Source organism: Manis javanica, chromosome 7 (assembly GCF_040802235.1).
Source record: "Manis javanica isolate MJ-LG chromosome 7, MJ_LKY, whole genome shotgun sequence".
NCBI classification, from domain to species: Eukaryota; Metazoa; Chordata; class Mammalia; order Pholidota; family Manidae; genus Manis; species Manis javanica.
The window spans coordinates 124,660,669-124,787,400 of NC_133162.1; the positions used below are offsets into that span (position 1 = coordinate 124,660,669).

General features: G+C 37.9%; 2 protein-coding genes across 2 annotated transcripts; one reads left to right on the forward strand and one right to left on the reverse strand.

Annotated features, from left to right (window-relative positions):
• The first annotated feature begins 23,027 nt into the window (after window positions 1–23,027).
• On the forward strand, window positions 23,028–69,384 carry GALNT5 (polypeptide N-acetylgalactosaminyltransferase 5). Its single transcript, XM_017652903.3, has 10 exons — window positions 23,028–24,932; window positions 39,673–39,839; window positions 41,496–41,615; window positions 47,971–48,106; window positions 48,686–48,805; window positions 50,874–50,991; window positions 51,885–52,208; window positions 56,681–56,761; window positions 59,450–59,611; window positions 63,671–69,384. The coding sequence occupies exons 1-10, from the start codon at window positions 23,500–23,502 to the stop codon at window positions 63,809–63,811; spliced, it is 2,802 nt and encodes a 933-aa protein (XP_017508392.2). The 5' UTR covers window positions 23,028–23,499; the 3' UTR covers window positions 63,812–69,384.
• A 103-nt stretch (window positions 69,385–69,487) lies between these two features.
• On the reverse strand, window positions 69,488–76,681 carry ERMN (ermin). The gene is made up of 3 exons (XM_017652902.3): window positions 76,204–76,681; window positions 75,468–75,560; window positions 69,488–72,594 (listed from the first exon to the last, which is right to left on the reverse strand). The coding sequence occupies exons 1-3, from the start codon at window positions 76,442–76,444 to the stop codon at window positions 72,074–72,076; spliced, it is 855 nt and encodes a 284-aa protein (XP_017508391.1). The 5' UTR covers window positions 76,445–76,681; the 3' UTR covers window positions 69,488–72,073.
• Window positions 76,682–126,732: the final 50,051 nt, after the last annotated feature.

Consider the following 126,732-nt stretch of genomic DNA (forward strand, 5'->3'; position numbering starts at 1 on the left):
AATTCCAAAATATTTAGTACACATTTCAGATGATAGGTTATGACCAATTCTAAAATATAATTCTTGAAAACAATGCATGATGTGCTGTGCTGCAGAAACACATTTATGCTTAAAATAATGCCCAAAATTATGTATTAGAGCATTCTGGCACATTTTGTACTATCAATATTCTATGCCTGATATGGCTCTGAAGGCTGTTCCCTGAAAAGAGAGAAATGTGAGTAAGAAAACCCTAAGTCATTTTTAACTTAATGAAGTAGGACTTGGATTTAACGTTAACAAACAGAAATATTTCAAGTAATAATTCAGTCTTTTGAAAACAGCTATTGAGGGGGGCCCTTAGGAAACAGTATGGTAATCTTGGCAATACTCCCAAATTGTTAGACTGTCCCTACGGAAAGGAAGGACCCAACAGAAGTGATCATCCTCACTCGTCCACCAACAATGGAATGCTTGGGGTTTATGCCTGGGTCCATCAAGGCACTCAATGTGAATCTCTCCTTTCTAAAAAACAGCCCCCTCTGATTTAATCAGCAAACCCATTGAATAAATGAAGAGACAATCCAAATCTGGTATTTTAAAACAAAAATTAAGACCTATGCTTTTGAAACTAAAGTAGCATTCAGTTCCAAACCTGAAAGCAGAAAGAGATCAAAATGTACATTGTTTGGAAGAGGGGCAAAGATTTGAATTTAAACAAGCAAATTGATCATGTGGTAAAATCTTCCCTTATGAACCATGTGCCTTCCAAAACTTTCAAAATCTACTATATCTTTTCTAGACACAATGCTGCCAACTTTAGCTCCTCCTCAAATGTCACAATTTTGATTTCTAAAGTGATCTTGTTTAGATATAACACATCACACCTTGTTGTTCTCAAAGTCTTTTAAGTTTATTTAACCATAATGAATGACCTTTTGGAAAAAAAGACCTAGGATATTCAACTGAAAAATTCTCCAAATCTTGAAATTCACCTTAGATTCAACAATTTGGAAAAATTAAGAGGTAATAACATTCAAGGTTACACGTTTGGAGTTTTTTTTGTTTGTTTGTTTAATTCAGGATTTCACCCAGGATCCTTCCAAATCCCAAATGGAGGGGGCTTCCCGGTAAGAGAAGAGATCCTTAAAAAAAAATTCTTTATTAAAATCATATTTTCCTTTTCCTTTCTTACATATCTACTAAACCTACAGGGGTGCTGCTAGGTAATTAAAACAAGTTTATATTTTCTGAGTCCTAGAAGTCAGTTTTAAAATGTTTCTGTGTTAGAAACAAATAATATCAACCACATTTTTAATTAACATAAGAGTAGAAACAAATACTGTACGTGTAGGTCTAGGTTCCATTCAGGAATCTCTTGCCCTCCTGCACCTTTTGCTGGTTAGGTATGTGTGCAGAAGCACGAAGAGGCACCAGTGGACCGAAATGAGCTCAGAATGTAAGGCTCGCCCCGTTCCTTCTCTCTTCCAAGATCTATCCGGACACGCCGGGCGGGGCCGGGTTGGAGGACAGCCCCAGCAGCCTCTCTCTCCTAATCCTGTTTCACTAAGGAATGATTTTTTTTCCTACCATCATGTCCAAATGACAAAGGAAAAACTCAAAAAAATAAATAAAGTTTGCATCTGTTAAGTACCACCTACATCTGCCCACAGATCTTCGTGACGCAGATTGAGAACACTGCGCGTATGTCACTAGGCAGAGGGGGATGGAGTTCGTTGCACAAATCCCATTGGCAAGGATGTATTTAAGTGGGTTGAATTACACGCATCTGATAAACAACATTTGGGTTCACCACAGGGAGGGCTTGGAAAGAAAGCGGCTGCTCACGAGGAGGTGCTGACACTTGGGAAGCAACCAGTGAGGAAATGTAGCAGAACAAAATCCCATTTAACTACTGAAGGTGGCTTCTCCAGCATAAGACTTTGCTGGTCATTGCTGTCTTGGAAGAAGGCACGCAGATATTGATATGCCCAGATAAAAGTAAAGACTCCTTCTTCAAGTAACTTCTTTTATTTGAAGTTATTCCGTAATACTCAGTAAACCCATAGGATTCTGCTGCAGAAAGACTGCTGTGAAAAAAAACAAAATTCAGGGAATTTTAAAGTCATTGGGATAAACTATTCTTACAGATTCAGTTGAATTTACATTAATTCCACTTCTGAGTCTGTGTAAAATTTGGCATTTGGTTAGGTACAGTGTGCTATATATATGAATGTAATTGATATTTTTTCGACTGACCTCTTATACAGCAATCTTGCTAAATTAACCTATAAATTTTAATAATACATCTATAGATGCCTCAGAATTTTTGATATGTGCCATCAAATCATGTAAAATAAAATGACAATTTACTCCTTTCCAATTCTCAGAACTTCGTTCTCTTGACTTAATGCATCAGTAAGGCTCTTCAAGACAACACTGAAATGAAATAAATATTAAGCCATATTTTTCCATTCTGTGAATCAAAAGGAAAGCTTTCAGCATTCTCCATTAAGGATTATATTTCTGGGTTTTTTTTGTAAATACCCTTTGTCAAATTAAGAGTCCCCTTCTATTCATAGTTTGCTAAGATCATGAGTTAGGATTGAGTTCTGCCGTATAAGCTTTTGCTCCATCTATTGAGATGGTCACATGTTCTTCCCTTTGTGAGACACACTGATTGTTTTTGTAATGACAAATCAATTTGGCATTCCAAATAAACTTAATCATGATGTATTCTTTTTGGATATTACTGCATTGGGCTGGCTAGCACTTTGTTTAGGGGTTTTATATTTATGTTCATGAATAAGATTGACTGTAAATATAATTTATCATGATGTCCATATGAAGTTTCAGTGTCAAGGTTATACATGCTGCATAAAACAATTTGAAGAGTGTTCCTTCTTTACTCTCTGGTAGAATTGATCTAAGTAGATTTTTTTTAACTGTTTGATAGAATTTATCAAAGATGACAAATGGGTTAGGTGTATACTTTCGTGACAGATTGGATTTTACTTGGCTTGAGTTTTTGTTTTTTTCTTAATTAAGGATTCAATATCTTTAATAGTCAAAGGGTCATTTGTTTCTTTTATTGCATCAGTCTTGGTAAGTTTTGTATTTTTAGGTATGTATCAATATTCAAATGTACATTACTAGCTAGTTGTCCATAATATCCTCTTTCATATTGTTAATTTCTAAGTATCTATTATGATGTCATTTTTTTCCATTTTCTGTATTGTTTACCTGTGACTTATTTTTTTTGATCATTCTACAAAAAATTTATTTATTTTATTGGTCTTTTCAAAAAAATAATTTTTGGCTTTCTTGATCTCTATTTTATGATCATTTCTATTACATTATTTCCTGCTTTTATTTTATTATTTACTGCCTCCTACTTTCATTGGGTTTGATTTACTGCCTTTAGTAATTTTTTGAGATTGATGCTTGCCTTAATGATTTTCATCAATTCTTGTTTTCTGGTATATGTACGTATGTATATCTGGTATATGTATGTGTAGTATTTTCATCATTTCATTCCTTTGAATATCTGAGACTCAATTTGCAGACTAAAATAAGGTGCTTCTTGTAAATATCATATTGTTGAATTTTTATCATCTAAAAATATTGGAAACATTATTTGAAACATTAATCCCTTTCCACTTAATGCAATCACTGGTATTCATGGTTTATATACATATATATATTAGTTCACTATCTGTTTTCTGTTTGTTTTACTTATTCACACAGTACCTTCATTTGGGTTGATTATTTTTTTCCTTCCACTTTTATCCTTTCCATTAGTTTGAAAGTTTTACTTATTTTTACTCTTCTTTTTGTGTTTACCCTAGACAATACAAGGAGCCTTCCTGCCATATCAAAGTCTAACATAATACATTTACCAACTTCTGAACAATAGAAGAACTTTGGATGATTTTAATTCAAGCCACTACCCCCCATAGTATATGTCATTCTTGTTTTATAGTGTAATCTCCATGTATTTGAAATTTCATAGCATTGCTATTATACTTAGATTGTATAATTTCCATTTGGACTTAAATAAATTTTACAGTTTTACTATTATCAGTGCTCCCTGTTCTTCTATGAATCCCTAAGCTTCTATTTAGGATTATTTTTCTTCTCTTTTCTCTGAAGAATATCCTCTAGCACGGCCTTCAGTGTGAGTGCGAGTCTGCTGGTCATAATTCTCTTGTGCTGTTCTTTCTTTAATTTTTTTCTACAGATATCTTCTGAACATATTCTTTTGAAGGATATTTTCATTAGCTATAGGATCTTATGTTAGCAATTATTTTTCTAGTGATACTTTTAAGAAATTATTCTTTAAATTTCATTGTTTTTGCTTTCCTGCTTTTGTTTTTATTTTGTTTTGCTTTCTGTGAGCTAACTGTTGCTTCTTTGAAGATAACCCGTGTTATTTCTTCAACTACATTTAAATTTTCCTTTTTTCCTCAATTTTGTGCTGTTTAACCATGATTTGCTTAGATGTTTTTTCTTTCTTTCTCATTATTATTGCTCAGGGTTTATAGGGATTCTTCAATCTTTGGCTTAATGTCTTCTATTAGTTTAAGAAATTATCATCTATTATCTCTTCTGTCCCATTCTATTCCTTCTTTCTTCTTAGACTTTGGCTGAATATATGTGAGCACTTCTCATATTTTGCTACAGCCTCTAGGTTTTTTACTCTGTCTTCTGTAGATTCCACTCTTTACTCCCTCTGAGCATAGATGTCTAAAGTGCTGCTCAGCCTCTAATCTTCTCTCTAAATTTAGCAAACTCCTCTGGGGGAAAAATCACCTCTAAATCCCCCCCCCCCACTGACTTCCTGACCCCCAGACCCAGTCCCACTTTCATTCTTCACTCATCCTGCACAGATTTCTCTCTATCTCATTAGAGGCCTAAAGAACTCAAGTGAATGTTACCCTTTCATATTTTATCTAAATTTTGTTTTTTTCTCAGCAGCTGGATGGGTCTGAACATCTTGTCCCTTGCTCCAGTACCTATAATATGAAAAAGAATAAAAAATGCATTCTTAGGCAATACATTCCCACAAGCTGATGCATCATCCTCAAAATTTGAGAAGACATCCGTATTAGGGAACTGGAAAAGCGTCCGAGCAGTGTTTTTGGTCAATACGCTTGCTTTCTCAGGTTAGGTCTAATACCTGCCATGTGAAGAAGCAGAAGCAAAAGGCAACCATCTTTCCAAAAACCTGAAATAGGTGAAGTTGGCCTTAAGTGCCTCTTTGGATTCTCTTTCCCAAGGCCCCAGTGATCTTTGTCAATCATGAGAGAGGAGTATGGAGTACACTTTAAAGTATCACTAGAAAAATAATTGCTAACTTAAGATCCTATAGCTAATAAAAATATCCTTCAAAAGAATATCTTCAGAAGATATCTGTAGAAAAAAACACTATGTTAAGTACAACATCTGGAATATCCTGACATTAAATAAGTGAACCATTTCTATATTAAAATGAAATATGAAGCTACCTTTGAGAAGAAAGGAAAAGCCTTGGGTCTCAAACCAATCTTCTTTTCTCTCTGCATATAAGGATGTTAACAGATTAAAATACCAAATGTGGGAAAAGCTCTAATTTAGACTTAAATTGATTGAAACACAATTATTAGAAGTCCAAGATATTATACGCTTGTGGGAGAATATTTCTGACATGTTTCTTTCAATTGTTACAACACCCTGGGTAACCCACAAGTCCAACCCTGAGCAGAAAGAATGTCCTTTAGCAGCAGGGACAGGATTACAATGATGTCAATCGAGAAGTTATAGCAGCTCATAATTACCAACACTTACGCTATGACTAGTAATTTGCTATATTCTTTAAATACGTTATCTTCATTACAAAAACCAGATAACAACCTACCCAAAGTCACTCAACTGCAGTGTCATAACTAAGATTTAAATCAAACCCATATCACCTCAGGGTTCATGCCCTCTGAATGGGGCCTAAGGAGTGGGAAAGTGACTATTTCTTAGAGTGCAATGTTTTCCAGTCTTAAGTCTTCACTGGTATTCTGTATTTCTTTTTGTAACTTAGTCCATAAATTCAGTCAGCTCCATATTTGTTTAATTGGATCTTGATAAAGAAAATGATGGCTAGACCACTGCATTCCATGTGCTAATGTCCGGCTAAGCTTTGGGTAATAGGTACTTGATAGAGGACAGTGTGTTAGAGCCAAGATTCATAATACCAGGGAAGAACTCTTGGAAAAAGAGTAAAGTTAAGCTTCAACAACTCACAATCAAGAATGATTAAGAAGCCCTTAGTCAAAGAGCAGGTAGAAAGGTAAGTCAAATATTCAGACACAGTACATCTCTCTCCCTTCCTCAGTGGTTCCAGTGAAACAATTGATGCCCAGTTTCCTTGATATTTATTTAGGTATTTTTAGATGCCTGCTTTACCCTACTACTAGAGAATTTCTGCACTGGTGGGCAAAAACTTATTCTATTTTGATATCCCAAGCATTTAGCACCACACCAGGCACATGGATTGTGTGGATGAAGAAATGAAAAAAAAAAGAGCGAAAGGAGGGAGGATTCTCCAGATACTTGAGGATCATGGAACTGTCTCTGTAAGATTCTTCCCTTCTTGAGGGGGGTACTACACGGGGGTTACAGGCTTAACACCAGGTTAAGTACAACATCTGGAACATCCTGACATTAAATAAGTGAGCCGTTCCTATATTAAAATGAAATATGAAGCTACCTTTGAGAAGAAAAGAAAGGAAAAAATGCATATTTCTGCCAATTAAAGATACCTCAAAATTATTTCTAATAGCTCTTAGTTATTATGCCCCTGCCTTTTCATTTTTAAAAAAATACTGTTTTTGCAAGAGGTAAAGTAGAGGAAGGTTTTTGAATAAATGAAGTCTGGTATTTGACACAGCTCAGTTGGGTAGCTGGTCATCCACAGTTTCTCCAAGACAATGTTTCATGCTTTTCAATTTGGTGCTCTTGGTCTGCGCCCTGAAAATCATCACTACTAGCCTGGCCAAACATTCCCACCGTGAGCACCGTAGACCGAGTCTCTCTGCAGATACACACATATTCCTGACTATTTGAACAGAATTTCTTCCACTCAGAAAATAGTCACTTTTGTGTTTACATAAATTGACTAGCTAAGACCACACCATTCCAACCGTAAAATAGCATGAGGGGCTATCTTTCAACAAAGATGAGGAGTTCTTCATTTGAGCATTGAGTAACCCTTCAAAGTAATGACATGACAAGACAAATAATTCAGTGTGAGTAGGAAGCTCCTGCAGTTAACAACTGGAAGGAAATCAAAATGGTGACCAAATATTTTATATAACACAGAGCGAAGAAAGAAAGAGAGACTTGGTCTCGTGATTTGAAGGGTTTAGGGACATTAGGAGTTGTGCTTATAAACTTCTGTGCATAAATTGTCTGACTGCAAGAAGGATCAGTGTGTTCAAAAGATTTAAAAAGCAATAGGGATAACTTTTAATCTACATGTAGAATTTACTTTTGTGACAAGTGAAAGCATGTAATTGGGACAAAATTATCAGATGACAAATAGGCCCAAAGCTCTCCATTCACCCCACTGAACCCCCTAGAGCTCAGCCCTGACTGGCCTTAAGTCAGGAACAAAATCTCATTTTTTTCTAATTAACCTGGACAATGTTATTGTGGTTTGTCAGGTAAAATATTGAGCTGAACAGGGTGCATGAGGAGACAGTGAAAAGCACAGGTTAAAGAAGAACAGAGTAACAGTCAAGCCAAAGTCAAACAAATATTGTGTACTTGCACACTCCCCAAAGCTGTGGTATTGCACAACTCCAACGGCACCATTCTCAAAGAATAAAATTATGGTGACTGCCAGGATCATGCAATGCACTTCTTCTAAGAACTTTGCCCAGTGAGGATATATGAAATCATGGTCAAGAGAGTAAATGTTGTACCTGGTTCATCATGTTTTGGTTCCCTAAAAACTGGGTAAAACATACAGAAATTCTCATATACTCAACATATAAGATGAATCCAAAGCTCATTCCGAGACATTTTAGATGAATCAGAATTGTAGCTGATACTGTGCTGAATGTGTTGTGTTTCTGCTATTCTAAGTCTTGGCTTATTAGATGTCATTTAATCTTCATAAAAAAAGAGCAAAAATGAGTGAGTATTCATATTTTAATAAAATATAAAATGGCTCCATTCCTTCCATGGATTTGGTGGCATCCAGCATATGCAGGCAGCATGTGCCAAAGGTAGGCCAATAAATGTATCCAGGAAAGGCAGGAAAAGATTTAACACTTCTCCATATACATTCATAGGAAAATACAATTGTCACATCATTGGGAACTCATATGGTTCAGTCCACATGCTATTATATACACTTGTGTTCTCCTCCAAATGACCTGGTCAAAATGTAAAGAGGAAATTATTTAAACAAATAAGACAAAAGTCAATTGGAAATATTGTTAATCATACCAAAGTACATACTATTATGAAGAATCTTCTCTGTTTCCTAAAATAGATTAAAAATAAAAAGTAAGTAAGCTAAAGTCAGGGGCTTTTTTAAAAAGCAATTTCTATGGCATTAGAATGTTTTCACATATTCTCCTTAATCAGATGCACCTTCTAGAACTGGCTTATGACAGAATTATTGTTAAAGTCCATGATTATGACCTTGGGATATGGTAATCTTGAAATGCCATCTGAGTCAGTCTTTAAAAAGATAAAAACAATCTTCATTATCAGTGTAGTATTAAGAATGGTATGTTTTATGAATCACAGCCTTTTCAAGCATAAGGAATTAAAGGAAAATCTTTTTCAAAATTCCATATTCCCCACATATTGTAAATATATTTTTTTGTATCCACTTTTGAGCAAATACATACTGACAAAACTTCTAGGACTTTAAATGAATTTTAAAGTTTTATTAATTACAACTGTGTGTGTGTGTGTGTGTGTGTGTGTGTGTGTGTGTGTGTGTGTATTAGGGAAATGTGCAAGTTGGGTGTATATTTGCATATGTGAGAAGAGAAGAAAGAGTAACTCATGCCAATGCTTATTGCATGTGTGCAGGATAATATCAAAGCAGCTTAACAGCTTCAAGGGTTCCATAGGCCACACTTTTGTAATTACTGGTTCATTATGTTCTAGTTCCCTAAAAACTGGTTAAAGCATATAGAAGCTCTCATATACTCAATATGTAAAATAAATCCAAATTGCCCATTCCTGGCCATGTCAGAAAAATAAAAATCATAGCTTACACTTGTTGAGTGTGTTTTATTTGTCCATGCTCCTCTGAGCACCTGTCTTGTGAATGCAGTTACTCTTCACAACACTGTGAGGTAGGTGCTCTCATTATCTTCCATGACACAGATAAGGAAACAAATGCCCAGAGAGGTTAAATTATTTGTTCAAGATCACAGAGCTAAAAAGTGTCAGAACCAAGATTCAAACTCAGTTAGCCCATCTCCAAAACCTTCATCTCTGGGGTGAATGGGGCTCTTTTATCACTTGGGATGGTAGAAAATTCGATTAGATGAGATTGCCTCACATATTGCAGGACAGTGACCATTCCTTTCCTTCTCCCATTAAATGCTAATCACAGACCCAAGGTTCTGTGACAAAAGTGGTTCTCCACCCCAGTTCTTCCAAACATTTTCTTGGAAGAGGAATTGTATAAGTTAAAAACATGAGAAGCCTTATTTCCCAGGCAATACCACAGCTCACCAAGGGTCTACACACACACACACACACACACACACATTCACATACTCATGCACAGTCAATAAAATAAAAGTTAACTGAATTAAACATTTGTCTTACTTGTTTTACTTTCTCACAAACATTGTCTTCACTCCATCCCTGATGTCTAGAGGAAACAAGCAGAATGAAAAAAGACAAGGAAAAGAGAACTGAAAACACAAAAATTAAACGTGAAGAAAAAAAAGTGGGGTGAACAGAAAGCAAAAAAGAATTCAGAAAAAAGTCATCTCTATAACCTATGGAGAAAGGAGTTAGCTGCTGATAAAATAAAAGCACTCAGAAAGCAAAAACCATTGCTTGACTTGACTTGGCTCAACATTTCCTTATATATTTTAGAGAACCCTTGAATTTCAGAATGGAGATGGCCCAGCAAATGACTGTAGACCAAACCCCCACCAAACGGAAGAAGTCCCCTGGCAACTTCTGTGACAGATGGCCATGCAGCCTCTACCACATGCCGTTTCCAAGAGCAGGCAGATCATTATCTACTTTTAGGAGGAATCCATGTCTCTTCTGTATAGTACTAATTGTTAGAAAGTTGTTCTCATTTAAAACAGAAATCTGCTATGCTTCAGCCTCATTTCTACCCTCTGGAACCATATGGAGTGAGTTAAATCTTTCTTTCATATGATATGGCTCCAGAATTTTGAAGCACTTATTATGTTGCCCCCAGTCTTCTCTGTTTATACCTAAAACAAACATATGCAAAATATATGATATGCCCTCCAAAGAGCTATATATCTGATAGTATGACCAATCAGTGTCCTCAAAACCCATCTCATTTCTTTCTCAACAGTAATTTTTTTCATACAGAGCTCAAAATCAGCACATCTGGTGTGTATTTGTTTTGGTGTGCTCTGTGAACTCTGCATATACATATGTATATAACTATGAATATGTACACACAAATATAAACTGCACATGGAGTTTGTGTGTTTGCATATAAATATATAGACACATTCCCTGATGAACATAGATGCAAAAATCCTCAACAAAATATTAGCAAACTGAATTCAAAAAATGCATCAAAAGCATCTTCCATCACCAGCAAGTGGGATTTATTCCTGGGATGCAAGGATGGTATAATATTCATATATTAATCAATATCAGGTACCACATTGACAAAAAAGAAGAATCAAAACCAGATGATCATCTCAATAGATTCTGAAAAAGCATTTGACAAAATTTGACATCCATTCATGATAAAACTCTCAACAAAATGGAAATAGTGGGTACGTACCTCAACATAATAAAGGTCGTATGTGACAAACCCACAGATAACATCATACTCAATGGTGAAAAGCTAAAAGCTTTTCCTCTAAGATCAGGAACAAGAAAAGGATGTCCACTCTCTTTATTTAACATAGTATTAGAAGTCCTAGCCACAGCAATCAGACAAGATAAAATGCATCCAAATTGGTAAGAAAGAAGTTAAACTGTTATTATTCACAGATGACATGATATAATATATAGAAAACCCGAAACCCTAAAGAGTTTAGCAAAAAACTGTTAGAACTAATAACTAGATTCAGCAAAGTTGCAGAATACAAAATTAATATACAGAAATCTGTTGTGTTCCTATGTACTACAATGAACTAGCAGAAAAAAGAAATCAGGAAAACAATTCCATTTACAATTGCTTCAAAAAGAATAAAATACCTAGGAATAAACCTAACCAAGGAGGTGAAAGACCTGTACTCTAAAAACTATAAGACACTCATGAAAGAAATTAAAGAAGACACCATTAAATGGAAATCTATCCCATGCTCACAGATAGGAAGAATTAATATTGTCAAAATGGCCATTCTACCCAAAGAAATTTACAGATTCAATGCAATTCTTATCAAAATACCAAAGGAATTTGTCAATGAACTACAGAAAACAATCCTAAAATTCATATGGACTACAAAAGACCCTGAATAATGAAAACAATCTTAAGAACAAAGCTGGGGGTATTAGACTTCCTGACTTTTAACTATACCACAAAGCTACAGCAATCAAAACAGTATGGTACTGGCACAAGAACAGACTCATAGATCAATGGAACAGAATAGAGAGCCCAGTTATAAACCTATGCATATATGGTCAATTAATATATGATAAAGAAGCCATGAATATAGAGTGGGGGAAAGATAGTCTCTTCAATAACAGGTATTGGGAAACTGGAGAGCTACATGCAAGAGAATGAAACTGAATTAGTTCCTAACTCTATACACAAAATTAAATTCATAATGGATGAAAGATCTAAATGTAAGACATGAAACCATAAAACTTAAAATAAAACATAGGCAAAAATCTCTTGAACATAAGTATGACCAAATTTTTCCTGGACACATTTCCTAGGGCAAAGGAAACAAAATAAAAAATGAATAAGTTGGCCTACATCAAACTGAAAAGCTGTACAGCAAAGGACACCAGCAGCAGAACAAAAAGGAAACCTACAGTATGGGAGAATACATGCATAAATAATTCATACAATAAAGGGTTAACACTCAAAATATATAAAGAACTCATATGCCTCAACACCAAAAAAACAAATAACCCAATTAAGAAATGGAAAGAGGATGTGAACAGACATTTCCCCAAACAAGAAATACAGATGGCACATGAAAAGATGCTCCATATTGCTAATCATCAAGGAAATGCAAATCAAAATCACTATGAGATATCACCTCACACCAATCATAATGACCATATCCAAAAGACAAGACATAACAAGTGTTAGTGAGGATGTGGAGAAAAGGGAACTTTCTCACACAGGTGGTGGGAATGTCAATTGTTGCAGCCACTGTGGAAAACAGTATGGAGGTTCCTCATCAAACTAAAAACAGAAATATCTCTCAACCCAATAATTCCACTTGTAGGAATTTACTCAAAGAAAACAAAATGCCTGATTCAAAAAGATATATGCACCCCTATATTTATTGCTGCCTTATTTACAATAACCAAGATATGGAAGTAAGCTAAGTGTCTATCAATAGATGAATGGATAAAGAAGATGTGGTACACATATACAATGGAATATTATTCAGCCATTAAAAAAATCCTGCCATTTGCAATAACAGGGATGGATCTAGAGGGTATTATACTCAGTGAAATAAGCCAGGCAGAGAAAGCAAAATACCATATGATTTCACTTACTTGTGGAATACAGAGTCATAGACACTGAGAAGTGACTGGTGGTTACCAGGGGAAGGGTTCAGTTGGGTGGATGGGTTGTAAAGGGATAAAGGGACACACAAATTATCAATCATAATATAAGTTGGTCACAAGGATGGCAGTACAGCATGGAGAATATGCCAAATTATTCTTTAACATCTTCCTAGATTGACAGATAGTAACCTATGGGGGAGGAGATAGCGCTAATGGGGGTGAGGATTTAATAATACGGGTAACTGCTGAACTGCTTTGCTGCATCCCTGAACCAATATAAGATTATATATCAACTATACTTCAATAAAAATATATATATATATTATATATACACATACATGTGTATGCATATGTGTAAAATATACACATAGCTCATCTTTCCTTCCTTCTTAAGTGTTTCTTCTTCTCATGGCTCTAGTCCCACCTCAGTACATATGGAGAGTTCACCTATTTCTGGCTTATCTCATCCCTCTAGAAATAAGATAGCTTTAGAGCTATATTTACATTTTTTAGCTCAACCTTGAGGGATGCTTGCATATTCCTGACTCCTGTGTGTCCAGTCTTGAGTAATTAGTACATCCTCAGCTTCTGAAAGTAAGGAAAACATTTAGACGCTCCACATCAGAAGAGCTGAATAACTCTGAAAACATGTGGCAGTGTAAACAAGATTCAAATCCTGTGATAACTGCAAGCCTGACATTAATCTGAAAGCATTTTTCTTCTCCTTCATTCCGTTTCCAGTTAGATATTTCTTCCACCATTTTTGTTAGTTTAATACTTGTTCATTTCCTTTCTTATTTTCAAAGAGAAGGAGAAAAATTCCTTCTTTGATATTGAAGGAAATGTCTACAGGGGTCTGAGTTCAAATCTGCTTAATTTCTCACATTGTAATGTGTGTTTTGTGGTTCAGTACTTTAGCAGCCCTAAAATGGAAGGGTTGCTCCCAGGTTATGATAATGTAATCGGATCTAAGTCACTGCCCTCGTTTCATCCCACAGAAAGTTATTTTGATCTTTCTCCTGGGGGCAGGAGTTGAGTTGGTTGGTTGGGGGGTTGGGGTGTGTGGGGCAGCATCTAGCTCTTTTTGAAAGGCTTTCATTTCATCCCACTGCTTCACAGCTCATAAAACCTGCCCTCAGATGCCCTCCATGGCTCCTGCTGTCTTCTCCTCCCACGACACTTCTTTCTCTCCTCTTCCGTCTCTTCCCTTTGCTAAAATGGAGATCAGAGAGAGAATATTCTGGTTTCAGAGTAGGACAGATGAGAAGAGGAAGAAGAGTCAGGAGATGCTCTGAAGGCACTGGTGTGGGCACCTGGAGCACCACAGAGGTGCCCCCAAGCTAGGCACGAGGAGCTCCTTGGGAATCAGGGTGGAGGGTTGGGCGCCAATCACTCATTCCACTTCACCTGACAGTTTTGCTCTGGCCAAACTCTAAAAAGACTCACCCTGGTTTTGTTCTCTTAACTCAAACTCTGCATGAGTCATTGAAGATTTCAAGTGAGTGATGTCAGAGAGCTACTGAAGGTTAATCCAGTTTCTACCAAAAGAGAAGAAGGATATTTATATCTTCAAGATCCAACCACTCCACTTCCTACAAGTATTCCATGACATCCCACTCCCCACCAAATCTGGTCAGAAATCATCCCTCCACATTTTCTCCGCCACCCTTCCTGTGGGACTGTCCAGATCCTTGCCCTGTTCTGTTGACATTCAGTGAGTTTTCTCCCAGCTTACAGGCATTGATTTAAACATCAGCAGGATTCACAAAGCTCTCTCATAATTCTTGCTCTTGATCTGAGTTGACAGCATTTCTTTCTCTTCCTAACAACTGAGTCCAACCTGTACCAAGTGCATTGACCCTGTTACCACCCGCCCACAACTCTTCACCACCTGCCTTGTAATTTTTTTAAACATTCCAAAGCACTGGGGCACAAATCCCTGAACAACCCTTCCTTCCATCTCCACTAGTCTTATCTGCTCTGGAGCAGGTACAATTTCAAAATGAAACTTGCCCCTAGTCGTCTCTAAAATGAATTAAATAATCCACCTGTGTTCTTAAACCTATTTCCTGTCTCCTCTGGGACCTTACTTTTTATCTAGTAAGGCCTTATCCACTCTTTATCTTCAATCTTACCACCTTTATGCCTTAGTCTTCAAAACATTCAGGTCTTCACCATCCTCAAATACAAGCTGCTGTCTTATTCCTTTTATTTCTCTTGTTTGTAAAACAAAGTTTATAATCAAAGTATTTATTTGTAAGACACCATTATTTCTAAGAAAAAGTATTCATTTTATTTACAGGAAAAATTTTCTATCAATGATGTTTTTATGAGAAACACAGTGTAGTGCATGAATTTTTCTCAATTACATGATGCTGTCCTCAAGGGGCAAAACTGGTTCTTGATGGGCAAAAAATTCTAATATTAGAATGTATTCTGGCTCTCCAAAGTTCAACTGTACTCAATAAAGTCGTATTTCTTTGTATTTAGTTCTTCTATCTTTAGGGAGAGTTTTAATTTAATTTTCTCCTGAAAAGTGGGTTACAATAATGAAAAAAAGATTGAGAAAAGCTGGTGTCACAGATCCAGACTACCTGGGCTCAACATCCTGGACCTGCCACTGCTTGGTTTGTTGTGTGAGCTCTGGCAGGTCACCTAACCTCATTGCACCACAGTTTACTTACTTATAAAATGGGGATATTAACACCTGTTTCACAAAATATACTTTTTTTAAAAAGACTAATTGAAATAATATATGCAATGCTGACTCTTAGCTTGCTCTTCAACCAATTCAATTATGCATACAACAAATCAGCTGTGAAATCTCACCCCTGCCTAACTCTTCAAATTCTTCTCTTTCCACGCTCCTCACTCATTCTACTCCAGCTACACTCACGTGTGTACAGGTCCTCGGAACACCAGGCTTATTTCCCATTTCAAGTCTTGGCTCTTGCTGGTTTCTCCATCTGGAATCTCTTCCCCCAGATGTTCCCGTGGCTCACTCCCTCACTTTATCCAGGGTTCTGCTCAGATGTTATCTCATTAAGAGGTTTCCCTGATTTTTATCCCCTTATTTTTTTCTCTCCTTAGTTCTCGTATTTTTTTCACACAGCATCCCTCTTTGAAATTACACTCTTTGTCTGCTTATTTAGTTACGAATCCTTCCCTAGAGTATGAACTACAGGAGAATGGAGCTTTGCTGGTGTAGTTATTGCTCTATTCTCAGTTCCAAGAACATTGTGAAAGGGCCACATACTGTATTATTCCACTTATATGAAATATCCAGAACAGGTTAATCCACAGGCCCAGAAAGCAGATTAAGGTGCTAGGGTCTGGGGAAGAAGGGATCGTGGGAAGTCACTGACTAAAAACTATGCGGTTTCCTTTAGGGGTGTTGACAATTTTTGGAACTAGAGAGAAGTGGTGGTTGTGCAGCAATGTGAATGTATCAAATGACGGTGAATTGCTCACTTTAAATAGTTCATTTATCAGATTTTTTAAATACCAAAAACCATAATAAAAGTAGGTATTTTTGTTGAACTCCTTATGAACATCCGGTCCTGATGACCATCTTCCGTTCTCTCCTCCTTGGGATTTTATGACACTATTCTTTCCCGGTCTTCCTGCTCTCTCTGTTCTTTCCCATTCTCTGTTTTACCGGCCACCTACTCTACCTTCCTTATACAAAGTTCCCAGCCATTTTCTTGTCTTGTGCTCTATGCAGTATCTGAGTAATCTTATATATGTAACATCAAATATATGCTTATGACTCCACAAGGCCTGGAAATCTAGCTTCTTTCTTAAAATCCAAGCCAAAGTGCTTTTTTTTGACTGAGGGTATCTGTAATCGAACATGTCATTGGTGCCTCAAGCTTAGCGTGACCACAGTTAGAATTATCATCCTCATCCACAAACTTATTTTTCCTCTAGGCTCCTCATTCTCAGCAAAAGCCAATGCTCTTAAAGTGTGGTCCCCAAACTAACACAATTAACCTCCTTAGGGAATTTGTTGTAAGTTATAAGCAGATTCTGGGACTCCACTCCAGACCTACTCAGTTAGGAGCTTTGGGGGTGGGGAACTGTACTCCTCTGGGTGATTCTGGGGCAAGCTAAGGATGGAGAATCATTGGATAAAGATATAATATTCACCCAGTCACCCAAGTAGGAATCTTGAGTTTCTTTTGTACTCCCTGACATTTTTCCACATTTCCTGTCTAATTCACTGAGGAATCTTAATTGATCACCAAACCCTCCTAAGCAATGAGATCTTCCCCTCCTTTCCCCACACACATTTTCATGCTCCTCATACACTTCTGAAGCCTTCTGCAATATTCTTGAAATGGGTCCCTGGCACAATCTCTACCCTCGGCCTGGGTCTAAATTCCCACCCCCCCTAAATATAAGGCGAAGTCACACTCAAGTGTCATTGCCAGGAAACCTTCTCGACCACACCCAAATAATTCATTGCTTGTTTCCCTTCTTTCATTTCAATATTTAGTATTATGTTTGCTTCTGTAACTGAACCAATGAGCCCCAGTGTGATTCTTGGTCTGCCTATATCAGAGTCAGATTCCTGGACCCTACATCCAACTTCAGGATTTCTGAGAGTAGAGCATAAAAATCTAGATCTTAACAATCCCGCCCCATGAAATTTTTGATCTACAAAAAAATTGAAAATAAGTACACTGTTTTCCATTTTTATAAAACTGTAGAAAAGGCATACTAACATACAGTGACAGAATGGAGATCAGCATTTGCCTAGGAGAGAACAGGAGAAATGGGAAGAATTGAAAAGGGGCACAAGGCTGTTTCTGGGGGTACTGAATATTTTCACTATTTTGGCTATTGTGATGGTTTCAAGGCAGTATAGATATGCAGAATCATATCAGATTGTACATTTTAAATATATGTGATTTATTGCATGTCAATTATAACTTAATAAAGACATTCATATTAAAATTGATTAATTAACTAAGAAGAAAGTAACTACACTAATATATGAGCTTCAGTTTGCTTGTTTTCCCAAAGTCTAGTGCATGATTGGTAATCAATAAATATTTGTTTTATAGATACATACATGTATATATAGTTACATAAACTGTATATATTTCAAACACAGCATTTAAATCTGAACTTGTCTTTTCTCTCAAATTATCATTGTTCCCCTTACCTTTCTTGTCTGAGTTAATGAAGCCTCTATCAGAGTATCCCTGAGCTATTTTCTCTTTTTCTCCCCACATCTATAATTAACCAATACCAATGACTCCATGAAAAGAATTTAAAGTTACAAGTCTTGGGGTCTTCGGCAACTTGTCCTTTGTATTTTATTACTCCTGGTAAACAACCCAGTTCTTTATCCAAGGAACACAATTAATGTTTTACTTTTAAATATATTAACTTTTTTCCTAATCAAAATAAAACATTAAAAAGTTAAAATTGGCCAGGAACTCATAAAGCACAAATGTTAGCTCGGCTCCACCTTTCAAATGTCAATGAAAACTGAGGTCTAAACACAGTATATTATCTTTCAAGGGTAGAGGCCTTCTTTCTTTAATCTCAGGCTTAACTGTTATACCACTAATTTGGGGGACCCTTCTCAAGAATGACTATCTAAGGGAAAATCTAAGAGCAGTCCTCAATCTCTGCAGTTTATGGAGTGAGGCCATTTCTTACCCAGCTTGCAATCTTCTAAAAAAGGAGACATACAACAATACTTAAATGGCTGCTAGAAGTTATATTCATCCATCATCATTGGAAGAACTGGTTAAAATGGAATAAGAATCTCATCTGAATTTTTATTCTAACCATGAATTTTGCAATAACTCCAGACTTAAAATTATAATTTTCAATCGTCTCTGTATTTGTAGATTTTTCTCATTGGATGGTGTTATCCTGTTAAAAATAATTTCTCTTTTTCTCAAAAATAAAAGAATTTTGAAGTAGGAAAAAAATGACGATATAAAAATAAGAAAGCAAAATAATATTTAATATATACTTCAGTGGGTTTTCCCATTCAAATTTTCCAAATGAGTAATATCTTCATCCCACATTGTCTTTAACTGGAATCCCCAAATTTAAACCTAAATTCAAAATCAGTGATGCATCCATAGGTTTTTATTTTTTATGAAATACATGTTTAAATATATATTTCCTTTTATATCTTTTATAATTAGAGATAAGCAGTTGAACAAATATAAAAGAAAATAGATATGAATTACTCAGAATATACTCACATAGTCAAGAAACATTCCAATGCCTTGAGAGAGAAACTTCAGATATAAAGTGGGAGATCTGGAACCACTACTTCTAAGATTCTGTATTCCCATTTGAGAAGGTTGAGGATGGGAATAAAAATATACTTATTAAAAGCCTACTGATTAACAATAAAGATGATTCAGAGAGATTTGGGAAGAACAAGGGTACAGATTCCACTCAATTATACTCACAGCTGTCCAGCTAAATATTCATGATTCAGCCTGTGAGAGTTTAGTGGCAGATACTCAGTAAATTCTCATTAGTAGTTGTATTAAAATAATTATCCTGACAGCAACCGAATAAAGGACAGGTCCTTCAACTAATATACCAATTTTACAGAAGAAGGAACTAAAAATGTGTTTTAAATTTTTTACTACACAGGTGGACTCAGAATAAGAATTAGAATAACACCTACAAAAGCCTCCCAAAGATCACTTCAAACTCTAGATTTTTTAGGCTGATACCCATTCCAACTAAGTATGTGCAGATTCTTGAGAAATTTGACCAGCTAAAGCTACCATTTGGGATGATAGCCTTAAATAGCCTACCTACCTATCCATTTAGTTTTCTGCTGGTTGTATGAAACTAATACAGCTAAAATTTAAAACAGCATGATTTGATGACCACCTGAAAGGTCATCTGTTGGATAATGTATGTGTTGACTTCTATTAAATTAAATGTAGAATTTCTCAATTTCTTTGTTTTCTATTCCTTCTTTATCCACACTTTGTCATTAGTATGAATATCTATGTGTCCAGACAGAGAGGGAAAAGAGGAGAGATGTAAAGCTGGTGGGGGCCACCAGAAATTATTGCTGGGCCCCTGAAGACCCATAGAGTTGAGTCTGTAGTGTTGCTTATAACCAACTTCTGTCATCCTCACAGATCCTCATAGACTCACCTGGGGAAAATACCCAGAAGAGGTTGGGAAGAAACCTTTAGATCTGCCATGTGTGTGGTGTCCATGGTCATGTCTATTAATGTCTGAATCAGTACTTTAGACCAGGACTATAATCTATTCCTCCTTTTATAGGGACTTGGTCAAGGTTTCCTTCCTCTCTTATGTACTCTTCATGATTTATGCTGAATTCTCTATTAGCTCAAACTGAAGAATAAGGCAGAGTTGGTAAGTAACTTTAGTCAGTGCAGGTAAGCCAAGACAGTCCTTTAATTTTCGTAACATTTTTCTATCCTGTTTCAAGTAACTGATGTTTTATTTGGAAGGGCAGACAAGAAAGAAATCATTGTTCTTAGATCAAATAAATATAATGGACTCAGGCTATTTTTCAAGCAGTGCTTCAAAGCCATCAAACATAGTAGGGATGTAACAAGTGTTGACTTTGCTAAGAGTTTGAGTCATTCTATCTGGCACTTGGGGTGGAGATGTGGTTGGACAAAACATATCTTGTGTAGTAAAATATTTTCAAAGCATTCTATTTGCATATTGAAAACAATATTATAATGCAAACCCCTTACCCATGATACTGAAAACAAAACTTCTCACTTTATTTCAGAACATGGATCCTAAATAGCTGTGGTATAGTTTGTGCTCCAGGTGTTCTCTTCAGTAGAGTTTTAAGGTCATTAGGGGCAGAATGTCACCTACTCTATGGTTTGGGCTTGCAGTGAGTTTTCAGTGAACAATCGTTCATTGACTGAATCTATAATAAAAGGAAATAGGACCAGCAAGCAAAAAGTAAAATAATACTCAGATATTATTCTTGCCTCATGCCAAAATCTTGTTAGTCATCAGTATTCTATTTAATTTTGGGGAAGAGCTGCTACGTTGTCTCCTACATGCACCCCACACTCCCATCACAAGGCATCAGCAACAGTGTTAGTGGCAACAGCTATCATTTCTAGATTACATTCATTATAACAAGAACTTTAAATCATTTTCTCTAACCTTTACAATAATCTGAAAGCAGAAATTATTTTCCTCTTTTTACTACTGAGTAAACACAAAGTTAAGAAGCTTACAGGTCATACAGCTAGAGAAGCGGCACTGTGTGCTGTTTAAGCCATGGGCTGTATTATCAATGCAGTCATTTACCTGAGACCCAATTCTTACCATCTCGCCTGCAAGTTGCTTCACCTCCTTAAGCTTTTGTTTCTTCAATTCCAAAGTGATAGTTATAACTGTATCTTGGCCATTGGATTGTGATGAAAATTTAGTGAGACACTCTACAGAAAGAGCTTAGCAAGTGTTTGGGACATACTGCATGCACACACACACACTCACAAGCAAATACCAAAGCCTGTGTTTCCAATCATGCTTGTTCTCAGAAACTTCCCCTAAGGTACTATACACTCTTTACTTCTGTGCTTTTGCTAATTTATTTGCCTTTCTCTATACAACTAATACTCTTTTCTTGGACCGTAATTCAAGCAGAGATAATTACATTCTCATTCATCCCTCAAGTCTAAGGATAGCTTCTTCAAAAATTATCCATGCATCCCAAAACTAAGCCACGTTCCCATAGAATCGAGGATATTGATCTCTCACATTACTTACTAAGCCAGGGGGTTATTCTGTCATATAACTGTATTGTGCATTGTGTATGTGCCTACCTGTCTTGTGTCCACCAATAGATTGTCAGAGCTCAATGACAAGAACGATGTCTTTTGACTCAGGATCCCTTAGCATCTAACAAAGGTCCTGAGCTGCATGCAGATCATACTCAACAAATATTGGGAAGATGGATGAATCAAGGCAGGGGTGCATGGAGGAAATGGCTGAGCTACCAAGGCCACCAACCATGTGGATCTTCCAAATCAGAGTGAGCAGACACTGAATGAAAATGAGAGTCAGGGATTCAAAAAACAGAACACGGAGCTGCAGTGAACTAGGTTCCCTCCTTTGGAACAAAACACAAACTTAAAGACCAAATGCTGCAGAAGGCAATATATAAGTATAAAGATTTCAGAATCCTTCCTTCTCCCCTTCCCAAGTCTTTGGGACCCTATGTTTATCTCAAAGCAGGGACACTATACTCCCCCTACCCCCAGAGTAGTGAGTGCCATCAGAGTCTGCAGACCGCTGGAGGCCCTCCTGGACAGCGCTTCCCAAACTTCATGGACAGCGTTTCTAACAAGGTATATTAAAATGCAAATTCTAATTTAGTTGTTCTGGGAATGTATAGTTTTTACTAGGTGTTACTGACCATGTCTGAGAGGAAGTATCACAAGAATTATGAGCAGTGTTCAAAAACCAAACAAATAGTGAGGCATTTTATTCTAAACCAGTGTTTCTCAACTTTGGTTGTACATTAAGAAGACCTGGGCAGCTTCTTAAAAACACAATACCAGACCAATGGCCACCTCTGCCCATTTTCCCCATCCATTAATCAAAACTGGAGGACTTTGTGCAGAGTGATTCTTAGGTAAAGCCCGTAGCCACCAGTCCACCAGTGCCACTCAAAGTCTGGTCCAATCCTGATGCAATATGTAAACTGTTTGCCACTGGTCCTGTGATGAGATAAATCCCCAGACTGACGGTGTTTAGAAACTCTTACAGCAATATGACAAATTATGTTTATGTTTAGTGAATCTAATAATAAAAATAGATGGACGAGTTAAAAAAAAAAAAGCTGGCTTACCAAGAAACATTTTTACATCCCTTCAAGGAAGGCTTCTGAATAATTAAACGTCCCCCTGTTGAAGTTACATTAGACACCTGGTTTCAGCTGTTACTTCTCAGAGCTGAAACATTAAGGTCGGTGATAAACTGCCGCGGCAGATCATGCCAGAGACCTGGGTACAACAGGGTTAAAGAGCAGGAATGGGGTAGGTGGGGTTACAAACCAGGAACACAGGCCCTCCAAGTTAGGTAGCTTTCTTTCCCTTTAATTGCCCTGAAAACACACAGGCTCTCACATAACACGGAAGGTGAGAGCTGAATGAAGTTTTCTGGGTAATGGCTTGAAATGTTTTCCTTATGAGAAGTGGTGTTGAGTTACAGCGTGCAGGCTGAGCAAGGGGAGGAGAGAAGGGCAGCCTCAGCCTGGCCCCCACCTTTTCTTGGCTTCTAAGAAGGTGGACACAGGCTCTCAGAGATGAGACAAGTGATATGTTGAACTATCTGGTGGCTGGAATCCATTGCTTCCAGAGGGACCGAAGGGCAGTGTTTAAGAGGGTTTACAGGGGCCAGCCCAGCAGGCACAGATGCTCTGCTGTGAAATGCCACGCAGGCAGAGACTGACAAGCGGCAGGAGCTGAGCTCTCCCTCAGCCCGTCGGCCGTTTCCTGCTGTGTTCAGGGGAGGGGGCGCCTTCTGGCTACTCCGCTGCCTCAGCTCCCTCTCCACGCAAGGTAAGCAGGCTGCAGGGGAAGCCCTGGGACCATGAACAAGATTCGAAAGTTTTTCCGAGGAAGTGGGAGAGTCCTGGCATTTATATTCGCAGCTTCTGTCATCTGGCTGCTCTTTGACATGGCAGCTCTCCGCCTCTCATTCAGTGAGATCAACAGTCAGGTCCTCAAGGAAGACATCGTCAGGAGGGAGCGGACAGGACTCAGAGTGCAGCCGGACCAAATGAAGATCCTGTACAGCAGCATGAAAGAGGCGAAGGCCCCACTGAGGGGACACAGGAAAGGCATATGGGGAAAAGAGAACTTCCGAAAGACTGAAGGGAGTATGCTCAGGGCTGAGGGTGATTTGGTTCAGACCCAGAGAGAGAGCCAGGTGCAGAATACCCTGGGAACGGGCAAGGTTCCCCCTTTGTGGCATCCTATGGCTTTTCCCAAGGGGGAGACAGGCAAGCAAGATGTCCAGCCTGAAGCCTCCTCTCGCCATGTGGCGCCAAAGGAAACAACAGCTCAAGGGGCTCAGAAAACCCCATTCACAGCAGCAAGAGGAACGCTGTTGGCCAAAATATCTGCACACTCAGGCCCTGTCAGTGCACACTGGGGGACTCTGAAGAGTCATCATCTCAGCAGTGACACATCAAAACAAGCAGCTGTAAAGAACCTGAATGTGACTGTAAGTCTCAAAACTGACATAGCAAAGCGGCGATCACAGTCACTGGGAAATGAGAGGACTCTCCCTGCCAGCCCCCCAGTGCCAAAATCTAGGGAAGGCATTGCCTTGAATAAAACTGAGACTCAGAGCAAAGAACTAAATGCAAATAAACACAAAACCAAGAAGAACCTTCCCTTTTCCAAGCTGGTTGCCAATTCGAATCACTCTGAGAAGCAACGTATCAGTGAGACAGAGTTGGGACACTTGCTGGAGGATGATGGGGCCAAAGTGGCTGGTGGGAAGAAATTCAGTTTCTATGAAAACCATGTTGTGATTGTAACCAAGGAGGAGGAGCTTAAGGCAGATGCCAAAGAGGTCCCCGGTCCTAAGACCAACACTACAGCTCCTATTGTATTGGCTGAAAGCCAAGAGAAACACATTTCCAGGAACAGAAGTGAGATATCTTTCTCTTCATTTGCTGTGCAGAGAGCAAGAGAGTCTCGAATCAATCAAACCTTAGCTGGGGGATTACAGCCAGAAGGAATCAACTCAACAGCCAAGGCCCCACTTGCAGCGCTCAACCAAAGTCACATAAAAGCCCTTTTACCTGAAAACCACGGAATGCACCACGTGCTAAGAATCGATGTGACCCTTTCTCCAAGGGATCCCAAAGCTCCAGGCCAGTTTGGACGCCCTGTAGTCGTTCCACCTGGAAAGGAGAAGGAGGCAGAAAGAAGATGGAATGAAGGGAACTTCAATGTCTATCTCAGCGATTTGATCCCAGTTGACAGAGCGATTGAAGACACAAGACCCACTGGGTAAGATCCGTTGCTCTTCCCTTTTCTCAACCCAAAGTATTTGGGTGCTTATGGAGAAATTAAATTCTAGATAATTTGTGTGATTCTTAGTCACCTAGAGAATTAAAGCAACAGTAATTGTTGGGTGCAATCCAAACAGTCTACCATTTACACAGAGGAAAACTCCAATATGAGCATACCCACTGTGTTCTCTGTCTACACTGATTTCTCTGAGGCTTTGGCCCTCATTCCTGTCCATTTATATTCCATTTCCTTTCCTCTATTGAAAACCTATTAAAGTGATTCGACAAACTTAATTCCTGCAAAGGCATATATGAAAGGTAGAGCTGAAAATGAAATTCCATTAAAACAATGACAATGAAACAAATTCCCAATTTCAGAACTTTTCATTATTAGAAAGCCTATCAGGAATATATTTGGGGAAGTAGCACAAAGGAGGAGCCTCTAGGCTCCCCTGGAATCATCTGAATCAGCAGAATCTTGCCCAATCGTAATGATCACCATAATAACAAGTTAAGAAGTGACTTTACTCCCTAAGTTTAATGTCCTTTCCAGGTGGGGATGGTGGACATTTCAGGAATTCAGTAATACAGGAATAATAATGTTGGGAAAAGTTAATAAGCCAATAACTAACAAACACCCAAAGAACAGGAAAAGCATATTAAAAACCTCTTATATTTCTAGAATGTCACTGTTTACTAAGAGCCTGCATACATAGCACAGGAACTTCGTAAGAACCCTAGAAAGGAGGTGGCAGATATTATAAGTTCAAATTAACAGATGAGGCCACTCAGAAATCATATCACTTCCCCAAGCTTCTTAATGAGACTTCATCAAACAGTTCTTCAGAGAATTAAATTCCCAAACTATATCACTAGAAGATGGATCAAGTCATAAATAAGTGATCTGGTTCAAATATACCTGGGTTCCCAGCTCTTTTCGGCCTACTCATAATTTGAGGATACTTTGTTTCTATATATTCACCCTTCAGTGTGTGATAATACAGCTCCACATATGTCTTGGCATTCAACTCCTGAGCCAAACAGTGTTTGCCTAGGGAATGTCAATATTCAGGCTTGGCATATGTGGTATGTAAACAATGGCCTTATTTGGTCTCATAGAAAACTTCTGTGTGATCAAGGTAGTCAGTGTTACTAAGAAAAAGGTGGATATAGATGTGCCTATATTCATATTAGTAAGAGGAGCCCCTTCACTGTGATGTCAGGAGAGGCTGTTTGCAGCTCTCTGAGCCACTGGCAGACGGCTTGAGGAGAACACAAATATACCCAAAATAGAGATAAAGAAACTGAGGCCCTGGGGAGTTATATTGTCTGTGGTGATAGAGCTAGTGATCATAGGGCAGTGGTTAAAATCCATGCTCAAAATTATGCTGTGCTGTTAATCCCCCACCTCTTGCTGAATACCACCCCCTAAAAAGGATCCTAAAAATTACATTGGGCCAGCTCTGATCTGAAATCCTGAGTATCACATTGCATATGTTTGTGTATGATATATAGATATGTTATTTATTTATTCACTTCTTTGTTTTAAATACACCGGCTTTGAACACAAAATGCCAGAGAATGAACGAGTAAAGTAGCTTTGTCTTAACATCCCGTTAGAGGCCCGGCAGACTGCCATGGAGCCTGGGGAAGAGTCAGACACTGCACAGAAGCACAGGCTGCCCTTCCAAACAAGAGAAAGGGCAATTGTGTGAGGGCCAAGAACAAGTAATAATGATGTTATCGTCCAAGTGATTTATGGAAGGCTCGGTGGCTCCCAGTGCTTGTTAGTTTCTGAAAGTTGGTCTGTGGGAGTTAAGGGATGCAGCCCAGGAAAGTCAGGCAGGCTCTGTCTTGTGAAGGAGGCTGTCCCGACTGTAGAAGAAACTGACACGTGTGCTTGGGAGGATGAGTCAGACGGCATGTGGCCCTCTCCCTGTTATCACACAACCCACCTTGGCTAAATACAGGCGCTCTCGGCAAGCTGCCTGCCTGATGCTCCACCCCACCGGCAGGATGGAGACGACGGATCAGCCACCAGGAGTCCTATGTACAGGACCCCCGGAAATGTGTGAGCCATTGTGTGTCTCTCTTCCTTGACACAGGATAAAATATTTTTCCTTTACCCAAACACTCTGACCACAAATATGTTGCAAGTTCTCTGTTCATATGGGTAGAGATTGCAAGAAAAAACAAACGAAAAACATTTGATTCATCAGGTTGGCAGGTTCTCTTCATTTGCTGTGCTGAGAGCAAGAGAGTCTCGAATTTGCTCTTTCTGCAAATTTGATGTTTTCTTACCTTGATTTTGTTTTCAGGCTTGCTCAAAAAATATATGAGATGGCTTCTAAGAATACACACTGTAAGGTTCTTTAAGATAGTAGATTTTAAGAGTCAGCAGAAGGGGGAAATTGTTATAGAATATAATAAAACATCAGAGAGAGGAGGGAGGGAAGGAGAGAGGGAGGGAGGGAAAGAGGGAGGAAGCATCTGTGAGAACACAGGATGGCTGGCCTTAAAATTAGCTACAGTAGTGGCCCACTCAAACCTTTGCATTTTAAAAGTTCTAGGAAATAATCTCTTAATCCACTATTATGGATTGATTAACACAGTAACAGGCATATAAAAACTGCCTATTGAAAATACATTGAACCAGAAAAAAAAGGACAAAAAGCATAAATTTGGTAGTATGCTTGTTGAAATTCAATTCTCCCCAGCAAAAATGACAACTAGTTGTTAGTTAATATCTTCTTAAGGGTGATTTCCCTGGCTGCCAGGCTGCAGTTGACATCAAGGAGACACAAGCCCAGGACAGCTTTACCTGCTCTGGTTCTTAACGCAGATTGTCGTTTCCAAACCCACTCTTCCCTTCTTTTTTCCCGAGTCCCAAAGAACCATTTCTAAGATGTTGAGATGCAATCATAGCCTTTTTCAAAAGCCCCAGAATTCCTTTCTGTGATGGCATTATTCTGACTATCCCTTTGCAGGGCCCCCCAGGTCGCTGCCCAGCCAGGGCAGCCGTACCTTTCTGTGTGTGACCTTCTCTCCATTGCAGCCTCTGCAAAAGGAGAGCCAGTCCCTTGAACCTTTCCTAACATCGTGTTCACGGCCATCGGTGGTATTTTTCTTAACTGGTCCCTTCCCATGGCTCCAGCCATCCTCACCTTGCTTAGTCCTTGCTATTTGCTCCCACACATCTTAATCTGCTATTGCTCAAAATCCAATGGTAGCTTATCTCCACCCAGACCATGATTTGACTGTGACCTTTAAATTCCAATGAGCCTTAATGCACATGTGGTCACCCAAACACTCCCTGCTGTGTGCAGTTCGCTAACCGGAGCCTTGAGGATGGATGTTTTGCCTTCTCAGTGAAAATAAAAACTTCTAAAGAAGACTCTGTTGTTAACTTTCTATTACCTCTTTAGCCCTGAGCGCACTGCGGTGCTCTCAAAAAATGCAAGTTTACACAACATGGCTTTAAATGTATGGTTCCCTGAAATGGTTTTTGAAAATGTACACTTAATGAATGAGAGGCAACCATTCAAATGAGGCTTGTAATAAGTCTTTTTATAAATTAATAATGACCTCCTAATTTTTCATTTTGATTAGATGGAATATGTTAGTCTCTGATTTAAGGTAAATGCCTCCTGTTCTACCATTATGATCTATTCATTAATTCATGTTTATTCTTTAGTTCATACTTTTGTTGTTTGGTTTTTCATTTTAATGTTTTGACTTTCAAGTGAGGAAAATCTCCTTATTTTATGTAAGAGAATATTTTTTGTCAGTAATAGAAATTCATTTTTACCTATAAAATATGCTTCAAGTAAAATGCTTTTTTTGACAGTCTTTGGAGGGTTCCATATTTAATCCTTTATAAAAAGCTAATCCTTGCAGTTCTTGCTCTTAATTATTGAAGTTTGTTTCAGTTTGCAATAATCAACACACACACCCAGGCTTTGCTAAAACATGGTCCTAGTCACTGAAAATGCAGGGCAATTTCACATAGAGAAGTCCGTCTTCTGGCCTGCAGATATAGTTAAGATGCAACTCCAAAAATGAACTTATTTTACGAGGGTACTTCTGAAATCTTTATTTAGAGAAAAATGACTCAAAGAAATTTTTACTGCCAGCATTAAGTTTTTAAATTACAGTAAGAAAAGCATACTGTTCTACCACTCTACATTGTCCTGATGTTACTCGACTGCTTCTGTTAACGCTTTGCTTCTCCTACAGAACTCTGGCAAGCCCCTCAATAAGGCAATTCAAACCAGTCTTCATTTTCTTAGCCCAGAGCTGGAACTGCCAACCAATAATCTGATTCCTTCCCACACAGCGCAAGAGAGTTTTCTTTTGGCACATACAAAAAGCAAAAGAAAGCGCTGTGCATTTGCCACGAACCAGTGTAAATAACTGAGGAGAAAGAAAAGCCTTCCTGGAACGTTAATTTCTATCTCTTCCCTCCCATACTGATTCTAGTGAAGTAAAAAGCCACAACTAATGAAGAGCAGCAGCTAAGAGAGAAAAAAATAAACCGGCCACATTTTTTTCCAAACTCCAGGCTTCTAAAACTCTTTCAGGTTGGGAGAAAAGAGACAGTAAAATTAAATCAAGTTCAATTTTGTTTTTTTATTTTTATATGGGATGGATATTCTAACTGATTGAAGTGAGACTGCTTTTGTGACCGGTAGTGATAGGAGAACATTACCTAAGTTGACTAGCGAAGCTGTGAGCCCTCCCTGAGAAAACAAACAGGAGCAAGGAAAAAACATCTCCAAGAAGGGTCTAAAGGGTTTTCGCAGGTTTCCCCCCATGGTTGTGCACAATGCAATGGTGCTTTTGAACTGTGCATGTTCATGCATATTTGTGTGTGGTGTGTTAGAGCACAATATGCTAATTCACTGAAAAGTCACATTGGAGAGCAGGAAATAAAAAGCAAAATTTGTTTAAAAGGTGCAAACCAGATCATAACATAACAAAGGCTAAATACGCCCAAAAGAGATTACAGAGCCCTTGGATACTTTTATTTACCACACTCCTCCCATACATGGGGAATAATAAAGAGAAAGATGATCAGAAGACCTAAAGCACATTTCTTCTAATGCAAAGAGAACAAAATAGTTAAGCTGTGCCTAATTAATGTAAAACTGAGGAATGTTGAAGCAAATCAGTGACTTTTTCTTTTGGAAGAGGGTAATCAGTAAATATAGGAATTCAAAACTGTTTACACTTCTATTTTACACATCTAATCCAGGACCCAATTTAACCATCAGCCTAATTTTATCAGATTCTTCCTGTAATAATGCCCCAGGAACTCTTGTTCCAGAAAATAACTTCCTGTTGGGCTATTCTGGGGGACCCATCCAGAGCACAATTTCTCCAAAAGGAAATACTTTTGCTCAGGGTTCAGAAAATCTGGGGAAAACAGCAGTGTTTAGAAGCTCTCTTTTGTTGCTTGCTTTCAAAATGAAAGGAGCTTTTCAGAGTCTCCTGTATGTTTAAAAAAAGTCTATATTCTTCCAAACTAAATTATCTTCTAAACTGTTGCTTCTAAAATGTTGGTATAATGGCCATGTGGGAGAAGGGGTGATACGAAGAAACTTAGTATTTATAAGGGCTTTGATGACTTGGTCTTCTCTTTTGATCCTTAAAAGGGTTCCTCAACCTCAAGGCAGGTCTCGTAGTCCCAGCTTTACCTACAGAGAAGCTGGGACGTGAAGAGGGAGCTGAGGTTTCAGGTTGCAGTAGAGATGGTGGCAGTTCATTGCATCCCGTGTGCTATCTGCTCGCTACCTATTGTGAACCGCACACACCATGCCAGGCAGCTGGGACCTTTCATCATTCACATGCACCATCTCATTTGATCCTTACAAAAGCCATGCTGGATTGATAAGAATCCTTACCAACAAATGAGTAAAAAAAAAAAAACAAAGGGACCCTGTGGGTCCACAGCTCACAGAGGACAGCGTTGGGGCCCAAGCTTTAATCTTCTGATTCTTCCTCACTCAGTAATGCTTCTGTTACCCCAGGCTGGTTCCCTCCCTGATGCAGCTTCTCCTCCCTCACTGTGGCCACCATCACCTCCACCTCTCCTGGGTCTGCCAAGGCCCTCTGCATAAGGGGAATGTCCCCCTGGCTGAGCCTCTGATGTGTGTGTGGGTAGGTGTATGCATGCATGTGTAGATTTTATATGTGTGTGTTTTTATGGTAACCCATCACAGCAATACTGTGCAATCTCACATGATTTACAGATGATAAAAGTAAGGCTCTAAAGGAGCAGATGATGTAGCTACAGTCCCAGCAAGCCAACAACATACTTGAGAGTCCAAGGAAGATTCCCTGACTTCTAATTCTAGTGCTCTTCCCATAGGATACAGTTCCTCCTCCCTTCATTTCCTTATAATCATGACTGAGGCAGAAATTAGAACATTGCTCCCCCTCATACCTGCAGGGGATTTAGTTTTGCATGCTAGGTACCTTGTCTGAGAGAAAACCTGCAGGAAACCCTTTTCTATTCAGCTATGAGCAAAGGTGAGTCTTTAAGACTGCCCAACAGCCACAGCTTTGCAGCGAACAGATCCCTGGGCTCCTACTGCCGACAGCTGAGCGTGGTCCTGCCTTCGCAGCACGTAGAGCAAAACATTATGCAGAAGCACCGGGTACAACTGGAGTAAGGATGAGAAGGGCAGAAGCTGGCCAGACAGGGCAGAAGTGTTTGAGCTGTGACCTGAGTCCGAGAAGTCAGGCAAAGGGCTGTAAAGGATGATCCACTGAGAAGCTGAAGGAAATTGGGCCCAGGGTCGGGCAGAGCAGTGAGGGTGGAGTGGAAGCAGCATCCAGTGCTCAGGACCTTGTTGAGGTTCTTCTAAGAGCCAGCAGGAAATAATGCCAAAAGATCTAAAGCCACAGGAAGAACATTTAAGTAACCTTTCCTCGGGGATCTCATGACCCAGAGGGAAGCACTCACAGGTGAAGGAGGCTCATGTTGCCCAGAGAATCACAGAATGATATACCGGACGACGCTTCAAAAGTGATCTAATCCAGTCCCGTATGGTACAAAGCAGCCAGGAGGGAAGTGACTTGCCCAAGGTCATATGCTGCAGGCGAGACAGAGTCCAACTCCCTCCAGAGCCATTCCTGACGCTTGGCACTGCCTTCTTCTCCTCTCCCTCCCCTCCCAAGTTCACTCTGACAGCTGCCTGCTAAAACGAGTATGGTTTAAGTGGTTGGTATTGATGCTGGTGGTTTATATTCCTAAACCTGAGTCCAGTGGCTTTGATGGATGTATGGTTACCTCAGGAACCCCCCCAGGAACAGCTTCAGCTGGCCAAGGCCTTAGGAGCAGAAGTGGTGAGCATGACTGAAATCTCCTAAATTAGTAGGTGATTCTGACTGAATGTCAGGGCTGGTCTACCTTAGAAAGAACAAACCATAAAAGTAAAGTTTTTATATAACTATACCCTCTTATCAGTGAAAGAAAAAGAGGCACCAATAATTCTAAGGTCTTGGAGAAAAGAATAACTCCAGACAAATGCTTGGTTCTTCTGATCCTCCCCCAGATACCAGAGCTTGGGGAGGGAAGGCCCCTGAAGGTTCACATCAAGGCGGTAGTTGAATTGCAAATAGAAGTTGAGAAAATATTCTCCTCGACCTTCTTTTCAAACCTGAGAAGACAGAGACTTGACCCCCAGAGCATATTTTGACTGTTTTGGAATGAAATAAAATAAAAATGTATAGAAATGAAAGAATGTTATCCTTCCCTCAATCTCCTGATTCAAAACCTTCTTTGTTTGATAGGCTACATTCAAATCAGGTTAGTGGCTGAGCATTCAGCACACACAGGCCAAGAAGGGAAAACACATCTCTTTCTGAGTCTCTTGATAAATAAGCCTTGGTAGATCTGGATCACAAGTTTGCCTGAGCAAAGGGCAGTGCACCCAGTCAAAATGTGTGCATTTGCACTGGGGGATATCGTAGGGCTTCATCACAGGGGTTAAAAAAAGCACATGGGTTTTTTGCAAAGTATTTTTATATCCATTTTCCATTATCACAAATATTCTGTGATGAAGGTGTTGTAATCTTTACCCTAGAAGTGAAGAAACTGAGACCCTGGAAAGTTATGTGACTTGTCCCTGCCGTGTGGCCAGAAGGGTTAGAAAGGACTCAGGTCAGTCCGTCCTCATCTTTCTCAAGGCCACAATCGTCCTTCCCACCACAGTCATGTGTCACCTGTGTGTAGGACAGTGGAATCCCCACAATAAAGTCCCCATTTGTTTTTAGTACTTGGATTGGTGACAGTAATCAAAGTCTAGACTTTCCCCAAACAAAACAGACTGGGTTCGTTTTTAGGTATAGCATGGGGCCTGTAGATTCTAAATAACTAACTCGTGTAATGAATGGGCCTATACAATAAATATATGGTTTCTTAAACTCAACAAATCTTATAAACCCAGAAATATATTGCACCTAAATTAGACTTTACTTAGGTTGAAACTTCTCCCCCAATACAGTGGAAAGCAAGGTTTCCAATGGGCAAACTGGAAGAAAGGAAATTTGCTTCAGTTGGGTCAATGGAGTATAATTTGAAATAGTTTTTACAATCAATGGAAACTAGATGACTGTTTGTAAGAATGGTGCAAGAGTTAATAATGCTGAAAGCCTTTCTAGTCCAATGCCTTTGAAAAAATGTACGCTGGTTTTTCTGGACACCCGGAAACATGTTTAACCTGTTTAGTAATTCAGGAAACTTATACCTATAAATGTTAGAGTGGCCTGACATCTCAGCCACCCAAATCAAGGCACACTGAAACTGTACTTGAAACCTCTCCCATCTCTTTCTGTGACCCTCCTCCCCATTGTTAATGTTGTCCCTTTTTCCAGGCACTATATAATCTTCCACAGGGTCATCTTTAATGTGATTCCTTAAACACATCTGCAATATGTATTTGTCAATAATTGGATATTTGTATCTAATGGAATCCTTAGATTCCTAATCACTATTTATAATGGTGAAATTAGTGAATAAGGTAAATAAGGCACCAGGACTGGTTGGGGGAAATGGAAGATCAGATATTCGGTGAGTGGAGGTGACTTCCCCAAATCTCTCAAATCTCTGAGAGCTCCTTCTACCTCCAGTTTCAGCCTGACTAATATTACAACATTTTGTAGAACCTCTTTGTAAAAGAGACTAATCTACTGATTCATAATACAAGAATATTTATCTGCATTAGCCTACTTGGTGAACTCTCCCCAGTGTGTTTTCGTACGTCACTAGTTGTTTCTAAAGTCAACCAAATATCAACAATAGAGCAACTCTCAGAATTTCACAGCTGACTGGCTGGTTTTGACAGCTCAAGCAGAATATGTGCAGCTGACTCTTCCTTTTTAGAATGAATTTTTTTCAAGTGTTGTAAAGAATATTTAGGTGAGAAATGTGCACTTTCCATTAACTTACATTATAAAATGAGAAATGAAGAAGTCATAGGAAGTCGCTGATGCCTTCTGCACCCTCACGTTCACTCAAGCTACTAAACTCCTCTAGCTTGGCCTCCTCTTTCCTAACCTAGAGTCCACGATGAAGTTGACCATTTCACACCAGCACCCTCAAGAACCCCTACCTCTTTTCTTTGTCCTACATTTTCTCTGATGACCGCTAGACTTAGATTAGTCCAACTACTGCTTTATCTCCTCTTTCACTCAGGCTGACAGACCCTGTTGGAGCAAGTCACACCTGTATTTTAACTATAATTTTGGGGTCTCTAAACTGAAGAAAGTGCTCAATGCTCCTCAGAAATCCTGTGTTTGTAGCTGGCCTGGCCTGGCCCCATCGCTCTCAGTGTCTGTCCCTAATATTCTCCATTTTCCACAAGCCCCTACCTTATTACATTAACAAATAACCTCTCTTCCAATATGAGCTACAAGTTTTTCAACTTCATTCCTATACATAAACTTATCTGCTTGCATTATTATTTTATGTTCTTCTTTTCTCAAAAGAATATATCTCTTTCTCTATCATTTAAACTTTTGGTTTAAGCTCCATTCCATCTCCATTCATTCATCCATCCATCCATTTAATATGTTCAGCAAATATTCATTATGTGCAACTGTGCTAGAAACTTGTGACACTGTAGTAAGCAAGGCAGATTTGCCCTGCTTCAGGAAATTTTGAATACAGAAGATAAAATCTATAAATTAATGCTATGGCAGAAATACAAGTGTAATAGGGAATAATAGGAGGGTTAACTGTCAGTAGAGTAGTCAGAGAAGGCTCCTCTGGACATAATATTTATGTAAGCAAAGGCCTAAATGAATAGAAGAAGCCATCCATGAAGGTATGGAAGGGTAGAAATAAGTGCCAGAAGTTAAGGAAACAATAAAAGCTGGAAGGGGGTTAACATCTCTCAAGGAACTTAAAGAAGGCCAGTGTAGTTATCTGGAGTGTGTGAGGGGACAGCGGCATGATCCACAGGTGGTTGGAAAGAAGAACCGGGTCACATCATATTGTCTATGGAAAAGAACTGAATTTTTTTAAACTTTATCCCATAGAATTTCACTGAAGGATTTAGTACAGGAGAGTAGTGTGGATACGGTGAAGAGTAGAAACAGAAAGCCCTGTTCAGATACCTCAGCAATAATCCTGAAAAAAAGACGATCAAAGCTCAAGCATCAGGGGGCAACTGCAGAAGTGTAAAGAAGTTGGAATTGACATATACTTTGGCAATACAATGGACAGAAATTGATGACAGATTGGTTTTATTGACTGTCAAAAAGAAAGGTAACTCCAGGGTGACATCCACTATTTTTACAGTGACATGGATGATGACGCCATTCATTCATACAGAGAAATCAGTTGTGTTCGATGGGGTGAAATCAATATTCTGTTTCACTTATAGGTAAGATGTTTACAACACATTATAAGAGGAGATGTCAAGAAGTTGATCGGTATGTCATTCTGGAATTGAGGAGAAATCTGACTTGGATATAAATTTGGAAGTTAGATTTAAATCTGTGAGCATAGATGAAATCATACCATAAGACAGTACATAGAAGAAAAGAAAGCCCAGAACCCAGCTCTAAGAATCTGCTGTTTAGAGATTAAGAGGAAGGGAAAGCTGAGAAGGAGACTGAAGGGCAAAAACCAGTGAGTTTTGGTGAACACCAGGTGAACGTAGTGTTTTATGGGACAGAAAAAAAGGAATGTGACTTAAGGAGGCAAGACTTGTCAATTGATCAATTGCTGCTTCAAGGAGAGGGATTCTGTTCCACCAACAATCTAATCACTAATTCTATCAACTCTCAACCCTACCTTCTCTGAAGTCCATAAAAATGTTCTGTTCCTTCTTTCTCAGGAAAGGGAGAGGAAATGGATATGGCAAATTTTGCCTCCCTTCCCACCTATCTTATCTCTTTCTTTTCTAGATTTTCTCTCAAAATTATCTACAAAATAGTTTCCACTCCCTCATCCTTTTACTCTTTAATTCATTGTATTGTATCCCTACCCATTTCCCCTTATTCTCATCATTTCTGGTCTTTGATATTCACCACCAAAATACTGATGATTAAATTTTCATATTAGTGATTTTTCTGCTGTGTGAAAAAATTCCAGAGTTTGTCTAATATCAAAATTGTCCTTCAGTTGTTGGAATTGTTGGTAATTGTGGAACCAAATACTATAATATTTTATTTAATGCTTGGAAACCTCTGTATCCATATTCTTTCTTCTTTTCTTCTAATCATTTTTCTTTCCTATATTGAATTTACATATTATAATTCATAATTTGGTATCACACTTTTATGGTCTTCCATGTGTAAATTCCTAAACTCCAAAGAAGCCACAACTGTAGTAAAAAAGAAAAAAAGAATCCAGGAAACTAATACAGATTTTGGTTTCAGGTAAGGAAGTGCTGCTACAACAAATACCTAAAAATGTGGAAGTATTATCCCAGTAAAATCCAAAGAATTTGATGATGGTACAGTCTAGAAGAATTTTTAGAAGCATGATGGGCAAAGCCTAAATTACCTTAAAGAAATTTTTGGTAGAGTATGGTTGTTAAAGATGATGATGATGGCTTAGAAGGAAGTGAGGATCTCAGTAAAGAAAGCTACTATCATCTTTGAGAATGCATATGTTGTCTTAGCAGACTGTTGATAAAAATATGAGCATTATAAGTTCTTGTGAGGGACCAGAAAGAAATACGGAATACATCATTGAGGGCCGGAAGAAAGGTGATCTATGTAGTAGAGTGGCTTAACTAAATTGAGTCCTGCATTCATGTGAAAAACAGAATTTACAATGAACTTGAGTATTTAGTTGAGGCAGATTACCAGCAAAATGTTGAAGGTGTGACCTGGTATCTTCTTTCTGTTCATGAAGAAATATGAGAGGAAAGAGAGAAATTGAGGAAAGAACTGTTAAGCAAAATTTCTCATAATTTATTATAATAACCACAGAAACTAATAAAACTCTGAAGGGAAATCAGGAGATCTCATACTATTAAGCTATGCCAATAAACGGATCTTTGGTGTAGAACCAGATTAGTTTAGGCTGCCTGCTCACTAGATTAAGATATCTGATCAAGACTTGTTATTTTGATTTTACATCACTTGAAGATTCAGGACATGCTCCCATAATTCCTCAACTTATTCTTTTAAGATTGGTTACAAATGATAGGGAAAATAAGTCTACTTTGTTGTAGAGCTCAAGTTCCCAACCTGGCCTATCAACAACTTTGGGTCACTCTATTAGTTGTGTTGTAATTTTTCATTTTGTTTGTTTTTTAAGACACAAGTTCCCAGGCCTTCTTCCTAAGTTAATTTTCTGGGACTGCAAATAGGATATGTTATGTTTTTCTATGGTTTTATACATTATTATGATAACTGACCATTTCAGTAAACCATTGAGATTGCAGACCATAGCTGTATTTGCCTACCCTTTCCTAAGTACCTGGTATGTGTCAGAGATATACTAGGTGAGTTTTATGTAACATCTGCATTGAATCAGACAACAAAATTCTTAATCTCAGCTTTGTGCCCTGCATTCATGTGGAAAACAGAGCTTACAATGAACTTGAGTATTTAGTTGGCAAACTGAGTTTCGAAGATATTACACAGCTTATCCAGGCGAGTAATTAAGGGAACTCATATTTGACCACATATCTATCTGATTCCAAAATCCATGCTGAGTGCAGAAAAATCAGCACAGTGCAGTGGAATGAAAACTGTTCATTCGCATTCCCATATACAGCCTTTCTAAGGCAATGATGTTAGATAGTTCATTTAACTTCTCAGACACTACCTTCAGTTTGTCCTATTTGAACAAAATCACAATAATATGTATCTCAAGCAGTTGTTATAAAGATTGAATTTAATTATGTAAATAGTAATACTTAACCAACTGTAAAGTGCCATGCAAATATATTTTTACTATAGTTTTTACTTTTACCTGTTTCTTATTTACAGCTTAGCAAAATATGATAATGTTATATTGTAGAAGCACTTGCTCTCATAAGATGCCACATCTGCTGCCAGCTGCTTTCATTCTTAAGACTAAAGACTTCCTGAAAAGTTATTTCTGGAGCCAGACTGGACCAGAATTTGAGTCCCAACTCTGCCAGTATATTTACTGACAGTATAATTATGGACTAGTCTCTGTTTGATTTCATTATTCACCTATCAAAAGAGGAAGAGATGATCTTGGCTTGAGGTCTAAATTGAAATAATAATACAGAGTGCCTATAATATTTATTTATGATCATTATGATTAATTATTGCATTACTAACAGTAGCTGTGTTAGAAGGATGGCAAATACGCCATGAGGTTCCCTGGGCACCATCCTGGGAAGAGTAACACAGGCGGAAGATGGAAGAATGCCAGCAACAAGGCAGCATACACTGCAGGGCACGGCAAACAACGAAGACCAATTATAACCCACCAAAACACCAGCTCCCACTGTAGCCTTGTTCTCATTTCCATGCCTGAAAAATTATTCAACTGTGGCTCCTCTGTAGCACGAAGAGTCTCAGCAAGGAACCCCTAAACAGATAGGAAAGTGAAGATTTAAATTTCACATATACATATATATATATATATATATGTACATTCACATGCAGAGTGGGAAGAGTGGGAGAAAGAATATTTCCCTTGGCACTTGGCAAAAAGAAGGGTAATCATAAACTAAGCAGTTAACTAAATAAGTCAGAATGTTCTCTCGTGGTATATAATCTGATTAGAATAGCAATAGCAACCATTTGGTGAATTCTTGAACTAGGAATTGTGCTAGACATTTTATGTACGTCTCACTAGGCTGTAAAATGCTGTTAATTAAGGAATCATGACCTCATTTTACAGCTGAGGAAACTGAGGCACAGAAAGATTAAGTAAGGTATCAGTGGGTAAAGATCTGAGAAATGTTGATGGTGGAATTCAACATAGTGTCTAACCATCTGCAAAGCCCGTGTCTCATGTGATGGCTCCACAGGAAGTTCTTGTGTCTTACAAGGCTAGTCCTTTCATAGCAACGACTGTTACTGGTTATTCTGCCTCTGCTCTTTTACGTTGTTTATACCCCTTTCCAGGAAAAAAATGCATGATAAAATCAGCATTGATAGGTAGGTAGATGACACAGAGAGAGAGAGAGAGTGTGTACATGTATATGTGCACAGTTGCCATCTGTGACTTTAAAATGACCTTGTGGATCTTGTTAACATATTGCCTGTGCTCTGCTTGTGTTCTGACGCAGGTGTACAGAGCAACTCGTTCACGACGACCTGCCAACCACCAGTGTCATCATGTGCTTTGTGGATGAGGTGTGGTCCACTCTCCTGCGGTCTGTTCACAGCGTCCTTAACCGCTCTCCTTCACATCTCATCAAGGAGATTCTGCTTGTGGATGACTTCAGCACCAAAGGTAAGAAAACCACTCTTGGAAAATCAAAGTCTCATATAAGGCAGTAGCAGTTTGAATGGATGGAAAAAAAATTGTAGCCGAACTTGATGAAATGTAAACATTTACAAAGTGCCAAATCATTGTTGCATGTGCCTTTCAGGCCTAAGTCCAAGCATTTCTGGGATACACGAAGGCCCCTCTAACTGTCCTCTGGGGCCTCTTCAGTTAGCCACCTCAGACTTCCCTTCAGCTGTGATTTCTCTTCCATGTAGGAATAATTTTCTAACTCCAGCTCCCTGGAGATGGGCGCTTTGAAGTTCCAGAGACCAGAAGATGTTCTCTGCAATTGCACAAATACCTTTTTATGGATTTAATAAGCGAAGACCCCACAATTAATGCAATGCCTTTCCTAGTAGTAATAAGTAGAGTTGGAGTTAGACTGTATGGAAAACAAGAAATGGAAGGCCTACAGCTTCTTCCCCAATAACAAAGCCTAGTATGTGTTCAGTTATGAGCTGAAAAGACAAATTGACAGTAGGACCAGAGAAGTGAGGTTCTAACAGAGTTCAAAAGCAGAATCCACCAAGCTCTTTCTTTTTGTTTTTATTATGGTGAAGAAGAATCTTCTTTGGATTGTCAAATAATTTGTGCATGGACATGATCCCACAACTGCCAGAGATCCATTACTGCCACATTAGGAATTCCTTATATGCAACGCACTTCAGAAAATTTTAAAAAATAGCAAAGAGTTTGTGATCTTATTTGAGCAGCTTGGACTTGACCATGCCCACAGCGACATGAGCCGGTTTCCTTAGCCTCAGGGTGCCTTCCAGGACCATACTGAGCCCTTGGAGCAGTGAGCACTGAAGGAAAGCTGCTTGAAAATTATAAGAAGTAGCCTGGAAAGCATAAACAGAAAACCATATCTAGTTACCAAGCAGATAATAGTCCCTTTGGGAATGGCATATCCAGATTTTGTGGGACTTGAAGCTTTCATTGTTTTTTTTTTTAAGAAAAATAACACAAAATTAATAGGAAATTGAGCAGAAGAAGTATTCCTGGAAGGCATTCCTAGCTGGGATGTCTGTCAAAGCTTACTTAACACAGAGAAGTGACTTCAAACCACATAAATATACCCCCCACCAAAAAAAAAAAATGTTCCCTTAGCTGAATCCCTCTACAGCCCTACAGCAAGAGAGCAGAGGTATGATGGAGGGGATGTCATAGTAGGAAGTGACAGTGATCTTAACTGATTGCAGTTGCAATATCTTTCTTTTGTAAATGTTTCTATTTGCATGCAGTGCTTAGCCTCCTCCCCAGTCTTGGAAGGTCCTTTGCAAGGGAAGAAGGTTGGACAGAAAAGTGACCCTCTTTTTTTTTTGGGAAAATTTGCCCCTGCCCTGACAAATACTCAGAAAAAGTGGCCTTTCTCTGTGTAACTTGGCAACACTGAAAAGAAGGATTTGGGATTTAGAAAAATGGACAGTTTAGAGTATTGAACCCAGATTAAAACCCACCTAAGAAAATGACCTCCAAAAATAAAATTACGGCCCAAAAAGAGTAAACTTTAGAGACTATACTAGATGTCATAGTGTTTGGAATTTGAGGAGGCATTTCTGGTATCATCCAGATCTAGTCAATTAAAGTGTTTCTTTGTCTATTCTTACTCTGATATAGATTACCTAAAAGATAATTTGGATAAATACATGTCTCAGTTTCCAAAAGTTCGGATTCTTCACCTCAAAGAAAGACATGGCTTAATAAGGGCCAGGCTGGCAGGGGCACAGATTGCAACAGGTAAGAAGCTGTTAATTTTTCTGTTGTGGTTACATTTTTATTTTAGTTTTTTTCTTCAAATATATAGCAAATTTGAAATAATACTACCATAAACACTCATATCCATCATGTCCTCTTACCAGTTTTTAGCTCTGCAACATGTCATCTTTCACACACACAAACACACACTCGCACGTACATTTGTATAGATACACATTTTCTCTGAGCTTTGGAAAGGGACTTACAGATATCATATCACTATACTTCTGAGTCCCTCAGTCAGCATCTCGGAGAGCAGACACTCTCACACATGAGCACAAACTTCATATCTAAATATTATCTAATATATGCTCCTTTCAAATTTCCTCATTGAAATTTGAATAGCTGTTCAAAATTTTATAGCTGTTTCTTTTGAAATTCAAGATCTAATTCAGTTCCATCCACGACGTTTGATTGTTTGGCCTCCTTAGCTTTCAGTCTAGAGTGGGCAACCACACACATTGCTTACTGTCCACTGACTTTTTTTTTTTTTTTGAAGAGAACAGATAAGTTGTTAAGCACATTCTGAAATGTTCTCAATTTTCCTCATGTTACCTACAGGATGAATGTTTTTGGCATGAGTGTATGTAGAATTCTACTACATAGGGGATGGGAACTGTGGACTTATTGCTTCAAATCAAGAGGCACATGATGTCAAGTCATCCCACCCATAGCGATACTAATTTTGAGCACTTGGCTAAGGTGTTGACAGCTAGAGCTTTCCTTTGGAAATAGGAAGTAATATGTGGGTGATACTTTGATCCATGTGAATAATCTGTTTCCTCACAACATTTTATCCAAAAGTTTAGCAATCATTGATGATCATTCTTTAGATCAGTTATTACAATGAAGGCTGCAAAATTGTTTTCCTAATTCTTTCCTTCCTTCTTTTATGAGCTGGCATTCACTTGTAGAGAAGAAATCTCTCTTTGTCTCTTTCTCTCTCCCTTCCTCCCTGCCTGTCTCTCTCCCTCTTTCCTCCTCATCTCTCATGCCCCCATCACTATGGATTTAAGCCTTAACAATTCAATGTGTATATTTTTAGCATCATTTTTCTTTTGGTGCTCAAATTGTCACATTTTTGGCCTCTAGGAGCTTCTTCAAACCTGTGCCTTTTTGACCTGATGCCATCAGTATTTGAGGACTTTAGAATGAATTCTCTCTTCCCTGACCTTTGTCTTCATTTCCGGTAGTCCATTCTGTCTTCCCAAAGAGCAATATGCCTTCTTTTCCTCTCCTCTTTTTAGTGTGGGATGTGGTGGGTGAGGGAGGAATTAAATTTTTCGATTCCTAAGTATTCTAAAAATAACATCAAACATTGCCTTTCATTTTCCCATCCTTCTATGAAAGGACCTATACCATTCTAAACACTTTCTATGCTAATTGATTTAGTCCTCACAGAAGTCTCCGAGTAAGTACAACCATTTTCTCATTTTACACATGAGAATATGCAGGCACAGTGAGGTCATGACTTGCCTAATTTCTCCCAGCTAGTGAATGGTAGAGCCAGGATTAGAACCCAGAAAGCTTGACTCTAGGATCTGCACTCTTTTCACTACATTCTGCTGCATCTAGACACTTAGCCGCCACTCTGCCCTTGTAGCCATGGCATCGCAGGCCTCTACCAGCTTGGATTCAAGCATTTTCTGATGGTGAATTACCCTCCCATCTGTGTTTCACTTCCTTGTAACTAGACCCCAAATTTGGAACTCTTCTCATCCCACCGATTTGCTAACACATTTATTCTCCCTGTAATGGAAATTTTAAATTGTCAACAAACACATTACACCAAAATCGGCATTGCAGCAAACAGCTAAATAGGATTCTTGATGACAGACTGCATATGGAAAAATTGAATGATAGTCCATGTCTGATTTCCTTAGGAGAGCATTTATCCACAAGTGATGCAAAAATAGGACAGCGAAGAAATAATCCAAGTAGGTAACTTTTGAGCTAAGATCTAGGTAAAGAGCATTCCCTGACCAATAGAACAAGAAGTGCAAATGTCCTGGTACAGAAACAAGCTCTGTATATTCAAGGTGGAGACAGAAGTTTATTGTGGCTGATGGGTGCTGACCATGGAGACAGCCATAGGTGATTCATTTAGGGTGAAAGGCAAAGGCAGTCTTTTGTAAAATTTTATAAGTCACTGAAGGAATGTAGGCATTATTCTTGGTATAATGTGAAGAGTCTCTGTAATCAGAGATCAGCAGATACCAGTTCAGAAATTTTCTCTAGAATGCCTCAGCCAAACAAAGAGATCAAAGATGAGAATCTGAATATAGAACCTGACAGGCCTTAACAGCTCTTGCTCCCTAAAGATCTCCTCTTTAGGATTCAGAGATAAGTGAAGGGAAGTCACAGGCAAGGACAAAATCAGAGATCCAAGGACATGCAGAAAAAGAAGTCAAGTGGCCCCATTTTGGTTCCAGGGTATTATCAGGCTCTCTGAAATTCTGAAGCAGTCTTCTACAAAACAGCAAGGGCAACACAGCAACTCTCTTACCACTAGCAATGTCCACTCTGCATTCAGGTTCCAAGGCATGGGAGGTTGTCCATCTGAATCCGATTCATGCAAAAAGATCAGGTCCAAGCAGTTCTGTACTGGGGATGAATTGTCAGAGAGGTCAAGTGGGGTTCCAAAATGTGAAGGGTTGCCTGCCATCAGTGGATCTCTAACAAAAGTCCCTTATTATAAGAGCAACAGAAGTAAAAAAGATGGGGTGATTGAATTATAACTGAACAAGCTGACCACACAGATCAAAGTGTATTGACAAGCCAGTTATTGCCCTGCCACGAGCTGCCTGCAGTTCAGTCAGTGGTGCAGTCTGGAGAGTGAGAGAAAAGATCAGATTCTCCTTTTCTTCCAAACATGTCATTTAGCGAAATGCTTGATGTTGCTGTGAGCATTCCAAACAATCCTTTGCTTAACTTGAAGTACATGGACAAATGATATTTAACTCCTAGTCAACTCTGAGGTCTGCTGAAGAGCCACAGTCCTTCTCCAAATATCTGCAACTTGTTTCTAAAACAGGTGGTTTCCTCTGCATCATTCATAAATCATGATGTAAAATTAAATGGCCAGTCATGCCCACATCCCTCAAAGAATCCTAATATAACACTTCAGCACTAGTTGGTACTGGCAACAAGTACCCATGCTGGTTGGCTAAATAAAAGTAGGGGTCAGTACTCAGCAAGAAGCCGAAGCTGTCAGACATATTGAGCGTCTCTGGGTTGGCCAAAATATAAATAAATAAATAAGCTACAATCAAATCCATCTGCAAAAATCCAGCATTGCTAGAACCTGCTTTTGGAAAAGAAAAAAGAAATCTGCCACATGGTCATAAAAATTAGGTTAATTATTTAGAGCTATAAGTTTAACACTTATTGAAAAACAGTAATAATACTAACCATTTATTAGGAATTTAGGTATTAGGTACATCTTAGGTAAATAAAATTCAAAGGGGTTAAATAACTTACCCAATGTGGCTAAGAAAAGCAGAGTTATATGACTTCAACCCTACGTTCATTTAATATTGCCTCAGCCTCTCAAGGTCAGGAACAGTGAAAGATCCACAGACAATAGCCACCACAATTAGATATCCCACCCATCAGCTCCCTGTTCTAATTCCTGAGATCTTATTTTACATAAAAACGTCTGAAAGTGAAGGAATGACATTCATACATGGAAGATTCTCTCTCCCAAAATAAAATAGCATGAAGTACCATCCTGTGTTTTGGGCAGATGCTGCTTCCCTCGGATCCTGGCAACAAGTGAATGAAAACCTTTGTGGGGATCTAGGCTAGGTGGAAAGTGAATGCAGGTTTGGGGACTCATCTTTCTGCCCCTCGGAATGGAGGAAGTCATTCCAGGCCCCTGTGCCCTAAAACCTGCTGTGGGAATGGGGACCAGCAGCCTAGTGAATGCTCTTTGGTTTGCATGGGCCATGAAAGAAGGGAGACTGTGTTTTGCACATCCTCTACCACTAGCCAGGTAGGACTTTAACAAGCCATTCTTACATACCCTACACATTTACATGACCCCTGTGAACCCCCACAACAGGGTAAGGGCTGTGCAAGATGGCACACTTAGGTGATAATGATCTTTCATGATTAAACAAGCCACAATTCCCTGAAAATAGGACTCTCACAGCAAGATCAGGAGATGTAAATGCTGTCTCCAAGAGTAGGGCATGATGGGGCAGGGGATTTCTGCTTAGCACAACTCAGTTCTGACTAAATAAATTTTTCAAGAACCCTCCCCCACCAAGATCTTTGCTAAGGTCAATCCCTTTACCTTCATGCAAAAATTCCATTGTTGGTCAGGTAATAAGATATTGAATCCATAGTTTACAGATGTCAGTAGGTAATGATGTATCATCCAGATATTTTTTTCACGTTGCTCCTTGCCTGCTGCTATCTTCTGCTTTTACTTTAAGCCTTCCTGTACTCATAGCTCTGTCTCTTTATGTTGTTTTTTTTTTGAACACAGGCAATGGAATGAACTACCTATTTCCTAGTATCAGCCTCCACTTAGTTATGCGAACTTGGAAAAGTTGCCCAAGGTCTTTGTTCTTACATGGGAATAAAACTTAGACCTATTATTTCTTTATCTCTTAAATGGGAATAAAAATTTTACCTGTACTTCAGGTTTTCTGTAAGCATTAAATAAAATGACCATGTAAAATGCTTAGAACAGTGTCTGGCATAGATTAAGCACTTAATAGAAGAGAACTGATGTTATCATAGGCTTGTCAGGAGCTGAGGGGAGCAGGCAGGTGTCAGAGTGGTCAGTTAAAACCATAAACCAAAATGAAAGCAAGAATCAGATCTTACTCACTTCCTGCAATAGTCTAAGAAGTGCAGGAGAAGAAAGCCCTGCCCCCCACAGCGGTCCACTTTCCCGGGGACAAACAGTAAGTGTATCAGAATAGATGTGAGGATCATCCGTCTCACTTTCTAAACAACAGGGCTGTTGCTTCCTCCTCTTTTATGGCCTGGGGACCAGGGTGAGAGTAAAGGGGAAGGACTAGGAGTGGAAAAGTACTGAATAGTTATCAGGAGTGAAGAAAAATGCCCTGAAGATCTATCCACCCCCTGTCAGGTGAGGCAGAGGTCTCGGCCTGAGAGAGGCCTCCAAATGGAGGAACCTGGGATAGGAACGCAGCTGTGCTGCAAGCAGGTCCAGCCAAGACGGGGCCAGGGGGACCTGAGTCCCTGACTGTAACTCCCTGCAGGGACTGTGGCTGCCAGCTAGTCTGGTGGAGAAGCACAACCTTCCCCCAGGAGGCTGGCCATGAAAACCTTTTTATGGCTTAGAGCCAGGCCTGAAAGATCACACGTAGGATTTTGGCCCAGATTCCGCAGGCTATTATTGTTAATCATACACACATACACACACACACACACTCCATTTGTATAAAATTACTTGGAACAATGTAGATACTGCTGAGATTTTCATTAGGGAGAGTTACTTCACACAACTAAAAAGAAAAAAAAAAGAATTTTTAATATTTCTAGCTCCCAAGTTTTTTCTTTTTTTCTCCTGTAACTTATTTAATTGTGATAAAATACACATAGCACAAAATTTACCATCTTGACCATTTTTTAAGTATACAGTTAAGTCTGGTGAATCATGTTCACATTGTTGTGCAACCAATCTCCAGAACTCTTTCATCTTGTAAAACTAAAACTCTGTACCCATTAAACAGCTCCTCCCCCCTCGACCACAACCCTTTTAACTCTACCTCCTAGTCTTGCTGTAGGTTAGTTCTTCCATCCTATTACAAGGGAATAAAACTTAGATCTTTATCTCTCTCTTTTTAATGGGAATAAAAATTAGACTGCTAGTTCAGGTTTGTTATAAGGATTAAATATGACAACCACATAGTCTCTTCTTTTCTTTAATTTCTTTTCATCCCTACTTCATGGGGCAAGTCTTCCTCTTGACCATTCCGAAGTCCACACTTTGAATGCCAAACTTGTCCTGGTCTGCAAGACAAAGTCCCAGTCCTCCACCCCCGAGGTGATGGGATCCACCCTCCTTAGAAAAGACATAAGCAACTGCTTTTAATATCACGGATTCCCTTCCAAGTCTTGACTACCCATTCTAGGAGGCTTCTCATTGTTTTCAATGTGTAAGTGATGCTTGCCCCACAGGACTGCTAGAAACAAAATTTCTTTCATTTCATTATAGAATGAAATTATAGGGACCAGGAATTGAGTATGAAGAAAAGATTACTGCCTTCAGGACCACATTTCTGGAGCAATCACCAAGACCTTTGAACAGGAAGTACATACACTTAGTAATATCACATTTTTTTTTCTGGCTCTCCAGGTGATGTGTTGACATTCTTAGATTCTCATGTGGAATGTAATGTTGGTTGGTTGGAACCTCTTCTGGAAAGAGTTTATTTAAGTAGAAAGAAAGTAGCCTGTCCGGTAATTGAAGTCATCAATGATAAGGATATGAGGTAATACTGTCATATTCCTCAACATATTTCTAAGTAGGACTTTATCCAGCAGTAGCGGAGAGTGCTGGTCATACTTCTAATAGGTACACTTTTACAAGTCAAAGAAATACAGTGTATCCACTTGAATAAATGGCAATACATGATAGATCTCTTGGGATTAGAGCAGAGTTTTTTTGATCCTCACAAATTCTTCACCCTTAATTCCACCCTTAATTCCAATAAATTTTAATATTCATTGACCAGTTCTTTCCCCTTTCTATTCAATTGAACTCAAAACTATTTATTTTCTTAAGAACTAAAATTGGATCTTCTGTATATATGCTCCTAATTGATTTTTTCCCTACAAAAAGGGCCAGAATGTTGTTAAAAGAAAAATATAAATGAAAAGCAAGCAATCCAGCTAATTATTCACTAGTGCAAATTATACCCATAAATTTTCTTGAAATGTTAAAAACCGTGAGATGATCTAAAATCATTTGCAGAGGCACTTTTTCATTCATTTCATCAAGACATGGTGTCAGGTTGATTAGGTATATATGTGTAATCTCAGGTAGCTCTTTGTCTTTTTTTCTGGATTAGTTACATGACAGTGGACAACTTTCAAAGAGGCATCTTTGTGTGGCCCATGAACTTCGGTTGGCGAACAATCCCTCCAGATGTTGTTGCAAAAAACAGAATTAAAGAAACTGATATAATAAGGTAAGGGTGTGAAATTTAAGATTAGGAAGCCATCTTTTCATAGAGGCATAGGAAGCAATTCCACAAAATGACTGTATCCTGTCATTGTACAGAACATCAAAAATTACAGTTCTGGCCAATAGATAACCAAAGCAAACAGAGTTTTCCTGAAAAATCTAGCTTCCCTTTATAGAAACTCACCTTTAAATGGTCAGTTGCACCCTATTCAGCCTGAACCCAGAGAAATTCATTAACACACTACTGCTTCTTTCTGGGACTTACAACCCAAGAAACATAAGCTAGTTTGATGTGCTGCATGAATGCCAAATAAACACACATAATATTAAAGTCAACATGAGTAAAAATCAAGAGAGTAATGGTAATAAAACTATCATTATAATAATAGCTACTGTTAGGATTTTCTTTTCAGAGTGTAATCCTACCCCTTCCATGGGAGGGGTGCCAAATTCTGTGCATGAATTAAGATAAAGACACAGAAGCTGGATAGGAATTTAAACTGGGGTTTTATTGCCAGAAAAGCTGGACTGAAAACAGAGCTTAGACCTGGTGCCAAAGCGGGCACTTCCTAAGGCTTCCTCCAGGGTCTAGACCTGCAGGACAAGCACATAGCTGACCTCAGTCTTAAGCTGCGGGAGTCTTAAACCTTTCCTAGCTGGAGAGAGAGAATGAGAAAGCACAAGCCAGCAAGTCCCAAGAGAAAGCCCAAGTCCAAACTGTGCTTTGCAGCATCTTTCCCTGAACCTACCCCTCAATAAAGCACTGTTCATCCCTTGCCCAGTGTGATACTTTCACAATTGCTACTCCTACCCAGTGAAGTAGAAGCACCATTATGCATTAAACACTATGCAGTTATCCTTCTCTGTAACGCTAGGCAAGAAATGGTAGACTCCCATTAGAGAGATGAGAAAATGGAAACTTAAAAGATTTAAGTAATTTTCCAGGGGTATACAGCTAAGTAAAACAATAAATTGGGATTCAAACCCAGATCTGCCTAAACTTAACACGCTTGCTGTTATCCCACATCTCAAGAACCTCTTTGCATTTGTTAGACTCCCAGTTTGAGGGTCAATGTTGTGACTCAGTGCAGATTATATTCAACATAATGTTAGGAGGAGAATGCATTCAGCATAGTCTGGAAAGGATATCTGGGATACAGATAGAATAGGTACATAAAGGGTTGGGGAGCAGAGAAAAGAATTACTTTACCCTGGAGATCACTGTGTACCACAAACAAAAGGCAGGCTCTCCACACAAATGCTTTCAACTGGCTCAATGGTAACCACCATGAAAAGTGATTACTGCTTTGACTGAATGCTGACTCAAATGTAGTCTCTATCAATAACAGTAGTGAAGGCTCTGGAGTAAAATGCTTTGGATTTAAATCTCAACTCTACCACTTACTAGTGGTATAAGCTTTAAGGAGTTACTGAAACTCTCTGAGTTTCTGTTTCCTCATTTTTCCATTAGGACAAATAGAAGTAGCTACTTCTATTATCTAAGAATTAAATCAAACACAGTAAGGTGCTTTAAAAAGCATTTCCCACATAACAAGCTCTCAGTAGTTTGTCTACAGTTGAGGCAGTATAGTGGACTGAGAGATCGCTGAGACAAGCCAGACCACCTAAACTGAACCCCACATGTACATCACACTTGTCCGCAACCTTGGGAAAGTTTCTTTTATTTTGGTGTTGTAGTTTCTTAATGGTACATGGTCACAGGCTTTTTGTAAAGTCTGAGTTAATATGTATACAGTACCAACAACTGTGTCTGGTCCTTCCTTAGCACTAAGTAAGAGTTGTTAAAAATAACATCTCTGGAGAGTTCATGTCAGAGACTAAAGGTCAGCTAAGAATCCCAGGCCCCATCTTAGCTGACCCTAAACAAACTCTGCCTCCATAAACTATGGAACTCATCACTTAAATGCTATTTGTGACTCCATCCCAAGACTTCTCCACATTTGGTAGCAATTCTGAAATGCCTCCTAACTCCACCACAACCTTATGGGGGTGCGTTCTCAAAGTTGAACTCCCAAGACATGAAAACTTAACAAACTATTTTCTTTCTGTAGGTGCCCTGTCATGGCAGGGGGATTATTTTCTATTGACAAAAATTACTTTTTTGAACTTGGAACATATGACCCTGGCCTTGACGTTTGGGGAGGAGAAAATATGGAACTCTCATTCAAGGTATTACCAAGTGTTTCTGAAATTCTTTTTGCAATTAAGAGTTTACAATTTTTAAGTGGTTTCATTTTACTAATATAATCAGATATGTGACTGCCTCTGGGAGGACATTTCGTAGAAATGTTAGGGCCTCTGGATTAATGTTTTTATATCCCAGATTGACTTTGGAAGAAGTGATAGCTCCCATGTAATTTACGAGCTGTCCCTTATATTTCACAACACTGTTTCTGCATCTGAATGGGGGGTGGGGGGAATAACTGTCTGCCATTTATAGTAAATGCTAATACACAATAACTTTCCTGGAACATTTTTCTAACATATTAAAGTAATGACATCATTCAGTAATGGGTACTCTGGGACAGCACAAGTGACAGAAACACAAGTGCCTCTAGAGCAGGTCACCAAGAGGCTGTAGTGCTGCAACTTTGGACATCTCAGATAATCGTGATCATGCAATCGTGATTAACATCTAAGGAAGCTGCTATCAAGAAGAACAGCTTTCACACTGTGTCCCACAAGTCATATGGATCATCCTGAGATGTGAGAAGGGAAAGTCAAAAACATGGAAGCATACACTTCTTTCCTTGATTCAGTGGAAGCAGGAACTCATGTGTTATACACTGAGATTCTATAAGGATATTTTTAGAAAAAAAATTATTTACAGTGCGGGGTTGGGGAAGAAAAAATATACATTTTACTAATCCTAAAATGGTCCACAGCAATAAATAAACCCGTTGAGTTTCATTTGCTACGGTATGGGAAAGGATTTTGTAGGTTGAGCCTACTGCTTTCTCCAAGAGGGAGAGAGTCAGTCACCAGGTGGTTTCTCGTTGTTCACTGCCCATGATTTGTGGACAATCACTTGATAATTGATGCTGATCATGAAACTGTTCCAGGTATGGATGTGTGGTGGTGAAATTGAGATCATTCCCTGTTCCCGAGTGGGCCACATATTCAGAAGCGACAATCCGTATTCCTTCCCCAAAGACCGGATGAAGACAGTGGAGCGGAACCTGGTGAGGGTTGCCGAGGTCTGGCTTGACGAATACAAGGAGCTCTTCTATGGTCACGGGGACCACCTCATAGACCAAGGGTTAGATGTCGGAAACCTCACCCAACAACGGGAACTCCGAAAGAAACTAAAATGCAAAAGTTTCAAGTGGTACTTGGAGAACGTTTTCCCCGACTTGAAGGCTCCCATTGTGAGGGCTAGTGGTGTGGTAAGTTCCAATGGCAATTTAAAATCTGACTCTGTAAAAATAATGCAAAATCGCTTTTGGAAATGTGTGGGAAAGAGTGGATTATTCCATTATAAATGAACCCCTAGGATGAGGACAGGTGAGACCAAGTATGGCTGAGGATTAAGCATAGCTAAGCTCGAGGAAGGCTTCCAGGCACCCAGTTCATTATTAGGTCAGCAAATACCTAATGAGGATCAATAAACCCAGCAGTACTTCAGAGCTGGATTACACGGTGATGAATAAAGTAGCCTGGATCACTTCTTCATGAAGCTTAAAGCTAAGTAGAGAAGGAAAATTATAAACAAATAGGCAAATAAAGGGTAAGGAAAAAATATCATAGCTCTCATGTAGGCAACTGGCCACAAGTGATGAATCCTTCCAGTTATGGGAATAAACTCTGAGGAGACAGCGAAGGCCAGGGGTCAGCCAGAACTAAAGGGAAGAGCCCTAGACAGAGTGTGCAAAAACTCTAAGACATGTGACCGTGTGAGGCTTCAAGAAGTGGAGAGATGACTGATGTTACTCAGGATGTGAAGGAGGGAAGAACGACACGGATGGAGGAGAGGAGGCAGCGAGGAGTCAGGGTCACATAGGTCCTCGTAGGTACAGAAAGGATACTTGTTTTTTTCTTTTCCCCCCTTTACTCTCCCTCCCTCCTTCCTTCCTTCCCTCCTTCCTTTTCTCTCTTTCCAGCTCTCTTTCTTTCCTTTCTTTCTTCTAAATTAATGGGAAATTACTGAGTAGTATTCAGCAATGGAATGACAGCTGTATAAACTTCAAAGATGGGTTGAAAATAACAAATTGTCAGACAATCAGGGAAAATTCCAGGCCACAAGGTTTTGTACCAAAAGGGAAGAATCCTCACTAGACAGGATGAATAGAGTACACAACTAAGAAAAACCTCAAGGAAAAGGGGAAACTGGACAAAAGCCATTTCAAACCCATGCTAGGAAGGAGGCTTGATCTGGAAAGGATCGTGTTGCATGAGAACGTTTACCACAGACCTGGTTTAGAGATGGTTAGTCAAGCCTTGACCTAGAGCTCTTCCCAAATGGTGCATATTTTTAATCTCTTTTATTGTGTTATTTCTCATGTAAATTTTACAATATTCCCAGAGTTGTTTCATTTTTATTCAGAATTTCCTTTCTCTTCATGCAAGAGGTTCTCAAAGTTGAACATCCATAAGCCTGCTCTTTTAGGCTATGTTTTTTCAGTTCTCCCTAGAAAGTGAATTGCACAAATCAAGTACTCTCTGCCTAGCAAACCTCCTGATGACAAAGACGTAGTAAAGCCATTCTCCTTGATGGCATAGGGAACTTCTGGAAGAGTGTGGGAGGAAATGAGTCTGAAAATATGTACTCTTTTTATAAAATTCAGCTGACAAGTATATGTGATCTGTTTATTATAATATAGTGTATTATAAAATTACCATCTTTATAGGTCAAAATAGCCGCCATGTCAGGCGATTCTACCTGATATTTGCCTTAGGTAACTCATTATCAAGAACACCCTGGATTTATACACTGTTCAAATAACATGCTTGTAAAATAAAATTCCATCTCCTGATCGGGAAAAAAAGAAATTCTCACCATAGTAATTTTTTTCTGTCCAGCAACACAGAATCTCAGCAAGAGCATTACTGAACACTAACCACCAGAGGGAACTAAAAACTACCTTTTGCCTCTTCTGTGAGCCTAACTTGCATAAGTTTCCGTGAAATTTTTGAAGAACTCTCCTAATAAAGAGCCCCTTGCTGATGATATATTAAGTACATTTAATATAACACATTAAAATGCAGAAAATATTTTTAAATGATTTTAACAAATTTTATTTGTTGCCTTCCTTAGACAAATTTTAATCAAGATGTCGTTTGCTCCTTCAGAAGCAACCAATAGGGAGCATTATTATCTTAAAAAAAAAAAAAATGGACCTGTCTCCAGGCAAGTCAAAGTAAAATTAACTAGACCATTATTTTGGAGGGACAACTTTGAAATGTTCCAAGAAAATTAACTCCACAATTTTTTGCTACTTGTTCCATGTTTTCCCTTCTTCCAACCTACAAACTTAGGAATTTAAATTCGGTGAAAGTTTTATATATTTTTTAAATGAGAACAAATCATTTTTTATTGAACCAAAAATATTTGAAACAAATAAAAGAACCTTGCCAATAATGTGTCCTTATATTGCCTTAGAGTCTTAGTAAACAGCCTAAAGCCTAATGTTCAACAATTCTGTGATAAACTATGGGGAACACCTACCTTCTAAACTGGAAAAGGAAATAATTCAAAATGGATAATTTAAAACTTATGTACTACCTGATTTTTAAAAAATTAAAATGTTTTATAATAGGAGCATGGATACAATTCTTTAAAAATAAACATTAATAAGATAAAGAATAACAATTCCTTAGCACTTCTTAGATCATTTCTATATTTAAAAAAGCAGTTTTTCCAGTAATTTTCAATAGGAGGGAAAGGAAACACAGTCAGCTGAAGTGGGGGAATAGAAGGCAAGGGAGAGAAACATTTTCTCTTTTTGTCTAATGGCTTTCAGGGCTTGGATGAAGGGACTGCACAAAATAAATACAAAGAAATTAGACCCAGGGTTCCCAAACACTGTTCTGGGCAATGTTATCAGTAGTGCTGCCAAAAATAGGATTCCATGGTCAAGTACTATATTAGGCAAACACTCATATTACACTCCTCTTAGAGCAGCAAGCTAAACATTAACATAAGGAAGGTTCTGAGAAGTTCTGGAACAAGACAACCTTTCAGCTATGTTGAAGCCAGAGTTTTCCAGATCCACTTGAAGATGGAATATTGTCTGAATAATCCTCAAGTACAGAAGCCTAAATTTACATGTTAAGACACAGTAAATTGGGACACCATTTCCTTTCTGTAAACTCCAGGATTATTCTGCATTGGTGCATTTTAATGAAATCTCTTCTCTGAGGTTCATGGTACTTGATGCCTTCTGTGTGGTCTGACTGCTCCCATTTACTAATGTGGATTGTCTCCTCCCATATTTGTCATTTTAAATTGTGCATAGATCTTTCTTGGAGAATTTCTGACAGAAGTTCTGTCCTAGATTTGTTTTGCATGCCAGCCACCCGGGAAGTGACCAACCTGGTACTATTTTTGTTTGCTTTTGCGCCTTGAGGGTCTGTCAGTGTTCCTATCCAAAGCAAGGAGTGGAAATTTGTTTCTCAAACCCAGTGAAGTTTGATATATGGTTTCGGATTGCCAAGGGAGGAAGCAGCTTCCCACCATCTCCCGATGTTCCCGGGATGCCATGCCACTGACGCTCTCACTCTGTAGTTTTCTACCCTTATGGGGAGGACACCAATTTCAAGTCTCTGGCTTATCCATGCCCAAGTTTTTCTCCTGTTCTTGTAGTATTGGTCCCTTGTTTACCGTGAATGGCAGTTTTTCCCCAGTTGCTTGTAGTTTTTTTTCCCCTGCATTTCCTGGTCTCTTAGATGCCCCTTACTTTCTTGCAAGAGAAGCTATGCTAGTGGAAGTGAGGCCCAACCCACTAAGCACCCTTGCGCTGGTGACTCTGCTCCCCGCAGCTGCCCCATTCAGGACCCCGGAGTTGTAGCTCTGTGTTAGGCACCACGGAAGAAAGTCCCCACCAACCTCCCAGCTCAGGAGGCTTTCCTGAGGGTAGTCTTGGCTCTGCACAGCTCTCCTAAAATCTGAGAAGTCCAAATTGCACTATTAACGCACCATCTCGTTAGCCCTGCCCAGGACGTCAAAAGGCAGTGAGAGAATCAACATCTTTCCGCATTAAATGGTGACTTGTACAACACAGCCTCCATTTTTAACCTTGTAAATCCATTAAAGCCTGGGGGCCTGCCAGAAAATGTCTTTACCCTTGGCTCTGTTCTAGCTTTCGTGACTTTCCTATAATGAATTGTAGCTTGCCTGAGTCATTAGAAAGATTCTGACAGGGAATCAGCTGGAATCTGCTGTTCTTTGAAGGACTCAATTTATCTATGATTCAGTGCCTAAGCAGTCAAATAGCTTGAAGGGGTCAGCCAGGGAACAGACCTTGTAACTATCGGTTTCATTAAATTGCAAGTATGTGCATTGGCTTTTTAATACATGCATCAGAAAACCTTGAGATGAGAAAATAATTACTTTTCTTACCACCTTTTGCTCATTCCCTATTCAGCATTCCAGGCAAGGGTTAATTAAACGCTTCTTTTTGTTGGCTCTGTGGCTGAATCACAGGCTAAAATTGACAGATTGAGGCTGTGCTTTAGCAAGATTACAGTATGTCTCTGTTGGAGATAGCAACCAATACAATTGTATAGTGTTAAGGAAAGCTAAGCTACCAATGTAACTATCTTTTAACTATGTTATAGTTTTATTTTCTGTGTTTTCTGAATGTCTCATTGTACTTTAAAATATTTTTTTCTTAATGCATATTTTATATTTTCTTCCTAGCTTATTAATGTGGACTTGGGTAAATGCCTTTCCATTGAAAACACCACAGCCACTCTGGAAGACTGTGATGGGAGCAGCAAGGTACAATGAGCTGGGGTTTTTTCTCCCTCCTCATGGGGGCAGTTGAAAGTTGGTTGCAGGTATAGTTGATGACTGTGGGGTATGACATCACTCACTTGAGAAATTCACTTTTGCTTATAGAAACAATGATTAATTTGTACATTTTGACTAATCATAAATTCACTGATAAGACGTCCACCACCAAATGTAAAGACACTTGACCAAGAAAGTAAAGGTGTGGGTACTGATGTCTACCCACCAAGGACCCAGTTCTGGCTCCACTGACTTTGCAAAAACCTGGGTCTTTGGTCAATAACAGTGTCTAGCCCTCAAGCTGGTGTGAGGATGGAATTACCTAATACATAGGAAGCATGCAGAATATCTAACACTTAGTGCTCCCCTAATGTTTGCTGCCCTAATAATAAAGACAAGAGTGTGAAAAATAATGCATTACATATAAAGATAAAATAATAGAGGAAATAAAGGCAGAACATATTTTTAAATACTTAAGGGAGTCATCTTACTTTCTGAGTCTGTCCTCGCCTCTCATTTTTCTACATCCTGAAGGAGTCAAGCAACTCACATGATCCATGATCCACAGTGGAAAATCCCGCAGCAAAACTCTGACACACTCAGAACACAATGGTTAGGGGAGGGTCAGGGCCAGGAGAACAGAGCAGGAACTCCACAGTGACAGAGGTGAGCTCTCAGGCATGGCACCTTCTTCTCCAACATATGTGCCCTACCCATTCTCATTCTGTGGGGACAGGCATTGGTTTGGGTGCTGAACAGGACTCACAGGAACATGGATCCACAAACAGAACTCAGCCTCCTGAAACTGCAGATCACTCTTTGGTAGAGAAGCTATTTTGTGGTGATAATCTAGGCATGCCCAGACGTACCTCTTTGCTTTGAGTTTGAGAGACTAGCCCTCTATTTTCCAGCACCTCCCCTTTCTACCTCTTAATTCAAAGCTTCTAGAAACAAAGGCATTTTTGTCATTGCTATTGCTATACTTTAGCTATGGATTTTAAACCTGAAGCAAGGAGAGCTCTTTCTAATAAGGAAAGAGAAGAAACAGTGGGAAGAGAAATGCATGCAGCATCAGCTGGGAGCAACAACTTCCACAAATTAACAATTCGAAGAGGACTTAAAACCATGAATTGTAAAACAAAAGCACAGTTAGTCCAAATTATATGAAAGTAAAATATCGAATAGTGTAATCCTTTAAGTCTCATCTTCGCAGAGACTGTCTGTGCCTGATTAACCAATAGTTTATCTGAAAACCCAGGTTCTAATCCCATAACCGTCGAGTCTTCGGAGAGGATGCTAGAAGGCAAAGCATGAATTACATAGCCCCTGCCTTCCATAAATACCTAGCTCCCTGTTTGTCTTGTTACTCATTTTTAGCTCTGCTTCTTGGGGTTTGAGTAATAAAAAGTAAATGAACATGGATGAAATTAACTTATTTTTGGCAGGATTAATGAGGCTTAATACGAAGCCAATGAGTATAGCATTCATCCAAATAAACTCAGAAAGAATAAATCCTTAGGACTGAACCATCAAGATCTACCCTTCACCTTACCTAAAAAGTCTCCTTAGTTATTAACTTTTCAATCAGTGGAGATGTCCCCTTTCCAGGTAATATCTACCTTCCCTTACTAGCCACATTGCTTCCTCATATTATGATATACCTTATTGCTTCTCAAATTTTAACATGCACACCAATTACCTGGGGAGTTTGTCATAATGTAGATATTCATTCAATAGGTCCATGGTAGGGCTAAGATTCAGCATTTCCAACTAGCTTCCAAGATCTGAATACCCTTAAGAGTGGAGAGGTCTAAACCAATGAAATCATCTAAGTCTCAATTATATTGCAAAGGATTCAGTAGATGAAAGCTTTAAGATAGCCTTAACCAGCACTCTATTTTTGTCTGATATGCTTACATTATTGGAAAACAACACATTTCCCATAGACCCAGATCCTTAGAATAAAATAACCAGGGAGGTAGTTGAGGTTGTAAATAACAGGAGAAAATATTTTTGAAAATTGAAAGTGTCGTTCCATTATCTGTATTTATTTTAGACATTGGCAACAGCCCAGAACTGGATTTCTCAAAGACAGCTGCTGTGAACTGGGGATGCTAACACAGCAGCAACCTGATGATTCCTTGTGCTATTAGCAAAGAAAGGTTTTTTTCATCTTTCTTACAGTAAAACCTGTTTAACCTCAAGAAAGATTTTTAAGCTTTCCTACAAAGCCTCTAAGACTTTGGTTGTCTAGATAGTCATAAAGAAGCACAATAATTTCCACCAAAGGATAGCTACAGGTGGTCCGAACACTTCAAGCATCATTGTTGTCTGGGGGTCAGAACAACTGAAACAACACCTAACTGTACTAAGTAATTTTTATTATTGCAACTAACATTTATTGAGGGTTTACTGTGTGATACACACTTGACAACCCTTATCCCAACCCTCTGAGATAAACATTATGACTCTACAACTTAAAAATGATAAAAATGAGATTAGGTAGGGTAACAATATACCCAGACTATCAGTATTGAAAGTGGCGGTACCAAGATTTGAATACTCTACATCTGAACAAAGAGCCTGTATTCTTAGCCATTGACAATAAAAATGTTTGACAAAGCCCCTCCCTGCGTTTACTGCCTGCAGTGACCTCCTTCTTCATTTCCCCCACAGCTTCAGCAATTTAATTACACCTGGTTAAGACTTATTAAACATGGAGAATGGTGCTTAGCTCCCATCCCCGATGAGGGCGCCCTGCGGCTGCACGCCTGTGATAACAGAAACAAAGAGCTAAAATGGCTGCATAAATCAACATCTGTCTTTCGTCCAGAACTGGTAAGCAAAATATTTGTACCTCATCTTTACCACAAACCCAACTTTCCATTAAATGGGACATAAAACCTTCACTGTCAGCTTCCTCAATCGGAAGCTTTAAATGTGTTTGTGACAATAGAGGCAGTGTGAAAGAAAGCTCGTATTGAGAGATTAATAGATATTTTTGTAAATTGTCAAGTCTTTTTTTTTTACAGTATTTATTTCAAATCTGTTATTTTAAACAGAAGTCACCAGGTTCTTTTGGTTGTACTGTTATCAGCATCTGTGTTTCTAAAAGTCATTTGCTTTAGTCAATTAGCAATGCCAAGAGTAAGGCTTATAGGCTAGAGCGGCTCTCACTGGTGACCAGAAAACTTAGAGGGAGAGTGTATGGGGAAAGCAGGAAGCAATGTGCTTCCTACAAGCCCTGAACTTTAGTATGCATCTGGTTTGCAGGCATTCTGCCTCCGTCCTGTGGAGGGAGGTTTTTCTCATTCCCTGATTCCTAGAGAGCTGGGTTCTTTCAAGGGTATTGGAGCCGGCTCCCTGCAGCTTAAAGGAGCTGATTGTATGCAGTCACCTTCAGTTATATCACATCCGTACCTTGAAATCAGCCATGATGGTGTTGCCGGGCAGCTGCATCTGGGAGGTCTTTCTCTGCGCACCAGGTGAAACCTCAACCTGGAGGGGAGAGTGTTCTTGACTCTGAAGGGAAAGAATTCTTGAGCAGGTTGGAGGAATGTAGGTAAGGAAGGAATTGATTAGAGTGAGAGTAGAAATGACTGGCAGTGGCCTTGCAGGCAGCTGAGAGCAGGAAATGCAGAAGTGCAGGGGGTAAGGTCGCTAAGCATTTCTTGGTATTGGACGATGCCCTTGTCATCTCTTAAGGCCAGGGTCACTTGGCACCCCGTGTCCACTTGGATCTGCACTGCCTGGGGAGAACCTCTACCACCCTAGGACTTGGGGAGCTGCAGAGCACAAGATGGAGGGAGATTATATTCTGAGAACTTCCCAAAGAAGGGAGATTTTCAGGCAGGCTTCCTGCAAGTTCCCAGATGATGGTAATTTGCAGGCCCAAATCTGAGCTCTCAGCAGCCCCTCCCTACTTATCAGGAGTAAAACGAAGACTTGGAAATAGAATGAAATAGCAAAAAGACAAAACACAGTAAGTTGAACAGTGAGAAAGCTTTATTTAAAGGTACACACTTTATTTCAAAGTACAAAAGAGAGAAAAAGTGTGGGCATCCTCAGAGAGGAGGCACACTAAAACACTGGGATTTTTGTCTTGTAAGAATTTTTCAAAGGGCCAGTGGATATAGACTTGTAAATGGTCTCAAAATGCTTATCTCCAGTGAGAGACATTACCCTCTTCTATTTTCAGTCCTCCAGGTAATTCCGCAAAATTAACTTGACACAGAAATTGGTCACTTCCTCACCAGGATAACACCTTCCCTCTGGGAACATATCAATCAAGACCACCCACCATGCCCCCAAAGTGGATGGAATTATTGTCCATTTGCTAAAGAATATGTTAGGAATCTTACTTCCTAATTTCTGGTTTTTAAAATGGAATCTTAGCTTTTAGATATAGTCCTTCCTGTTCTTACCATACTGTTTATGTCTCAGCATTTTTCATCATAGGCAGGAAAAGTTAGCTATGATGCTTGTCCCAGGTCCCTGGCCTACACCAATGGGAGTATTGACACCCATGCTACAAATCAAGGCAGTTTTTCCAGAGTTCTGGCTATTACTACTTACCAGAACACCCCTGCTCTTCTCTATTCATTCTCAAAGTCCTGTCACCTTTTCTCAATTCTTTGTTAATAGGACACAAAGTTATAAGCCTTATTCTAGAACCTTGAAATGGCAAGAATGATTTGGGGCCAACCTTCTCAAATTTTCTATCTTATCTTGAACAAGTAGCCACAAAATCCACTGAGTGCTGTGAATATTTGAAGACCATCACTTTGCTCAGGGCTGTCTTCAAAGTAGACACACTTTTTTCCTGGGATTACTTCCATTTCTTTTGATGTCACAGCCAGGGACTATTTCCTTTATGAAACTTTTCTCCTGGCTTAGGGTTAACATCAGGCATTGAATAGCACATTCTCTAATCTTCTCTCCTTCAATCCTCTCTATTACATTTCAATTCCTTAGGGACATTTTTTTTCTCTTCAGTGATAATGATTATTATTGTGTTATTCAGAAAAATTAGAAATTACTGGTATGTAAGCTGCTAATTTTATGTTGCATAGTCTTGGAAAATCCATAAACATCACTGAATAAAGTATATCTGACTTTTTGTTTCTTTAACATCAAAGGAAGGTTGTGATGTGCAGGGAGGGAGAAAGAGAGAGAGAGAGAGAGAGAGAGAGAAAGAGAGAGAGAGAGAGAGAGAGAGAGAACAAGAACATATTCCTCATCTCCAGGAGTGAATCTGTTAGCAGAAGAAATTTCAGACTGGTGAGAAAATATTTAGGAATAAACAGTCCTTAAATCACACAGGGCTTATTTACAAACTGGTTCGGCCCCATTAAGAACTGAAGCCTTCATTAGCTGTTTTTTTTATCGGCCCAATCTTAGTCCCCCTAAATGGCAAGCCTATTTGTGAAGAAGGTAATTTAATTAAGATGCAAACATTAGAAAGCTGTTTCCCTACCTTGTTTGTATCTAAGACTTTGTAATATGTCATATAGCTATTTTCTGCCTTGGGTTCCCTCTTTTCCATGCTGCTAAATGTCATGGTGATGAATATCTTAACAATTGTGTTTCTTCTTTTTTCAGTATTTTGGTATTTTGGTTGTTTTCATACTATACCTCCTAAGTCCCCAAGACGCGTAAGTCTTAAAAATAAAAAGAGAGAAATGCAGAATAAACTATGACTAACAGGAGCATGTCTCTCCTTTTAGAAAGAATCATGAGTTGAATTCCACAGAAAGAGGAAGGGTAGTAGTGAGTTTGACATTGGATACCAATGAACTAGTGAAATTATACATTTTTAAACCTGTATTTAATAGATGTTTTGTAGGCCAGCCCTCCCCAAATGCTATGGATTATAACATAATCCACCTAAAAGGAAATTATCTCATAGGGGGCTTTTAGGACTTTGGGGCATGGGATGCCCCTCCATCACAGGTTTCTTCAAGTGTCTTTAGGTTGGGGACAAGTTATTTAGTTACCTCTTTATAGTACACCAGCAGAAAATTGTAGATGATCCAGAATGATTTTCCTCAAGAACAATTATTTTACAAAAGGAGATACTCTCTGAGCATACTCAAGTATCATTTCCAGAGTCCTACAAGGATGACAATGGTCTTGTAGGAATAGGAACATCTTTAAAATTTATTATAAAATCACTCCTGTTTGATGATTTTTAAAGTATTTCAAAATAATATACATACATGTGTGTGTGTATATATAATTAAAATTATCTTTGTCATAGTCATAGAATTTGGAGAGAATTGATAGGTAAAAATTATTATAGAGTTACGAGCAAACTCTGTTGGTTATCTACCATTTCTAGGATACTAAATAAATATTAAGCAAAAATAGAACCCTCTGAAATACCTTTGATTTTTTTCTAATTACATGTGGATTTTCCGGACATTATGCATTATGTACTATCAGAATTATAGCAGGGAACTCACAAATTAATACATCATTACTGACAGTTTGTGTTCCAAATTTGCATTCTCATTAAGGTATGGACTTAATTAAGAAGTGAACTAACTCACTTTTTGTGATGGTATGTGTTTTTGCTTTACCACCATCTGTCAAATATAGAAAATGCCTTCTGGACTTCTTTTAAATAATAGTTATCAGCTATATCACCAGAAAATTCATCTTTTACTTCCTGAGGACTTAAGAGTCTTGTAACTTGGAGAAGTGTAAGAACTTAGTTTGAGATAGATACAAACTCTGTACAGTCCAAAGCCTATGTTTGTGTGACTAATTTAGTTCAGGAGAATTCCTAAATAATCAAAAATATAATTATCTTTTTCTTTAATTGGTTTTCATTTCTTTGCATCTCAGCTGTCAAATTCATTGTGTGGCTCATTCCCAGATGCCCTTTCTTTTCAGGTGAATCACATTGTTTTTGGAAACTATCATCAGTTGTTATGCCTGGAAGGACATTTTTCTAGGAAGACCCTGAAAGTTGCTGCTTGTGACCCACAGAAGCAATATCAAAAGTGGAAATTTGAAAAATATTATGAAGACTGAAGAGCAACGGATATTTTTATCTTGCAAACCCATTAGACACTGTGAAAATGGCAGTGAACGTGGTGACTGTATTTCTCCATGGTAGTTTACATTTTCAAAATTTATAGCATTTGAATGGAAGATTTAAAAAACCCACAGTATTTGAGACACCAAAAGTTAACTCAGGGAAACAGTCCAACTTTGGATCAGAGTCCTTTTTCACCACCAGGTGACCTTTTGAATTGCTTGCTTCCTGCCCTGCTGCCCTGTGCTGAAACTCGACCTTCAAATTTCCCTGTGCAATCAAACAGGTACCAGGAAATGAAGACCAGGTACTTGGGGAAGCACAATCATGATGACTGGATTTGATAATAATCACATCTTTTGGCCCATAAGTAGATATAATCAATGAGAACCTGGTCCTTTATATGCTATTTTTTCATCAGAAGAAAATTAGCTAGGTTCCTATGGATAGAAAACCTCAGAAACACCCAGCTACCACTTTGATGAAATTCCTCCCAACTACATGCATGTTCATCTAACAGTTTGGAAGAGAAATGATATAATATTCCTTGATGGCAGGGTTTTGATCTAGATGATTACATCATGTTTTTTCCCAGTCTGAATCAGTGTAAAAATTTTCAAGTGAGCAAGTGCTTACTCAATTCTAGATACAGACATTGTTTCAGCTCATTTTGTGCTTTTAAAACTACACTTAAAAAGAAAACAGTCATATTAGTAACTTCCTAGACTTATGTGGATATTTAAAAAAAAAAAAAAGGATATACAAAGAAAGGGTCTGGATCACAGCACACCGCAGTAAGCAAAAATACATTTAGTAGTTGAACACACTCCAACGCAGGACCAGTTAAGAAGAGTTGAAACAAAGCAGAAAAAGAACATTAAAAAAATATTAAGGTTCTTTTTTTATAAATGATTTAAAAGCATTCATAGGGTTAAAGTATGCTAAAAACAAAAAAGGCTTTAAAAGATTTCAAGGTAAAAATAAAATGAAGGCAACATAATGAAATGGGAAGAGAATGAGGTAAGCAACACCAAGAAGAGAATTTAGAAAAAATGAGATTCAGCCAGAAAAGAAAGGTGATCCTGATCTGTTTGGTGGAAAGGGAAACAATAAAGGCCTAGATGTGGACCTATTGATAACAGTAATAAATTTGGATTGAAGTCCAATATTTCTTGTATCTAAAATGAGCTTCTCATCTTAGTCATGCCAATACGGGTGTACCAGGAGAGATCTTAGAAATCCTAATATGCTTTACATTCATTTTGGTAAGAAAGTTGATGCTCAGAAAACACATTACTGTCTAAACATTTCATGCCAGTTAGTGAGAGACTGAAGATTAGAATTTGAATCTCTACAGACGGGCCATTCTACTGCCCCGGGCCACTGGCCTAAACAAATCTGTTCCACAGCATTCTTAAGAAAAGGATACATAAACCTTTTCGCAAGGGGTGGATCTCTGGAGGATAGCCATGCTATATGCTTGTTAATATTTAAAAAAAAACTTTTTGCTGATGGTAAAACTGGGCATCTTTAATCCTGACTACCTATTAAAAATGTAATTTTAACTCCCAATTAATTACACAAAAGCAGAGTAACAACTTATGATTGGAAGGGGAAGCAGTTTTGCATATTTGCATCATTTTAAAGATGTTTTATTTCAATAATTGACATGGCAGATGAGATAAGAAATGACTAGAAAATTAGACAATTACCTCCAAAACAGAGCCATACAAGGGAGAAAGCACTAACTGAATGGCTGGTCACACTGAATGCATGGGGTGCCTCATGCACTTCTTCGTGTCCCTGAGAAATGTTGAAAGGTTTTCTCCACCAATCTAAAAACTCTCTTTTTAGTCAAAAATAATTTCCACCAAAAACCTCAACTCTTCAGAAAAAGATGAATTATGTTTCAAATACTCTTACCTTCAGGCATACCAGCAGAAGAAATATAAATCTTTTTCTCAAAAAACCTTCTACAGTATATTCAGTGTATGCTTTTCCTGACTTTCTCCTGAACATACTTAACCATGAAGCTATCGTGAAATCTATATTGTCAATATAACAAAGGATTGTTTTCATACATCACGTTTTTGGTTTGGGGTAGAATTTTAAACACAGCTTTGCCATGTACTTGCTCAATTGCTACAGTGCGAGGAATTAATCACTAGTTAAGAATTTTATAGGCCTAACCTGAATAGTATCGACTAATCATTAAATCTACTACCAATATTTTTTAAGCCTTGCCCTCTAAATATCCTTTGCCGAGGACTGTAATAAAGGTATACATGCTACTAGGTCTTCTGCTACTCTTAATGAGAAACCCTTGGATGGGACACATTAGGATCCGAATCAGCCCTGAATTCTTCAAAGGGGGCTGTGTTACTGGGGACTTCAGTTTTCCCTGGATTGGCTTGAATTTATTACCTTTGCTGAGAAAAACCTCTATGCATCTTGTTACCTTAAACACAGCATAGACTTGATAATATTTTATAGGACTTATTTGATTGAAAACTCACTCACCAAAACATCTGAGTGCTTCTGAGCCTTTAAGTTTGAACAATTTCTTTCTTTTTTTCAAGTTACCCAGAACTTCCACCCCACTCTCTCCAAAGAATGATACGGCTGGTGTTGGTACAACTGTTTTATCACCGGGGTCAAATCTGCTCAGTTCTGCTTGCTGATAATTCGATCAGCTGTCAATCGCAGGCCAAAAACCACCATGTACCCTGATCATGATGTATTGTTAGCTTCTCCAAAACTAATTTGGAAATATTCTCTTGGATATTAAAACGCCTTGCTTCTAGTATCCCCTTGGGGATTGTAGAGGGGCAAAGATGGTGCATTGGAATTCAGTTTCCCCAGTCAACCCTGATTTCATGAATGGCTTAGCATAATTTTCAAGGGGTTCTCATGTAAGAGAATGGGGTTGAGTCTGACCAAATACTGCCATCTTTATTTGTTCTAACATGTTTAACTTCCATATTCAAACACAGGAAAGAAATTATGCCTCAGATGAAAGCCCCAATATCTTGGATAAAAGCAAGGAAATTACAAGTAATACAGGGAAAAGGGATGGGAATGAATTGTCTTTGAGTACCTACAAACTGAGTGACGTGTGTCTCATTCAAGTCATCATTTAGATGAGGAGGGTGGGTGCCAGGGAAGGCTTAAAGTCATCCTACAGGTATGAGGTCAAATTTGTTTTCTTTTTACCTGGCTGAAAAGAAGTCTCTTTCCCTGTATCATGCTACTACAGCTTAAAATCCCTTGGCAGTTGTGGAGTCAAACCCCTTAGGTCTCTCTCTTGAATGTTGTATAGACAAGACATAGAGGCTGAATCCCTCTATGTTAAACAACTGAAGTGTAGGCTGAACAATAGCTGTCCCCACATGCTTTGCAGTTTCTATCTCTTTGACTTTATGCAGGACATATATCTTTTCCATTTCCTAGAACCTGGAAAATAAGAGGGGAAAGTGGACATAGAGAAATTGCTTCTCCATGAATAATAGTACCAATTCTTCTTTCCCAAACATTAATCAAAGCTGACAGATTGCTCAATTTGAACAGAGGGAAGTGAAAAATGGAAGAATCCTTTAATTTAAAAAACAAACTAAGACTTGTACCTTTCACTTCATTGTACAGATTGTTGCCAGAGTGCTTTTGCAATTGCTACAATGCCCTGAAATGAGAAAAGGGACACTAATCAAAGTTAATGTACAAAATGCTTATTTTTGCCAATCATTCATTCCAAGGACAGGTTTAAATAAGCCATGTGTAAGTATTATATACTCCTGATAATGTCAAATGATTGGTATTTCAGGTGTTGATGGTGCCCTTGTCTGAAAGAAAGAAAAGATGTACCATCACAGATTTAATGCTTCTGCTAATTAGTTAATCCCTCAAATGGGTCAACTAATAGCATTAACTCCAGTTACGGTCTCCTTTGCAAGTTTATAGGAATCTTTACTTTGCAAAACACACATGAAAATTCTCATTTTTCTGCAAATAGAGAAAATTCTAATATACTGAGTTCCTAATGATGATAGTTGCTATCAAATAAGTATCAAATAATTTCTGTGAAAACCAGAGGCTTTCTATTTTATTACTGAATGATAGGTATCTCTCAGTTCAAGAATATTGGTCATAAATGTCTGTATAAATAAAGCTTATATTAGATGTTAAAACTAAACTTTTTGACAGCATAGATTGTCTTTACTTGACCTTCAAAACATATTGATCTTTATAAATATATATGTATATATACGTGTATATATTTTGTGCTTTGAACTGGGAAAAAGTAAAACCAAGAATTTCTGTTAACAAGAAAAGAAAAATTAAGAAATGTTTTTAGATGTTTTTAGATATTTTAGATACTTTTAGCTCTCTTTTAATTACACAGCTTTGTCTACACCTAGCCTTCTGGACAAGAGTATCTCAGGTGGACTTTTACTCTGGTTACTGTTTTCCATACTTGAAAGGGGTAACCAAACTCTAAATTATCAGATTTTTGTTAGCCGGTTTAGGATTATGCACATGCCTTAATTCTTCTTCAAACAAGGTCCCGAACATTGTAAGCTTTATATATTGGCAGTAAGAGGTGCACATGAAAGCAAGGGAAGGCAAAGATCCAATTAGTGACTCTTGTTATTGATTACCTGAAGACATCTGTGAATGGAGGGACTCAAAACTATGGAGTATAAAGGAATTTGGAATTCATTTGAACATTTTTAAGTACCCAATTTTTCTGTCTGGCCAACTAAAGTTATTATAAAGGAGGAATCAAATACAAAATTTTGTTTCCAAGTAAAAATTCAAATTATTTTCCAAATTCATTTGCAACACTCTCCCAAGCGGGCAGTTAATTACTAGATACCATCATTTGATGTTGTAGTTTGTCATGTATCAGTGATTTCTGCTGCTCACCACCTGTGCCATTGTGTTCATGTTGATTCGGTGGCCTAGTCAACTGTGCTCCACGAGCTGTCTTCACATTTTCATATTCATCTTTATTATGTCACTGTCTGATATTTTAATATTGGCAAATGTTTGCTGTAACTTTCAACATTACTTTTTTATAGCCTTCTTGTTTTTACAGAGCAATGAAAGTTCAGGCTATGAAGGCAATGCTTGCCTTTCTCATATGGTCAAATATATTTCTTATTTATGATACTCTGATGCTTCATCTTTTTCCATAATTCTCTATTATTACTTATTTTAAAAGTTTTTCCTATCAGTTTGAAAAACTTAAATGTCCATTCTCCATTTGAATATGTGCTAAAAATACTATCCCATGTAAATATACAGAAACAATTACAATAAAAGTGTCAGAACAGTTTAAATGTATTACCTTGATGACTACAAAGATATATACATATATGTATGTTGTTCAAGTTATTGGACTTAAGATGTATCTGAAGCAATAGCTCAGTTCCTGGAGCAAAAACAGAAAATTTTCATGAATGTTACATATCTACCCACCAAAGGTTATTTTTGCAATTTCATATACAATCATTTTGAGACCTTTTTGAAATAAATAATGCAAATGAATTAAAATAAGTTATACTCTTGATTTCTGAAGCAGCATTTATTGATGGTCTTAAATTCTGTTGATAGCAAGGGTTTTTTCTAAATTTTAAAAGGCAAGCTAGGGAAAACAAAGTCTAAACACCAAAAACATGGACACAAACTTTTATTGACAGCAAGCCACAAAGACCGGTTCTTTACTTAAATTGTTAACACATAGATTGATAGATAATAAATAGGCTCTGACATAGTCAATGTCTTCAAAGGTAGCATTATATGAAAGGTCAATTTGTATGGACAGAGAAATAGAGCTGTTATTAATTCCTATTTACCCAGCAACTAAGGAATTAAGTCATGTAAGAAATACCAGTATTTGAACAATAAATCAATTCTCTCTTGTACCAAGTACCAGGGTCCTTACAGCCCTGAACCTTGAATCATCAAAGTGGTAAGCCAATTTGTGTTCAGGTGTGTGCTGGATACGTTTCAAATAAGATAAATACCCCTCAGGTAATCTGAAAAATCTGAAACAGACCTTTGTCTCTCCTAGTTTACAAAGAATCCAACAGCCACTCGTCATCATCACATTACCTGTAGTCACTTAACTCTATGGTTTTAGTGTGAGATGGCAGCATCGGACAATGGACACCAATGTCAAAGAACAGTTGCAGTGTTTTCTTGGGATTATCTTGCCTCATCTGTGAGCATTAAGCATCTACTCATTGAGCAAATGCTGAGAAAGTCTCTGTTCACAGAATCTTTCAAGGTTGGTTAATTATCTGGTAAGAACACAAAACTAAAAAGGCTAGGGTTACTATATGTTGGTGCCCCTAAATACTAGTTGGTTGGTCATGTCACATGGCTATAGACCACCCACCTTACTCAGGTTCCACAGCAATTCATCACCTCTGCTGGAATAATTCAAAACACAGGCTTTCTGATGATAGGTTAACAATAGGGTCCTTTTCCACAATGGACAATACAATACTGTGCTTTGATGTTAAGTAGAAAATTGTAGAGATCATCTGTAACCCAGAAAATAAAACAGGTTGTCCAGGTGGAAATATTTTGAGGATCAAAACAAGTGGGAAATTGTCCCAATGCATCAATCTTTACATCAATGCATTAATAAAGACCTGATTTCCCTGGCTTTCTTCTGAAAAGTTGCATTGTCAAGAGTGAAATCTATAGGTTCTGTAGATTAAGGGACATATAACATGGTCATATGGCCAGGTTGCCAAGTATCTGTTTGAAAAAATAAAAGGAGCACTTCAATATTGAACTCAAAATTGACTCTTGTAAACAGTAAGTAATAGTATAAGATACTAAGGAAATATATTATATGACCAAGAAGAATTAAAGAAATTTCCATTACAATGTGTGGGATTTGTTACACATAAATAAGCAATAATCTAAGAAGGTTTTTCACAAAATGAAAAAGAAATAAACAAAGGGTTGAATAGTACAATGAAGACTGTATTACATTCAGACAATAAGGAATTGTCTTTTATTTTCAGAGCAAAAACATATCTTTATCTGTGGTGACAGAAAGTTCAGGGTAATATATATGGAAGCATGAAATGAAAATTTATGGAACTGTCTAAGAATATAAATATATATTCTCCCTTTTCATAAATATTCAGCATATTACTTGTCACATTGGTTTGAGTGAAACACAATTTTAATCATCTTGATTTGGGCTGAGGTCCAGTAAATTATATATTCCCATCTATCAGAGCTTTCTCACTAAAAATAAATGCACACATTCTACTTTGAAAATATTCTAAGATAATTATTTCCATTTTCATAGTAACTAGTACAGTTATGACTAGAGTTGTCTCAGGTTTCTAAGGAAAGAAAATTATTCTGAGAAACTGTTAATAAGAGAAAGTGTGGTAATAGGGTATTTTCTTAAAATTGTGCTAAAGCTGTCATTTTCACCTTTAATGAGTTTAACTGTGCAAGACAAGATTTTATTTTCCATCACAGAAATAAACTATCTGATATAACTCTTTAGTCTGTTGCCCACCAGTCTTCTAGCCCCTCCCACTATCAACCTCACAATGGATTTAATTCATCTTGAGAGCATAAAGCCAACATTTAGTAAACAGAATTTCCCAATCGACAGTTACTCAGCTCCTCTAGTGAGAAAATTCAGTGAATGGTAACACCTAGGAAGGGGGCCTATACAGAATTTTCACTCTGCAGATGCCATGGAAAACCACTTACATCGTTTTGGAGGATAATAGGAAAGGCCAGGTATTTTGGAAAGTACATTCCCAGAGTCTATAAAACCATGTTTAAAAGAAAGAAAAGTTTAATGCCAGACTTTTCTGTCACCCTCAGTGTATAAGAAGAAAGACACCTAAAGAAATACAGGGAATTTCTAATAGTCCTCTTTCATTTGATGACTATACTTCCCCGCATTGCTACTTTTAAAGCCAAATCATGCCAGATTCTCCAGGGGTGCCTGCTGTTTGGACTCATTTCCCAAGGTGATATTAGTGAAGTTTTAAAAAGCAAATGCCCAAGAATGCATCTAAAGCTTTTTGATCTGGGGCTACCAGACTGAATTTTGTCTAAGATTATTTTGACATTATTCTACAGTGACACAGAGATTAAGCTTCCACGTCTTTAAAAGGGATGACTCAAATGAGGCATACAAAGATGCACCTCAGGAAAAAAGAATTAGCTTTTGCTTTAGTGAGCATGAGAACTTCTCAGTTCCGGTTAGTTTATAAATGCATCAGAGACTCGAATTCATCAATTCTTTGCTTGGTGTTCCCCTTCCTGATTTTCCGGTAGGATATTGTATTGTATCTTGAATAAGCATTTCTGGAGATATCACTTTTCTTCCCAAAGGCTGACTGCTCATCAGGTGTCACAGGTTGGGAACTGGGGCTGCTCAGTGGAGAGTCCTCACTTACGTCATCTTCTCTTAATTGAGAACCCTCTTCATTTTTTTTCTTAAATTCTATTTCTCGAACTTCATCTTCATCATCGTCGCAATCATCCTCATCACCATCATTATTAATTTCTTCATCCCACACCTCTTGCTCCTCATCATGTTTAGAATGCAGCACATCGACGTGGCTAGGTTTCCGAAATCCCAGCCATTCAATTTCAGTTGCCTCATGAGCTTTGTTCTTCCTGTCCTCATCTTCTCTCTCTCCGAGAGGTTGTTCAGCAACCCTTTCCTTTTGCTTACTTATTTCCTGGTTACTGCTGCTCAGAGGAATCTTCTCCCAATGATGCCCTGCAGCAAAATCAGTTAGTATTGAGACGGGCAGAGGTTCCAAAATACCGAGCTGTTATTCTCCAAATTATTTTCCGGACAGTTATTTCACCACATATGTTTTATAGGATATTCTGTGGGTGACCAATAGGACTTATACAATAAAATAGGCCACACCATCAAATTAGTTTGGAAAATACTGGATTAAACACAGGTAAGTAAGCTTCGTCAGAATGTGTCCAAGCCCTTAACATGCTAATGAACATTGTAAATCTCCAAGGTTTGGCAGCTAAACGTCATTTGGCGATGGAACATTTTTTTTGTGTGTGTGGACTACAGATCTCGCAAGACTGGTATGCCCTGAGACACACTATTAAAAATCCCGTCTGGCCTGTCATGACTGAATACGTGAATATGTAAACTAAAACATTTAGACCAGCTGTTCTACACACACACACACACACACACACACACACACACACACTTAAGGAAAATTAGAAATGTATTTCACAAGGAAAAAAAGGCTTTCTTCCAATAGTTAAAAACAATGACTGCCCATGTCTGGGCATGACCAAAGCAATGCATTCAGTGTTAGCCACCATGCTGCTCAGAGTTCTCCTAAAGAACCAGGTGTAGGAGGAACGGGGGGCCACGGATGGTCAGGAGTCACGTGCTGGGCTAACTGAGGCACGGAGCCCGTGGAAGCACACACAGTAGAGTCTGATCGGCCATTGATTTCTACATAGCGTAGATTTAAAACTCAATTGGAAATCATATCTACATAACACTAGCTTAGGCTATCATTTTAGGCATATCCTTAATGACAACTAATTAACTCGAGTTGTTTGGTACTGTGTAATTTTTAAACCGATTAATTCATCACCAATTTTACTTTTCAAATAGTAGGTCATATCAGCATATCTTAAACAATATTTATTGAGCGTGCTAAAAAGAATTGATTATAAGAGAGTAGAGGTTGTTCTCTGGTTGTTCATCCCTAAAGGAATCATGGGAAAGCTTCAGTCTGCAGTGTGCACGACTCAGAAATACTGCCTGGGCTGTGTTCCTGGTCAGGCCTGGCTTCACTCTTGCCTTTCAACACCGTGAGGGTCTTTAAATAAAGTGAGAGGGCAGCGTTCCCCTGTACCCTTCCCCTCCAAGGCAATTTTCTTTTACTGAAAGATGTTCACAAGTCCATTTCCATTCAATATTCTTCATTACCTTTTCATTTTTTTCCGCAGTTACAGGAACCAGATTGTAAAGTTACAAAAAATAAGTAGAATTGAAGATGGATTACCACTCCTAACTAGTTGCACACAGCTCCTATCAGGTTGTTGGTGCGCAGTCAATGTTCTTTACATTTATAAATGAATATGCATTAGAATGTTTGCTATAATCTTAAGCTTTCTTTATATATATGTTTTTGTTTTGACAAGAACCAAAGAAACGGATCTTTTTGCTCATATTTATGACTTAGGCATGGAGTGTCATGCCTAATATTACTTCTTGAATTTATAGTTTTTCCTCAATATTTTTAGCATCTTCTTATTTTTCAACACAGGGTAATTCTCTTTGGAGACTTTATACCTGTTTGCCATTGTGAAAATAAAAGACACCAAAATGTGCACCTCTATCCTACGAGAAAAAAATGTTCCACCAAACACAAAAGGATTCATGCAGGGAAAAATTCCCTCCAAAAACATCTACTCGAAAAATCCAGACTTCTTTCATTCTCTATTTGATATAAATGAAAGATCCTAGAAAGCTGTTGTCTCTTGCGTACTTGATCAGAAATTTGGAAGGCACTCTAGATGGAAGACTGAGATACTGCCTCTGAGAGCAGAAGCAGCAGAATGATTAGGGTAAAGAGGTATTTGGTTCATTTCATGGGGGTTTAAGTTTATAAATTACCTGTAGTAATGTAAGAGCTTGACAATGGTGGTTGCTTCTCCCTTAAGCATCTACACAGTGGACCACTGCATGTGGCCAGCAGACAATCTGAGAGGAGTCCAGAAAAATGGACAAACTCAGGGAACCACCGGTTACATTGATGTCTTCCTTGGCATCTGCTACTTTTTGTGACATTCTAATATTTCACAGAATAATATCTTCCAGATTTTGTCTGTTAAGGTCCTAACTAAGCTAAACTGCTTAGGTGTAACAAGCTGGCTTCAATTTTGAGAAAAGATGTTTTTGGCTGCAAGAGAGGACATGAATGACAGATTTTTATCCTGGATTTTATCTAGAAATTGTTTGAATGTAGGTGTCTCCTGAGAAGAGAAGTCTAAAGAATTTTTTGTCTGTTAGTGTTTTGAGTTCATTTGAAGCATAATCACTTACAAGTAAATGTTCTTTTTATTCTCCCATTTTCTGAAAGAATGCAGTTATAATTAACTTCACTTGGAAGATTTTTTTTTGACAGGATTGAGGTGACCATTTTGTGCTTACATCTGAAGACTAGAATTTTTCTCTAGATAAATACATTTATAAGATTATTTTAAACAGTTTGTCAGTGGTAAACTTTTAGGATAAAACTGTTTTTGAAATATTTACCTTTCACGAAGTGCCTAATATACATTTGGGGATACTAAATCAAAAAGAAAAGTTGACTTAATGGACTAACTTATTAAGAGACAGATATTATATCATCAGGTCAAAGTGTGCCAATCAGTTATATCAATCCCTGCAGTCTCAGCCTTGAAGCTTCTGGAATACTTTCTAAGGTGGAACCCACAGATAATCAAGACTCCCCTTATCAGCCTGTAGCAGCTTTGGCTTTTGAAGGCATTGCCACGATTGCTTTTTCAATACCACACTCACACAACATCCCATGCAAACCTGTCATTCATATCCAGTCAAACAATTTCTGTGCACAAAACAGAAGTTCCTCTTACCTTCTCTGAATGTCATTTCATCAACGCTTGTTTCTTGGAGACAAAGATCTGTGATAGCCTTATGAACAATAAAGAGATTCTCTTCTGGTTTTTCTGGGAGGAAAACAACCACAAGATTAACATTGTAATATTTACGTAGTTCAAGTTTAAATAAATTATCAATTTAGACTCTAGGTAGATTTCTTTGATTTTTAATTATGATCATTAAAAATAGCTATATCACTCTGCTAATGTTTTTTCATTTTTCTTTTATCTATAAACAGTGATGAACTTTCCTTTAATATAAGGTATAGAACCATGAATCAGACCATTTCAGGTATATTTAGAAGGAAAACTTGAAATTCTGAACTTCCTTTGCCCAAATAATAAGGGAGATGTGCATAATTATAATAAATAACAGTAGTTAACATTTAATCAGCACTTAGTAATCCTTGCAACAACCCTGCAAATGTCAGTACTATTATTCTGCCTTCTTGCACTGAGTAAACCAAGGCTTCAGGAGACTGGGAAAGTTGTCTAGGGTCACAGAGCTATCAAATCAATATGCCTCGATTTGACACGATTCAGAGGCTTAGTCCCGACACCATGCAGCCCCGGTAGAATCAGGAGCCAGGTTTGCACAGGGACTGGGATGGGAGGATGTGCAGCTCATTCCTGTCATAGCACTTGATCAAAAGAATCTTGAATGAGTTTACAAATCAAATCAAATAAATTGAAGAGAAGGAAAATGCCTTACCTTTTAGAATCTTCTCATCTGTAGACCAGTTGAGAACCACCTTGCTTTGTAGTTTTTCACTTTCCTCCTGATTTCCTTCTGTGGGAAAATCTTCAAGACTAGGTGCCACCCTGTAGTATGGTGGGGTGCCACCCATATCACTGGCTTCCTCATTTGGTTTAGCGATTGGTTGTTGACCATTTTCAGGCGGTGAGTCCCCGTTACACTCAGCCTGACTGAACGTCCCTGGCACATCTGTCATGATGTCCAGGTGGGTCTGACTTGGAGAGAGAGCTCTGGGGAACCTGTGGGAGCAGATCCTTGGTAAGACAAGGTTCTCTTGCCTTCAAGTCCTACTGTTCCAACTCCTGCTCTAAGAATACAAATTATTTACTTTCATGCATAATAACAAGCTTCTTTTCCTGAAGGCATCCAGAGAGAGCTTAGGAAAAAAGCAATAGGATTTGTCAGATTTGCCACCAGCCCATGAGCAAGGATCTGGCCAATCACTACCTTCTTTGTTGCTTGGCCATCCTACTTGAAGAATTAATGGCAGCCTTTTGATTTACGTAAACAAACAATCGGAGGCAGTCAGGCTTTGTGTTGGCATGTAGAGGAGGACTTTCAGCTTGTCAGTCCCCCTCTGGGAACAGAGATTTCTGTCCCTTTTCATAATAGCCCTTTGTCATTTTCCTTGTAACAGGAGCCACAATTGTTCCACAGCTTTAATCCAGAGAGAATGACCACCTTGAGGCATATTAGTTCTGTGTAACCAGCTTAACATTTCCAAACAGATTTTGTTCAAATAAAACCTCAGCTATTTTGTAGGGGATAAGGCATCCTTTCTTATTTATTAAAGAGTAAAAACAGCTTATCAAAAACTGTAAACAGGACAACTTTATTATAAATGGCTCTAGGAGCAGCTTCCATGGTTTGTTTTTTCAGGAGCCCAGAGAAAGGATTTAAGAAGACAAATTCTGCCATCTTGCTAATATCCAAAATTTTACATCTCAGAGTAATTCATTTGGTCGATAGCTTCTTATCCTCTTGTTTATTTATGTCTTTTGAAGCTCAACCCATCTTTTAAGACCCTAATATAATTTCTTCTGTGAAGTTTTCCCTTCCCCCCAGTAGAATCATGCTAATATTCCCTACAGATATTGCATGACGCTGGTGAAGTTATTGGTACCAACCCAGTTTGCCCTTGAAGAAAACACAAGTGATTATGGGAAACATCTGCTATTTATAACCCCTTCCTTTTAAAGGAAAGCATTAATTCTTTTTCATTTTTGGATCTCATAGTGCAAAATGATCCCAGAACCTAGCCCACACTGGGTTGGAATGCTCTTCTCTACCTCAAGGCCAAACCCCTGCCCTTACCAGCACCTGCAAATTCTCAGCTCTTGGGCTGAAATCATTCTTTCTTTAATGACACTTTTCCCTGCCCCCAGGTTGGGATGGGACTCCTGTTCCACATGATTTTTGTCCTTTAAAGTACTCTGCACAGTTGTGATTTGACAAGTAAATGTACAATTATCTACATAATGTCTCTTTCACCAACTAGAATCTAAGCTTTATCTGGACAGGACCCATGTTTAACTTGCTTACCTGCATCCCCAGTATTGAGCATCTGCCTTGAACTAGGTGGGTACTCAATTAAAAAAAAATTACTATTATTGAGTAAATGAATAAATTTTACTCCTGAGAGAATACAGCTCAGAAATTTTCTAAGGGAAGAAGGATAGAAGTTGGAGAGTAATTGTAAGTTTATCACCTTCAAAATTGTGTCCAGGGCTGAGTCCATTAGGGTCTGTACGAAGGATGACAAATACCTGGCTTGCTGGTCTCCTCCCCATCCTCATCTCCCTCCAAGAGATCCTAGAACTCTCTCCCTTGTCACCACCAGCTCTTCTCTATCCAATACATTAATTGTTTGTATAGGGAAGAAAAATAATTTTCCTTCTACCCTTCTCAGTTCTTAGTTGACATCCTGGTAGCAAAAGATTTACAGGAGAAAAAGGAACCGGGAGACACCCAGGGACACTGAGCAGCTCCCTGAGGTGGCCCAAGCTGCCACCATAAATACCATCTTCAGACAAAAAAAAAAGTGTGTGTTGGGCCACATATGAGTGTCACCAGGAAAAGCACAGTAAATAAGGGCAAATAAAACAAGTCTCCTCCATTGATGAGACTCTCTTATGATTCATTGTCACCCTTCTCTTCCCCGTGCAGAGAGGAAGACACACTTACAACTGGAGATTTTCTTTATAAATGTCAATTTCCCCTACAAAAGAGTAACTTCTGCTTTCAGAGATTCTCTGTCTGCTGTTTCTCAAAAATACGCAGCTCAGAATAATCCTTATGTCACAGAAGCATTTTGGAGTGGAATATTTTGCTACCCTTTATTTGTTTTTATTTACTACTTCTATAGGACTTACTATAGGGCAGGAACTGTTCATATTTCTTCACAAATCATAACACATTCGATCTTCCTAACAACCCTGTAAGGTAAGTGCTATTTTTTTCCCCATTTTACAGACTAGAAAAATGAAGCACAGGAAGATTAAGTAACTCCCTCAACATCACACAGCTAGTAAACCTCTTGTTGAGATTTGGCAGCAGAGATCAAAACTGTTGGGGAGGAAGAAATTTCCTCTACCCCTTCAGGTTCTTTTATCTAGTTTAAGAATCAAATTGAAATGAGACAGATTAACAGAAGAAATGTTTTAAAGTTTACTTATGTATGTATAGGGAAGCCATAGACATGGTATGAGTAAAACTGCAGTATTTCCAGAATCTCTTACCTGACCTTAGTGCATCTCCATATCAATAGGTGTTTCCAAGGGGTGGAGAGGAGTAGGCCATCTCCATATCAGTAAGTAATTACAAGGGCGAGCAAGGGCCTATCTGGACCAACCAGAGAGGTTGGATGGGGTCTCTTCTGCTGTTAGGTCATGAAAGACACAGGAATGCAGAAGTGGACGACTGCTGGTAAGAAATAAACAGGTTTCTCCCACTTTATTTCTCCCTTTGACTGATTTCAGTTACAAAGGTATTTTGCCCAGGGATTTTCCCCTTGGAGTTATACAAGCTTTCCAAAGACAGTCAGGGAGAATGAGTTATTTATGTCATCCTGAACCAAGGAGAAGGGGCAGGGGTCTGAGACCTCAAAGGAAAAGGGAAGTAATTCACAGGAACATGAAAAGTAAATGTTTGGTAAAAAAAAATACTTGATGGGCCACACAGAAACAATGAGGTAGGGCTATTTGGGCCACAGAGAGGAATTTCAACAGACTTAGTCACATCCCTCCCTGTCTATCACACCTAGTTTACATTATAATACAAGTTATATGAGATGGTAGCCTCTGTCTAATTTCTTTTTATGCAGCTATGTCTTTTGGGCCTTAATGGTTTTCAGCTCAAAATAATCTTCATGTCACAATAGCACATATTGGGTGGCCTGCCCTTGGTCCCTATAAAACAGAGTGCCAACCCTGGCCCTAGCCCTGGGTGCCAATGTTTCCTTGGGCCAGAGGTCCTATTGGGCTCCAGCCTAATGCATTACCTGCCTTGGCAGTGGATTTAATCATAGTCAGAAGAAGGCAGGAGGGGGCCTGAGGTGGTCTCAAGGCCTTCCCAAGACAGACACCCCAGTGGCTGAGGATAGCATTGAGAGGGCCAGGAGTTTCCTCCCACAAGGAGTAACAGGGCTAGTCATTTAATTCACAGATCAAAATCTGGAGCTTCAGGGCTAATCATCCTGCCTCACAAACTTAGAACAGCCCAGAATCTGGAGCAAGAAGAAAACTAAATAGAATGGAATGGAGTCAGATAGGGAATGCAGCAACTAAGACCAAAAGTAGGAAAACAGGGGGACATACTACTTGACTGTGAGACCCTTAAGGGCAAGAGGTGATACTAAACCAACCAAAATCCCAGGAATTAACATAGAAATACAGAAATGCTCGTGTTGGTTTTAAAGATCTGTCTCCAGTTACTCTCAATTCCCTTGAGACTGCCAAGCCCTTCAATTCAGGGATGTGGCAGAGTTTAGAGAGTTTCATTTACCTTTCCTCCACCCACATTTCTGTGACCCTACAACAACCTGCAGCTTACAGTTTAGTTTTTATGGGAGTTTAATTTTCAGGGGATCATCTTTCTATTGCCTTGCTTTGACATTTTTTGCTGGCATTAGAGTTATTTCAGATTTAGGAAGATAGAAAAATGATCCAGAGTTCTGTCAGTCTTAACTAACCAGCATGTTCACCTCCAAAAAAAAAAAGTGTTTTTTTGCTGTCCTACAGAAAACGGAGGTCAGGAAAATGGATTGTAACGTATTATTTTTCCTTCAAGTACATGGCAACACAAGATATATTTAGCACAAGATGAATATAACTCCAGGGAGAAAATGTGTTCCCAGCTTGGGGCAAATAAACCTTTGAAGCCAAAATCAGTCAAAGGGATAAATAAAGTTGGAGAAACCCATTTATTGTTTAGAAGCGGTCATCTACTCATGCTCACCTGTTTCTCCCTACTTGGCTGTGAAGAAGCCAAAAAATACGGTTCCAGTACCTACTTGCTCTCCATCCCATTTGTAATCACCTGTTGATATGGAGATGAATGGATACTTCTCTCCACCCATTCGAAACACCTACTGATATGGAGATACACTAAGGCCAGGTGAGAGATTCTGAAAATATTGCAATTTTACCTACAATGAGTCTATTCAAATACCAAATAAAACACAGGGCATTTTATCCATAAAAAACCTATGTTTGCCATATTGGGGAAGAAAAATATTCCTTTAACCTGCAAGGTTCTTTTAGCTGTTCGAAGAATTAAAATGTATATGAGACAGATGAACCAGAGAGACACAAACAAAAGTCATAGCATGTCTACCTCCTGTATACACTGGAGAGACCCAGGAAAACAAAGTAACTCTCTGAAGCGGCCATAGCCATCACCTTAAATACATTCTTTAGCTTAAAACAAAAGAGGATGTTGGGGATTGGAAGCCAGTAATGAGGTGACCAGGAAAAACACAGTAAACAAGGATAAGTTTGTTATGCAGATTTAAGTCATTGCCTTCTCTATTGATAAGAGTTTCTAGAGTTTTAGGGTCCCCCTTCTCTTCCAGGTACAGAAGGGAGACACCCTTACAAATGGAGACACGTAAATGTCTCTTACAAAAGGGTAACTTCTACTCAGTTTTCCGAACTTGTGTCTGCAGTTTCTTAAAAATAACCAGCTTAATGCTGAAGGACAGTGACTGTAAGGGAGTTTGTGGGGGGGGACCTGGTATAGGGGAGAGCCTAGTAAACATAATGTTCTTCATGTAATTGTAGATTAATGATAAAAAAAAAAAAAGAAAGAAAGAAAGAAAGAAAGAAAGAAAGAAAGAAAGAAAGAAAGAAAGAAAGAAAGAAAAAAAGAAAGAAAGAAAGAAAGAAAGAAAGAAAGAAAGAAAGAAAGAAAGAAAGAAAGAAAGAAAGAAAGAAAGAAAGAAAGAAAGAAAGAAAGAAAGAAAGAAAGAAAGAAAGAAAGAAAGAAAGAAAGAAAGAAAGAAAGAAAGAAAGAAAGAAAGAAAGAAAGAAAGAAAGAAAGAAAGAAAGAAAGAAAGAAAGAAAGAAAGAAAGAAAGAAAGAAAGAAAGAAAGAAAGAAAAGGGGGATTACTCCCTGATAGGATAAAACTAACTGCAAATCACTGATTAATGCATGCTTTAAATATCCTTAATTTTGATCGTTTAAAGGGTGTCAGATGATCAGCTATGGAAGTACATTTTTCTGATAATATTCCTTTCTCTTAAAAAAAAAAAGCAGTTCCTGTGTGGTGATCTCCAATAAGTTCTTCACAATGGTATAAAGGGTATATCAAAGTGTGGGCAAAGGGTTAGTTTGTGTTTATACAGAGGATCAAAGCTTAATTTGGCTACCCAGAAAATGAATTAAGAAAAGATATGAAGAAGAACTTCCAACAACATTCTCTAGAAGAGTCATTCCAGAAGATGATCATCAAAAAACTTCAACAAAGATCCTGGTGCTGTTGCAGTTGTAGCTGCAGTCATCCCACCGGTTCCTGGACTTGCCATTGGAATGAAGAAGGAGATATCTAAGCTGGCCTGTGCATACAGTAAAACAACAAATTTGACTGGATCTATACTGTCGGAACTCAACCAAGAGTTAGGAGAAGTGCAAGTTGCAGTGCTCCAAAATCTTGCGACTAGAGACTATCTACTGTTAAAAGAACATATAGGATGTGAACAGTTCCCAGGAATGTGTTGTTTTAATTTGTCTGATTTTTCTCAAAATATTCAAATTCAGTTAGACAATATCCATCATATCATTGATAAGTTTTCACAAATGCCTAGGGTGCCTAACTGGTTTTCTTGGTTTCACTGGATATGGCTGGTAATTGTAGGTCTGCTTTGGTTATGTAGCTGTATTCCTATTATGTTTATGTGTGCACGCAATTTAATTAGTAATTTAAAACCTATACACACTTATGTTACACTACAAGAAGATATGTCAAAGAAGTAATCTATCTTCCCATATTTTCTTCCATCTGCTACTTCTATAGCTTCTCTTCTTCCTTCATAATTACAACCCTTGAGTAGAATTTGTGCCTCATATCGAAATTACTGAGTATCATAATTCTTCCAAGTGTTAAAGATACCTCAAGACAAATGCTGGGCATAGAAGCCACAGGGCATAAATCTGCAAAGAAGTAAAAAGCTAACCTTTTCAGACAATATTGCTTCTTTCTCACTTGCCAACTTTACATTTCCCTGTATGGCCCCGGAAGATGACTGGTTAGCCAGAGACAGGTAAGATTCCTCAAGGGAGGAACAACCCAAGACAGGCACAGTCGCAGGGGGGCCATCAGGTGAGAAATTGGGGATCAACAGAGGTGAGGCTTAGAACCTCACCCCCCCTGTTTTGAGAGAAATCTTCTGCATCCGTGGATGTTTTGTTACCCTTGTCTAGCTTGGATTAATACTTAGTCTATAGGCACACACCTGATCATCTACATTTGCCCTCTTCAGCACTAAACTATGTTTTCTACCTTTATCTTGCATCTACCTACCACTTCAGCATTTTATTAAAAATAATAATAATAATAATAAGGGAGAAATGTGGGATTCACATATAAATCAAGTATAAAAATCAAATGAATAATCATAATTGACCTGATTGTTTATAGTTCATGATGCGTGACCAAAACCGAAAGTTTCTGTGATATGACTGCCCTTGCACTGTTCACCATGTAAGAACTTATTCACTATGTAAGAACTTGTTCACCATCTAAGAACTTGTTCATTATGCTTCAGAAGATTGGAGACTGTTGAGAATTAGGCTTGGGATTGATTAATGATTGTGCATTGAGTCCCCTATACAGAATTTTATTGTTGTTAACAACCATATGATCAATAAATATGAGAGATGCCCTCTCAAAAAAAAAAAAATTAAAAAATTAAAAATAACCAGCTTAAAATAATCAATATACCAAAAAGTAGATCTTGTGTTAAAAAAAAAGACACAGGCCTAACATGGAGTCACTTTTGCTAGGCCAAGTCTTCAAACTGGGACTTAAGCCTAACCTAACTGTAGTTTCAAACTCTCCCAGAAAATGTCATCAGTCAGATATTTTCGGGTCAGCATGGATAAGATAATGACACAAATGCCCTCTTCATCCCCAAAGGAAGATGAGGTCATCCACGTAATGAGACCCTAACTCTTGCCTCCTCTCATACACATAGACAACATCAGAATCTTTTAGGATGCAAACTATTTGTATCCATAACATACTGATGTATTGATAAATACACCCTTCTTTCTGTATCCTTGGCTATAAAGTATTTCAGATGTCTCCAAGCTAAGGGTCTCCAGAACAGTTTATACGAAGCATGGTCCTCAGTATGACTATGATAAACTCTGTCTTTCTTAAATGAAACAATTGGGGTGGCAAAATTTGCTCCCCTTTGGTAAGCTACCTATGACTTGTAAAGTATGTTAGGATTTGTAGTAAATGCTCCTCAATTCAAATACTATTACATAATCTCCACTGCATGAAACATGACTTTCTGTTATATGACTTACTGGAATATTTGTTTTTTTCCCCTAGTTACTATTCTTAATGGTATAAATGTAACCACCATCAAATCTATAACAAAAAATAATAATGAAAGGATTTTCACATGAGAATGTAAAGTATCAAAATAAAATTATGTAAATAGCTATATTCTACTTGTCAAATATCAAATGATTAATGTTAAGGCTATATTAGGTCCAGAAATAAAATTTGGTGAAAAGTTATAAAATTCTGACTTTTGATAATATGTGAAAAACCAAGCCACAAATTAATGATACACCTAAGGGATGGCCAATGACCACTGAATAAAAACAAGAAATAACTTTAAAAGACAAGTTTTTGATCCTGGCACCTTGGAACCAATTCTTACACGAACAGAGATGTGCATGGTTGGGGGAGGGGCGTGGAATCAATCAGGGGGTTTGAAAGAGAAAAGGTAGAACTGAGGTAGGGCAGGGACATGGCACAAGCATCAGAGTTAACTTTTCTTGCCTCTGATTAAAAATGTTGCAATATAAATAGTCTATTAAGAACAGGAGGAACTCCATCACAAGGCTAAGATTCCATTTTAAAAACCAGGGTGTTGGGGGTTTGATTCCTAATATATTTTATGATAATCAACCAACAACTGACTCTATCTTAAGGCAGGGCAAGCAGTCCTAAATGATATGTCCCCACTGCTTGAAAGTAACCACTATCTTAGAAAGACACAGGATCAAAAACTTCCTTGTGTTAACTTTGTCTTACAGAATATGTAGAGGACAGTCTATGTATGATGACATAATGTCTCTCACAGGAGATAGATTTCATAAGACCAAAAATCAAGCCTACATGCTCCCCTCCCCACTGCCACCCACACCCCCCGTCACTTTGCCCCATTCCTGAAAGCCTTAAAAGACAGAATCTTAATCCCTTAAGTGCACCTCTTCTCTGAGGTTGCCACACTCCCCTTCTTTTGAGTGCATGCTTTCTGACTTAAATAAAGACTTCTCACTTCTCAACTTACTACATTTTTTGTCTCTGCACTCGACCAGTGGGAAACATCTTTGTTACTTTGCTATTTTTTCTATGTTAAAGACTCAAGCACAAGTCCTCTCTCTCTGTGTCCTCTTTCAGGCAAGTAGTGAGGGGCTACTGAGATCTCGTATTTGGGCTTGCAAGTTCCCATCACCTGGTTGACTCAGACAGGACTGCAGCTGTACAATCATGCTCTTTAGTAGCCTGCCTGAAAATCTCCTTTCTTTGCCTTGGGAAGCTCTCAGAACATAATCTCACTCCATCCAATGCTCTGCAGCTCCCCAAAATCCTGGGGTGGTAGGGGCCGAGTTCCCATGCAGTGCAGATCTAAATGGACACTGGACACCGAGTGACCCTGGCTTTAGGAGTTGGCAAGGGATGTGCCCTATGCCGAGCAGGAGTTCAAGAAGCTTCCCTTTCCTCCCTCTATTCTTCCTTGTTCTCTGCTTCCTGCAAGGCTGCTGCCATTCCTGCTACCCTTGCTTTAATGAATTCCTTCCTCACCTGTACTCAACCAACTGGCTTGAAAATTCTTTCTAGTTCAGAGTGAAGAACCCTCCTCCATCCAGGTTGAAGTGTCAGCTAGTACACAGGGAGAGACCCCTCAAGATGTTGCTGTCCAACAAGAGAACCACTAAGAGATCTATCTGTAGATCTATTTATCTATGTATGTATGTCTCTGAAGGGATTTGACCTTACGCAAATGTGAGTGCTGCTTAAGTTGTCTTGAAGTCTGGTGCTGGAGCTTGAAGTCTCTGGGGAAGGAAGTTGGAAAGGAAAGAGGGATGTAAGGACAAGAATAAGCTGGAGTCCCAAGGACAAACTGAAACCAGTCTCAGTTCTCCCTGCCTCTGACCTTAGTGGCGTGAGGGTCTTCCAGAGAAGCTGGTTCCTGAGTTATGGCCAAGGAATCAGAGAGACTGCCCCATCCAAAAAGTGAACCAGCAGATCATCAACAGTGTGTGTTACAAAAGAGCTGCAGCTTCACTTCTGCCCTACAAATCTCACATGAGAATGTATCTTTAGCCCATTGTTCTTTTTCTGGTAAAAAAACAAAATTCAAGTAAATTTGAAAATCAAATTGGCCTTATTAAGTGACCCATGAATCAGGCAGCATCAGCATCGCACCTAGCACACAGAGAGATGCTCTGAGGACCTGTGCAAAATGGAAAATTTTTATAAGCAGAAGGGTGAGGCACAACATTATCAGCCAAAGAAGTGATTAGAGATTATTTCTGTAAGGTCACCATCCCTTAGGAGAAGCAGGGCCTTCTGCCGATGACTCAGCAACGATCAGAAAATTCCAGACTGATGGGCTTAAAATTCCACTCCAGGGAAAAGTTGGAACTGCAACTACGTAAGGCAGTAAACCCCAGTCTGGTGACTTGGTTAGGCAGAAATAACCCACACTGGGCCTGTGGTTTTCTTTTTAACCCTGGAAATATTCAAGAAAGGGAATTGTGGGAAATGTAGTTTCGACTGGTCAGGGTGCTGCATGACATTGTCACCAACATGGACTTTCAGTACCTTTCTGAGCCAGCTACCAATAATCCATAGAATCTTCTTTAGGGAATAGAATGATCCCCAAGGAAATGTGCAACCCTTCAGGACCCTGAGGAGACAGGATAATCTGACTTGGTTCATTTAAGAGATTAAAGTTCCAAATTGTAAGGGCAGCCCAGGAAGAGTGAATTACTAAATACAAAATGTTGTAATATAATAAAATCTATCAGTCTCAATATATTTCACCTCAAAAAAACAGTAATTGCCACCTAGTATGAATTAGATTAAGCTGATTAATCTGGTGCCATGTTAGTGCCCTGTGTTTATATTTACGCATGGTATGAAAAAACAGCTGTCATTTTGGCAATATAAAATATTGAAGTAAAGGATAATTTCTTCCAGGAAGCCAATAGTGAAGTCTATGTGTAATATATGAGTTTTAAGAATTTAATGATACAAAATTTTAAAAGCTAACTGCATGATGCCAGAGACGTGCTTTCCAACCTTGGCAGTGACTCAGTGGTTGGGGGAGGAAGAATTTCCATCTACCTAAACATAAAGCCTTTTTTATACTCGAGGAAAAGTGTATCTCTTTGTGGTCCTAGAATCTGAGACCTTACCTCCTGGTGAATCACTGCACACCATTTTAAAGAAAAGTACTGGAAGAAACAGGCTATGTATTTGATGAGAATTAGAGGAGAGCATAGCCCTGAACAAAGGGGCCGTCCTTGTGGCCAAGAGAGGCAGCAGTTGGGAATGAGTAGGTAGAGAAACAATCAAGAAATAAGAGATCCCCTCAAACAGAGGACAAAGGAGTATTATATTCAGTGACCCCTACAGTGGCCAAGGGGATGGACTCAAGTATCAGCTCTGATACTTGAAATCTTCTCTCTGCTACTCTGAGACTCTGGACAAGTGTACAAATCAGGCTTGTTTGGGTTGCAGATTACAAAAACTGAATTGAAAAAAAATCTTAATTCCGTGAATTTAACAGATCGTTTAACTAGAAAGTCCAGAGTTGGCTCTGTACTTATTTGGATCCAAGCATTTGAACAATGCCACAGGTAACCTTCCCTCTCAATTACAAGGAAGATGAATATTAGGAAGTATTGGGTGGACCAATGGATCAGTCTTTTTCTAGTACTCTGTTAATATCGCCAGCTGAGTTGGTTGGCTCAATGGCGACCACCCCAAAAGGTGTCCATGTCCTAATTCCTGTATGTGTGAATTGCTACCTTCCGTGGGAAAAGGGACTTTGCAAACATGAGTAGATTAGGGCTCTTGGATGGCGAGATTGTCCTAGATTATCATATTGAATCCGATATAAAATCACAAGGGTCCTGATGAAAAAGAGGCAAGGAGGTCAGAGGGAGCAGTAGGAGACAGGACCCAACTGCAAGCGGCGGGAGTGATTCCAGGAGGGATCATGAGCCAGGAGACGGGGGCCGCCTATCACAGCTGAAAAGGGCAAGAAAACACGTTCTTCCCTGAGGCCTCTGAATGGAACACAGCACTGCCAGCACTTTGCTTTTAGACTTCCAAACTCTAGGATTGAAAGAGAATGAATTTGTGTTGCTTTAAGTTACTAAACTTGTTACATCAGTAATTGCGAAATTAATATACTGCGTTTCTCACTTCTCTGCCATCATTTTCATTGACTGGCTAGGGGCAGAAAACTCAGCTTTTCCAACCATTTGTGGGATACGTATTTTTGAATCTCATCTTGGATTGCTTCTTACTGGCGGGAAAGACCTCTCATAATAAGGTTATATTTTTTCCTCTCTCATCTTTGCAACAGCACAGGTTTGACTGAAACCTGTATCAGTTTACCAAAACCATGAGAAAATGGCCAGCCCTCCAGCATCCTGGTATTTTTCTTACAAAGTCTTCCAAGATTCTGTGTCCAGTAGAGAATGGTCTGAGTCAGGAATCAAGGGGACAGTGTAAGGCAGTGACGGGGAGCTTCACACCCAGGGAGGAGCGGACTCTCATTGCTTCTCCTCTCTCCTCCGTAATCCAACCTCACATTTGAAGGTCAATAATCTGCACCCCACTCTTAGCATCCACTTCTTTTAAAGTGCAATGTTTCATTAGAGGGAAGTGAAAGAGGTTCAGTTCAAAGTAAATTCCACCGAAATGGGAATTATTTTAGCTTCCAGAAAGTTTTCCTCTTTCTCTCTTTGTCTCCCTCTCTCTCTCTCTCATACATTATTCAACTTTTCTCTGTATTGGCTATTTTTCTCAGGCAAGCTCTAGGTCATAGTAAATATTTCCTCTGGTAGCCCTAAATTTACATTATGGAGATAATCACTGATGGGAGAGAGAGGAGCGCTGCTTTCCCATTAATTCCAACCAGAGCCTCTGGGGTGGACCTCACAGGACCAGTTTGGGATATGGGTTAATTCCTGAGCCACTTGTGACCAGGAGGGTAGAATCCTCCCACTGCCCAGGTCTGGGGTAAGCTTCCTCTCTTGAGCAGAAAAATGGGCATAGAAAATGAGAGGGACGAGAGGGTGAACAAACAAGCAGGAAGCAGAAGGCAGTAAATGCCTACCATCTGAAGAGACTCAGTCCCTCATCTTTAAAAGGTACATTTGAATACGATATTCCTCTTAGAATTGTTGTAAAAACTGAATGGGCTAATCCAGGGGAATTGCTTAGCATCTGTGTAGGATAGTAGGTACTCATTCCTGTCTGCTTGCATTGTTTTACAGTGAATTTTATGTATTTACTAAGTGCAGACTAAGTGCTTCGTGACACTGCTGTTATTATTACTCTAGCCATGTAGCTTTGGAAAAGGCGCTTCCCCTATCTCAGCGCCATTCCTTCACATGAACAGCGATGATGGCACGTCCCCCGTCACATGACAATGAAAAGTGGGTAAAGGCGCAGGATACCCAGCACAGGAATGTCACATGGAAGAGACCTGTGAAGAATAGATACTATTTTAATTATCTGAGCAGGAAAGTCTCCTGAAGGAACAGGACACATGTATCTCATCTACATATACATGGATTTGTTTACAAGCCAAACTCTGAAATTTGAGTTCTGAGACCTGCCCCTTCCTGGAGTCCCCAGGAAAATTTCAGTCATTGGCACCTTTACCATGGTTTGCTGGAGGGAATCATTACAATTATGGTGGCATCTGATTCACCTAATAACACACACCAGAGTGAGTCCCATGACTTCAGCCCTCTTATCTTGGATTGGGATTAGTATGTGAAAACCAGCCTATGGCCACTGCAAACACCTGTGTGCATTGACTTGGAAGAAACCAATTCTAAAAGAGTATGAAATAACAAGGTGGCTCTGTGAATCTTGACCTGTAGAGCTGTCTCTCACATGAATCCACACAGTAGAGGATGAATTGTGCTTGAGATTGTTGCAGAATAATTGCATTGGCAAGGGAGGCGACATCCCACAAAATGAAATCATTTCACTCTCTTGCCATAATTTTAAGAGTATACTACCCTAGACACATAAGGAGTGTCCCCAAAGGGCTGGGCTCTGTAGAGCTTTTAACCACACAATTATAATTCAGTCTTACTTACAGTAGGATTTTTCTTGATGCATTCCAATGGAAAGAATGGTTTCTCTAGTCACAGAAATTCCATATCTTAGCTAGAAAGAAATGTAATATATGCAGGTGCTTCTAAAACCACAGAAAGAGAATTTTTTAACTGTGCATGCATACACATTGTCTGGTAGTTTGAGAGCATTTCTTGTAATCCTCGTGGGGAGGCAGAACTGTATGAAAGTAATAACCACTGTCAGCAGCATCCCCCCTGAACTATTTTGAGTGTCACTAGGAGTTTAAGGCAACTTGTTGTTTTTCAGAGGAGAAAGGCAACAAAATAATTAAACACATTTTTCCTTAAGGAAAAAAAGAAAAAAACAAGTCATCTCTGCCTTTGTAACAAGGTGATAGTGATATGACCGTGAACAAGTACAATTTCTCCTAAGATGCCTCTGATAATTTAGCTCAGTAAGCTTTGTCTCGGCTAAGCAGGAAAAATTCACATGCTCTCCATGAGTGAAATAAATCTGCAGAAATATTAGAATCTCTTGTAAAGCCTTTGTTTTGAACCCAAGAATGGAACTTGGATAGCTGTGCAGATTCTCCTGACCTTTAGATTAGGAGAGCAATGATTTTAAAGCTCTATTTATTGATTAGCTTACTTACCCCCAAAAGCTTGAAGCCAGACAAGAAATGCCTTTCCAGAGGCGTGCAACTCAGAAACACAGAGAAGAGAGCACACTCACCCCGGGGCATCTACACAAGAAAGTAAGCTCAGGCTTGAAGACTTGTTCACACGGACCACTACAGGAGTCCTCCAACTTCCAACTGGTCTCCCTCCTCCAGTCCGTAATCCTCTGTCCTCCACCTCCACATTGAGATAGTATTGTAAATCCCACACTACATTATCTGGTTCACAGTAAAAAAAATTTTTTTTTTTTTTTAAATTTTTACTGGTGCTAAGTAAAAAAAAAAATGAATTTTTGGAGGATTCTCTATTTGCCATAATCTCCTACACACACACACACACACACTCTCTCTCTCTCTCTCTCTCTCTCTCTCTCTCTCTCTCTCTCTCTCTCTCTCTCTCTCTCTGCTTTTGCTTATTGCTCCACTGCTTGCCATACGAAGTGCAAACTCCTTTTAACACGATGCAGCTGCTTCTCAGGATTATCACCCCAAATCACCACGTTCTCTTTTCTGTCCTTGCCATGGAGAGCCGTTCTGCATTACCACACGTGGTTCCCATGTCCAGGCCTCAGCTGATTCCTCTCCCCGTGTCTGGACTGCCTGCCTCCTCACATCACCGAGCCTGCTCCTCGTTCTCTCCACACAAGCCAGAGCCAGGTCTCAAGTCCCGCCTCAAACATTAAATCCTCCACAGAGATTTTTATGACAGTTTTACCCAAAGGCTCTGCTTGTTTTCTTCTTTGGGCTCCCTTTGCAAGTATCTCTGCACATTATTTTAATGACACCTCATTATTTTTACCTTGCATTATTATTTGTGTAATTGTCTTACTGCCAGAAAAGCTAATATTGTAAAGGAAATACCTTGATTTAAATCTCAATTCCGAAAACTATGAATTTAGGCAAATTCCTTAATTTTTAGAACTTCAGAGAATCTGGAGAATGTCTACCTCCTGGAGTTTTTTAGAAGATTAAATTACATGACAAAATGTATGTGGACCATCTGGTACAGTGCCTGATACGTAGTTATAGTTAAATAAATGTACCAATCTTATTTATGAATATATTGTCAAGTCATTGCAATCTTTGTGGGATTCATTTTTTACTTCTATGGGGGCAAGTATGGCACGTGGTTTGTGGCCTATGTTACACACATATGCTTTGAGTTGGCAATTGAGGTTTCTGGCATTAGAATGTGACAGTAAAATTCATTTGAACAAATCTCCTTCCTTCTTGTTTTTATCCATTTAAATTAAATATTAGAGATTCAGGATCCAAGTATTAGGTTTTCTGCAGCATAGAATTGTGGTACAAATTTAGAAGATGCCACCTACTGGTGGAAAGGCATAATTTAAGTTACAAAATAAATAAACTCCATGGCCCCACAGAAGATGGTTCTCAAAGTGCTCTGCTCCTCACCCACCTTCCTGGTTGCTCACTGGACAGACTCTCTTCATAGGATGGATATTGGCTAATACACACTCTTCATGTATTAGAAAAGTGTATTATGTACCATCTATTAGAGGGATTTCTAAGTCAGCCCTGACTAATTTGGAGGTGAATATTCCAGATCAGATTTCCCAGAGCAGAGAGCCCAAGCAGAGGAGGAGCATGCGTTCAGAGAGGATACAGCTTGCTTGACATGTTTAGAAAGACCTAAATTCTGACCAGGTAGACCCCACCGCAACCCTCAATGTGCCCTTCACCAGCAGATCTTGGAAAAATCATTTAACACAAGAAAGCCACAATTCCTGATCTGAAAAATATATATGGTTATAGAACCTACCCTCAGAGACCAATTATGAGGATTAAGAAATATCCAATCCAGAGAGCTCTGTGGCTGATATATAATATACACTCTAGAAATGGACTTGTTTGTAAAAGATTTATCTGATAAGGGGTTAACATCCAAAATATAGAGAGAGCCCATATGCCTCAACACCAAAAAAAAAAAAAATGACCAATTAAAAAAATGGGCAGAGCACCTGAACAGACATTTCTCCAAACAGGGAATACAAATGGCCAACAGGCACATGAAAAGATGTTTCACATCACTAATCATCAGGGAAATGCAAATCAAAATGAGACATCTCCTCACATCAGTCATCATGGCCACTATCCAAATGACAAGAAATAACAAGTGTGGAGAAATGGGAGCCCTCCAACACTGTTGGTGGGAATGTAAATTGGTGCAACTGCTGTGGAAAGCAGTATGGAGGTTCCTCAACAAACTAAAAATAGAAATACCATATGACCCAGTAACTCCACTCCTAGGAATTCACCTGAAGAAAACAAAATCTCTGATTCAAAAAGATATATGCACCCTTAAGTTTACTGCCACATTATTTACAATAGCCAAGGGATGGAAGCAACCAAAGTGTGTATCAATTGATGAATGGGTAAAGCACATGTGGTACATATACACAATGGAATATTATTCAGCCATAAAAATATCCTGCCATTTGCAGCAACGTGGATGAGCCTGGAGGGTATTATACTCAGTAAAATAAGCTAGCAGGAGAAACACAAATACCATATGATTTCACTTATTTGTGGACTATAAAAACAAAGCAAAACAGAAGGAACAAGACAGCAGTAAACTCACAGACACTGAGAAGTGACTAGTGGTTACTATGGGGGAGGGTTGGGGTTGGTGGTTGGGGAGGGTAAGGGGGCTAAAGGAGCACAAAAATTCTCAGTCATAATGTAAGTTGGTCAAGGGGATAATAGTATAGCATGAGAATATAGTCAATGATGCTATAACTTAAAGCTTTGGGAATTAAAATTCTGGGAATGAGTAATAGAAAAATAACTGTAATGGTAATGATAACCAATACACTCTAGCATTTACACAAGATTGGTCAGAGTTTTTAATACAATAGCCATAAATCTGTACACCAACCCTTCGAGACAGCTATTATTGGTGTCATCCTTTTACAGATGAGAAAACTAAGAAATGGAAAATTTAAATAAGATTGTGTAAACCAATCCTGGGACAGAGCCAGGAGCCAGAATCTGAACCCAGGAAGGCTGGCCCCAGAGCCTAGGCTCTTAACCCTGATCTCCACTTCATTAAAAATAGAACAACATTCAGTCCAGAAACAAGTCACATGGACGAAACAGTTATTCTCCAAAATAAGGGGCCGTTTTTCACAGAGTTTTTATTTAATGGTGGCCCCAGGGGAATAAGTGACTAATATTGCAGTCACAAGCTATCTTTTCAGATATTCAATCATATGTTGTTGATGTTGTTTTTGTTGTTTTAAATTTTCCAGATTAGGTTGGTCTCCACTCTTCCTTGACAATATCCCAATGCTGGGTTCCAACTGTTCATAGATAGACTTGCAACAATCTTTATACTTGTTTGCATCTCCAGTTTAAAAACTGGACTGCCTGATAATAACCAACCCGTCCTTACTAGGTTCACAGAGATTGAAGGAATGGAGGAGTCCTAGCAACCTCTATAAAAGGCTGGTTTTGAGGCAAAGAGCTAATGGCACCTAAAAGCCTAAAAGTATACCTAGTTTTTACCATCTATAGTAAGAGACATAATTTAATGGGTAGTTTCTGCGAGACTCTATTCTTACAAGATTCCATGACTGAGAACAAAAATGCTTGCATACGGCTGGCTCTTGCAACTAATTTGAAGGCGCAACATGCTGCTTATTTCATCCAAAATCCCAAGAGAGAAGAAGCAAACAAGAAGAGAGGGATAGAATCAGAACTACCAGTCATCTGTAAGGGGAGACTGGTGGCAGTTCAGCAGTCACGCGTTTCCTTTCTCCTTTCTAATTGCTCACACTCTCCGCACAGGCTTTTGGATAATAATCGTATGTGCATAAAAGGAGCATTCCAGTGTTCAGTCTTCCACAACGAGTCATTCATTTGACATGATTGAAGCAAATCATTTCAGACTGAGTCCAGTTACAAGCTTTTCAAAGGCAATGCCTGGCAGCCCAGTATCACAGACAACATGTCACTGACGTGATGTGGGCTTGGGGAACCTGGCGGGGAGCAAGACCTACGTTTGGAACATTTAAACGTGCTTCTAAAAAGATAAGCTGACGTCAGTTAGGTTTGAATTGTTGTATACATCTCTGTGATACGGGACTGCTTTCGTTTGTCTCCCTTTGGGTTCGTAGCCCTCACGGGTAAAGAAGTTTTCAACTCATAATCTAACTTAGCAGCAGCTTATCTTGCTAGTTTAGTTATATAGTTCTTTGCTTTCATTTTGGGGGCTAAAGAGGGGGGAATACTTGACATACTACATTACAAGTAGTTCATGAAATGCCAAATTACTACTACTCGGGTATTTCTGCTTCTTGGTCATAGAGCCGAAGATGCTCAGGGATGAAGGGACCTTTGAGTTGAATCTGTGAAACATACAGCCTCATGTTTAAATCTCCTCTACAATAGCCACTTTAGGTATTCGACTATTAACTTTTTGAACATCTTTAAATAATGGAGAATTCAGTTCTTCACGGAGGTAGCCATTCTTTGAACGGCTCTGAGTTCTGACAAGTTACCCTTGTACAGAGATGAACGTTCAGGCTTACACTGTTTGTTCTTGATCGAATCCTCTGGAGCCACACAGAACAAGTCTAATCGGTCTTCCACCTGACAGTCCCTTGGATATTTGAAGACAGCTACCATTCCCTGTCTTTTCCCCCAAGTCTTCCCCTTTCTGGAACAAACATCTCGGGTTGCATTAGCTGTTTCTCATGTAACATTGTATTATCTTTACACTGTTAAACATTCTTCTATGAACATGTCTTCATTTTCCTGTGTACAGAGCTGATTGTGAACAGATACATAGTACCATAGACAAACTGTGTATGACAATATTGAAATAGTCACTATAATTAATTTACTAAAATATGCACTATAATTGCCAAAAAGCCATGGTTCCTAGTCCCTCTCTGAGTGTCCACCATTGCCCTTGTCCATCATCTGGGATCTTCCTGACATTTCTATGACCAATAGTCAAGGGCTGCTCCTAAACCAATGTCTGTTTGACTGGTAAATGCTCAAACCATATCAGTTACTAAATAATTTAAATATGACCTTCTTGGGGAGGAAGAAATTTCTTCTACCTCTCAAGGTTCCTCCAGATGATCTAAGAATCAAACTGACATGAGCCAGATTAACAAGAGAAAAAAACAAAGTCTAATTGTGCACACACAGGGACTTCATAGACATGAGATTCCAAAGACAGTCGGGGAGAATGAGGTGTATATGTCATCCTGGACCGAGGAGAAAGGGGTAGTGGTTTGAGACTTCAAAGGAAAAGGCAAGTAATTCACAGGAATATGAGAAGAGTAAATGTTTGGTAAACAAAATACTTGATGGACCACACAGAAAAAATGGGGGTGGGGGGTGCGGGTGCTGCACAGAAAGGAATTTTAACAAATAGGCTTTGTCATATCCCTCTGCCCATCACCCCTCGTGTACATTATAATACAGCTATCTCTGGTGTTAGCTCTCCTCCGGCAGCAGAATTCATCCATCTAAATTCTTTGTATGCAGTTAGGGTCAGGGGAGGTCAGAGTCTGTTGGGCCTAGATGGTTTTCAGTTCAAAATAATCTTCATGTCACAATGACGCATCTTGGGGCAGCCTGCCCTTGGGCCCTACAACCCATTCCTAAATATCTTTTTTAAAGCAATGCGCAGAAATCAGAAAAGAAAAACAACAACAATAAAAAAAAATCCAACATTTATTTAGCACTTCCTCTGTGCCTAGCACTATGGCAAGTGCTTCCAAGTATTATTTTGGTTTAATTGTGATAACGTGACTATGGAGTAGTCACCATTATTCCTATTCTGTAAATGAGAAAACTAAGATCCTCAGAGGTTACATATCTTGCCATTTATTGTTTCACAGCTATTAACGGCTAGAGCTAGAATTAAAAAACAGATTGACGGTCAAATGAATTTGGAAATTGCTACAGATTCTTTATTCTCTTATAACATGATGATGAACTCAAGGTACATTAAAGATTCTGAGATGTTCTTTAATACATGAAGTGGCTTAGCCCAATGTATTTGAGGTTTGACCCTTTTTTTATTTAATATTAATAAACACTTTGGCAAACCAATGCTCAAGTATTTTGTAAGCTGATCCTCACTGTTGACTCATGGTAATCTAAATGATGACTCAGGGCCCCATATCTTTTTTCATGGCTGTTATTGTTAAGGCTAAGCTCCCCTTTCCTATCCTTGAAACATGTGTTTGGAACCCAAAGGCAGGAATTTAATTCTTTCCCTCTTCTATTACCTTTGGTTAAATTCATGCCATTGTTCTAGCTAGTCAAAATCACAAATCTGTCATCTTGCATAGTCACTGTTGCTCTTGATCTAATTCTTTAGATTAGCTGCGCAAATTCTCCACATCTTCACCTGGACTGGGAATTATAAATGTTAAACATAGAACTGAGAACTTCCACTTTCAGTTCCAATATGTAAGAAAGTTGTAAATCAGCACTTTCATCCTTATGATTAAAAAATCTGGATAAACTGAAACTCAGAGACTTTTCTTAGACCCATCAGAGAACTGAGGTTTCAGGACAAAGCATTACCCCCAAATCTGAAAAGATAATTCCATTCAAATAGACACAGTTGATACCTATTTACTTAGAGCAGAAGATTCTGGAAAATGAACTTACAGTTAGGAATGCTTACATGGTAATTTTGACAAACTGCTAAAGGCTGAGTGAAGAATCATGTGAAAAGTGAAAATCCAGAGACACAGGCCCAAAAAGAGACTTGAGATTTAATCAAAAACCTACGGAATGCTTCCCCTGACCAACACCTCCCCACACAGCAAAGGGGCTCTGGTATAAGAGTGGATTATAGCTGGAGGAGTAGTAAGACATTGAGTCTCTCTGAAGAAAAGTACCTAGGGAAGTCCACAAATAATAAAAAGGAGATATTAAAGGAAGAATTTGAAGCCTCTGGCACCTAATGCTATAGTGAACATTAAACAGTCCAACTGCCAGCCAGTTCAATATAAATCCTTACATTAAAGGCCCATCATAAAAAAAAAAAAAAACTCATAAAGCATACCAAAAACGAAAACAAAAAACAAAAACCATAGTCTGAAGGGACAAAACAAGCATCAGAACAAGACTCAGATATGAAATAAATATTTAAATGATCAGACAGGGATTTTATAATATATCTATGATCCATATGTTAAGGGTTTTAATGAAAAAGTACGCAATGTGCAACAACAGATGAGTGACATAAGCAAAGAAATGGAAACTCTAAAAATAAATCAAAAGAAAATGCTCAAAATAAAGAAAAAAACACTGTAATAGAAATGAAGAATGCTTTTGGGAGGCTTATTGATAGCCTCAATGTAGCTGAGGAAAGAATCAGCTAGCGTAAACATAAGTCAGTAACAACCTCCCAAACTGAAATGCAAAGAGAAAAAACAGTAAGTTAAAAAATAACACATCTGATCATCTACATTTGCTCTCTTATAACACTAAACTATGTTTTCTACCTTTATCTTGCATCTACCTACCACTTCAGCATTTTATTAAAAATAATAATAATAATAAGGGAGAAATGTGGGATTCACATATAAATCAAGTATAAAAATCTAACGAATATTCATATTTGACCTGATTGTTTATAGGTCATAATGCGTGATCAAAACCGAAAGTTTCTGTGATGACTGCCCTTGTACTGTTCGCCATGTAAGAACTTACTCACTATGTAAGAATTCGTTCACCATGTAAGAACTTGTTCGTTATGCTTCAGAAGATTGGAGACTGACGAGAATTAGGCTTGGGGTGGATTAATGATTGAGCATTGAGCATTGACTCCCCTATACAGAATTTTATTGTTGTTAACAACCATTTGATCAATAAATATGAGAGACGCCCTCTCAAAAAATAAATAAATAAATAAATAAATAACACACCTAAAATTTGGGGGGCAATTTTAAAAGTCATAACACATGTATAATTAAAATACCAGGAGAAAAAAAGAACGCAGCAGAAGGAATGTTTAAAGTAACAATGGTCAAAAACTTTCTAAAATTAATGACAGACACCAAACCACAGATCCAGGAAGATCAGAGAATACCAAAAAAGATAAATAAGAAAAACAAAACAAAAATCTAATCATATCATATTAAAATTTCAGAAAAACACAGACAAAAAGAGAAAATCATGAAAGAAGCCTGGGGGCAGGAGGACACCTTCCCTGTAGTGGAACCAAAGTAAGAATTAGAGCAGACTTCTTATCAGAAACCATGCAAGCAATACAAGGAGTACAGTGAGACATCTAGGCTGTTGAAAGAACAGATCTACCGACCTCGAATTCTATATTCTGTGAAATTTTCTTTCAATAGGGAGGGAGATATAAAGACTTTTCCCAGATAAACAAATTGAGAGAATTCATCACCAACAGATCTGTCCTACAAGAAATGTTAAACATGGAAGAATGCTGGGAAACCATATTAAGAAGCAATGCATTGAGAAGAATCCAGTAGGAGGAACCCACGGAGAAGCCATCTATCTCCTCTTTGGATGATGTCATCCTGTTAAGTAGCCCTTGTTCAGACACATGTGAACCGTCTTAATAAGGTATTTATGATTGCATTAAGTCCATTCTTCTCCATCCATTCTTTATGAGAGAAAGTCCAGTATGCCTATAGAGTATCAGATATACTCATACCACAGGCAATGTTTCTTGCTAAAGAACAAAATGATGTTATTCTGCCATGAAATGCCATAGGGAACTCTTGCTGAACCCTCTTCTAGGATCTTATAAATCATCTCTTTAATAATTCATTCTGGAACCTTGCCCAATATTAATTTAAAGCACACTAATCCGGAGTGGCAGAATATACCCTTTTTTTGTTGTTCTTCCTTTTTTTAAATGTGAGTCCACATCTGCATTTTCCTGTCTTTCATTTTCCCTTTATCCTTCAGATTTCTTCACATATCACTGTCCTTTGCACCCTTTGGTATTGTACTCTGCTGCTATTTGCCCATAGCAGAAACTTAAGTTTTAGCAGCAGGAATATCTCTTATATTATTTTATCCCATCTTCATCTTCTATTCTTCCTTACCAATGTTTATTATGTATAGTTTAGTGTAGAAGACAGTCCTTCTCATAAAACACAAAGCAAAATGGGAATTAAATAATTCTCTCCTATGTCAGCAATCACCTGTTATACCCTAATTGTGAAATAACCTCATATTCTTGAATTTATTCTTTTGATGATCTTATTCTTGCCCTAAAATCATAAGTTGCAACCCATTTTGGGCCATAGCATTTCTAATGCTGATCTTCAGATCTTTATTTCCCCCTCTGGTGTCACCCTACATTTTTCCAACACTAGGAACTCCTATCTTCATTGTTCTATATCTGAGGTCACTGGACAGTCCAGTATACTTTGTATACTGGTATCCAGTTCAAATCTCTTCCTTCTCCATACATTTATTACAATATATACAAATGCAGATTAATAAAATTGTTTGCCAATCTAGATCCCTCTTGAAATAAATCACTAGCAGAGGTTGCATACCTCTCAAGTTAATAAAATGCCTATCATTATAGTATTGAAATGAGGAAAATCAGTTTCCTGTTTCTTGATGAAGAAGAAAATTTGATAATTTCTACTGTTACTCACTTGAGGTATTTAATAATAAGAAAGCTTAGTGAAATAAGTCGCACAAAAACAAATACTGAATGATATCATTTATATGTGGAATCTTAAGAAGTCAAACTCACAGAAACAGAGTAAAATGATAGTTACCAGGGGCTGGGGGTACAGATAAAGGGGATACATTGGTCAAAGAGTTCAAACTTCCAGTTATAAGATGAAAAATTTCTGGGAATCTAATGTACAGCATGGTGAGTATAGTTAATAATACTGTATTATATATTTGAAAGTTGCTAAGAGAGTAAATATTAAATATTCTTACTATAAAAAAGAAATAGCAATTATGTGACATGAGGCAGGTGTTAGGAAATGCTACGGTGGTAATCATTTTGCAGTATCTAAGTGTATTAAATCAGCGTGTTGTATAACATAAACTCACAGAACAAATCAACTGAATCTCAATAGAGTTGGGGGATGTGGAATAAGAGCTTTAAGTAATAGTTGTATGATGCATAATATAATTATAGTGCATAAATAGTAATATAATACAATGATCAGATAATGGAAAGAACTTTATTTCTCAAAAATCCGGGTTTGTGTCTGTATTTAATACTGCTTAAATGTGGGTGGGTAGATAATGTAGAGGTGAAAGAAACCAGTCTGGCCCACGGAATCTGTAGCTAGTTGTTGATTCCATAACGTTTGCTGGTAACCAGGCTATGTGATGTCCAAGACTAAATCAAGGAAGTAATACTTTCTCTGTAGATTATATGTTCTAAGCCCTTTACCATGCTCTAATGTCTTCTCTAATTCCTTCTCCACTCAGGCCCTGCTCCGTCACCACAACACATATCTTATAAGGACAGCCTTTATTAACAGTTATAAGGTAAGACCTTTTGACATTTCTCTTCAAGGACCTCATCCATACCCATATTCTCTGCTTGTGGACTACTGACATTTCAAAGTCTGCAATGCTTGAATGCTATATAACCAATAGGAAAAGAAAAATAGTGCCTCTACTTTGTAATCATAAAGAAGGCTACTCAAAATCCTAAACCAAAAAGGAATGCAAAATGTTTCTGGAACCTCATCCTGGAAGATATTTAAATATTCTTAGAAGCATTATTTAGCATTAAACTATCTAAAGGAAAATTCAAAGACTGCAGAGGTGGGCCACTGGAGGTGTATTTAAAATCCTTGGCCCTTGATGGGTTAGTAGAGCTCACACCAGTTTCATTCGATTAGCTTCTTCTTTAAAGCCTATGCAATCCTCTCAGCTAGTACTGTACCTTTCCTTTAATTCTGACTGTTGGTCTTATGGCCCTTAATAAAAAAGTGACATGGATGACTGCCAGAATAGCACAATCGGCTAGAACCCAAAATTCTGACTTTTGTCTGGTGTGCTAGGTTGTTCATCAGAGCCTAGATGTCTAAATCTGCTATTAGCTGATAAATTTTCCACACTCTTCCATCTGCCCTTAAGAAGGAATCTGGTGGAACTACTTTGGAAAAGACCAAGCTGCACTTTGACCTTCCCATCACCCTCCCAACAACCCAATGAGATAGTCTTGTTGTCTGCCTTTCATAGTGTTGGAAACCTGAGCTTGGAATGTTAAGCAAGTTATTCAAGGTTATGGAAACTGTGAAGAGCAGAACAAGGTTAAACTCCAGGTCTATCTGGCTACAAAGTCCATCCTATGTCTATAATACCAACCAGCTCCAGAATAGTGTTATTAATAAGGTCAATCTTAAGAATGTTTTAGAATATTAAACAAGTATTTGAATGCACTTGCATGCAATATTAGCTAATCACTTACCTTAAGAAGCAATTACTTTTTCCCATGTGTCCAATCAGAAGTTCAGCTATCAAGATATTTGGTACACTTTCTGTGCTCGGGTAGGACCAGATCACCTGCACACAGTACCTGGCAGGGGATGTGATGACAGGTGATGTGCACACATAAAATTCTCCAGAGCAGAGTGACACCTAGGCTGGGGACTATAGATTCCCAAAAGAGAGGAAAGGATGGACTCAAGAGTAATTTCAAGGGTTCTGCCAATATACACAAGTTCCTACCATATAGCATTTTCTGTGGACTTGTCAGGAGGCAGCAATGAGAGAGTAAAGTAAAATGGAGTCTAATGTTCCAAATTATTTAAAAATAAATGTGCTATTTTAAAAGGTGTTATTTTAAAGCAAATATGCAAGCTCGGCCACATGTCCTGCTCACACTGGCTCCCTTCCCCTCACCACCTTGCTCTCTCCGGGTCACTGCACACCACAGCTACCAGAGGCAGCAGGAGCGTCCTCTGGGACTGCCCCAGACACCTGGACGGGGAGACCCAGGGGAGGCACCGCAACTTCTATATGAAGAGAGGATCTGCCAAAATAAGAGAAGTTGCAAATATGGTCTAAATCCGTGTCTCGTTTTCATGTGTTTCATTAACTCTTCTTTCAATTTCTACCACAGGCAAAATGGGAAGATACAAAAAACAAACAAACAAACAAACAAACAAAAACCCTGAAAAGTATTTGTAAATATCAGTCAGGATCACTTTCAGACTGAGTTCTCTATTGAAATAATTGCCTTATTGCAAACAGCTATTCATCTCAGTAGGCAAGATCTGTGCGTTTGATTAGAAGTTGGATTGACAGAGCCGAAGTCTGAACACCCTAGACTCTATGTGATGGCGCTCCACGAAGTGAGCAGAGATGGAGGAGGAAATGGCTTGTGGCTTGGGATACACGGCAAAGGCCAACCTGCTTGTTGAGATTTCTCAAGAAACAGCTGTTGAACTTAATCAAAATTAGCTAACAAAGTGGAATTTCAATTTGATATTTGAGTGGAAGACTAAAATGATTCTACATCAAAGTGAATTGTAAAGAATAAAAAAAAATCATGGCGGAATTTGGTCATTCCACTGGAAATCTGAAGACAAAAATAGACATTTATGTGGACTTAGATGACTAGGTATAAAAATATATCAAGAAAAATCATAAACAGTAAACTGAAAATCTTAACAAAGGAGAATTTAAAAAGAGAAAACTTTGGGTTCTCTTTATAGGTTAAATATATCACTTCCTTCAATATTTGTAAGAGCCTTGTAAGACAAATATTATTATTTCTAATTTAAGGATTAGGAGGCCATGATTCTGAAAGATACATAGTGTGCCTAAGGTCACAAAGATATTTGTGTTCCTTCAAATGTGGGTAGGTGTTCTATAAAAAGAGTTTCATGATAAATAGTTTTTTTTGAAAAACACCTTTTTCTCTTCCAGACATCAGTTTCTGAGAGGGTGTGCAGAGATAAATCTTTGCAACTTCTCTTTAGCCCAGAACTTCTCAGACTTATAACATGATGGGAAATGTGTTTGTGTGCGTATGTGCATGTGCTCTTACTACATTTGTGAGCTAGTAAGTGTTCCACTGGAAGTTTTTTGGAAAAGACAGCAAGAAGCTATAAAAGAGGTAAACCAGTAAGACTAAATGTAATAGAGATAAATTTAAATCTGGAATTAGATATTTTAAAAGTCCAACTATTGCAAAAACAAAATTCAGAGTAAGAGTGTCTTTTAAAATGCCCAGGAGAAAGGGTACCATGAGTCGAAAGACGATGACAGAGCCAAAAGTTAATGAAATCTTAGGCTACATTAATAGACAGATATGTCTATATCAAGGGAGGTTAAGGGGTATATCTGACCCTTGAATTAGAATGTTGACAAATTAAAGGAGAATTAGACACTGACAATGAAGTTATAAATTCTGGGAACTATGTCACATGACATTATTGGGGAATTTGGGAATATTTCAATTGATGTAAATATTTGGCTGGAGATTTGGATTTACTAAGGTGTGGTGGTTACCCCTGTAGTTAATAGATTGTGATAAAGACAACGATGTTGACATGGTGATTTTTTAGAAGTACAACTAACAAATTGTAGTTATTAAGTTTAGGTGTAATATAATACAATGCTTCAATAAGCTGTCTTAAGAAAAAAATGAGCTGATGAAAAGTTAGGAGTTTTTAGATAGTCTCTTAGAAGTTGCCAAGGAAGAGAGGCATTTTCTTCCAGTTACTTCACTTAATTGGGGTTCACTCTGAAAACTCATAAATGAAAAAGGGAGTCTCAGAAATCTCATAACCTTGTTAAAAGAAAGAGAAGTTTAATTATTGATATGCAGAATCTAGTAGCATCCTTGGTTACCAAAGCACTGTTCTGTTGACTCAACCCAGTGACTTTAGTCATTGACTGTGCTTATGACTGCTTCTCTTCTTTGCTGCTGTGACTGTTGACCAGCCTCACAACCAACAAGTTTCTTTCCTTCTCATGGCTTCTAATGCTTCAAGGTAGAAGAACAGACCTCCCCCAACCACCCCTCCCTGCCCCTGGCCCCCAGCTTCTTTCTGACATCTCTGCTGATGATTTTCCCTACAGCTTACCTTAAAACCTACTAGGAAATCATCATATTGGATTAGGCGAGAAGCTTCATGTTGTCAACATCCAGTACTATGCATCAATGTTAGATTTCTCTCACCAGACTATTTTACATATTGCTTTCTCCTGACAGCTGCCTTGGGGAGAACTACCCAGACATGATCTACTCAGCTCTGACCAGCATGATGCGGTCACATGAGAGCAAACCCTACAACCCATAGGAAGGAAGTTCTTATGAGGGGATATACATGGCGGTCACTTTAAATGGCCTATCCAATACCACCATGTTACTGATTGAGTTCGTTCTCCTCAGTTCTTGTCCCCGCTGTAATAAACAATTGAAAGGCAAAGACACACTAGTGAAACAGGGTTAAGGTTTTAATTAAATACACGCTAAGGGAGGAGCAGGCCAGAGTTAAAGTAGACAAAGGCCTCAGTCGGTTAGGCGAGAAGCTTCTATATTGCATTCTGGTCCCAGGTACCTGCTTGACTGGCAAGGTGGGGTTATTTGATTTACAGGTCTTTTCTATATAGTCATCCTTCACAGTGAGCATGTCCTTTCCCCACCATGAGGGGTGATCTGGGCAGTTCTTAGTTCCTTCGATTGGTATCTGACTGGGGAGGAAGTTATCTCCCTGCAAAGCCTGTGTTGTTTCCACATGGCACCCCCTCCCTGGGCAGAGTTTGGGCCTTTTTTTTAACCTTCTCTGGGCAGCTTCTTCTCTGAGCCTTATCTTCCCCTTTCCTGCTGCTCATGTCCATATTTCTACCTAACATTCCTAACAACCATCTCATAGGAATGCTTTAGAAGGTGCTTCTGTTTTTTATGAGAGGTTAAATAAGACCTCCTCCTCTGTATTTCCTTCAAACACTAATATTCTATTATATTGGAACATAACCCTAAGCCATTATTTTTTCTTCATAGTGATAAACTAAATCTTAGGTCTTATGGAAATAATAGATTTATGATACCATATTTAATAAAAGCACAATTGAACATAACATTATTTCTTCCAAAAGAAGCCCCTAAACCAGACAATTTATGAACAAGACAAAGGAGAAATGGGAATAAGATGTTAACATACACAGACACAAGTATCTATTTCACATGTTCCCTCCAGCTCTTACTACTGAATTTAAGCAGATCTCAACCTCTGTGAGACTCAATTTCCTTACTTGAAAAGAAGAAAGATCATCACCAATTTTCAAGGTGTGGGAATCAAATTTATAACATTCATATGATAATTCTTTATAAATTACAAACATTTCTATAATAATAATCCAGAAATGATTAAAATCAAAGGTTTTTGTTTCCCTTAGTATCCCTAGTTAGCTAAGTAAGTTCTTTCAAGCAACTATGGATGGAATACCTTTAGAGGGGCTCAGAAGAAAATTGGGCATTTGGAATTTTCAAAAGGCAAAAATGTTCAGGCATTCTTCTCGGTGACAACTTTTCTACCAGGCAGCAGTTCTACCTTGATTCTCACCTTTTCCTTCCCCACATTTCTACCATTTGATTTTCCTCAATGATTCATAAATACAGAACCACCAATTATTCTGTTTCATATTAATCTCTGCAAGCCAAACTAAGTTACAACTTAGACAATAAATCCTAAAGGAATTGCCACAGTTCTTGCATCTCTGACATAAGCCAAGATAATAAATAAGACTCACATGGCGTATAACTAAAAATAGATTTCCTGTGTGGTTTTTGTCATACACGCATCTCAGCTTTCTTTTTTCATGTTTATCTCAATGTACTACACATTTAGCTGCTCGGAATCATTTCACAGAAGCTGCAATAAACTCTTATTAACTAAAAGAACAGGTGGTTACTAAAAGAGTGGGTTATTTAAATATCTTTATGTTCATAACAATAGATTTGTTTGAGACCAATCTTCCTGCTATGGCTAACTCATAAAGAACTCACATCTAAGGAGAAGATACCATGCATTTTTCCCCCCCAACGGACTATTATCCTTAGATATTCACTCATTCAACAAACATTTCTTGAGTGTCTACAATGTGCCAGACACCGTTCCCAGGGCTGAGGCTATTGCAGTCAACAAGACAGATGAGTATTCGGCTCTCACAAATTCACAGTTCTGTTTTAAGAGGCAGATAGTAAGCAAGGAAATAAATTAATAGGCAATTCCAGATGGAGGTAAGTGTTATAAAGAAAAGAAAGCATGTAACAGAATAAGGAAATCAAGAGAGATGGGGGACAGGAAAGGATTTTTAGATTGGGTGATGACGATAGGCTCTGAGGGGTGGAGCGCTGAGTGATGAGAAGCCTGTCCCTTGAACATTGGAAGAAGAATGGTTAAAGCAGAAGGAACCACATGGTAAGTATGACATGTTTAGGGAAGAAAGGCCATGTGGCTATAGCATGGAAATCAGAATGTGGCTGGAGATGTCCTCAATGTGACAGACAAAAGCCACAGTCTGCAAGGACTTGTGCCTATGATAAGGAGTTTGTACTTAATCTAAATTCAGTAGGAAGCATTTGGGGAGTTTTTAGCAGTGGAGTGATGGGCTGTAATTTACATTTTTAAGAATTTACTTTGGCTATTTAGGGGAAAAGAATGGAATTCAAGAAACTATTTAGGTTTTTGAAATATTAGTAACACCAAGCCAAAAAAGAAAAGAAGCTAATGGCCTGGGCTATTGTTGCATAAAGATGGGAAGAAGAAATGGTGGCTGCAAGAGGTGATCAGGTCCAGAGTATGTTTGGAGGTAAATCCAATGGAATTTTTGATCGATGTGACATAGGAAATAAAAATGAGGAATTTCAGCCTTAATTTCTGTACTTTAATTCCTCAGAACATTACATGGTAAGAGTTTAACGTTGATATTATAAATAAAATGTCTCCATGTAACAGAAAGTTTGAAAATGAGGAAGGGTCCACTAGAGAATTGCAGAACAGTGCATTGTGAGACCATTGGAGAAACCAAAGCAAACCCTGTCTGGTTTTGTGATCGTTGGAGGAAGACCAGGCATTCTGAGTTTCTGGAATTTTCCACTTCCTTTCTATTTTATAACAGGTTATTCTAGTTCTGTCTTTACAAAACTCTACATTTTATACAATGTTTCTTTAAGCACCACAACCCTATCATCTGGTTTCAATAAAAGTTGGTCAGCATATCTGTGAACAATGAAAAGAGAAAACAAAATACAAGTGAAAAAAGTATGTAAAGGCAAAGTGAATGAAAGAAATAAAGGGAAAAAGGCAAGAGACATGCTTGAAAAGTACAAAGAAAGTTTATCTCTAATCCTCAGCTTCTGTGTACTTTTGAACTGAGGAAGTTTTGAACTGAGTGAGTTCAAAAGTTGGCCAAGACTGGTGAAGTGTCTTTCTTAACAGAAAAATTTTAACTGAGTCTACTTGAAAAAGGCATATTTAGAGGTCCTCAAATAAGATTCTCAGCGGTGAAAAAAAAAATTTTGAACCTAATCTTTTAGATTCATTAAGTTAGCTGTCTCAGTGAAAGAGGAGTCTAGTGAAGCAACTTTTATAAAATGCTGAAAGAAAAACTCTACAGAGAACTGTGGCTCCAAATCATTGCACATCAGGTCTTTCTCCTCTTTTTTTTTTCATCCTCTTTATTGTCTAATCAAGGAACTGAAAGTCAGGCTGCCAGGCATTGCAAAGGTTTGAATTCTTTGTGAAGGGAATTTGAAATAATCACACTATACCTGTCAAAGCTCTATATTTGTGGAGGTGAACAGTGACAAACAAGAGAAAAAGTCTGCCATCTGTGTCTGCATTGCAAGGATAATGCTCAGGACCCTTTGTAGTTAGTGCAAGAATAGCACAGACTCTCAGTCTCGGTCCTTGAAGTACAAATATAATTGCACAAGGCGTCCCATGGAAAGCTTCTGCCTTGAACTTCATGGCCCTTAGTATTTTGATGAACATAGTTTCACAACCTTATAAATAATGCAAGGGAATTTCAGTGAAAACATCATGAAAGTAGTCTTGGGTTGTAGGAAGTTTCATAAAGCTTTACTTTTGTAAATCTCAAGGTAATTGTAAGCCTCTAATTTTATCAGCTCATTACATCTGGGAAATAGCTCCTTTTAACCACAAAATGAAGAGTGGAAGAAATTTAAGGGTTCAAAGCTCTAAACTGTGTTAAGTCATTTTTTAAACAGTTACAGAAGCTATTTTGTCATCATGAATAAATAAAACAAAGTGGTATTTGAGTGAAAATTGAAGGTACTGCTTCATTAAATAAGTATTTATATGGAACTTTTCATGGTAAAATGGCCAATTCCAAATTGGATAATGGGGCCAGAGGGAAGGACCCACTATTTTTCTGTGATATCAAAGTAGAAAACAAGTTCTCTTTTTTTATTGGTAATCATCAAGGACTAGTATACCCCCACTAGAAACAACATTTTCCATCAATGGAGAAAAAAGAACTAGTATATATGGATGGTTAAGGGAAATCTGGAAAAGCATGCCAAAAGCAAGATCATGCATTATAGCTAAATTCAGGTATTTAAGCTACTTTATTAGAAAACCAAATGGTATTGCAAAAAAAGCACAGAGTATCTAGCAAGAAATTCATGTTGTATCCATACCATGTCACTTTACCAGTCATATGATCTCAGGCCATTACTTCCCTTTTTTTGAGCTTTAATTTTCCTAACTGTAAGCTTAAGATTCAAAATTAATCTTATGGAGCTGCTGAAAAAAATAAATGAGACATCAGCTTAGACACTCCTGATTCATGGTAGATAATACTCAGAACATCTTCACATCAAATTCACAGTGTCTTCATTAGTATAGGTAACAAAACTGTATCCATTTGTACTTAAAAGAAATCAGCATTATTCCAGAACTAAGAAAACTAAATTCCATATTTTCATCTTCCTTTAAAATCCTGCATCCTTCTCTGTAATTACAAAGAGGCATTTTATTAGTGTTAGTGGATTAACTACCTCTTTGCACAAGGAAACTTCTTTCTGTTACCTTAGAAGCTCAGAATAGGATCATGGAAAACTTGACTTTTTTTTCTTTTTATAGGCTTAGAGATAAAGGAAAAAGGTTAAAATAAGAGGCTATAAGACAGGCAATTTCTTCTCTCTCAGAGGCATTTGTAGAGAAGGGATCATGATTTCTAGAGAAGAGCAACAAATGTGGATTTATTTAAGGTGAATTTTATTAGTTGAAGAGTAATGATCTTAGTTATAGAACTCAAGATTATCTATATATAAAGGGAAGTTCTAGAATCAATTAAAGAATTTCTCAACCTCCACCCTCTTAAAAAAGTTGGGGAAATAGATGCCAAAGTATGGCATTTTTTAAACATAATTAACATTTATTGAATCTTTAGTATGGACCAGGTACTGTATTGGGAGCTTACATTAAAGATCTCATTTAATCACCCAACAACTTCATGAGGTTTGTAATATTTTGACCTCTATATTAAGGATATGGAAACAGGCTACAATCAGACAGTTATTAGACACAGAATCCAGCATCTGATTCCAAAGTCTAGTCGCTCAACCCCTTCTCTGCAGGCTGGAACAGCACAGGTACATCTCATGAGCGTCTAGTCAAACCTTCCCACGTACCAGTCACAACCTCCTGGTCATACTTCATGGGATCAAATGTTTCAAAAGGAGTAGTATGATATGGAATTCAGTCTGACAATTTGTTGTTCTCATTTCCTTCAAGAGTCCAGGAGAGAATGCATATTGGGCTGCTTAGGTTTTTTTCAAGTGAATATATAAACAAAACCACTCCATTTCCAAGTGTCAGTAGGTACAAATTACAGTAAACTCCATCAGACTGATGTGCAGGAATTCCCCCACTATCAATGTGAACCAGTGTCTACATTCTGTGGGGACAGGAGGCTATAAGTGAACCCTCCCATAGTGTTCTTGTGATCCAAAATATCTGTAAGACTGTTGGATAGAAACAGGAATTCAAGGTGTCACTTCTTCATGACTGAGGTAACATTGGGGAAAGGGATTCTCCTAAAAATGTTTTTCTGGGAAGACATTAATAGTCTATATACTGTTTCTCTTGCTTTGCTGTTTGGATTGCCCACCTTAGATGGCATCACCTATGACAGCACATCAAAGGACTCCCATGCAAGTTTACACTGAAAAACGAGCCAACCTTGCATTTAGCCCTATCCTTCTAAAATTGGTTTTTGTTTGGAATTTCAGAAAAAAATATATCAGATTGAAAGCATACTTATTCTATGTTTCCTTGGAATCTACCAAAAGTAGCAAAATTTTTTAATTGGGAAAAAATATTATATCTACAGGTTCAGCAAAAGAGCTATAAAACAACCAAACAAAACACAAAAACAAAAAAATCATGAAGACACACAAAAAATCTACCAATTTCAGTAGAATGTGAGACAAAAAACTATAAGCTTATACATCTTACAGTAAGCCAGTGGATCACTAAAGACTTTTCCAGTGACATCTTGTATAAAATAAAGAAGAAAAAGGGCATGAGAGTCCAAAAAAGACTCAGTGTTGCCCTAAGAAAGTCAAAGTCAATGCTATGCAAATAGCATAGAGAAACTGCCTCTGAGACTGGGATATATGATCTCAAAAAATCATCTGGGAGTAATGCGAGGAGAAGAAGAATAAAGGGGGAACAAAAACCAGATCTGTAGTTAAAGAAAATGCAACTGAGCAGAAATAAATCTCAAATTATCACCTTTAAAACCACCCTAAGCCAAGAGGCTCTACTGAAACCCAAGATGACCTTTGACTAGTTCACCTGCTCACCCTGAAAGGAAACATGCTGTGAGGGCAGAAAACAGTGTTATATTGATGAGGACTTGTGGGACAACATTCCTGGTCTGCCCATGTCCCCACTCAAGCCTGGGGTTCTTGTCCACACTGCTCTCCATCAAAGCACAGGTGCGCATCAATTTCCTCATCAAGAAGATCAATGAACATAAAGATTCCAGTATGAGACCCTCAACCAGTAGCTACAATTTCTTCTTATGAACAAAAAGACAAGAACAAGCACCCGCCCTATAAAATCTACACTAAAAAATAGAAGAAAATTAAACCATGCTGCTCTATGTTCTTATTAAATTAAATGGGTTCTAAACTCTGAAAAGGGATTCAGTGAAGAGCTCCATGAGATCAAGAACACAACAAGGAGACAGTTACTCTGGGTTAAGAGTTGCCAGAAACAACACATTGTATCATTTAGGTCTTTAGGAATTGTAACAATCAGATACAGAATATAAAGTAGCTACTCTCTGTATATTTTTAAAAACAAAAGACTGATTTTTTAAAATGAGCAGGGAATGAAAGAGTACTAAGGAATGTTGAAAATTTTAAGAAGAACTACTTAGAACATTTATAGAATGTAGGCAATGGAGTGAAACATTCAGTAATTGAATTAAATAGATTAGACACAACTGAAAGGACAATCCGAAGAAATTATCAAGAATTAGTTACTTGGGAAGAAATCAAGATGGAAACTGGAAGACAGGAAACCCAAAAGAAAGGTTAAAATACAGAAACATAGAGTGGAATTATCTAACATGCATCTAATTAAATATCCAGAAAGAGAAAATATTATGAAGGAGAGGTGATATGCAAGAGATAGAGCTGCCAAATTGCCAGGACTGGTGAAAGATAACAAGCCTTAAATAAGAAAAGCCAAATATTTACCAGTCAGGTTAAACAAAAAAAAAAAAATCAACACTTAGACATATTGTAGTGAAAAGGTAGATTACCAAATTTAACAAGATATTAAAATTATTCACTTAAAAAAATACACCTAGAAAGGATAATAAATTGTAGACTTCTTAAGAGCAAAAACTGAATAAAGAAAATTATAAAATAAACTCTTCAGTGTGCTGACAGAAAATGCTACATACCTATGATTATGTACCCAGAAAAAACTTTACTTCAAAAAATGTCAAATAAAGATTCTTTTATATTAAAAAAAAAGAATTCACCACTAGACTTTCACTAAAGGATCTTCTAAAGGATCAATATTAGGAAGAAAGAAAATTATCTCAGAAGGATTATCTGATATGCAAGAAGAAATTATAAGAAATTAATGAAGATGAGGATAATAAATACTATCTTTACAAAATAATATTTTCATATTTAATTTGTTGCTATTATATTTCATTTGTGTGGTTACAAAACAAAATTGAAATACTGGAAAACAATAGCATGCAAGTCAAGTGGAGGATGATCAGTATTAATGGACAATATCTTTGGTTTTTTTAAGGAGAATGCTAACTATTTTTAACTTCAGACTTTGCTGGGTTAGTAAATGTACATGGTACAGTTCAAGGGTGTTCATTAAAGAAACAGAAATCATGTTTATATTCCTCCTCAAATTCAAGATCAATAGAATAAAAAGCAAAAACAAAATCCATTAACTTGAAACAGAGTATTTTAAAAAGCACAGAATTTTCAAAAGCACAGAAAAAGCAAGTCAGTATCTCAACCCAAGATAGTAAGGCACATACTAATAAATGAATAATCAAAATTAATAATTTGAAACTAAATATTCTAAATAAAAGAACTTTTTGAGGATGGACTTTAAAAAATCTACTTATATTCGGTTTACAAGAGACACATCTGAAAAAAAAAGATCCAAAAACATTGAAAGCATGGAAACTGACATGCCAAGCAAATAACTGCAGTAACAAAACAACCCAATGCTATCCATATTATTAGAAATATTAACTTTATTCCAAAATCATATTATAGAGACAGACGTTTGTATGTAGTGATGTTTCCAGTCATCAGAAAGATATAATAATTCTAAACATTATACATATAATAAAATAACACCAGACTATATAAAGCAATATTTAACTTAAGCTTGAGAAATTGATAAATCTAACCCAAAGTGAAAGACTTCTAAATACTGTCTTAATTTAATGGCCAAACTTAAAATATTGGATTATGTAAAATTCTGCAGCCAGTAATTAGAGAACATGTTTCTGCTCAAATGTATATAGAGCAACAAAAAATTGACCAGATAATAAGTTAAAAACAAATCGCAGTTAATTGTTAACAATAAGTATCATGCAACCATATTATCGGCATTGTAATTAAGGAATTAAATTACAAAAAAAGCAAAGTATCCAATGCATCTGGAAATATAAAATAATTCTATATAGCTCATTTGTAAAGTTAAGTAATCATAATGCAAATTTAAAATATCTAGAACTAAACAATAATAAAAATAACACACACCAAATATTTGTTAAAATCTGTGAGATGCAACCAAACTAGTAACTGAAAAAAAAAAATCTATGGCCTTAAACAATTACTTTAGAAAGTACAAATCCATCATAAGAAATTATAAACATAAGAGTAGACTAAATTTGAAGAAAGTAATAGGAAGAAGAAAATTTTGAAAGAGCAGAAATTAAGAAAAAATAAAAGACAAAATAGAATAAATTCAACAAAGATAAAATTAATCTTTTAAAGACCACTAAAGTAGACAAGCTTCTTCCAAGAATGAAGGGGGAAGTGAGAAGAGTCAAACAAATATCAAGATTTTTATAGGAATATAACCAAATATTTAACAGAGATTAAGAAGAAAAGAAAATGGTACTCTGAATAATATTATGCTAAAATATTTGAAAACATACACAACAGAATCCTGGAAATACATAAATTATTAAAAATATCTCCAGAAGAAAGAGAATTCTTAAATAATCCTATAATTAGCAAAGAAAATCAAATCAAAACTTAAAATTATTTCTGAAAAAGTAAATAGCAGACCTAGATGACTTTACAGCTGAGTCACCAAGCCTTCAAGGAGCAGATCATGCCAGTCATTCAAAAATTTTCCAGAGGAATAGAAAGGAGCAAACACTCTTCAAATTCAACCCATAAGCTAGTATTACCTTGATAGTCCACATGGCTGCCATGAGGAAAATGAGGATGATTCAGATAAGAGTAAAGGCCATGACCAGTACTAGAAAGTTTTAGATAATCTTGTACCTCAGATGCAACAGGGATGACATTTTGGGAGATGGAGGGTGTTTTGATATCTGCTACTAATCTAGGAAAGGAATAAGAAAATCAGAAACCATCAGCATGTGCAAGGGCAATCACAAACGGGATGCTTATTAACATAGAGTTAATATATTAATTAGAATTTTTAGAAATGCAGTTATTAATTTCAAAGTGATAAAATTCCATTAAAATTCAATTTTGAAAGGTTTTGAATATTAAGAACTTGATTCTGAGTTTTACAAAAATAAATGGAAGTATTAGAAAGAAAACAGATGGAAACCATGAGAAAAAATAGAGGCATTGGAGAATAAAATACTCAGATTTTTAAACTATTAAAAGTGGGAATTCAAGAGAAAGAAAAAAGAGGTGGAGCAAAAGCACTCATCACAGGAAAAAAAATAGAAGCAGACCATCATTGACAAAGATGAAAAAGATCAATTTTTCATATCAAAAGATCAACCTAAAGAAGTTTAATAAAAATATATCACTCATACTCCTTATTCTGATTTATAGGCAAATTTTTAAATTGCAAGAATAATCATTTCAAAATATACTTTATAAGAGAAACAAACTGGTTCTGGATTGTTTACCTACAAAACTAGAAACCAAGAAAGCAAATAATAATTATTAAATTATTAGTGCAATCCTAAAATGCACTATCATACTAATAGAACATTCACCTGAGAAAGCAGAGATGTTTTGATACATCAGACTCAGAAAATATGCCTCTAGGGAAGTTTGAAAACCAAGTTGTGAAGCATTACATATGATGTAATATGATTTATGAATATACTAAGTGTTTATAGTTTTATATATTAAAAACTAGAATTTAACAAATAAACTATAAATATTTTTCAAAATATAAGTTACTATGCCCAAAGATCAAAAGAGTCACTAAAGCATTAACAATACCTCTGAGGAAGTGAGTAGTAGCTAATTTGGAACACTTTTAACTTGATTTAATAAAAGCATAAGAATTGTTTTGTCACTGCCAAGCAGCTATGTTCATGAACATTCTCACTTGAGGATGTTTGGTAATCCATGGTAACTCCTTCCTGTTAAGCATGTTCCCTGTTCTAGCACCTCACAAGGAGAGTTTGCCCTTACAAACGTGACATTTTCAAATTCCTTTTTGTTTTCAAAATAAACCCAAAGGGCACACATATTTCCACTGCTTTTTTAAAATGACTGTCAAACTTTTGTCTGTCCCAGGGTGAGTGATATATACAGTGTTTTAAATTTTTTGTTTTTAATGCAAGAGATGTCAATAACTATCTTTTGGACCATTAAATGTAAAATGCATCCCCCTTGTGGGTAAAATTGCAATATTTTCAGTCTCTCTCCTGGCCCTAAGTGCATCTCCATATCAATCGGAGTTTCCAAGGGGAGAAGAGAAGTAGTTCATCTCCATATCAATAGGTGTGCACATGGGGGAATGAGGGCAATTCTGGACTGGAGATGTTGGATAGGGTCCCTTTTTGCAGCCCGGTCGTGAGAGACATGAGCGAGCAGAAGTGGATCACTGCTTGTAAGAAATAAGTGGTTTTCTCCCACTTTATTTCTCCCTTTGACTAATTTCAGCTTCAAAGTTCATTTGCCCCAGGCTGGGATCATATTTTCCCCCTGGAGTTACACCTCTAAAATAGAAACAAATAAGAACTTTCAGTACACAAAGGTAAAGCACATGGATTTTTCTTTTATAATCCCTTGAATTCTAACATCAGCATAGATACTGCAAACATGATCACACATTAAACTCAAAGATTTTGCTAAAGGCAATGAGCATCAACTCAACACTTATCTGGCAACATACCCTTTCTAATTTCAGTGTATCTTTTTCCAAAAGTTAGATCTTTTGCCATCTCCAATGACAGAAAAAGGGGAGAAACTCGTTAATTGTAATTGGCCTGCAAATTCTGAGACAGATTCTTAATCTATTGAGTATTTAAATACAATCCATTCAAAACCCTCTGATTACTAACAGGTTTGAGCACCCATTTGAGCCTGACCATCAGTATTATTTGATCTCAAGTAAGAAAGAGAAGAGTTTGGGATCACAAAAAACAAAGCCAATCTCAATACTTCCCCTGTACATGTGCAGTGCCAGGTAATGAGAGAAACATAAAAATGAATAAGTAAATTTTCCTTCCAAGAATATAACATTTTTAGGGGCATAAGAAAAGGGCATAAATGACTATACAGTATAACAAAGATGAATATAATCAGAGCTATTAGGAAAAAGAATCATGAAAATCAGATAGTTAAAGATTGGAGAGCTCACATCAAGGTGGACAAAACACAGGGGAAATTGTGGGTGTGTGTATGGAAATGCATGTACATGTATATATACACATGTGTGGGGTGATAGAGAAGATGGCATCTGAGCTAATTTATAAATAATGGATTGAATTTCAGAAAATTAGAAATAAAGGAAGGGTTCCTGTAGTCTCTGGGAACAGCATCCACAAATGATAATGTCAAGAAATCTTGGGAGTGGAATGGGGATACAAAATACCAAACAGAATCCACGATAATTTTGACATGCATTTGGTCATTCTAGAGTCTGTTCAAGCAGGTAATCATGAAATGGCATATACCTGAAGGTGTTTTACTTTAACTTAAATATGCAGGTGTAGATTGATTCACCAACATTTGACCTAGAGCTGAATACTCTTCTTTGAGTATGAGTCATCATTCCAATGTCATCACTCTTGCATAAAATATTATCCAGAATATCCAGTTCCAATTTCTTTAAGGTGAAGACCCTTGTAAAGCAATCTAAGTGCAGAATTAGAATTTTTGCTACTTTTTCCAATCTTTGATAGTCCTGCCCAATTTCAGCAACAATTTTTAAATGACAAATACTGGGAACAAAAACAACCAAAACCTGAAAGAGCACAGACCTTCAAGGGAGCATTAAGCAGAGGTCTTCTCAGAAAGCCTGTGTTGTATATGTATATACCTTCACACATATTTAAGGCATATAAAGTTCTGACAAATATCTCAAAGCCTAGAAATGAAGACAGCAAGTTGTCTTGGAATTTGGTGTTAAGGGAAGAATCACTAGAATGGCTCTTCAGTTAGCTAAATGTAACCCAAGTTGCAGCCTACCCTCCAAGGTCTAAAGACATAATGGGAACTTCCATCAGCTGACAGTAACTGGCCTTGGTATGCCAAGTTGAACACCATTGGAAGAAGCCAAAGGAAACACTGATTCCTGTCTTTAGATCCTAAAATCAGCTATGTATGACTGCTGAATGTCTTACGAGTTGACACTGTCCTTAATGAAGTTCACTAACAGGAAAGGGTCACAAAAGAGATTTTACCACAAGGGAAGAAGAATCCTCAGCCTATGGTCTTTGCTCAATACCAGAACCTTCCTAGGCAAACAGAGAGGGGTTGATCCAGTGTAAAAAGTACACCACAGCTCCTTCCAGTTTAAACATCCCATCAAGACAGGGATCTTAATGACAAAAGACTGAGCATGTGAAGAAAACTAAAAGAACTGCTGTCTTAGAAACTCACATTCTCTTGGTTGAATGAAATACCAGATAGCCTAAACTGCCTTCTTTTCAAGAAATACCAAGCTATTGAAGCCCTGAGACCAGGAAAAGTGTGAGCCCTTGAATTCTGGAAGACAGGATTTCAGCAATGACAATTTGTGACAGCAACAGAATCAAGAGGAACTGAACCTGGGCCCACTAGTGGCTTTTCAGATTCTCTATTTCTCTTCTCAGGGTGTTTGGAAGCACAACCAAGTAAGGCCCCAAGGTGCTCAGAGAATTTGGGAAGGAAGATGGGACCGGATCCGTGAAGGATGGCTTCCTCCTGATAATGTGAGCAAATCGAAGGCTCACAAAATTAATGTAATCCTTGAAGACATATGATCTTTTTTTACTTTATGTTGGTAAAGCAGGTCTCACTGGTTAAATTTAGAATAAAGACAAGTGGAAAACATTTCTAGGCCTGATGGAAGAAATGTGTGAATAAAAAAGATGTGATGGGGGGAAATCGATGGATTCACTTCAGTCAGTACCTTTTTCAGAAACAGGGCAAAGGGAAAGAGAGACAAAAATCACCAGGGTTAAAGGAATTGAAGCAACTCCTGGCAGAAGGCTGCCACTTCAGTGCAGTAACAGTCAGAGTCACTTGCTGAAAATGATGGAGTCATTGAGGTAGTTCTCTTCTAAAAACACTATTAATATTTTTGACATTTTTCATATTTTTTATTATGTTTTTTCCCCTATCACTCAGAGTCCAACCTTTATCAATACCAGAGATGGCAGTGAAATAATAAGCTTCTAGAGCAGTGTTTCTTAAAGCTTGGTTCCTTGGCCACCTGTGGGATAATTTGTTTAAAAGGAAGATCCCAGACCCCATTCAGACCTATGTGATGGAATCGCTGGCAACTGTTGTCTGGGATTCTGCCTTTTAACAAGTTTCCCAGGTGATTCTAATGCAGAAAGCCAGCACCTCTCTGAGGACTGCTGTTCAGAACCACCGTCTTAGTTCATGTCTAGTCTAGTGAGTCCTATGCATGACTACTCACCCACATCCTGTTTTTAATCAGTGGCTCTGCCTGTAGCTTTAGAACTAAACCAAAAGTGTCACAAATTGTGGTGAGGAAATGACAACTCCATTTTCAAGTGTAGTTACTTAATATCAGACCCGTACCCATTGTCATCTTCTATACTTTACTTATTTTTTACTTTTAAAAAGTACTTTAAAAATTTGCTTATACATCATTTATTGATAGTGAAAAATGATAGAATTACTATATTAAGCAATTTTATAAATTTTATAATAGTAAACTGCATTGTCTAGTCAATTCATTTTTTCTCATTTTCTCCACTATTTAGCTGATGAAATGATGAGATTTAAAGATGTATTGATACATTTACTTATGTGGAGAAGGCAGTTACAGAATTTCACCCTCCATGGTGCAAATACTGTTTTTCTCATTTCCTTTCTGGCACTACTGCTTCAGTAATGTTTGGAGATTTAGATAGGCAACAAGTGTGGCAAGATGGAAGACACTTTCTTCAAACAGCCATTGAGAAAGAAAGTGGGTTCCATGTAAACTTCTCTGTTCAGCAAGCACTTCACTGACACTTTTGTCAGTAATGAATTTGTAATCTGAGCAGAATGTTCTTAGGTCACAATCACCAAACTGATGCTGCTGTAAATAAAAGGAACTCTTACTTCAAATCCAAGTGATTTGCTCACATTAACAATTTTGTAGTTTTCCTTATCGTATGTCTGACTTGTTATAACATAAGGAGGCTCTTTGCCCTCCTCCTCTGAAGAGTTTGTATGCAACAATGATCATATTTCTAACTCCAACCTGAGCCAGGTGGCTGTTAAAGCATACAGGCATATGCTGAGAATATTCCAGACCACTGCAATAAAGCAAATATCACCATGAAGTGGGTCAAATTAATTTTTTGTTATACCAGTGCATATAAAAGTTATGTTTACATTGTACTGTAGTTTATTAAGTGTGCAATAGTATTATGTCTAAAAAAACAATGTACAGATACTAATTCAAAAATATGTTGTTACTAAAAATTGCCAACCATCATCTGAGCTTTTGGTCTGTCAGAATCACTGATCACTATAGCAAATATAGCAATAATGAAAAAGTTTGAAGTATTGTGAGAATTATCAAAATAGACACAAAGACACAAAGTAAGCAATTGCTTTTGGAAAAATGGCACCAATAGACTTGCTTGATTGAAGGTTGCCACAAACCTTCACTTATAGAAAATGTAATATCTGGGAAGCACAGTAAAGTACAATAAAATGAGGTATGCCTTTATTTCATATCTTTACCTTAGAATTTACCATACTATAATATAATTATCTATCCTTCTGGTACAACTTTTAAGTATTGAAATGAGGAGCTTTTATTTGTTTTGAGTTTCTAACATAGTTCCCACTACTTAAAATTGGCTCAAGAGTTATCACGGAATTGTTGGATGATTGAAGAAGAAAATTTAATGTACATAGTCTTTGGCTAAACAAGTCTTTTCCCTTTAATAAATACTTTACTCATCTAGTAACTAAAGATATATAAGAAAAAAGGAAAATTATACATGCCACCAATATTGTGTTAAGTTGTACACCTATGAAAGAATAATGGTAATCTCAGAAAACATATCAATCACAGCATGATGATACTATTTACCATGGGAATTTATTAGTGGTAGATGTTCTCATTGTTCTAGATTGAGAAACTTGATCCTGTCAACATCATTATTGTACTTAAGATCTGTCTTTCCTCTTTGGCTGCTTTTAAGATTTTCGCATTGACTTAAGTGTTCCATGCTTTCACCATAATGTGTGACTGCGATCTTTTTTTACTTCTCTTGCTTAAAATGTCTTTCTGACTCTAATCATTCACGTGTTTTTATCAATTCTCATAAAGTCTCAATCATCACCTCTTCAAATATAACTTCCCTCTCATTTTCTCCATTTCATTCTTCCAGAATATCCATGAGATATACATTGGATCTTTTCATTCTCTGCTATCTTTACTATGTTTCTAATATTTTCACTCTCTTTATCTTTTTCTCTTTGCCTTTACATTAAGGTAATTTCCTATATCTTTCTGTTTATAAATTATCTCTGTATCTTGTGTGATATGCTGTTCCATCCATCACAAGGATTTAATTTAATATTTCTAGAATAAAAATGTGATTAGATTTATTTAAATCCTTGCAATTAATGATAATTTTTTATTCTATTTTGGTTTCTATTCCTTTTTTTATTCTCTTTAATCAATTTCCAGGTACTTGTTTTTAATGAACTATTTTTAAAGCAGTTTTAGATTTGCAGAAAGTTCTGAAGATAGTACAGAGTTCCCATATACCCTGAACCCAGTTTCCTTATAATTGACATCTTAGATGAATATGGGACATTTGTTATAGTTAATCAACTAATACTGATACATTTTTATTAACCAAAGTCCTACTTTATTCAGAGCTTTTCATCTAATGTTCTTTTCTGTTCCAGAATGCCATCCAGGGTACCATACTACATTCAGTCATCATGTCTACCTAGGCTTCTCTTGGCTGTAACAGTTTCTCAGACTTCTTTTTGATGACCTTGACAGTATTGAGAAGTACTGATTGGTATTTTACAGAATGTCTCTAAACTGGGATTTGTCTGATGTTTTCCTCATTACTAGACTCAAGTTATTGGTTTGGGGGTGAAGACCACAGAGATAAAGTGTCATTCTCACTACATCATAGTGTTATTCTCACTACATTGTATCAAGCATACTTATTATCAACATGACTTGTCACTACTGATGTTGACGATGACACCTGACTGACGTAGTGTTTGTTCAGTATCTCCACACAGAGTTGCTTTTTTCCTCCCCTTTCTATGCTATACTTTTTAGAACAAAGTCATCATGCTTAAGCAATGGGGTGTTATTCTCCACCTGTTTCAGGGAGGAATAGCTACATGAATTAGATGGAATTCTTCTGCATGGGAGATTTGCCTTTTTACCCCGTTTATTATTTATCCCATCATCTACCTAAATCAGTATAGATTCATCCATGGACATTTATTTTATATTTTGGGTTATAATCCAATACTCTTTTACTTTTTTTGTTACTCAAACTGTTCCATGTTTAGCTATTAGAAGCTCATTCATTTGGCTTCTATCCACCTTTTATATATACCTATCAATGTGAGGTTTTGTTATGTATTTTAAATATTTCCTTACATTCTAACACTACAAAATTCTCCAGGTGCTTCTTGTACCTTCTGGCCCCAGTCCTAGAATTAATCATTTCTCCAAGGAAAGCTGTTTTCTTTTATCAAATAATGGTATTAGAAACCAAGATCTTGATACTAAGTATGCTCATTGCTACTAGGGCATCATTTCTTCAAGGCCCTCCCAGCAGACAGAGCAACTTAATGTGTGTATGTAAATTAACTTATGTATATAATATCTATAAATATTTTTTTTACATAATCATCTTTATCTCTATTAAGCTGATATTGAGTGAATACTGATGCTCCCAACTCTAACCCATTTCCTCGTGGGTTGTTCTAGCCTCTTTCTTTGCTTATCCATAATCTCCCACTCCAATAGAGAAAAATCTGGCTCCCATAATCAGTCGTTTATTTATTAAGTATTCAGTTCCAATGCATATGTATGGCAGTATGAGACTGGTTAACTGGTACCCTCAAGGGAAACAAACTTTTCAGCTAGAGCACAATGTTTATATATAGTTTCTTTTGCCTTGAATTTTATAAACTCCAATCATTTTCAATGTTATTTAGGTCAGCTCCTTTTCCTACTTTCTCAAGTAGGTTGTTTCTTACGTTAGTCATAGAGTTAGACTGTCTTGTCACATTCTGCATTCAATCTGAGGAACCCCAACCTCCTAAGTGAGTTTTTGTTAATTTGCATACATTAAGAGTCATTCTTCATGCCATAAAGTTCTCTGAGTTTTGACAAATACATGGTGTTATGTATCCACAATGACAGTATCACACAGGATAGTTTTAACACTCTTGTCTTAGTCTGCTTGGGATACTATAACAAAATTCCACAGACTAGAGGCTTTAACAACAGAAATTTATTTTTTCACAATTCTGAATCCTGGTTCCAGATCCAGTTCAAGGAAGAGATTCTGGCGGGGTTTGGGTTCTGGTGAGACCTCTTTTCCTGCTTTGCAGATGGCTGTTTTGTCCTTAAATAGTCATTCCCATCCCCCAAGGCTCTGCTCCAGACTGACTTACACACACACACACACACACACACACACACACACACACACACTCACAGACCACCCAACCCTACCCCCAAGGCCCTGGAAACCACTGATCTTTTCACTATTGCTACAGTATTGCCTTTTCCAGAATGTCGCATGAATGGAATCATACAATAAATAGCCCTGTCAGACTAACTTCTTTAAGTTAGAAACATGTACTTAAGATTCATCATGTCTTTTTCTGGCTTAAAAGTTCATGTTTTTAATAGCTGAATAACATTCTATTATATGGATGTGCCACACTTTGTTCATCCATTAGCCTATTAAAGGATATTTTAGTTGTTTCAGATTTTTGGTGATGGTGAATAAAGCTGTTACAAATATTTGTGTGTGGGTTCTTCTGTGGGCATGTTTCAAATCAGTTGGGCAAATACCTAGGAGCATGATTGCTGGATCACATGGTCAGAATAGGTTCAGCTTTGTAAAAAAACTGCCAAACTGTCTTCCAAAGTGACTGTACTATTTTGCATTCCTAGCAACAAGGAAAGAGCATTCCTGTTGCTCCACATCTTCCCGGCAATTGATATTATCAGTTTTTTGGATTTTACTCATACTAATAGCCATGCAGTAGTATCTAACCGCATTTCAATTTTCAAATCCCAAATGACAGATGATATTGAGTTATTTAATACACTTATTTGCTGCCTATGTATCATCTTTGGAGATGTGTTTGTTCAGATCCACTGAACATGCTTCAATAGGGTTGTTTGTGTTCCTATTTTTCAATTTTAAAAGCTGAATTTATATTTTGGTGACAAGTCATTCTTCAAGTATATGTTTTGTGACTATTTTCTTCCAGTCTATGACTTTTCTTTTGATACTTTTAACAGGGTCTATCCCAGAGCAGAAATTTTTAATATGACCAATGTATCAATTATTTCTTTCATGAATCATCCTTTTGGTGTATCCAAAAAAATCATCACCAGACCCGAGGACATGGAGACTTTCCCCTGTGTTATCTTCTAGAATTTTTACACTTTTATGTTTTACATCTAGATTTATGATCGATTTTGAGTTAATTTTGTGAAATGTGTTTTTCATATGGATATCCAATTGTCCCAGAACTATTTGTTGAAAACACTATCCTTTCCCCTTTTAACTGTCTGTACTCCTTTGTCAAAGATCAGTGACTATTTGTATAGGTCTATTTCTGGGTTCTCTGTTCTGTTTCAGTGGTCTGTATTTCTATTCTTTTGCCAATACTGTACTGTCTTTATTATTGTAGATTTGTAGATAGTCTAGAAATTGGGTATTGTGATTCCTCCAACCTCCCCCTCCTTTTCCTCTTCTCTTTCTTTTTCTTCTTCCTTCTCCTTCTTCATTACGTTGGCGAGTCTTTTGCCTTGACATAAAAACTTTAGAATCAATTTGTTAATGTCTACAAAATAGCTTGCTGGAACTTTGGGATTTCACTACATCTATACATTAAGTCAGGAAGAACTGAAAACTTATCACAATTGAGTGTTCCAATCCATGAGCACAGATTATCTATTTATTTAGACTTTCTTGGATTTCTTTCATCAGAGTTTTAGTTTTCCACATTTGGATTCTACACGTTTTGTCAGGTTTATACCTAAGATTTTCATTTTTTGGTCATATTATAAAAGGTACTGTTCAATCTCAAGCTCCAATTGTTCATTGCTGTTACCTAGGAAACTGACTTTTATTTATTACTTATAGTAATTTGTATGCTGTGACCTTGCTACACTCAGTTATTAGTTCCAGAATTTTTGTTGTTACTGATTCTTTGGGATTTCCCACATATACAATTATGTCATCTGCAAACAAACGCAGTTTTATTTCTTCCTTCCCAATTTGCATACCTTTTGTATGCTTTCCTTGTTTAGCACACTAGCTTGTACCTTCAGTACAATAGTATTGTGATATTAACTATAGAGTTTTCTTTGTAAATGTTATCAAGTTGAGTGAGTTATCCTAAGATATATGTGTTTTACATTCTTTTAAATTATTTTATATCCTCAAGTTTTAATAGTTCTACTATTTGTGCTATTTCCTGACTTTTTTATGGTTAATCATTTCCTTTTGTGCTTCTCAGTTTTGATTATGAGAGTTTTGTTTTGTTTTTCTGTGGAGTTCCTGTCTTCTGCTCATAAAGACATACACACATAGAAGTGATAAAGTCCAGCATGCCAATCACTGACTTCCCTTAAGTACACTGAATCCCTGAGCAGAATTTGAAAACAAGTAACTGGTTCACTCTTTAATGTTCTCTTGAAATTTCCTATCATTTCATGCAACTGTTGGACAAAGCTGTGAGGTCAATAATAGGTTTGGATTCAGTTCCCTACTCAGTTTCTTGGCTAGTTATACTGTCTTGGTGAGGTTCTTTAATTTCAAAGGTCTTTAATCTTACCATTTCTCTATGTAAAAATTAAAAATGGTAACATTCACCATTTATGTTTACTCAAAGTTTAGAGAAGATGCAATGTCTTTATATTATTAAGTTTGTGAACTCCCTGAATGGTGGTGTACCCAGACTGAGGTAGTCCCCAGGTCCCCACCTCCTGATGTCATGCCTTTCTGCAAGCCTGGCTTTTTTAGTGTGGGTAGGTCCTGAGGCATGTGCCTAATAAACATAATATGACACAGTTGAGGGAATGTCACTCTGTGATTATGTTCTGTTTTATGTCAAAGATGATGGGATGTCATTCCTGCAGTTATATTGTATTATTTATGACTCTGTCTTGCTTACAGTCTCCCTCTTTCTTTCCATTTCTGACTTTTAATAAGCAAGCTGTCACAAATCCTATGGCCACAGGAAATTATTCTGACTACAATCTGAGAGAACTTCATAGTAAATTCTTCCCCAGTCAAGCCTCCAGGTGAGAACTCAACCCTGGGTGACACCTTGAATGCAGCCTCGTGAGTCCCTGAGCAAAC

Excerpts from the sequence above, each read along its gene's own strand:
- GALNT5 (XM_017652903.3), top strand. The coding sequence starts at position 23,500 with ATGAACAAGATTCGAAAGTTTTTCCGAGGAAGTGGGAGAGTCCTGGCA. Across the intron at positions 41,616-47,970 it reads AGGGGCACAGATTGCAACAG|GTGATGTGTTGACATTCTTA; the intron begins GTAAGAAGCTGT and ends CTGGCTCTCCAG. Across the intron at positions 52,209-56,680 it reads TTGTGAGGGCTAGTGGTGTG|CTTATTAATGTGGACTTGGG; the intron begins GTAAGTTCCAAT and ends TTTTCTTCCTAG.
- ERMN (XM_017652902.3), bottom strand. The coding sequence starts at position 76,444 with ATGACAGATGTGCCAGGGACGTTCAGTCAGGCTGAGTGTAACGGGGAC. Across the intron at positions 75,561-76,203 it reads AGATGAGAAGATTCTAAAAG|AAAAACCAGAAGAGAATCTC; the intron begins GTAAGGCATTTT and ends TTTTCCTCCCAG. Across the intron at positions 72,595-75,467 it reads TGAAATGACATTCAGAGAAG|GGCATCATTGGGAGAAGATT; the intron begins GTAAGAGGAACT and ends ATTTTGCTGCAG.